Consider the following 127,922-nt stretch of genomic DNA (forward strand, 5'->3'; position numbering starts at 1 on the left):
ACTTTAAAGAAAGTGCTGCACTGTAAGGTAAGAAATACATTTTTTGGTTGTAAGTTTTTTGTAAGTCTACTTAACTAAGATTAGTAAAATCAACAGAGACAATAAGTAACATTAACTTGTTTAGTAATTTCTACTTAATTGAAGTTTCTTTTGCAATACTTATATACTTAAGCAATATAACACTGAATTAAACCACACTTTTAAAGTGTGTGCTTTACTTAGAAACTCCTAAGTAAACAATACGATACTGTACAGATACCATACCATATCTACAGTCCCTGACAAAAGTCTTGTCGCTTATCTATTTTGTAGAAATACCTGATATTAACCTGACTTTTAATTAATCAATTGGTGTTAGAAATAGCTCATATGAAAAGCTAAAACCCTCCCAAATGATGTTTAATGCACTGAAATAAATAATTTTCACAGAAGAAATATTTATCATTTAAGGTCAAATTTTGGCAAGACAAAAGTTTTGTCGCCTATACAGAAATTGAACAAATTTACTGCAAATACAAAAATATGTTAGCAAATTAAGTTGTGGTGCTGTGAGATCCAAATTTAATATCTTGTATGACTTCCATGAGCTTGAAGGACTGCATCCATGCGGTTTGGCAAGGATTCATACAATTTATTGATCATCAGGAATAGCTAAGAAAATCAGTCTTGCATGCCTCCCAGAGTTCATCAATATTCTTTGGTTTCGTCTTCCATGCGTCCTCTTTCATCCTACCCCACATATGCTCAAGTTCATGTCTGGTGACTGGGCTGGCCAATCCTGGAGCATCTTGATCTTCTTCGCCTTAAAGAACTTTGATGTGGAGATGGAAGTATGGATGGAGCACCGTCCTGCTGCAGAATTTGGCCTCTTTTATGGTTGGGAATATAAGAGGTAGCTAAGATTTCTTGGTATTTTAGACTATTGATGTTCCCTTCCATCCTGCAGATCTCGCACACCCCCATACTGGATGTAACCCCAGACCATGATTTTTCCGCCACCAAACTTCACTGTTTTCTGGGTGAATCTCGGATCCATTCGGGCACCAGTAGGTCTCCTGCAATATTTGCTGCGACTGTGGTGTAATTCAACAGAAGATTCATCTGAAAATCCAACTTCTGCCACTTTTCCAGCGTCCATCGTTTTAGCAGGCTGTGGGCCCTGGCAAACCACACGGTTTTTCAATTGTATTTTGTTTAGCGCTGGCTTCTGGGCACTGATTCGACCATGGAGGCCATTTCGAGATAGAATCCGACAAACTGTTCTGGTTGACACAGGGACATCAGGTGACCAGGTCTCGTGGAGCTCTGCTGCAGTGGAAAATGGGCTGGCCTTGGATTTTCGAGCCAACAAACGGTCCTCTCGAGCAGTTGTCTTGCGGGGTCTGTCTGACCTGGGCTTGTCAAAAACGTCTCCAGTCTCTTCAAATCTTTTTTTTATCCTCTGTACTTGACGTTGAGACACATTGAAGGTGTCTGCCACATCAGCAGTGGATCTGGTCTTCAGCCTCTTGATAATCAAAACTTTAGTCTCAGGGTGAATCTTAGGCATGTTTGCAGAGGTCTAGTTGCAGTTGATGTGAAGGTCCAGTGTACTGGGGTTCTTTTTATACACACTTGACACCTAATTGATCCATTATTAGTCACAGAGGAAGCTCATATGACAAGGTGACAACACTTATGTCTTTGCAAAAATTGACTCAATGGGCTTTACCAAGCTGTGAATATTAGAATACTTTTTGAAAGTTTAGTTTTTCCCTGAAACATTTTCAAAAAAGCTGGTGGGATTAAAATGAGCCATTTCTTGTAAAAATATCTTGATTAGAAATATATTTCAGCGGCACTTTAGGTCAATTTGTACACAAGCGACAAGACTTTTGTCAGGGACTGTACATAATAGAGACAGCGACCTCAATATTTGGTAGACAATACACAATGATGGTAACATGGATCATGTTTTGAGTATGAATGTACAAAATGAAAATCATAAAATGGCAAGTTACTTAACTTAACAACAAAAGTAATGAAAGAAAAAGTGTAAATACAGCTGGAAAACAGCTAAAAATCCACCTGATTAATTATTCAATAAGCCCAGTGCATGATGGGAACACCATGTATCAGAAAAGTTGAGTAATTTTACTTAATTTTATATTGTTGATATATGTACTTTAATTTCTAAAAGCTTGAGTACTAATATAGAATTGACTTTGTTTTTTGAATATTTGCCTGAACAAAACACTGTAAAAAAAAGTCACAGCCTGAAATTTTTAAGTACAATCGACTCAATGTTTAAGTATTTCAACTTAGATTTTGTTAAACTGACTTTAGAAAATGAGTTACATCTCTTATATAAAAAAAAAGGTTTAACATTTCTTAACTTATTTTAAAACAACAAGTTTTTGACATGTTGTCATTACTTTTTACAGTGTAGAAATGACGTACACTGTTAAAAATGTATTGTAAATTTACAGGAAATTCCTGGCAACTAGTTGCCGTAAATTTACAGCAAGTAATATACAGGAATTTTACTGTTTTTTAAATACAATATAGTACTGTATTTATACAGCAGTGCTACTGTGATTATAGTAGCATTATTACAGTAAAATGCTGTAATTTATTGTATTTTACTGTATATTTACTGCAACTCAGTTGCCAGGAATTTCCTGTAATTTCACAGGAAAATTACAATTTAATATTGTAATTCAATATACTTTCTCTAGTATTTACTTCACCATAGAATATTTTTTATCAGTACTGCTCACAACCTTCAAAAGTGCACCAAAGTTATTTATTTATGGTTATTTATTGCAGGCGTGTTAAAAGTAATGGAGATGAATATTCAAATATCGCAAGACATAAAATAGCTGAGGAATGAATATTAATATAATCAAATGTTATGCGTTGTTAAGCTACAGTCTATCCACTGTGTCTCTTCTGTCACGAGCTGTAGTTAAAGCTGTTGCTCCGCATGCTTCATAGTATCACGGACTTCCAGCCTAATGATCGCTCTAATTAAAGTGAATGTGCAGTGTTTTCTAGGCAGCCAGACAAGCATGATGGTGTCAACAGCATCCTACTCGTCTCCCTCACCAGCGACCAATGATGCATTTAGACAAATATAATGATTGTTGCCGTTGCTTTTGCAAGTGGGCAAACACTTTTGGTTGAAAACGAGAATAAAACAGCGAGCTATCAATCTCACTTCCTTAAAGATCATGTTGCCGTTCCGCAACATGAACACACAAGTGTTTTAATACCTGCAGGTGCCGTGACTGAGTATTGATTAAGAATCATGGGTCACTATAGTCTCATCTGATCATTTAAATCAACCAGCCATTTACAAACACATGGCAGTTTAAAAATGAACAGTTAGCTCATGCAGACACCTGTTGGGACTGACTAACAGCTTGTTCTTACTCATTGTACTCATCTCAGGAAGAGAGAGGACTGACATTCTGCCAGTTTACCCAACACGGGCAGAAAGTTAAAAGAAAGCAAGATTGTTACTAATTTGGTGAAAAAAATACAATACATTGCTGTTGGCTCAATTAGACATTTTAAGAGAGATAATACGGTTCAGCTCGGGCCGTTTTAAAGGAGAGAGCACTTCATTTAAATGTTCTTTTGTGATCATGCAGGTGACATTAAATGGCATGTGATCTTCCACCCGAAGCTTTTTAAAAGCCATTTGCTATTTTTGTGGGAGGGAGGGGTGCGAATAATGTTTTTTTTTTTTTTGGGGGGGGGGGGGGGGCAGTAATTATAATAATCTGTTTCTGTGATAAATGACAGCATACTAAATTGTTTCTTAGAGCAGAAACACATATTGACCTTTACAGGGAAGCACCTTTGATAATTCAGTGAGGCATCTTAAAAAAAAAAAAATACAACACAAAAAAAAAGGAAATACATTTATTAAATGCAATTTTGACATCTGCTTTCCAGGAAAATTATGTCCTAAATATGCAGCACTCGACAGCAAATGGAACTGATTAGATATAATTAGCTGACTGAAGAATGAAAATCCGGTTTTGTAGGCTGCTTGCTTGTACATTTCTAATCCTAATGGTAGTACTAAAGCTGTCATAACGATAAGAATGGCTATATTATTTGTTAGGGATCAGACATTGTGTGTAAAGTGAATCGGGTGAATTAATTCAAAGCGATGTATGAAGTAAATCTAACACTTCCCAAATCCATTATTGCCACATAATTCTCTGTTTCCCTTGCATTGGAAAAGCAGGTGCTGCGAGCTGAACAAAAGGATTGAGCTAGCATCGCTTTTGTTGTTGTTTTTATTCCGATGGAAAGACTTTGCAGATTGCTTTGTTTTTCATAAATGAGGTTTTGAAGTGCGATGTTGTGTGCAGAGAATCAGGATCAGAGACTTTGCATCATTATATGGGGCGGAGGATAAGCGAGTGCCCTTGTCTCCGGGGCCTGGATGGAGCTGGGCGGGAAGAGAAACAATGCAATTATGATTGATGTCGGAATTCCCCTGCTCTCCAGCAGAAGTGAGCTTTTCATGACCGCCTAAAGCCAGAGGCCTTCCTTCTAGCTACACCTCAATGTAAATTCCTGTCTGTTTTCTGCTCGGTGCAGCAGCTCAGATGAAATCCTCTCAAAGGAGGAGCTCGGATCTAATGAAAGCCATTCCTCTTTGTGATGACTGCTAAAATGTCACCAGCTCCTATTTAGAAATACCCTTTATGACATTAAAGTGAGAGAGAGAACCACAGATGGCTACCGGTAAGGAGATATGTTAGGCGCCAAAAACAAACCGGGTTTGTCTGTTTCATTCGTTTTTTTGAGGATTTTCAAGTTCGTAATGGGTCAGCAAAGGGTGGCAGGAGAGCAGATATTCTTACAACTACGAGAGATCTTCACACATCTCCCAGAAATGTGTGAATATGTCTGGGAGATATTCGCACATCTCTAGGAAATGTGATTATCTTTGAATGTGACTGCACCGAATCTTATCAAACCACTGACCACCGAAGCTTACTATTCTCCAGGGTGAGCATGCAGATACAGCTCTCTTATTATCCTCTGTCGAGAGCGGCACGAGTGGGAAATGCCTTGTCATTTATTTCATGACTCCAGGTCGAAGTCATTTAAATAGGATTCTGACTCCGGAAGATTTGCTGTGGGTTTTGAGGCAGGAAAAGGAGAACGCTCTGCTCCCGGCTAATGTATTACTGAAAATGATCACTTCAAACCCACATATGCCTGCCACTGTATATTAATTGAAAAACAAAGTAAATCATTGGTCATCAGCAGCGTGACTCCTATTGGTTTGAGGGTGATTCTTTTTCTTCCAGCAACCTAATGGAGTTCTGGCATAGTGGATTTCAACAGCTTGTATAATGACTAAGCTTTTGGAAAAGAACTTGTGATGATCCATTATTGTTTTTCTCTTCCTGTTTGCGGATCAGATTGAGAAAACACTAGGCCAAGACTTGGGTACATCCTGTGTCTGTTTGGAGTCAGCACGTCCTGTTGATTCGCTTTCATTTGGAGCACATTTCACGAACGCGGGAACAACTTGGCAGCCCATGACTTTCTTTAAATTCTTTAAAATCAACAACGGCAACACGACTCTCACAGCAAGCCTCCACTTTTCACTGCTCTTGGGAAAGTATATGCTCTCCATATATTTTAATCGTTTAATCAAGCTTGTAGTGTCTTAAAACACAAAAAGACCCTCCGCTCATAACTTTTGGCCACTACTGTAACTGTAACATAATACAATTAATAAACAATTGAAAATGATACGGGGAAAAAACTATTTAGCTTAACCCACTTCATTTTCTGAATATTAAGAAACTGGCACTGACCAGTTGTTGAAAAATGTTCAGGCCCTGCTTTATACCATAATTGTGGAAAGTGTCTTGATGTTGATTTTGTTTTTATCAATGTGACGCAGTATTTTAAAAGTGTCTTTCATCACTGCAACTTATTTTGTAAATTTCTCTAGAGGAAATAAATCATAGTGAAAGGTTAAATGTCACAGCATATATTTTTTTTCTGATCGCATTGAGTTTTTTCTTTATTATTAAAAATGTGAATGTCAGCATGATCTTCTGATTCCACCAGAGACAGACTGAATTAATCTGAGTTCTACAAATGTAGTCAAACTCGTCACAAGAAAAGTGACAGTATATGAATTGGTGAATCTAGACGTGACTTTTATTTCTTTTTCAATCCGCTGCGATGTAAAGCTGCACTGATTGATTTACATACTTTCACACCAAGATGTATTAAAAGTATCAAAACTTTAGTCTGTTGTTTGTGTGTCATCCTCCTTTTGTTCTCTTTTCCCATTCCCATAAATAGACATTAGCGAAGATTTAATGAGTACAACATATTTATCGGATTCATTTGATCGATCACAAAGTCAAGACTGCCATTTCTGTGTCCACTGGGATGACGGCATTGGGAGAGATTACCCTCAAGAAACCTGATTTTAAAATGTTCCATGTTTTTTTTTCTACTCTGAAATATTTAATCTAAAATCGATAGCATTCCTGCGAGGTAACATTAATAAATTTTTAATGCAGAGGGTGTTGATTTGGATCATGCTGCCTCTGAATGAACACACTCACCCCCTATTCAACAACACGTCAGAAAAAGATTCATCTTATGCACTTAGTTTGATTTCTATCTATCTATCTATCTATCTATCTATCTATCTATCTATCTATCTATCTATCTATCTGTCTGTCTGTCTGTCTGTCTGTCTGTCTGTCTGTCTGTCTGTCTGTCTGTCTGTCTGTCTGTCTGTCTGTCTGTCTGTCTGTCTGTCTGTCTATCTATCTATCTATCTATCTATCTATCTATCTATCTATCTATCTATCTACCTACCTACCTACCTACCTACCTACCTACCTACCTATCTATCTATCTATCTATCTATCTATCTATCTATCTATCTATCTATCTATCTATCTATCTATCTATCTCTCATTTTTAAGGCCATTAAAACCTTGGAATTTCAAGACTTTTTAAAGTATTTTCAATATTTCAAAAACAGTTTTGGCAAACTCAAACTGCAATTATGGTTTGCAATTCAAAGGCATAATTAATGATTTTTTTGAGCGACTGACCTCTTGAGTGCACCACTTCTGGTTTGAACCTTTTGAAAACATCACTTCTGGTCTGAAAAAAGCTGCTTTGAAACTCCACAACTAGTGTCCCTTGCAGATGCATACTCACGAAGCGGATCATGCTCAGAGCCGGGGTGTTTCGACATGGTCTGCGGTGCAGATGGTTAATCAGCTTCTTGACCTGCAGGATGGTGATCTGGTCCCTGCCCTCAACTGGCTCAGGCGTTGGTTTGGGATTTGTCAGGCCTTTTCAAGAGGTCCCAGCGGGACCTAGGGCGCCATTGACCCCGGCTCAGATGCGCTTGATTAAGGCACGGGTCAATGTTTTAATTCAGCCTGAGCCATAGTTGCTATTCTGCCCTTCACACAGAGATCAGGCCCTGGAATAATGAGATTTTCTCCTGCAGGTGATTATATGGAGCAGTCAGCCTGAAAGGCTATGATCCTCAGGGATGTTCACCCTTCAGGTTTGGACATCAGCATTACCCCGGATGCTAATTTTAGATATGCCGTTTTTAGGGTGGGCATAGGGAGCGAAAGCAATCGTTTCCTTTTCTTCAGATCCGTCAGTCTGACTGTCTGCTTCGGGCTGGTCGATCACTGAACTGCCCATGGACTTCTCACGAAGGTAATTAATGTTTGTCCTCTCTAAAAATGTTTTCAGATGTAAAATCTTTGATGAATATAATACCTTTCTTTTCTCATCAGTTAAAAACTGATGATGTGACGTCATTGTAGAGTATTTGTGGTTGTACTATTTTGGATGGGGAGGAAGAGCTGCTTAAAGACTGGCTCGATAAAGATGACGAATATGACAGCACCTCTCAGAGCGGTGTCAGCCAATTCGTCATCCTGTCTGATGACATGATGAACAGCCCCATCCACTCTTCCCATATGACTCTTCACACAGCGCTGCCGACGCGCATGTCTCGCCCAAACGCTGCCTGCCAGTCACAGCGCTCCCTTTGTCGCAGATCTGTACCTCGGAGCTGCATGTGACAGTAGGGGTCACATCTGCAGTCAGGCTTATTTTGTTAATACAGTCACTTGACTGACGATGGCAAAACCCTGCATATTAGAGAAAGATCTATCCAACATAATTATTTTTATTTTTCTCATGTATTTTTCTTCTTCTTAGGCATCTTCTTTTGCAAATTATTTGCATCCCAACATTTTAGCCTGATTGAAAAAGTCTGATCTTTGTCTGAACAACTGCTTTAAGTATGATGTAAATACTAAGGCATTTAAAGAGTCCAAAGACATATAGTTGGCTTCATTACAGCCAGATAGAAAAACATTGCAATAGTTTTTTTATTGGGCATCTCGAAGATGCTGAACAAAATCTTGCTGATTCTTTAAAATGAAGAAACGATTTACATGACAAACTATTGTGAGGTAAAAATATTGATATTGTTTAAACAAACTCTTACAAACATTAAGCACTGAAATTGTGTAGGCACCTATTGCCTTCATTAGTCGTCGTCTTCCTCCGCTATGGCTGCTCATAGAACCACAGATAGAGGACAGTATGAACTGTTCCCATAGCAAGGTTGGAGTCTCTAACTCAAACTCTCTACCATCATCAACTGTCCAAATGTGCACTAAAGTTTATGCTAATAACTTTTGACAGGCTAGAAACCAATTTTTTTTTTTTTCTGATAACTTGCCTCAATTTTACGGAAAACACTTTTTCAAATTCCCCAATGGCAGTTGCTCCGAAACTCGAATCCGATCATTTTCAGACAATGCCAACATTATGACCATTTTTCTAATATTGTGTTGGTCCCCCAAAACAGCCCTGACCCGAATTTTGGAGGTCAAGTCAACACCTCAAACTCATTGTGCTCCTCAAACCCTTTCTCCAATAGTGCATCCTGGTGCCACGTGTTACACAGGTAAGTGATGCACACACATCTGGCCATCCAAGTGATGTAAAAGAAAACGTGATTCATCAAACCAGGCCACCTTCTTCCATTGCTCTCTTGAACTGTTGGCACTTTCGGCGGTGGACAGGGGTCAGCATGGGCACCCTGACTGGTCTGCATCTATGCAGCTCTAACGCAACAAACTGAGATGGATTGTGTATTCTGACACCTTTCTATCAGAATCAGCATTAACTTCTTGAGCAATTTGAGCTACAATAGCTCATCTGTTTGATTGGACAACACAGGCCAGCCTTCCCTCCCCACGTGCATCAATGAGCCTTGGCCGTCCATGACCCTGTGGCCGGTTCTCCACTGTTCCTTCCTTGGAGCACTTTTGATAGATACTGACCACTGCAGACCGGGAACAGCCCACAAGAGCTGCAGTCTTGGAGATGCTTTGACCCAGTCATCTAGCCATCACAATTTGGCCCTTGTCAAACTCGCTCAAATCCTAACTCTAGCCCATTTCTTCTGCTTCTAACACCTCAGCTCTGAGGACAAACTGTAATAACAAAAATGCAGATAGTCGGTCGAACTTGCTGTCCACCAATTTCGATTTCTATGATAACATTTTTCAAACTCTTCTTAGAGCGTTGGCCCGAATTCAAATAAGATCATCTTCCGAACATGGTGGCAAAAAGTTATACCAAACCAAACCATTATCGTTTACAACATCTACAATGTATCTCTGCAAGGCTTTGGCATACTGACACCAAACTTTGTGTGCCATTGCCAACTCACAATAACCACATCAATTTGGTCACAGCGCCACCTATTGGTTGAAGGTAATAATAAGCCATTAAATGGCATTACTAGTGATTCTATTTTGACTAAAATAATCTAAAATGGCTTTAATGTCTTTAAAGCTGGCATAACTCATCATGCTTTTTTGTGCCTGGTCCCTTAATCGCAGCTTGCAGCTATATTTATTTGATTTGCAGTCAAGTTAACGTATAATAAGTACAGAATTGATATCAACCGAATTAGCAGATTCTTTTCTTTCACCTAAATGATTAAACATATCCTGAGCAAATACTATTTAAAAATTAAAACTATTAAAAACTATTTTGTTAAATGTAAAACTATTTTGCTCATTTTACTTCGATTGGACCTATAACATCAAAATGGAACAGTGTATAGACAACATTTGACAGATTTTATTTGTTTTTTTTTTTATTAAAAAAAATAAGTAATACTTTAAATTGTTAGTATCTGTCCTGTTTTTGTTGTTTTGTGGTTGTTGTTGTCCATGTTCTCCCACCAGCTACTGCTACAACTCATCCTGATGGTAGGTGCAGTAGGTTGTAAAAACAGCACTCATTGTACTTGACATTAATTTACACAGTTTATGGAAGGTCATTTTCAAAATAATTTGTGCAAATGTAGAGATATATCAAAGTCTCCTCTAATAATAAATTGGCAAAGTGACGAGGCTGGAGTTACTCTTGATATTACAGCAGATAATGAGAATGCTTTGAATAACAACCAAGCTTTCAAATACACTTAAAGAAACAACCACATTAGCTCAAAGTATATATTTCATATGGCTCTATTTCTGTAATTTCCTGATGCCATAAATCATGCGGACAATTAAATACAAACACACACACACACACACTCGCACACAGTGCTGCTAAATAGCCTGAGATGACACAATGGATCAACGGTAAGAGCCAAGAAATGAATTACTGTCATAATATGGCAATAATTCGGCAAATGTATTGCTGACGATGTTTTCAGTCTTCTAACCAATGCGATGACCCACGAGTGAGATAAAGCACCTACTGCAGCCCTATGTAAATGCCATACAAATATTAATCTTTGATGTCTTGTTTACTTGGTAAACCAAAAATACTACTTTTTGAGATGAGGTTTGAATATGATGCAGGCTAAAATGGTTTCCATAGTAACGCTTCAGAAGAATAGACGGATGAGAGAGGGAAAGTCATGAGCAGGTGTGGCATGAAGAAGTACATCAATTACTGTTCCATAGAGAGTATCTTCATCTTCAAACACAGACAAATAATAATGCAGTGAGATATTGGCAATACTCACAGTGAACGGGCAAATATTGATCACAGTGTTGTAAACTGTGAGCAAATCTCCTGGTGGACTGAAAAGACAGACTGGGAGTCTTGGAGTCTTTAATAATATGTCACTGAGACTTGTTGCGTATTCCTCTATTATTTCGTATTCATATTCACACAGTTATGTATTTAAAAAAACGTTGCATTTTTGGCGAGAAAGTACTGCTATATTTCTGTTCCACTGATATTTAATTGATTGTTCTTAGTTTTGGGGTGATCATGGGAGATGATCTTTTTAATAGGTGATAAAAGGAAAGGTGCTTCATAATATCTCATGGCAAGGGAAATGCTCATTTATTTCTTCTGCCTCATTTGAAGCTGAAAAAAGAAATGCATAACATGGAACACAGAAGTTGCCTCCCACGTGTACATGCAATAATCTGAAAACATAAAACTCAAATAAATCATTCTGCCACAACTGGATTCATGTGATCCTCCCCCAGAACCTCATAAAGATCAGTGTGTATGTTATTATAGAGCATTTCATAAATAAAAAAAACCTGAACCATCTCCTGCTATAAGAAACATAGCTTGCCTTTGATAAACATTTATCTATACTTTGCAAAAAAAAGATGACTGTAATTTGCTGCCCTTTAATTGTTTCTTGTATATCGTGCAATACAAGACAGACATTTTATTTGTTTAATGAAGTTTACAAATGTAAAACCTAGCCTAGTGTTTCCACCCTCAGGAAATATTCTTTGATTATGGGTTTCAGAGGGAGAAGGAAAACAGCAATAAAAGTAATTTTATCTGAGGCATGAGGGAAAATAAAAAACTCTTAGTGACACGCCTCTCTGTAATTGCTCTTACTGAGACGGCTCATGTTGTCTCATCCTTGGAGAAACATCAGGGAAAATTGCAGCAGGGGAGGAGAAGTGTGGGGTTAAGAGAATAATAGTATGACTGATGGCTCTCAAGAAGTGATAAGATGATATTGGTTTTTATTTGGTTTTACTGTCCATTTGATTTTCATGCTTGCTGGGTGTGACATTTTCAAATTAAAATGTAGCACTTTTTTCTTATTTATTAAAATAATCTGATCATTTGGAAATGCACTCTTTTTTCAATATTTCTAGCATTTTTTTTAATGGAACAAGGAGATAAGGAAAAAATAAGGGAATCGTTCAGTTCTTTACAAATACCACTGCTATTTTTGATCCTATGTATATGCATCTACATTTCATATTTTCGTATTTATGTTCATGAATATGAAGAATCATTTTGCAAAATGATGAATGATAAGATGATGCATTTTCAATTACCTATGAAAATGAGAATTTGAGGCATAAGCGTCAAGATTAAAGGCATCCAATGAACTAAAATCTATCATTCAAAATAGTATAAATATTTGTCTCATCCTTTAGTGTCCTAAAAAAGGGTCTATTCAGTGGAAATGGCAACACTCATCTAACAGAGATTTATATCCAGTTGATGAACAGATTTTGCATATCAATGCAGGCATCGGAGATTGAAATCCATTCCATTTTTCAGATAGCTTTTTGATGCCTTTCCATTATGAGGATGTCACCCTAAGGTCGAATGAAAATGCCATCCCAGTCTAAGCCGGGCAGTTTGCTGATGGCTCAGAGCCCACTCTCGGATGGCGAAACATCCCCTCATAGGTTAACCTCAGTCTCCACTATGATAACAGAGAAATAGACCCTGCCAGTGTTTTGTAATAGATGCTCCATTTATTGTATGCTGTATGTTAATAAGCAATACGATTTGCATTTTGAGGGGATGGTTGTGTAAACAGTCCAAATTGAAATTCAGATCTCACTCACTTGCTTAAGAGTTTGCAATGACGAATGCAGCTGAACTGATCGTGTCAAATATGTCAAATTTTTCAGCGTCAAAAATGAAATAATGGATTATTAATGTTTTGCTTCACAATATTTTTTTATTTAATTAAAATGTCTTGCAAATTTTTTTTTTTTTTTAATGACTTCTTGTGACAGTCTTTATTCCATTACCTTTTAGACTAAATCAGAAAAATATGCCACCCATGCACATGATTTGTGCTGTTTTTATCTGGGCAAAAACGCTTGAGTGATTCTTCACCACCTGACATACAGATGAGAAAAACCCAAGGTCGCAAGTTGAGCCATTTCAATAGTTTCACCTGCGTTTCCCTGGGAACACTTTTTTAGACTTAATCAACCTATACAATGGTTCTCTCTGCCTAAGCAGCGAGTCCCTGATTACTTTTGTTGCATGGCAGCACAATCTTCTTCCCGGAACAAGCTCACGTCTCAAACACTGGAAACAGGTCTGGCTTATACAGACCCTATCAAGAGTGTGATGAGCCTAAGAATCATCTTTTTTTTGTTTCTTTTTTTTGATTTTTATGAATGTACATTACTTGTTCTTTTATGGGATAATAAAATGAAATGACTTCAAAACATCACCACCAAAATCGCTCTAAAAGAATTAAAAGCATCAAGCCAAACGACAGTACACAAAGTGTTCTGTAATCAAGGTCCAATCATTTTCCATCTCCATTCCGTGTTCACTCGTTTAATTCCTGAAAGAATCTGCATTTAACACATCAGTTGAGTGAAAGATTCAGTGACTCAATCATAAAGGCCGTCACTTTCGTCCCTAAATAAATCATTAACTAATAGCAGCAGTCACTTGCCTCATTCCAGAATCAATCAGTGCAATTTCGAGGAAACTTATGAACACAGGACGATTTTGACGTAATAATGGCCCTGTCCCAAATGGAACCCAAATCTTCTTCCGAGTCCACACTTTCGTGAAATAATGCCGCTTTGGCCCTGTCCCTAAATGTTACACTTCTTGTGCACTTGCGGTCTTGTGGACTTACAATGGCCGCAGCATGCGCGTATCCGTAGGGTGACTGTAGAATGTCCCATTTGTCATTTTATGTTGTACAGGCGACTCCTTTTGTGGCTGATATGTGGTATCCTCAATGTGCACTTTTGCCAAAACAACAGCTTCTACTCAACAGAACATTACGTTACGAAAGTGTAGACTTGTAGGAAGATCGCCAGGGCTTCAGTTTCCATTTAGGGCAGGACCGTTGACTGTCGGGTAGAAGAATGTTGCAGGGTTCGCTTCAGAGCGGGTCCGACAGGGCGCGTATCGTCCACAAAGGGTGCACTCGTGAGCACCCTTCTGAAACTTAAAATGACAAATGAGACACTCTACAGTCTTGTGTACTTAACGGACACATGCATGTGGCAGTCATTATAAGTCCACAAGACCTACATTAATTGCACTTTGGGACAGGGTTAATCCTGAACATAATGAACACTTTACACAGACTGCGATGATGCGTTTCCACAGTTATCAACGTCACAAATCTAGAAAAGTTTTTCATATTTGAAAACTTTAATACATATTTATAACGCTTATTACCTTAGCAGTAAATGTCAAAAAACAAATTAACGCTGCTGCGAGGGTGATTCTAATACAACGGCTGAGAGAGTGATGGCAAATTTGACTAAGATTCTCAAAGATTTTTACTTTTGCTATTGGAGCAAATGGAAATACAAAAAGGGTCAATACAGAAAATGAGACGATCACCATTCGTAAGACGCTGCTGTTTGTATTAACGTGATTCTTGAGGCATGAGACTGACTCCGACCTGCCGACGTACACTCAGCTGTGAACACACGGTGACTTCCTCTGCAGCACTCGCTGCGCTTGCTCTAATTGTGGACTAATGGTCTAAAAAGAACATGACACAGAAATGTCCAGTCCTGGAAATGAGACAGGAAAACGTCCAGAGAAGAGGAAACAGACATTTGGGCCAATCAGCAGATAATGAGATAATCAAACTATTGTCTTTTTTCGTGTTATCTGGCATTTGGGATGGCATGGCCTGACGTAGCACTGCACTGCTCTGCTCTGGGATCAGTGATGTGGGAAATGCATTAACCCTGCACTCTCTGGCCGAGGGAGAGGAGCAGTCCCACGGGACAGTGGCGCTGGCTTCTGCCAATGTTATTTCCCGGACAGATTGCACACTTATTGCATTTTGACCTGTTTGGCAGCCCGGTATTGATTTTTGAAGCATTACAGCAATATGAGGATGAAAGCGTTTCTCTGAGGGAAGGCTGCAATAAGCTTGTTTGCTACCTCTTCTCACTTCTTCTGGCTCCGTTGTTTTTGTGTGTTTGCCGCTAGTCAATAAAATTAATTCTATGAAAGTCTCGAAAATATTGCCCGGCGCGTGGCTTCCTCTTTGGAACGTTAATCAAATAAAGAACGATCTCATTTCCATAACACATTGAATCTCTGCTCCATGTTGTGCATAGGCTGTAACCTGTTGCTTGTAGGAGGACCAAATCAAGTCCGCCTGCCAACCTCACTGCCTTTCCTATCCTCCTCCTGTCATACAGTGTGTACGATTCAAACGTACGATTGGATGTTAGCCACAGGATAGACAAATGGTGTCTGTCTCCATGGAGCATTAGATGGTCTTTGGCATGTATTATTGATCTGACTCTCCTAATAACCGTCTCCCCTGTCAGAAACCATAGTAATGTGGGCAGACAAAGTGCTTAGAAAACATTTCAGACATTACCTTGGCTGTGAAAAACACAATGGCAGAAAACATATTTCAATTTCATCGATGAACCTATACAGATGAATTTTATACTCATATTGTTCTTGTGTTTTAAAAAGTGTCATTTTACTCTGCGCTGTAAACAAGATTGATGCTAATGAACAATAGTGTTCTCATGCTAGCCAGAATCCCTTTATAAAGACTGCGTTTAAATCTTTGGCGAAGTGAATCTGGCTATGAGAACACTATTCAGCATCAATAGTCACACAAAATAGTTCTTTTTATTTATATCTTCTGTTCTATTCCGCTGAAGAAAGAAAGTATTACAGGTTTGGAACAACATAAGGGTAAGTATATAACAGAATATTTTTTTGTGTGTGTGAACTTTCCCTGACATTAGACCTCAAATCATACAAATTTACATGAAACCAGGGGCGCCCCTCGGCTTTCTGGGTCCCCTCAACAGGTTATTGCCTCAGGAAAAAAGTTGCTTGTCACCCCGGGGCCTTACTATCAAAATCAATTCAGTACACATTTTTTTCACCTTAAAGTGTAATGTTGCACCTGACCTGAGCTTACCTGACACCCTTTTTCGTGCCTGACCAGAATGCATCCCAGTCCTCCAAGGCCTTGCAAATGCTTCTCACTCAAAGCTTGATTCATCTGCACACATTTGCGAAGATATTTGATTAAATAGACAGATGGTAGGGTGGTATTTAAGTATGAGGGATCGCAGCTTCTTTCAAAGACTTCCACTTAATTGCAGGAAAAGAGGAGAGCAAAGTCACGTCATGCCGGCGCTCAAGGTTATCCCTTTATCCAACATCTGAAAGCAGCACAGAAAAGTTTTATTATTTATTTATTTATTTGACACCTGCATGAGTCAAATAATTTTAAAAGATGAGGCATGTTCTAACATGTCAATTCAGTGCGTGCAAGTAATATAGCTGAACTATAGTTAATGAAATAAAAGCGTGGTAGCTCAAGGTATTTAATTCAACAGGATGCATATAAGGTAACGAATGCTTTCAGAAAAAAAGTGCTAAAGACATGGAGGAGTGACAACTGTGAGTGCTGTGAAAACGCGTGGGAGCTTTAAAACAATGGAGATGAATCGATGATGGATTTGTCGAGTTCATTGAACTGAAACATTAGGAATATAATGATTTGAATAATCAACAAAACCGTTCCCTGCACGTCATTACCCAACAACTAACCCTCAAATCTTAGAGGTATAGATAAGAACAGATCCAAGTTTTACACTTTAGATCAAGGCTGAAGACGTAGACTTCAGGACATGAGTAGGATGACATGCTCAGACTACATCCGACAGGAGGAGATTAATTAAATGTACATCGTGACCCATTTCAGACATGTAGGTGGAACAAAATACTTGAAAAATAACAACATTACATTAAACAAATTATTCATTATCCTTGTGCAAATAAACTTGGTGCAGTTCATTATCTCTATTGACCATTGTTTTGGCTGAACCTGAATAGATGCCAGTGCCCTTTGCTTGTCTTGTTCTGGTCAGAGTCTTATAAATTTAGCTCATCTGTGCTATTTGTTCAGTTGCTGACAGGAACCCACCCGCCCCAATGTAATCTCACCTCATTAACATTTTAGGTGACAAGGCTGCCATGGCCCTTATCAAGAATTCATGAGTAAGGCTTATGGCCATATTAACATTTTAGAGCCAATGAATTACAATCCTCTGTATGTCTGTTTGGTGTGTGTGTGTGGGAAAGAATGAGAAACTCTTGCTTTGATAGTTCTCAAACGCAGTGTATGCATAGCCTACAGCAAAGCAAATTTCAAACACATTGTATATTTGGGACAGTCTTCTCAAGCGTTACAATGCTTCCTCAAGTAGCACTAAGGTTACCTGGAGTGATCTGCTAATTAGATTCAACTAGGCAGATTTTGCACCAAAAACACTACATTTTATCCTAATTAAAGAATTGAGCTGAATCTCTCACGCTCCACAAAGACAGAGCAAAACCCCAAAGAACACGAGGCTGCTTTCTGCCCTTTGTTCGCATGGAGTGAAAAGCTATCCATTACCTAGCCATAAACAGCGTGAGAGTCTCCGTCTCAGCGCCTCCCGTTGACACCCGCCTGCCTGAGAGGGGGCGTAGTGCTGAGAGGAGGATTTTCACACAAACAACAGAGACTAAAGACAAAGCGGTGCGGAACAAAAAAACACGTCGAGGTGACGGTGTGGGCACAGACTGGTACTGCAGAAGTGTGCGAGCTCGGTCGGTCTGTGGGCCAATCTGTGGCGACGAGTCCTGGCAGGGAAGGAGCAAACCTCGCACGGTGACTCACCTTCTCTGTCAGGACAGCGGCATTATGCTGCGGTGTGTGTGGAACAGTGATCACACCCGCCAATTACATCGAACTCAGCTCACTTTCTTCATCGTGACACACACTGCCCGCGGCACGCGGGCCAGAGGTGCTTTACACTGCCACTATCTATACGGCCTGATCTGACACAAATTGGACCAGTGAGCCCTCCAAAAGAAGTGCTTTGTTCCAAGCGTGAACGCAGGTCACTCATGGAAGCCTTTTATAATCCATCATAAGTGTGACATGTCTTATGTTGCCCCTAGATATTTTCAGTATATTTAAGATTTTTATTTCCTAACTTTATTATTTAAAAAGTTAAGATGCCAGTCGCATTTCAGAGTAAACACCCAGAAATGCCAGCATGAATTAAACACCTGACACATTAGCCACCAATAGTAAGTTGTCAAATGCCACATTTAAGGTTGTCTACTTGTATGCCAGTTGTTTTTAAAGCGTCTATATTTATTTACCTTCTCAAAAAAGGAAAAAAAGAAAGAGCATTAGAAGAGCCTCTGGCAAATTTAGTTGCCCGTGGGCCCCCAAATGAGTTCTTTTGAGTAAACCAAAGGGAAAGGAAATGCACGGCAGATTTTCATTCTAAACAAATGCTGCCATAAATGAGGATTTGGTCTAAAATGAAGACTATTTTAGTAAATAGTCACAATTTTCACACTTTTAAGAAAAGTTACTGTGTGGAGGGCCTACGATCCTTACATTTATATTATGCTTCTCATTTATTTGTATTTTAGATGTGTTTGTGGCTATGTTTGTGTTGAGTTGCATGATGTCAAGTTCATATTATTTATAAAAAATAAAAATAAATATCAGAAAAACTTCTTGTCTCACCGGAGATCTGTATGATGATCGCACATGGATCTTGGGTCGGATTCAGCAATTTAGCTACATAATATATGGCATGCAACAGCATGATTTCGTAAGCCTGGAGGCTTCACGCTGTTTTATGTCGTTGTGTTAAATGTTTCATGGGTGTACACTGCCCTCTGCTGGAGTATGACCACACGAGCACAGCCAAAACCAACACGAAAGCATTCGTTCACGTTGAATAACTTTGATACTTTGTGATTTGTTGTTTTCTTTAATCCCATTTTCTGGTAATTACCTCATTAACATTCACTCAGAATAGACCAATTAATTGCATCTGCGGTGATTTAATCATGTATGAGTTTGTCATGTGCTTTTATGCAAGCCTTATTTGCCTTGACAAAGGCATGCATTTTTATCAGGAGTGTGAAGCATCAGTCATAAACAATGCCAGGCAATCTGTTCATGAGTAGGCTACTTTATGCAACTGTTTAAGGCTCTGAAGTTAGATTTAGAGAATGCATCAGTATTTTTCAGCTGCTGTATTTTTAGCCATATTTTTTCCTGTTCTTCCAACCAGTTAATTGAATTATAATTTTTTTGTTATTGTGACTATAAACCTAACATGGCTGTGTCGCTAGACCCCATTTTCCTGACAAAGCATTGTCTGGTGAGGTAGGTTACAGTAGTTAGATATGCCTGAAAATAGGCTTTCCTATTCATTGAACACTATCATTTACATTTGAATTATTTCAAACTTGAAGGCTGATTGTAACAGCACCTGAAGAGGAAAAACTGCAGTGCACAAGCGCCACAAATAGAATTTCATTAAATATTTTGTGTCGCCTTACCTACACATCCAAGAAAAAAACTCCCAATAAATGATTTATTAATAAAGTGATTTTCACCACTGTTAATTTGAACAAAAGTAAGCATACTGTATGTGGCATGGCCAACAAATAATTGCCTTACCTAATCCAAATCCTGCGTGGCAGTGAATGGGGAAAAGTGCATCCAGCCAAAAAAAGGCCTTCTGAACTAATTGATGCATGTTTGTAAAAAAAAATAATACACATATTTAACATGTTATAAAGATATCTAGCATTCACCAGACCACCTGAGCACCATTCACTACAGTGCAACTGGAAAGTATTCACAGCATTTCACTTTTTCCATATTTTATGTTACAGCTTTTATTCCAAAATTGATTAAATTGATACATTTGGGCAGTTTCTCCCATTCTTGTTTGCAGAACTTCTCAAGCTCCATCAGATTGAATAGGGAGTGTCAGTGCACAGCCATTTTCAGATCTTTCCAGATGTTCAATCAGGCTCAATTCTGGGTTCTGGCTGGGCCACTCAGAGACATTCACAGAGTCACCCCAGTCTGAGGTCCAGAGTGCTCTGGGGCAGGTTTTCAACAACAGGGATGAATCTGTACATTGCTGCATTCATCTTTTCCTCGATCCTGACTAGTCTCCTAGTTCCTGTCGCTGAAAAACATCCCCACAGCATGATGCTGCCACCTCCATGCTTCACTGTAGTGATGGTATTGGCCAGGTGATGAACGGTGCCTGGTTTCCTCCAGACATGACATTTGCCATTCAGGCTAAAGAGCTCAATCTTTGTCTGACCAGAGAAATTTGTTTCTCATTGTCTGAGTCTTTCAGGTGCCTTTTGGCAAACTTCAGGCGGACAGTCATGTGCCTTTTACTGAGGAGTGGCTTCCGTCTGGCCACTCAAACATACAGGTCTGGTTGGTGGAGGGATGCAGGTTCTTCTGGAAGGTTCTTCTCCCTCCACTGAGAAACGCTGGAGCTCTGTCAGAGTGACCATCAGATTATTGGTCACCTCCCTGACTAAAGCCCTTCTCTAACAATTGCTCAGTTTGGCTGGGCGGCAGTTCTAGGAAGAGTCCTGGCGGTTCCAAACTTATTAAATTTACGGATGATGGAGGCCACTGTGCTCATTTGGACCTTCAATGCCCAGATCTGTGCCTTGATACAAACCGGTCTCGGAGGTCTACACACAATTCCTCAGACTTCACGGCTTGGTTTGTGCTCTGACATGCACTGTTAACTGTGGGACCTTTTAGAGACATGTCTCTGCCTTTCCAAATCAGGTCCAATCAATTGAATTGACCACAGGTGGACGCCCATCTAGAAACATCTCCAGGATGATCAGTGGAAATGATGCACCTGAGCTCTATTCTGAGTGTCATGAAAGGCTGTGAATACTTATGTACATTTATGATGTATGAATGCAATTGTTTTATTCAATTTGCAAAGATTTAAAACAAACTTCTTTCACCTTGTCATTATAGAAAATATTTAATTTAATCCAGTTTGGAATAAGGCTGTAACAAAATGTGGACAAAGTGAAGCGCTGTGAAGCACAGCATGATGAGAGCCATTGCGGTCAAACCAACTGTTATGTTTGTGATTGGCTAAATTGCTCAACTGTAAAACATGTTGTAAATAGAAACCTTTGACACTCACCAGTGCAGGCACTGGATCTTTTGCCAAATTGTCAATGCTGTTATTTCAGAGAAAACTGACCAGCAGTTATGGGCAAGCTTTACTTTAAAAGCAATCAGAAGTAGCAGAAGTCAGAAGTTTGAGTGAAAATGCCATGCTAAACTCAAGTCTGTGGCCAGAATGAAACTAGCATGCCACACTAGTACTGAAAAGTGAAGCCAAAGAATTGTGTTCACCCCCTGGTGGCTGGATGCAGTATAGCTCATAAACCCCACCCTCTCCATGCAATGTAATAAGACACAGACAAACTAAACAACGAAAATTACACTTCAAATACATACATTTTTCTCACAGTAATATTAGTGTTCTTTATTTAAATAAGTTTGGTTTTAGTTAGTTATTAAATGCTATAAAAACATCGTGATTGACAGCTCCTCTGAGCGAAGTAGTCACTGAGGGCCCAATGGACATTTTCAGGTACTCCAGGAGGAGACTGGAGCTTTAACTTTAATTTCTACATTTCAATAACTGTTTATTTCACAAAAAGTTCAGGGGTGTGTGATTAATTATGCGGGAGTGTGGACAGGACCTTGATATCACAGCTCCACTTAGTGCTTACTAATGTGCAGACTCTATAGGCCCAAGATGTCAGCTCCATATTTGGACACTGGCGGCTTCAGTGGATGAGAGGGAAGGTGCATCATCCATCTTTTTTTTCTTTTCTTTTTTTACAGTTTGTGAGAAGGAAGCCTTGTCCAGCCTTAAGCCAGAAGCATAAATCACGCATGCACAGTTTTAAGCAATTGCCATACATCATGTGATACATGAAACGATTTAAAAATATAACCATTTGAAAACATCCTAAAATGAAAAAAATATTTTGGACTCCAAATGTCCTTGGAAATATAGAATCACCCCTGGGCATGGATTTGACAGATAACTTTACTGCTAAAATAATGCTCATCTCTTCTAATTTGACATCGCTTGTGGCTTTCTTTAGTCATCATCAATGAAAGCTTTTTGAAGTGATAAAAAACGAAATAAAGAAAAACGCCTAGATGATCCCTTAGAAAAGTAGGCAGTCTAAGGGAACTATTTTGGGGGACCTGTGTCCCAGTGATGATCAAACCTTAGCGCCCCTGCCTAATTCCTTTAAATTTACATCATGTTTAATTGTGTCTCACACACACCATGTAGTACTTTGAAATGGCATGTAGCCTACCACACACCCTCACACTGCTCAATGAGGTCATGAAAAGTTCCATTTATTTAGTGCTTATATCATAAAGAAATTTAGGCATAAGCTCATCCTCCATCCGAAGCAAATCCATCTCATCCACCCATCCATCAGCACATTTACCTGTACTTAAAACGATCTGCGTTATAAAACCAAGATGTTTTTTCTTTCTTTATATTACCCAATACAGGCAAATAATACGATCTGATAATGACAAATAGCAATGGGGTTTAAAGCGTCACACGTTTTTGCAACTTTGTGTAAAATCGAAGCCTTTCTTATTTTATTCAGGTTTCTTTTTATGATCTAAGTTTACGTGATCACCAAGTAATAGTTTCCTGTAACAAGAGATAAACGCAGATGTTTTCAATTGAGCTCTAAAACTGTGTTCATTTAAAACACGCTTGGGTGGGTGTGCAGGGGCGCTATTGTTTTTGGGATGACTTCCCCTACCCCCATCTACCCCCTTCTCTCAGATAGGCGGCGGACTGAACCCCTGCAGACTAGAGTCCACCTTCAGTTTCTCGGACTTCCTCGAACTTTGTCAAACTTAGCAGCAACTCTTGGTCTCCAGAGCCCGAAACGCTGCTCAGCTTTTCTCGCGCTGACACTGTACAGTTTTTTTGTGGACTGTTTTGTTTTAGACAATGAACTGCCGGCTACCTTTCCCTAGTGTACAGTTATCTGTTTTATTTATCCTAAGCTTTTCTCTCACTCATGGATATCCTTCAAGTCTGTTCCAGGGCAACGCATATTCAGGAGCCGTTCACAGGCACAGAAATAAGTAAGTTGCTCAAGAAACGATACAAATGTTAACAGCGGATCGTCAATGAGAATGTGTTTATGATATTCTCTGTATCTAATTATATATAATTTATTTAACTCACAGCAATCGTCTGGGGTGACGGTCTAATGCTATTAGTTATTTTTATTGTTTAAAAGCTAAAGCACATTTAGACTTGTCAATCGATTTATTGAACATTCCTCTTCTCTGCTTATTGCAATGTTTTTTTTCGAGGTTAAAATATTTGCTTTCATTTTGAAAGATCATTTCCACATTATTATTATTATTATTTCACATTCTGGACTAATAAAACATGATCCTGAAATATATATTTTTTTGTAACATCAAAATTAGCCAACTCAAACTATGCTTATTCTGATCTTTTTTGTTGTTGTTGCTGTTTGTTTTAATCTGTCTCCAGGAACTGGTGCGCTTTTATTGTCCAAAAGAACATAAGCTGCGCAGTTCAAGGCAGCGTGGAAAGTCACGTTGAACCTGAACGCGCACACTGTCCCGAGCATCAGCCTGACTGTGAGCCACAGATGATGTAAGTACTCCAGAGACCAGGAGGGGCATGTGGAAGTATTGATGTTCGGTAGTTCTCATGCTCCTTCTGGACTGAAAGACACAAATCCATGATTCATGCTAACTCCAGTTAGGAGTGTCCGTGGACGACAATAATTAAAGGCGGAGTAGGCAATTTCGGAGAGGCTAGCAATAGCAAGCTAGCATTAAAAGCATTATCCCACCCTCCCCTCAAAGCATCTACAATGTCACACATACTTTAAAGGGGTTATAAAGTGGATTATTTTATTTAGTAGTTATTTTTACTTCATAATTTTAAAATAAAAGGCAATTTTCTATCCTGGTTTAACCCCCTGGCTTAAAGTTGCAGTGTGTGAATTGTAGCAGCATCTAGCTGTGAGGTTGTAAATCACACAAAGCTCACCCCTCAATTTCATAGCACATATACCCCTTTTCCACCAGAATGAACCGGGTGCTAGTTCAGAGCCTGTGCTAGCGAGGCAGCGGGAAACACACACACACACGGCATGTCCTAGATGCATCGACACTGCTCGGACCGATCTGCGTATGATATCAAAATACGGCGAGAGTGATTCAAAAGCATAAGGAGTCATTTGCTCTCGCTGTTACATGTCATACGGCGATCGGGCTGCACAGCGGCGATGCATCTGAAACAAGCCTTCCATCAACAATGGCGAACGTTGCATTACTATTGAGTCACATGGCTTTACAACATCGTAAATCATTTGCATCAAAACACAGCGAATCCAATGCATTAATGCAGTTCGTAGTAATTTGTATAGATGGTGATTACAAACGAGCAGCAGCTATTAGCTCCATTAGCTGCTATTTAAAAAATGGGGGATCTCAAGTCTGCATTCATCTTGCTGACCCCGCTCCCAGCACCTGACGCAAGCAGTTCTTACTTATAGCCCAGCAATGTTTTGGTGCAACTAGGCATGTGCCGATATCAATTTTTCATGTTGCGATTAATTGATGAAGTTATCACGATATACGATATTATCACGATATTGAAATAAGTTGCCAAAAAAAGTGTTGTCATAGCATAACAGCTTTAAGAACTTTTTTGTAAGAACAAAAATAACTGAATGTTTAAATACAATAATGCACCAAAAATACATACACCTCTGGAAAAAAATTAAGAGACCCCTCATTGAGAAAATGTTATGTGGTCTCTTGATTTTTTTCAGAGCTGTAAAAGTACAATTTTCAAACAGATTAAAGTGCAAAAGAATTAGGCTATAAAGAACAACAGTTAGGCTTACAAATTACAATAAGGTCTCATTAGTTTATGCATTAACTAAGATTGAGCAACAGCTACATTTGATACAGAAAGTATAATGTTTTTGTTAATGTTAGTTAAGAAATACTAATCATTGTTAGTTTTATCTTAGGTCTATTAAAAAAAGTTATTTTGATTTTGATTTTAATGTTATTAAACAGTAACTAAGAAATTAACATAGAATTTTACAAAGTATTTTTCATTGTCAGTTTGGTAATAATGAATTAACATGTTAACTAATGAATAATCAGAACAGTTCTAATTATTAGGGTATGTTGTAGTCCAGATTAAAACATAAAAATGTTTAAATTTGAAAATAAATAGCCTATTAAGTCTTTAAGTATTAAGTATTTGGTGCTGTGATGAACAACATTGAGATTACAAAAACGAATGGCTGTTTTAAAAACTACACGCTTTTTTTGTTTGTTTGCTGGTTTCCTGGGTAACCGGCTGCATTCTGCAGTTCATCAGCGCCCTCTGCTGTCACTGAGCGGCACTTCAGCAGCGCGTCTCCTTCAGTCATGTGCAAACGCACGTTGGGCTTGTTTATATCTGAGCGCGTGTCCCTTTGACGCAGAATACAGCGGTGTTGATGGGCAAAGTATTCTTGAGTGCATTATAAAAAAAATTATAAATTGTTAATAAATTATTATTTACGATATTTTAAAGTGCCCACGATAACAATATCGTGCATATTCATTATCGTGATAAATCGCATTATCGAAAATCGGCACATGTCTAGGTGCAACTTAAGAACCACTTTTCCTGGCTCGGAGCTGGTGCTTTGGGTGTGGAAACACAAAGAACCGATTTTAAGCTAGACTCTGGCTGTGCACCAGCACCAGCACTGCCTTGGTGGAAAAGGGGTAATAGAGAAGCTACGGGGGCCGACACAGGAAAAATGCCGTTGACAAAGAAAGAAGAGAGTAGCTAGCGCTCTGTAGAGAAGTTTGTCCATTTAGGGCTACTGTAGAAACATGACAGCACAAAATGGTGACTTCACTGTAAGGGGATCCGGTGTGTGTAGATAAAAACGGCTCATTCTAAGGTAATAAAAACATAACGGTTCATTATGTGAATGAGTCTTTATACTCCACTGAAAACATAGTTGTGTATAATATATTGTATTTCTGTCAGAAGAGCCTCATAACACACTGCATTTTTAAACACTCTTCCACTCTGTTGAAAGGCATGTCTGCTGTGAGACTTCAGTGTAAACACCCACTGCTGTGATTGGCTATTTATACATGGCCAATATATACATATTTGTATTTAAAATATGTATTACATGTGGACGTGTCTGAAATAGTTTTACTACATTTTTTTACTATTACACCTGTCGAGATTAACAAATCCTAAAAAGTGTTGGTTATGGCATTATAGTCAGATCTACCCCCATCAGATGAATGGTTACAGTGATGAGTATTGAGTAGATGAGTATGTTGATCGCATGAATGCAGTGATCTCATCATTGTAATGCGATTTCTCTCACAAAATGCTTTCTGTGTGATGGACAGCATCAGCCATTATGAAGAGCGTTCTTTGATTGGTTTCTATATATAACTTAATCACAATTTAAATAACATAATTTTCATGCTACTTACAATGTGAAGTTGATCGTTTAGTCACTGGCTTGATTTACTGATGCATAAACAGTATTAAATGATTCAAAGACAATCTGCCTGAACTTGAATAATTACACATCAGAAATCACTGATCACAGATCAGGCATTAGAACGAACTGTGGCTATGCTGTTGAATATATCGTAAAAGTCTGTTTGTAAAGCCTGACATCGGGATCCTTCGGCATCTTATGCAAAGATAATATTTTTCCACAGCATCGCAATCTTATCACAATCTTGAAAAATAACTACTTTAGATCCACTCGCTTCTCATCGACTGAACAGATGATGTAAAAGTAGGCATGATTGTCTCGTTTCAGAGGCAGGCGTATGCAAATGATTGTGCCCCTGTGACGTCACATGTCACCTTGGATCCAAACAAAGTAAACACATGCCTTGCGAGCACCGGGACTTTTATTATGCCACAGTCGCCGGCGCCATTTCCGCTTTTCCGTTCATGAGTATGAGGTCACAGAGCTCTGTTCATCATATTAGATACATCCGAGTGTGTTGAAAATGATGTTATGGCGTTACTCTGCGCGTTCGCTCACCGGTTGCTGTAACATTTGTTGCACTGCAGTAAGAGTAAAGCGTTTCTGCTGAATAAAACCGGTTAGGCAGTAACCCAGATAAGACGCAATCGACAGGCTACTCCCTTATACATATTGGTTCATTAGTTCAAATAGCAATTCTCTCACAATTTACAAATAGTTGGAAACATTTGGGATATTGTAAGTACTCAATCGAACAAAATATAAGACTGGCCTAGTGATTTTTGGATATTTTACTGTATCCAAAAGATACATAGTGCACCTTTAAGTTCTGGAACCTTCAGGACGTATAGACGATATGAAGTATTAATTGATTTCTCATGTCATGACCCCTTTAAAAAAACATTAAACGCTTTCACTAACCCTAATCATCCAGAGCAAATTCGGTGACTGTCCAAAACTCTGCATAGCTTCACGTAATGCGCTGATGACATATGTTTTGCGCGAGCAGAGTGCACAGAGGTATGGAAATGTTGACAGACAGCCGGGTATAATTGCAATGATTGGATAAACTTTTCTTAAATTTAGACCATTTCTATCATTGAATGCTATCAGGATGTGAAGAGAGATTAAAACAACAACAAAAATATGAAGAAAGTGCCTGTTGTGAGTGTGATTTTTGCTTTTACGACATAAATAAAAATATCAAATATTCAATAACTTACGGTTAGCACTGAAACGCTTTCTGCTCTGGAGCAGTGTATGCGAGTGGAACGGAGTGACAGAGATTTCCCCGCCCTGCTGTAATCACTCTGGATTTTCCCAAACACATGTTTAAAAAAAAAAAAGTCCTTTCCAGAAAACACGTGCTCAGATTTTGGGAAAAACGCTTTTCCACACAGCTCACATACTCCGGTCTGGAATGACATAAACAAAAGCAGAGTGATGCAATCTGTAAAATGTCACCAGCAAACTGGCGTTTATTTTTATTTTTTATTAAACATTTTCTAATTATGCTGATCCTATGTCAGTGCCAAGAGAGACCTGCAAGATGTACACAAACCGCTCACATTTTAAGTCAGTTTGGCTTAATAGTAAACATTTAGATTAGGGTACATTGAAAACATTCACTTAGTCAGTTAAAAGTCCTAATTTATAATTGTTATGACAATTGTGATGCTTTTAAAGAAAATGTTACTCACATTAGTCACAAACTGAGGTTCGTTTCTGCTGCACCGCTTCTGACACGAGAAATGATTCAAGCTGTTTGTTTTAAATGCCCTTTGGGTCAGACAAGTATTTAATTAATTGAATATGTGGAGACTGGTATTACAGTGAGTGCATTAAACTGTACAATAAGTTAAAATAATTACAATGGAATTGTGCCATATACAGACAATCAAAGCTTTAATTTAAAGCAGCTTTTGAGGTAATTTATTTAACACAGATTATACTTCAGTTATTAATGTTGATTTCATACTTGTTTATTAAAAAAATAAAGTAAAGAATTCAGGGCTGTCGTATTTGTCTGAATACTCACTTTTTGCACTAGAACCATTTCACCAGAGCTCTTTTGCGGTCACCTGAAGCGACTGTGGCTTTAATTGTTCGGCTCAACTTGCTGTGGCGTTAGAACTAGAATTATTGCATTTCTAATTGCAGCATTATCCATCAGAAGTAACAAGATCAACATCATTAAGCGAAGCTGAACAGACTAGGCCAGAAGAATCTTCTTATTAATCCCTCCGTTTGCGCAAGTTAATGCTTGCCTTTACCTTTGCTTTCATCCTTTAATAGGGGCAATGCTTTAAGGTCCATTACTCACAGTTCAAAGCAAAAGCAATAAGTAGCTTACGCCTTGTAAAAGATGGCTTGATCAAATCATTTATTTTTAAATGAGATTGTTGAGTCAAGTTTGTTTGTGTGGGTTTTTTTTACGTCATCCTAATCCTTTTTTCCTTTTCTCTCAGATACCGTACTCGATTTCGTCCGACTTACAAGCTGGCATACAAGACTGTGACAGAGTTAGAATGGAGATGCTGCCCGGGATACCAGGGCCCAGACTGCAGAGAAGTGAAAGGCTCTCCAAACAGACAGACGGAGTATCCTCAATCATACCCACAACACCCAGAGCCGCAGCATGGACAAACTCAACCGGCACAAAGTACGTAGTTTGGAAAAGTACGGAATTTGATTTGTGCAATTATAATGTCTGGGTAAGTGTGGAAACAAGAAATAACAGAATGAAAAAAAACAAAAGGTGTTTTCAGACTAGTGCCCATATTGAGTTTTCTAAAATATAAAATTTATACTAAAAAAAAAATCAATAAATGTTTCGTACAAGTAGATAGAAAAAATATAAATTTCTTGATTTTAATAGATCCTAATTTTTCATTAACCAATATAAATTCTCCTATGCTGTTTTCAGTTGATGAATACACATTTTGTAGCTGGGCTCCCATCCAATAAATCACAATAAGCTTTGTGATTTGTTCCTTTTGTTAGTCTCAGCTTTCAAGTTCAGTTCATTTTATTACAAAATTTAAACTATAAATACTATGGCATGACAGATCGCTTCAGTGTTGCCATATGGTTTTTTTGCCCACGGGTTAAAGTGACCCCACAAACCTGGCAACCCGGCACAGAGCACACATGAACGGATCATAACTTTTACTTTACTAGTTACAGCACGAAATAAACACAAATGAACATCAGAAGGTATGTTGAAAGATATGGGGCAACTTACCAAACTCGGTGTCATGTCTTAGAAGTCGCTCAATCTGTGTTTCAACTGTGGAAGGCTTGTAAAACAATGTTACGTAATGTTTTCACCTCAGAAAAGCCATAAACTTTTAATGACCATAAACTTTTTAGTTAGAAAAATGAACTTAAGAGGAGCATCTTTGTTAAATTTGCACTATTTCTTATGCATTGTATTTTACATATTAAATGCATTTGACAGCCACTTTTAAATTTTTTGAAACAATCAGGCCATTCAAAAGTTATAACGTTAGTGTATATCTATATATATATTAGTCCTTGTGTATAATTTAAATGAAAGTAGCCTATTCAAATCAGTTTATTTTAACAGTTACATTATCATATAGGCTTATTTACCAACTGGGGTTCACTGTATATATTTTACAGCATTAGTTGAATGTTACATCCCAAATGAGTCTAGAGGTTTAACTGGACGAACAATATGAAAGGATTGAAAGAGCGGTAGACTGAGCCCTGCCACAGCACCACAAGCAACCAGATCACATTCAAAGTGTTCATTTACAGCCCAGAAAACAGAAACAAGGCATTCCAAAATAACAGAAATAGGAAGCATTCAGGGGCTTTTAAAACCTTTAACTAAACTACTCAACAAAAAATAGATTAACAATATAAATATACACTAATCCTGCCTCACCACAAAACAGACTGAAACAAAAATGGCCCCCATCAACCATAAGAATGTAAACCAGTTCAACACAACAAGCTGAGCAGGCCACAGAGAGCACTCTGGAGAATGTTTTTCAACTTCTTAGAGGCTCTTCTCTGCTTTTATGCTGCCCCAATCCTGGTTGGTAAGCAGGCGCAGCTGGGGACAATCAGCTACCTGCCAGAGAGAGAGAGAGAGAGAGAGAGAGATAAAAAAGAGAAAACAAAAGAAAGAAACACGGTGGGAAAAAGCACACAGCACACCGAAAATCTAATTCTTTATCAAAGATACATACATTTGAATATGTATGTCAATAACCAACCTATAAAATAATCAGAGAATTCATGTCAGAGGTCATATGTGATTATGCAGGTTTCAAAGCATTTCAGGTTTCTTCTCATATTGTAACCTTGAACGTAATCCATGGAGGCAAGCTTGAGGAACCCAAGAATACAAGTCACACCTGTGAACAATGATTAACCAATGAACCGATGACAACAGGATACAAGAACACCAGAGGCCTGTTGCATGAAGCTAGCTGAACAAACTCTGAGTTTCAGAGTAGGTTTAGCGTTGACAAATCCAGATAAATCCAACCTAGTTTAGATCAAATTCAACCATTTCTCAAAGCTCAGTATAAACTTTCTCTGTCAACTCAAGTTTAATCCAGAGTTAGCGATTAACTCTGAAGCGCGTGCACCTGAAAGTGTGACAAGTGTGGCAAATAGCCAATCACAGTGTTCGTTTGATTCACTTCTCTTCTGAAGATTGAGAGATCGTTTTGAAAATTATCATGAAATTAAATGCGTTTACAAAGCAGGAATAAACACCGCTGCTGCATGTGATTTGATGTGAATCAAAGAAATATGCCTAATAATTATAGGTTCACAAAGAGCTCAAATGAATACACGTTGTTGAATGCATGTTTTATATTTATATTCATATTTGTCTACTTGTCAATTTATATAATAAGTATGACTATATTATATTAATTAAAAGTAATTATAATTCGTATAATATAAATATAAAGTTTAAGATGAGCAAGTTTGTCTCTAACGGTTTATTCACTATAAATTGCAGCAAATTTGGAATGAGAGATACATTTTGGAAGGGGGTGTGGCTTTATTGTGTCTTTACTTGCAGCTGATTGGCCCAGTTTGGGATTGTGATCTCTAAACCAGAATAAAACCTGCTCCAGAGCAGGTTAGCCGTGTAGTGTAAGTTACCATGGTGATACACTCTCAGAAAAAAAGGTACAGTGCTGTCACTGGCGGTACCCTAAGGTACAAAAGTGAAAAGGCACATCTTTGTACCCTACTCACCCCTAAATGGTACATATTAGTACCTTAAAAGGTACATATGAGTACTTTAAGAGTGCAAATTAGTACCTTAAAGGTACATATTAGTACCTTTTCGGTTATGTACCTTAGGGTACCGCTCCAGTGACAGAAATGGACCTTTTTTCTGACAGTGTAAACACCACTAAAACCAATCCAGCTTCTTGAGCCCGAAAAACCAGAGTTTGCTCAAACTAATCACGAAATTACCTGGGTAGAAACTGAAACCAGCTTTGTTCAACAGGCCACAGGGCATGAAAATCCCATGACAAACCAGAAACATGACAACGAACATGACAAAATAAGAACATGAAACCCAAACACAACGTGACATAAGCATTGTCAATAAAAAATAAATAAAAAAAACTATAAAAAAAGAGAAAATACCACAAATAATGCTGAAAATAATGATGTATGAACTCTTGTATATATATAAATATATATTTATTTTATTATTTATTTATTATTGGCTGTTAATTTTAATTTTAACTTTGTTACCACAGGGCCAGAGCGTCGAGAAACCGGACAATATAATATCAGACGAGGAGCTGACAAAACACGCATATTGGAGGAAGAAGTGCATCGTCTCTCACAGACTGTGCTGGATCTTCAAGCAGCCATGACAGGTATGGCTGAGAACCTACGGACAGACTTACAGGAGGACACCAGCAAGATGCTCATTACCCTCCTCAATGACAGGACTACACCTGACAGCGCAAGAACAGGAGGCACTGAGGAGAGTGTGGTGCATCTAGATGGCCACCAGGCCACGAGAGGCCACAGCCATGGAGAAAAAGAAATCGAGACGGTGATGGCCAGACTCAACGATATGACAGATGCTCTCAAAAGCAAAGACGAAGCTCTTGAGGAACTGAGGGGAACCGTGACAGGGCATGATGGGCAAATCCGAATGCTTATGGATAGTACCTCTCAAGGCCTACCAGTCACGAGTGCTTCTGCTCAAGATGTAGACATCCTTCAGACTTACATTGATGAGAAATTTGAGAAGCTCAGGAAGGAGCTTGTCGTAAACATGGAAGACGAGATGGCTAAGCTGAAAAATACGTGTGATGAAAAGATTCAATCTCTTCAAAAAGTATGCGGAGAAGGAAAGGAAAGCGGCTATTTGAGCCTCACAGATCTAGTTCACAACAAGGAAACTGAGCTTAGAAAGGAGATCCGTGAACTCAGATTGGATCTGTCCATGTCAGATGGTCTAATACGTGCGAACCGCCAAACAGCCATTGGAAAAGATGATAGCGACTACAATGACTTGAGGAAGGAACTTGTTCGAGTGGCAGAGGCCCATCGTGTCCTGAACGCAAGAGTGGACAACGAGCTAGAGCATCTGTCCTCGCTGAAGATGGAAGACGTGCTTGGTTCACGCATTGAGGACCTGGAGGACAGGATGAACGTCACCGAGAGGAACGCGGAGACTTATTGCTTCTATGTGGATGAAAAACTTACCAAAGAAATTATGGATGAAGTAGCTATGCTACGTCAACTTCTGGACCAGAAGCTCAATGCTATGCAGGATCAGTTCACTACCATGTTGATCGAGATGAGCAACAACTCCTTCCCGGTGATCTCCAGCGATTCTGTTGATGGACTGCAAACTCAGGTTAATGCTAACAGGCACCTTATACAGGGGTTGGAGGACAAGTTTAATGCAATTGGGCAGATATGCTCAACCGACTGCAAAACCAACCTACCTTCTGATACCCAAAAGCCAGAAGGTCTGGATAGTCTTGTACAGGTCTTGAGAAATGATCTGAATGTTTTACGCTCTGATTTTAGGAACAGCGTAGCAAAGCTTAGAGGATTAGAGGATACTATCAGGATGTCACCTGAGAAACAATTCATCACTGCACATATGCAGGACACACACAAACGACTAAATGCTTTGACTGACAACGTTAATGGCTTGACTGGAGCTTTAACTGGATTGGGAGACTCAGTTAGCAAATTTAGCCAAGACCTTCACACTTTGAACTCTACGTGTTGCCAGACAGGACAGGTAAGCGGTCCTTTTCTCCAGGTAGAAACTGGCAAACCAACCCACAACCAGATTGAGGAGCTAAAAGACAAAGTGGATGCACTGAATGCTCTTGTGGCCACGGAGTTGAGCATGTGTAAGCTCAACACAGCTGGTGTAGCTGAAGGTGTGTCGGCGGTGGATGACAGGGTGTCGGCTCTGGAGAAGGTCTGCGGAAAGCTTGACGGTGGGACAAACAATATCCAGGACCCTTCAGGGGAATTGGAGAGAAAGGTGGTACAGCTGAACCGCACTCTGGGCAGTCATTCAGGAGAAATCACAGCTCTTCAGAACTCCCTTCTGAATTTTCAGAGCCAGCTAGCAGGAATGGCTAAACAGATTCTTAAGGACCATACAAGTAAAGAACAAGGTAAGCTTTCAGATGTTAGGCAAATTGAGGAAGCCAGAGAATCCAGTTTTTAACTGGTTAGTGTTGGAAAATGGAAACAGAAGCATTTGAAAGTCAGTCTTTGTATTTGCCTTCCAACTTGAAAGTCCCAGTTTTTGTAGTGTCATCTATTGGGATTTGGTACCAAAAAGGTGGCATTTCCACTAAAGGGATTGTTCACCCAAAAATGAAAATTCTGTCATCATTTACTCTCCCTCACGTTGTTCCAAACCTGTATGATTTCCTTTCTTCTGCTAAACACAAAATAAGATATTTTAAAGTAGGTTGGTAATTAAACAGTTGCTGGTCTACATTGACTTCCATAGTATTTTCTTACTATGGAAGTCAATGGGGTCCATCAGTCGTTTGGTTACCGACTTTCTTCAAAATATCTTCTTTTGTGTTCAGCAGAAGAAAGAAAGTCATTCAGGTTTGGAACAACTTGAGGGAGAGTAAATGACAGAATTTTCATGTTTGGGTGAACTATCCCTTTAATCTAACAGTTTGGAGTCTATGGCATGCTGTGTTTCGCAGTGGAACCTTTTCCACACTGAACCAATAATAGCATAAATATACAATAACCTGTTTGCCCCCAAGCTGTTGAGAGGCAGGGGGCCAGCAAAGGTTTCCTGTGTCCTTTGAATGTGCCTGTAATATGTCAAAAACAGTTAGGCACATTGGAATGGATCCTTTTGCTTTTTATTTTCACAAATTCTTAGTAAGTGATCTGCATGTAACTTGATCAATCATAGTTTTCATTTTATAACAACATTACATGCCTTTTGAAAGCATATTTATTAGTTAACTGAAATCCTAACATTTTTAATTCACTTTACTTTGGTCCTCATCAGTACATTTTAACCAATGCAAAAATATATACAACACAGTAAATATACATAGTGCAAAGTATGTTTATATATTTAGCATCACAGAAACATTGGTCGTTAGTGTTCAGTGGTCTTTATGAGTGGAGAAGTTGTGTGGTCTGCAAATATCTTTTAGTCATGCCCAGCTTTCTCCGCCTATAACATTTAGACCTGGCGAGCGAGTTCAGTTGTAGAGATCTGTTACTCATTAAGCTGCAGAGTCAACGCATGGGCCTCAGGAGGTGACGAATTCACACACCCCTCTGCAGATGTTCAGCTATGAGACGACTGTGATGTCACTAGAGAACATATATTCTCTTAAACTCCCGTTAAAGGGTGATTTCATCATTCCTGATAAGGGTGGAGGTCCGTCTCTCGCAGAAACAAAAGCAGTTTTCCCAAGTAGACAGCAGGCGGACTGTGTTAATGGGCCCATTGTCAAACATCTGCATATATATTTAAATGTAAAACGTTTAATATCTGTGCAATGTAGATACACAATTAACAAGTTTGTTTGCCCATATAATCTTAGATATTTAGGTTAAGCATATTTGGCTTGCTGTCTACTGATAAAGAGGTTCGATGAAGCAGCTTCAACTCGTGACTAAATGATTATGTAGGGCAAGGTACCTAAGATAAAGGTGGAGTTTGGGGAGGTTGTCGAACATCTGAGACCGAGGAGACGTAAGCAGCTGTTAATATACTCTGGCTGTTGATTGGAAGATTAGATGGGTTCGCTCCTCCCTAAATTACATTTAGAACTTAACTAAATTTGTTCTTAAAGGACAACTCCGGTGAAAAATGAACCTAGGGGTAATTAACACATGGTTACAGAGTAGATCATTTTTTGGGATGCACTTTTATGAAAATCGAATGTAAAGAGTTTTATCTCTAAAAAAAGAAAAGGCATAGATTAAGTCAAATTAAATTGCTAGATAATACCACTAACAAGGCTCAGAAAAGCCTCACACTAACACGGCAGCATAATGAGGGTCCCTACATGCAAACCGATAGCCTGACAAGCCAGACCCACATCAAGATGTTTGGTCTGGAAACTCACCATAGACAGGGCTCAATCCGAGGGGCGGATAAACGGTTGTCTTTCAAACTCCCTCTGCACGCGATAGGATAGCGCTACAACCAGAGCAACGAAGGTGAAGCAGAGCTCGTTGATAGATTAAACATTCGCCGTATCCGGTCGGCTAAACTCCGAACACATCTTCCCTTTTTAAGAATGACTTCAGTGCCGCTCTTTGTTCTTTTCTCAGAGAAAAGCTTAACTCCAAGTCTTCCAGAGTCGCGGTCAAAGCTGATTCGAAAGACCGCCGCCGTTCACCAGTTTCTGTGTTTACTAGAAGCACGCAAACGCAACTCGGCCGTCGTCATTATGGCCCCGCCCGCCGACTCCATACACGATGTGATTGGCCCGTCCAGATTGAGAGGAAAACAGCTCAGAAGGTTATTGAGAGTTCCTAGACGACACTCGCGGGCAGATTAAATTTGCTGCCGCTAGGGTGCGTCTTGATTTCTAGGCTAGCAAACCGAAGCATTGAGAACTTTGTAAGTGTACAAACAGTTTAATAAGAAGATACTTTATAAAGACAGTACATTACGTGTATACAGACAGCAGCCATCTTGGAAAACAGTCTTGACGAGTTGAGCCACGAACGCTGAGATAAAACTTTTTACATCCGATTTTCATGAAAACCCATCCCAGAGAACGAGCTACTCGGTAACCATGTGATAATTATCCCAGGGTCATTTTTCACCGGAGTTGTCTTTTAACTTTAAAAAAGTGTTGCAGCCAATTAAAAAGCTAAGTCCGATGGGGTCTGTAGGAAAATCATCTGACCGAGTCCCCTGCACTATAGACAACCAGTGTGAAAACTGTGTAAAACAATACATTTATTATTGACGTTATCTCATAATGAGGGAATTCAATTCAAATTCTGTTCCTTTCAGGTACTAATAAGAATCGTTAATGGAACTGGAATCGTTAAAAGGAATTCAATGCATATTTCTTGATTCTCATCCCTAGTTGTGGGATATGATACAGTTAAAACTTTCAAGTCAGAAACACAATAGCCCTTGTGCCCGAATAGCTTCAGCATTACTCAAACTCTTTGGCTGAGGATCATGGCAGAGGCGCATTGCACAATACTGGAGCGGCCCATACAGCTGTGTTTCTGTGACAAAGCGACCAAGCTCAGTTTCTTGTAATTTACACTAATGGCTCTTCATCGATTTTTCATTAGTTTTTTTCTTCATGGTTCAGGGCATCAATTAAGCCTGGGAATGTTTGAGGGCTGCATAGAAGACACCCTCAACTAATGTTGATTCATTTTTCTGTCCGCAAATCAGGCGTGTTCAGAAAACTCCTCACTGTTTGCTTTGGAGACAGTGACTTAATTTCAGTTCTTGAATACAACTTGAACCGTTGCCATGTTCTGTGGAAACATTTGTTAGGCAGCGATGTTGTTTAGCATTCTCCTGATACCCCCAAAAATGGATATGAACTTTGAATAGTGTCCCCTTCCTCCCCACGCTCTTATCAGCCGTGTCCTCGTTCCTTTCTCTCTCTTCCTGCTGATTAATATCTCTCTGTCAAGAGGATGTCAGGGAAGCTCTTTCCTGCTCTCACCGAATGTGTTTATACTTTTGTTTTACTTCATGTAACATTGTGTGAAGACATAAACAGACTTTTCTGTGCCAAATTTGAAGGTGTTCCCCCTTGGGCCGAGGTTAAAGTTCCTCTACACGCAGAGGAACCAATGTGGAAGTTCTCAGACAGGATCAAGCCAAGAGTCTGATCAGTACAGCGGGGTACAGCTTTAGTTTTTTTTTACTTTGTGTGTGTTTGTGTTCATGTATCCATGCACAATATCACCACGCCCCGCGGAGCTTTTGGCCTTCCAAACCCTAACTGTCAACAAAAAGACCATTCAGATCTCCCATTCATCAGCTAAATATGCTTTTAAATAAGGCTCTCCACATCACAGGGTGGTGAATCCTTCATTTCAGTTGAGGGCTTTTGTGTCGCCTGAATCCCTGTATCCGGTATTTAAAATCAGCATCTCCGTGATTTACACTGAAACATGTGTTTGTCTTGCTGCCATGAGGCATTATGCGTGTGATGAGTCTGTTATTTGCTCAGACCGCCAAACTGGCTTCTGGGAAACACAGAGATAGATGCCTATTATCCCTTGAGAGATTTAATATATGTGGGTGGGAATATGTTTGTGTGAAATCCGATATTTGGGCAGCATCTTAAATGCGGACAAACGGCACTGACGCAGGAGTTTAGATGTGCCCGTTTTGCTAGAATGAGTTGATTAGCTTTGAAGTGAACCCATGGGACTCAAGCTCCGCCCCTCTTTTGAATCACTTCCTACTACGGCCAATAGAATCCGGAATCCAAATAGACTGTAATGTCAGGAATGACGCATTACTCTTCTCAATTTAGACAGCAGCATCTGGTAGGACAGGAAAGTTGTTTTCTCGCATCGCTGTAGATAAGCTTGTAACCCACTGAAAGTGAAAGGGGATTAAAGAAAAAATGAGTGAGAAAAGAGTGAGAGAGGTGCAAGATCTTTAGGGCTGGAAGTGTGAGCTGGAGAAAAAAATATGTTCTCCCTCATTAGACTCCAAGCTGAGAACACCGCATAAAAACCAAACGCCTGTGTAAGTGCATTGTGAAGTTCAAAAACACTTCATCGGTCATTAAAACTCTCTGTGGTGTTTTATTTACAAGCATTGGCAAATGTTTTTTAAAAGTTAGGCTGAAATATTAACCGTTTTACCTAGGTTTTACCATATGTGTTAAATGCATTTTTCAGCGCTGGCATACTGACATTTCCCTAACCATATATGTTTGTGTTTGGGTCAATGATATCCTGGCTATCACATAAACAGACACTTCACTCGGAAATAAAAAATCTGTCCTCCTTTACTCATCCTCATGTCATCTCAAAACTGTATGACTTCTGTGGAACACAAAGGAAGGTATTTTACATTTTTTCTGATATGTCTGGGTTTTTTTTCTCTCTCTCCATACAATGGAAGTCAGTAGTGACTAAAACTGTACCAGCATTCTTCAAAATATCTTATGTTGTGTTCCACAGAAGAAAGTAAGTCATACGGGTTTAAAGGGATAGTTCACTTTAAAATGAAAATCCTGTCATCCTTTACTCACCCTCAAGTTGTTTCAAACCTGTATGAATTTATTTCTTCAGCTGAACACAAGGGAAGATATTTTGAAGAATGTCAGTGACCGATCAGTTAACTGGAGCCATTGACTTCCATAGTAGGGAAAAAAATACTATGGAAGTCAATGGCTCCAGTTAACTGATTCTTCAAAATATCTTCCCTTGTGTTCAGCTGAAGAAAGAAATTCATACAGGTTTGAAACAACTTGAGGGTGAGTAAAGGATGACAGAATTTTTCATTTTAAAGTGAACTATCCCTTTAAGAAGACATGACGGGAAGTAAAAAGCATAATCCTATAACTATACCTTTAATTGGTTAATTTATTCAAAAATACATAAAAAATGCTATTAACATATATAGTACCATGACTTACACATCTTCTATAATAATGAGCATGTTTTAAATTGCACATGAAAATTTATGTTGATATATTAGGGGGGTATAAAGTTAAAAATGTAAGTCATACATCTGTCCAGTGTCAGTGAAAAAAAGCCTCATTAAATAATTGTAAGTATTTAATTCTCTCTTTACACACATCACAGGAAACATTTTGCATTTTTACTTTGTAAAAAAACTCATCCTGCATGATTTATAAGCATTTTGAAAAGTGAGGACATGGCCAATGTCCTCATATTTCACCCTCTCCTTGTAATAATATGTCATACTTATGTCATTATACATATTTGTGTCCTCATATGTGTCACAAACACACACACACACACACACACACACACACACACACACACACACACACACACACACACACACACACACACACACACACACACACACACACACACACACACACACACACACACACACACGCATTTCTAAAAAGTGGATTTTCCTGTATTGTTGACACAATTGTTGACACTACCACTCCAAAGTTTTTTTTCTTCAAAATAAGTTATTCAAATATAAAATATATTTTAAATTTTAATAATATTCCAAACTTTTACAGACCCTAATGGGTAGTGTGTCATCAACCTGTTTATTTAATGGCCATTGGAGTGTATTATCCTAAATCTCTTTTTAATTTGATTTTTTCCTCACAGGACTGCCTGTTCGGCAAGTGAGACCCGTGCCTGTCCCACTCCCTAACACTAGAGCTCCAACACAACCCATGAGACCTTATGTTCCTCATATCCACATACCTCTGATCATACCCCATAGAACAGCTCCAGCCCCCACCAGGCGTCCCCATGTGCCCCAGCCATACGTCCCACAGCAGCCATTCTTCCCTCAGCCACCCGGCAGCCCCAGGCAACCCATCCATCCCATTCAACCCAACCAACCTGCCGTACACCAGCCGATGCTGGTCACGGGGCAAGCTGGCCCACCTGGATATGTGCGAAGGGTCACGGTCAGACGGGACCAGAGCTCAGACGACCCAAAAACACCTGTGAAAGGATTTGCAGGTTCTCCAGGTATGAAGTAGAATTTATAATAGAAATGTTTGGAAGCTCATGCTTGAAGCGTCAGGAGTATTAAATCGTTTTTTCCCTTCTTCCCATAGGTTATCCTCCTGTCAATCCCGTCTCATATGATACCAAACAACCTCTTTCTACAGGTATATTTTTTATTGTTTGTTTTTTGTAGTGTTTGCTTTATAACATATTTAAGTGAAAAAATTGCTATATTTTGAGTATTAATTCTCATTACAGTTGCCCATGTCCCATGGAGTCATGCGTATCAAAGACCCATTGCTACTCCAGGTAACAAGTTATAATACAATAAAATAGTTCAAGGGTTAGTTCACCCAAAAATCAGATGGATCAGAAAGGCCTTCATTGACACTAATGTCATTTCCTCTCTCAAGACCCATAAAGGCACTAAAGACGTCGTTACAAAGCCCATCTCACTACAGCGGCTCTACAATCATTTTATGAAGTGACGAGAATAGTTTTTGTGCGCAAAAAAAAACTAAATAATGACATATAGTGATGGGCCGATTTCAAAACATGATTCAGATAGCGTGTTAAACTGCTGAAATCACGTAACTTTGGCAATCCGAATAATGAATCAATACGCTTCATAAAATGATGTGCATGATTCAAATCAAAGACACTATTTACCATCAAGAGTTTTCTTACCGAGAGTGCCGGTGTGGTGACTCCAAAATCACAGAATCACATTGTCGTCATGCCCTCGAGGTGCAGTTCAGCTGAGAGATGAATACTTTCTGACAAGAGAAAAAATCTTGAATTATGTTTATTATTCTTACCCGTTGGCAAATATTTTTTCATAATTTTAAGCATAAACCTTAATAAATTGATTTATTCTTCATGTATCTGATTTATGCTTAAAACAAGGAATTTATCAATTAGGAAAGTAAAATAAACTTAAGTCAAAGTGTTGTTATTGTTAAGAAAAACTATTAACACTCTTTTTGTTAATTGAAAAATAGCTGAAATAATATATAAAATAAAAACAAAAAACTGAAATAATATAGATTTAAAGGTGCACTATGTAAAAAAAAAATGCAGTAAAATATAAAAAAACAAAGGGCCAGTGTTATATATTTTTCTCAGTTGAGTACTTACAATATCCCAAATGAAAATGAAAATTGCTATTTTAACTAATGAACCAAGAAGTCGCCTGTCACGTTACCCTTGTTTTCTGGTTTTATTCAGCAGAAACGCTTTACTCTTACTGCAGTGCAAAAAGTGTCACAGAAACCGCTGCAAACGTACAGTGTTACGTCATAATTTTCAACACACTCAGATGTATCTAATACAGTGTTTCTCAAACTTTTTCAGCCCAAGGACCACTTTATCTTTCAATTTTTTTTCTGAGGACCACCTACAGAATCCCACTCTAACACGCCCCCTAAAACCAACAAAATAGGAAGGATAAGCTAAATTTAAGTTTAATAATTCAAACACAAATGCAATGATATGATCAGAAATTATTATATACATTTTTATTTAATTTGAAAAAGTAAATATGAAATGAGTTGCAGCTTAATATGAACAACAAACTCCACATGTGAAAAAAAAAACTGCAATTAAACATACTGTAACAGCCTAGGTCCCACTTAATGCCATTCCAAAGAGCCATTAGTTTAAAACTGAGGTGGTGGGTATAGGAAGTTTATGGTTGTAACTATGGTAACAATAAAATGCAGAAAAGAATGTTCCCCTTATTGTCCAATATCACTAAAATTACTGGGATTTTACACATGAGAAAAAAACTAGTACATTACAAAACTAATAGATCTGTGGATTTTAGATTTTGAGATTTCCATCTAAAACTTAACATGAATATCAATGAGACGGATGGTGCTGCTTTATAAGAGTGGGCTTTATGAACACTTGCCTAGTTTAGGTCATCTTTTCGCAGACTAACTGATCTAATATGATGAACAGAGCTACATGACCTCATACTCATGAACGGAAAAGCGAAAATGGCGCCGGCAAACGTGGCATAATAAACGTCCCGGTGCTCACGAGGCGTGTGTTACGTTCCTCTATTAACAGTTGCTCCAGCGGCCTCGCTCAGCTCCAGAACACTCGCTCCTGCTCTGCTTCATACTAGAGTAACTTTAATAATCACATCCATGAACATGATTTCTGCCCGAGTCCTATCCTGATTGTTTTCCACTGTGAGCTGAAGAACATGTCCCAAGATTCTGCAATCAAACTTGGCATCAGCAAACTACGCCTTTGTTTTGAATAGGCGCCCTCTAGCGGATGGAAAACATACATTGTGCACCTTAAGCTGAAGTATTAAATGACTAAAATGGAAATTAAATAAAAGCTTAATATTTAGAAATACAATACCATTTTTTTTATTTTATTAAAACAATATAAAAAAATCGAATTAAATAAAAAATATTAATATAAACTATAATGGTATATAAATAATCAAAAGTAAATAAGATACAATTTCCCTTTTCCCTAAATTGCTGTGCTGTTCAGGAAAAGTTTTTTTATTTTTTTTATCTGCAAATTACAGTTCAATGGCCAGTAAAAAAAATGTTCTCAATTGACTCACCATTGGCAGAAAGTTAATTTTGGACCCTGTTTTGTAATGATCAAAATGTACTTTTAAGATCAGAATGTCTAACCAACTCTCAAACATGTGAAGTTCATGCATGTCTCTTCTTCTCAATAGTGTCCCAGCAGAACTCCTTCACGGACCCATTTTCTTTCTCTGCTGGCCTTACACGGCAAACTTTCTCTGGGGACTTTGGTCTCATTCGCTTTGATAGGGTGCTAGTCAATGATGGAGGACACTATAACTCTCAGACAGGTAAACAGAAACCCTGATAAGGTTCCCAATTGGTTTTACTTCACGTAAACAGATTTGATTATAGCTTTTTGAGGTTTCCCCATATGGGCTTTCAGTGTACAACCTATATCGTATTTGTCTGCTGATTTGTCACCTCCCCCTCTGTAGGGATCTTCACGGTTCCCACCGACGGCCGTTATTTGGTGACCGCGGTTCTAACAGCCCCACAGGGAGAGCATGCAGAAGCAGTGCTCTCGGTGTCCAATCGCAGCATGCAGAAGTTGGACACAGCAGGTTACCGGAGTGGCCATCCGCGGCTGACCCAAAATCAGTGCACGTGTGGCGGGTCTGCGTCCTTCAGCCTCATCCTCCCTCTCCGGCGAGGCGACACCGTGGCCTTGGTCCGCACTGCCGGGAAGCTAGCCATCTCTGAATCTAGAGAGATCCTCAACACCTTCAGCGCTATATTCCTCTACTCCCCTCAAGCCAAGAGATAACCCTGTCACTAAGAGGGTTGCTTACATGACTTTTAACACAAATTTAACCATTCATAATGCTGCCTCATTTGTAAATCTGTGGTTTCATTAGCAAAATTTCAATGAGGTAAATTGGCGTGACCAACTTAAAGGAACTGTATGTAAGAAATGTATTTCAATTATCATAAAATGACCCTGATCTGTCACTAGACATTAAGAAATCATGTTAAGTTCAAATACTTATATCACTGACAACAGTAGTCCGGCCAGGATATTGTCATTTATAAGTTGTTGTTGCAGCCCTCAACTGATGTTGATGTTGACATGTTGTGTTTTGGCCTGAAGCTCCGCCCTCCACCTATTGACCAATCATGAAGTCAGTAGTGTTTCTGCATCCGGGTTGCCAGATCTGCTCTAGTCACCACAGCTGCAGCTACAAACGTTCCTGCTGCCTATCTGGCAACCTCGAGACAGGGGGATGGGGATACACCTGCAGTACCAGTTTTGGTCACAATCTTACATAAACTTCCTTTAAATGGGTGGAGTGGATTTCACCCTCATGTGAAATTCCCAATCATATGAATTCCTATTGAAATGACTGGATTTTGTCATCGAAATTTTGCTGAAAAACGGTAAATGTGACCGCACCTTAAGAGTAAGCAATAGAGAGGCTTTGGTTATTTATCAGAAACACAAGACTGAGTTGTGTTACTTAGAATTGTAAAGGTGAAATGTGTTTGAGGTGTTAAAATATCAATCAGTAATGCACCAAGTTTGTTGCCAAAGAAACAGAGCCTACATTAACTCTTAGTAGTAATCCCTATATTTGCAACAGTCTATATAGTTTCTTGTAAAATTGTGATCTTAAATATCTATAAATGTAAAAGCAGGTTTATATATATTTTGTCAACATTAAATTAACAAATGCATACTTTTATCCTTTTCAAAATGGTTCAACAGTTCACTTTGAATATCACTTTTACAGACAATATTTTTATCCATAAAATAAATAAAAATAAACTATCACGAAGAGCTTGTGCATGTTATTTTCAGGGTATGGGTTGTTGTTTTTTCCCCTAAAGATGATCAAAAAATATGTACAGCAGCAATCCAGTGTAACATTTTAAAAGCATTTGGGTGAGACCAACAAAAAAAAAAAAACAGATACAGCAAAATTCACATTTGAATGTGGAAAATTAAAACCGGATCTTTCGCTTTTAGCAAGAAGCCTACATTAATTTGTCTATATAATCAGTAAATATGATAAATACAAAATGTTCCGCACAAACTGGGCTATTGAGCAAAGTATAAAATAGAAATTGTGCATGTTAGTGCTATAAATAGTCCACACGGCTGTATTAAATACATCTTTAATATGTTCATAAACATTGTCCAAACCATAGTTTTTGTAAATTTATAGTACAATTATCCACGTAAAGGTATTTATGCTGGTCAAACGCAATGTGAACCTATAGAGTTAAGCCATGAAATTCACCATCCCACTCGAGTACACAGCTAGAAATAAAAGCAAGTAAAACAAAAGGCATCGAAGATCAAGAGGAATGACAAACCACATTCAGCACTTATAACAGCTTTTTCAACAAAAGAATGAAGAGGCTTTTTTTTGTTAACATTTTGTCTTCTTTTTACCATTAATGTTATTTTCATACAAGATGAGTGTGTTCATCTCACACAAGAGGTATTACTTTCATAGAAAGAATGGGATTCCTTTGTTAACAATTAACATATTTCACTTCCAAACATCATAACTGCAGACAAGAAGCGCAACACACATATATTAAACTCACGAGTCAACTGAACCATGAAATGCCCCAATTTTTCCCTCAACAATGATTTGACTTAAATAAACACATAAAGAAATCATTTTACGGTGCTCTAGTTCTGTACATCTGTTTTAACATCCAGCACACAGTGCTCTAAAACTGACCAAAGCCCAAAGGTAGGGGCCAAGACCTTAGTGACCAGCTAGTGGAAAAAAAGGGAACGTTAGTCAACAGTGATCTGATCACTTTTATCCTTCACTTGCACATCAGCTTCAATATTTTCCAATAATAAAAACTTAAGTTTCTGCTGCTCAAAATTGTCCAATAGTGAAAATGTGACAACTCTTTGGACTGTTACCCCAACAGAAAGAGTCGATGCATTTGTAAAACATAAACGGTTATCTATATTCCAAATGAAGCATGCAAAAGGCCTGGTTAGTGGAAAAGATATATATATATATATATATATATATATATCTTTTTTAAAGACCATTTGAAACCACTCGCGGGCCACAGCCTGTTTCAAGGTATAGCATACCTTCATAACTTAATACAGATCTCTTGCTGAGGTTTACATAAAACCCTCACAATGTGCACAAAAGGCTGCTAAAAAGCTTTGAACGTTATTGCATTTCCGTCGTGAGTTAAGTGCAAGACGATCTGATATTTTTCCTCTCTTGGTTGCAGCTGAAAAAGTGCGATCGGTAAGGCGTTCTGCAGCAACCAGACGATGAAAATGTCAACAGTTGGAAAATAGCAAGAAAGCCCAATTACAATTACCTCCTCTGTTTACTTTTCATACAAATCCAGTCGGCTGTACGGGGTTGAACGCGCTAAATCTGCTGAACTGTAAATGAGCGGTGTCCTCACGTGGCACGGCTCATTCTGTGCATACTTTCCAGTATCTACGAGACTCAGAGCTCATTTCACACCATCTGGCAATGCATATTCAAACTGTCATACCGTCACCACATCTTAGAGGCAGTGCATGTTAATTAGTTAGTTCTAACTAAAGCCTTTGTATATAAATAATCTATGCTCTAAAAATTTAATTTAGTGGTTGTAAAGAATATCTTTATAAGCATATTTTTATGCCACCTTTAACCTTACACATACCCAAACAAACAGCTGTGCACTCATTCCACTGGCCAAGAGGCCACTGATCGTCTAATACTGTAAACATTAGTCCATTAGCAATGAATTCCTTCAGGTCTGAAGCAGCCTATCTCATAGCAGCTAATCAAAATGATATGGATTAGAAATATTGTTACGGAGCAGCACCAGGTGTTTTAGTTTGTAGAAGTTCTACCTACATCCCAATAATGTGACGATGGGGTGTGTTTTGGTGTTTTCTCTCTTTTTTTTTGCGGAGTACATGTTTCCCAGGTGAAATAGGGTGGCCACATTATTTGTCTTTAACTAAAGATGTGAGATGTTGCATTGCACCATTTAATGGTTCCAATGGCAGGGATGACTGTGACCAGATAATAGATGGGCCTTCAGTCGTGAGTTCTAAAAATTCAGGTCCTCCGGACGGATCTCAGGGATAGGCTGTCGCCAGAAACAGAAGGTACTGAATTCTGGGAAACTGAAAGCTGAACTTTGTTCTTTACTCAGCAAGGGAAAGACATGGTCCACCAGCTCGCTCAATCTACTGTACCTAAACACAAACAGAAAGAGAAAGAGTGTGAGACAGCTACTCGTAAACAAACTAAACGCCCTTTGAAAACCAGAAGACCTTGAACAAAGTTCAAGAATCAGCTCTCCACCTTCGCATCAGCATAATCTTTGACAGCTGAAGTTGACTTCAGAGTTACTTTTATGTAACTGCAGATCAATATGCGCACTTACGAGGACTTGTTGCCCTTGGTTTGCTCCTGTATGAGCTCTCCTTTGGGGTTAACCGTAAAGATTCGGCAGAGCGGCACTCCAACCTCCTTATAGGCAAAGACGTCCTAAAATAGACAGTCAGAAGATCAGACTCCAGGCATTGACTTAGGACAATCTCTGATGTTCTTTCCACCAAGTTCACAAGCAAAAGTATCCTTCTATGCTAGTTTCTGACACTGGCATTGGTTTTATGATGAAACAGATGCATTTGTGCCTAAATAAACATCCAATGTCTTACTCCACCCAAACATTAGAATTTATTCAGCTGGCCGGTCTGTAGCAGCTGGTCATGAGCGCGTAGCCTGAGGGGAAAGAGCTTCTAAGCTCTGAACCTCACACATAAATCTTCATGCAGACCTTTGACTCTGCTGCTGAGGTCAGCATGCATTGAAAAGAAAGTTAACTGCAGTCCAACTCACATTTGTTCGGTTTCCAAATGCAGCATAAAAGGGATGTTTGTTGGGCAGGAAAAGGTTCTTGATGTCAGTAAGGCATTCAATTTTGAAGATTTCTGGCTTCTTTTCAATCACCTCCCTTTAAGACAAAAAAAAACATTTGGAATTAATTTAATTTAAATACTTGGTACTTGTAGGGATCCAAGATATTGGATCTTTGCTGATATCCGATATTTACATTTTTTGGCCATTGCTATTATCGATAAACGTTTATTTTTTCCCCTTTGTTTGGAAAACCACCATTTGTAATAAATAAATGTAAATAAAGTTATTTTTATAATAGGAGTATGGTAAAAGCTCTGAAAATAACAATAAAGTGGATGATTTTTCACCCCAGACAGATGCAATCCAAATATTTAATTTTTTGGATTTATCGTTTGATTACATGAAGTGACATGACATCAGTTGATGCTGACTTTAGCTTCAAATAAAACAATTCTACAATTATTTTAGTGCTCCTTGGATTATTTTTCATCATCCATTTCATAACATTTTATTACAGATTAATGAACTGTATATAAATGTATTTAATTTACAAGTTTAATACTTGTAATTTATGACATAATTACTGCTTTATTTATTCAGAAAAAGAAGTAACTTCAAGTTATTTGTGTATTCCACTTTTCATTTTATTTCTATAACAACAGCGCCCCCACTAAATATATATAACTTTCGACCGGGTGGGCACTAGGACCTGGAGGAGGCTGTGGAGGCAGCACCTGCACACACTACAGTGGGGAGTCACGGTTGATGGTCACGTCCTGCTGTATGTGCATTTACAAATTCAAGACAGCATTTAAAACCTGTCAATATAAATCACTATACATGCAATGTGTTTGCTTGTTGACATACGAGTTCACTTCAAGAATGACCACACTGCTGACATGATCTTATCAATACAGCACATATTATTAGTTATTGCAGGCACATATTAACACATTATCATATCGGCAAGGCACACTAGCATATTTTTTTCATATCGGCCAGGGCAGATTTTTATTTTTGAAGCATTAATCGGCTGATTCCGACGTCATACTGATAATATTGTGCATCCCTAGATTCTTGTATATTATGAATTCTGCTTTATTGTTTTGTTTTCTTTTGTGCTTATTAAAGGGATCATTAGACTTGTTTTCCTGCAGAACACAAATAGATTGATCAATTAAAAGATATTTTAAAGAATTTTGATAACCAAAGAATGTTTTGGTTGCCGCTGACTTCCATTGTAATGACAAAAACACTGAGGCATTTCTCAAAATATCTTCTTTTCTGTTCCACATAAGAAAGTCATACAGGTTTGGAATGACATGTAGTTGACCTATCCCCTAAAAACTATGAAAGTTTGTATAATACCTGTGAAATGCGGAGAAGAGGCTACTAGGAGAGAGCATAAGGGGTCCACGTGGGAGGATAATGCCTCCGTCGTTTACCCACTGCAGATACCCTCGCGTCATGTCTGCCATGCCAATTGCCCTTGCTGAGCAGTACAGGAATTTATATCCATTCCTGGAAAACACAAACACCCTTTTATCAAAACAATGTTTCAAGACTCTTTGTCAGGGCTGCACGATTATGACAAAAATCTGAATTGTCGATTATTCCCCTGAAGTTGTAATTGCGACTATAAATTATAATTATCACAATTTACATTGAATTAAGTTTTGAATAGCTTTATAACAGTTTGAAGCAACTGCAGTGCATGCCATATTGTTATATCAAAAGAAACAAGCTGAAAACAGTCCATTGGTTTGGTTTCTTTAAATAAAAAATCAAATAAAATATGCATGTGTTATGTAAAAAAAAAAAAAAAAATTAACAATGGGGGGAAAAAACTAAGAAAACATGTAGAAAGAAAAAAAACATTAAGCACATTTTTTTTTTTTTTGTAATTGCGATTACATTTTATTGAACGATTACATAATTTAGACATCCGTAATTGTAATCACAATAACAAATTTGATTAATTGTGCTGCCCTACTCCTGGTTGAGCTTGCTTGTGCCCTCTTCAAGGAGTGCATTTTCATTGGGCTGAGGATTAAGAATGCAAACTCACTCAGCCACGGAGTGGTAGAGTTTAGCAATGCCCTGGTGCGTCCAGTCCTTCCCAAACTGAGGCAAAATCTGCCCGAACACATCTGATCTGAAAGCACATAAACATACGGGTGAACATGGCATGTACTGGCAAACGAAAGGAGCAAAATCCTCTAGCGCCTCTAGCGCAAAATCCTCTATTTGTTCTACTTAGAAGGAAGTCCAAATCTCATTCAACTGGGTTCCTAAATATAGCTTCTGACATTCTTTTTATTCTTAGAAGTAATAGACTTGTGAAGAAGGAAGATTTTTTTCTCAGCTTGGGCAAAACTCTGTGTCGTCTACTAATGAGGATCCTCTCCCCGGTTTAGCGTTTTATCTCAGACTCTTTCTGAGTGGCATTATGAGAGAGCAAGATTTAAATTGGCTCATTATGGTGACATCCTCCTCCTAGTCCAACCCTGGTCTGGGCACACACCACAGTCAGCCGCCCTGCTTCACAGCCTCAGAGAGATGTGTCAGGCAAGCAGGTCAGAGAAATAATAAGCGGCAGTCAATCTGCCCGTTTGATGTTTGCCACCCACCAGCCACTGAGGGCACGAGTCTGGAGGCGGAGAGCATTCGTTTGCATAGATGCGTTGATATTATAGCTGGCTTTGCAGTAATTAAAAACCAAAGACAGCAGACTGGCATCACACTAATACTGGAGCTGTGAACTCCATCAGACAGCCAGTAAAACTCAGGGAGACGATGTCCGTTAAATGGCACATTGCCTTCGTCATTGTAAGCGTTAGTGGAGTGGGTTGCGATGCAAGATCATTATTACCGGTTCATTATTTGCCACATACCCAGAGTACTTGTTTTGATGAAACAAGCTCTGCCTTGATCTATAAACTTCTTTTGGTTCTGGCAGTAAAAAAAACCTGGCAGGTAATGAGTCCTTCTGCAGTAACTAATGGAAATGTTTATGCACACCTCAGCCCTTTTCCCCCTTTATGTACTATAAAATATATAGAACAAAGGTGGATTTTGAACAAACAACCCAGAGAATGTTCTTCATTAAAGGTAACACGTGATGCATGTCTGTGAAATACATACTTGGTGATGGTTCCGTCAATATCCGAGATGATAACTTTGTCATCCCAGTTCCAAAGGTAAATGGTGCCTTCACAGCGGCACGTGCCCTGGTACTGTGTTGTGATGCTGAACATCACATCGTTGGGTCCTTCCTTCAGTTTCAAACTAGCCTGTAAGTCAATGACACCCTGATAAATGCCTCTCTTTACCACCACATAACATCTTTGCTATCTGTATTACCCCAATTGCAACAAATTATGGGTTTTGAATTAAGTTGAGACATTATCTGTATAGTTAACTATTACTAATTAACTAATTTATTTATAATCATCTGAATGAATAAATAAATAAATAAACCTGTGCTTTAATGATTGAATAATAGAAATAAGTTAAAAATTTGTGTCCTGAGACATAATTTTCGCAATGCAATCAGTTCATAAACTCATAAATTTATAAAAAGACATAAGCTTTATTTAATGAAGAAGATTTTCTATTGCATAACTAAAGCTTCTGAAGCTGCCAACAGGGGGCAGTCTAGTGCAAATCAACTCCATGACACTACCCTTTCAGAATGAGTCACCGAGCTTTTAAATAAATTCCTGGAGGAAGCTTAAAGGAACAGCTTTAATCAACAGACTTACAGAGAGAAGTTGCATTACAAGCCACAGAACTCTGAATCGCTCACTCAAAACCACTTACGCAAGTGTTGGAGATACTAATGTAAATAATAGTCACTGTGTGGATTAGCATAGAGAATGTTTACAGAACTAAATATTTCCATCTCCTAACAAAAACGTAGACTCACAATCTGGTCGGAGGAGAGGCGCAGGGACTTGCGGTAGGAGTGAGTTGATGTGTGGCCGTGGAGTTCAGACTGGACCTTGCGCTCCATTGACGATGCAGCAGCGCTCAGCTCCTTCGCCTCCTCATCGCTGGACGAGTCCCTTGTGTCCACTCTGCACTCAGAGCAAACAGGGAATCAGTGAACTAAATTTGCAACTACCATTCATTCCTAATTTAGATTACAAGAGTACCACAGAGAATAAGACAAAACAGAAAGTAGGCTAGATCATCCTGAATCCCTTCATCTGTATTAAGAGGGGGAAAACTGTAGTCAGCAATCAATCAGAGCAGTGGCGGTGTTTCACAAAAACCTAGGGTATGGCATAAGTCCTTCTGGCCATACATTAATATTCCCAAACAATCAAATTAGCCTATATAAAATGTGGACAACAATCCACTGAAACAATTTATCAACAGATTTAACAACAATAAGAAAATAATGAAAATACTGAAACGGCCCTAAGCCTTCTTTCTGACCTAACCAAATGTGATGAGAGAAAAATGATCTTTTCCATGTTAATAAGTTGTTGTTGGCGATTCACGACGATTCTATTTTACAACATATAAAGTGAGATGAGTGCAGATTATGTGCTTTATTTAATGTAAAGGGAATTTAAAGTGAGTTTAATATCATGTTCGTGACCTTTATAGACGTATAGCCTTACTGAAAACAGCAATGGATAATTCACTCAACTGATCTTGAAAATAAATTAAAGGAAACAACTAGCTATGTTTGAACTGTCAATCCAAGGTTAACAAACAAGTGTATTCTATGATTTTAAAAAAATTCAGTCACTCAGTATGTATTTTTAATCATGCTAAAATGGTGTAATATTTGGGAATTCAATATTGTACTTATCCATTTTGTTATGAAAGCATTTAATGCTTGTAGAGAGAGCCCACTCACACACTATTCTGATTGGCGGTGACTCTTGATTGATTGATCTAGGGTCGAGTCCGGTTTGCCGCAGAAAATCTTGTTGCATCGCGTCTTTGGTTAGGACATGGCGTTAGGCTGTTTAAATTTGCTTTTCAAAGCTGCAACAGTACTAACTAGCAGCATCATGAGCTGTTTATTTCCCCAGCTTGTATGAATGTCAGTATATGGAAACTGCCATACTCTGCCATTCGTAAACACTGCCCCTGAATCAGAGGAAGGGTCAAGGATAAAAATGACAATCTTTTACTTGTTTTTGTGCAACCACAGCATTTGAAGTGAACTGGAAGTTGCAACGGATTTTATTTTAGTGCTGTGACGCATTTCCAAGTGAAACAGAATATTTAATAGAGGGCAGGGTTTTACTTCAGCACAACTCCTCTCCATCTCTCACTCACAGCAGACTAACGGTTGGAGGGGAGTGGTTAAGAATATTCAAACCCATCATCTGAGAAGTTTAAATATTACCATGGCAAAACTTTTTTTCTGTGTATTAACTTGCATGGATTAATTGTTCACCCTTAGTCCAGTAATGTTTGCTAACAAAGTAAATAAGGTCAATTTGGATTTCATGAGGACTTTAACATAGCTAGTCTATATCCTTAGAATACATTCAGTGATAACAATCAGTTTCATTATCTGCACATATTCCATGTTAACTCCAAAATTGACATGCAAATGATGCTGTATGCCTGTCCTTCAGTGGTTCTGACTCACTTGCGGGTATGACTTTCCATTGACAAAGAGGAGCTGCCATCCTCCATTTGGGACTGCTTTATTTCCAGCTTTCCAGTGCTTTCTGACTGTATAACAAGACACAAAAAAAGCTTTAGTACATTGGATAATACTACCACATATTTAAAACTGCAATAAAAAAATTGTGCAAAGAGCATTATTTGCTTTTGTTGCTCTCAAAGATGTCGTGACTGACTACATGACCCCTTCATTCTCACATGCCTGAAATGATGAGCTGCCTGGCCTAATTCTAGACTGTAAAATTCCACACTGCAAAGTGGTGCTAATTACAGAAGCACCAGACGAGGGCAGTTAGGAGCCTGATGTATGATGCCTAAATGACGGCAGAAGCTCTAGAGAGAAGAACTTCAGAGGCAGCACATTTCATCTTATTCCCAACAAAGACATGCCCTTGTCCTTTTGTTAAAGGAATTATATAAATGTTGATGTTTGTGTAGAGATCTGCCGACAGAAGTCTAAAGGCAGGTGCTGGAATGCAGTGGAATTAAGAGACCAGTAACTGCGTAAAGGTTTTGTTCCCACTCGCTAATTATAAATCAACGAAGACCTTTATGTATAAATTGTATACATATCTGATGCTCACAATGCGCTCTGGTCTTACCTGTTTAATAGTGCTGTCTCCTCTCTTTCTCCAGAACCACCAGCGGCCTGATTTCTTTGGCATCCTCTCTTTCACCCATGCTTCCTCTGTAGCCTGAATAGATCATTGACAACAGGTATTTTGACCTACTACAGTAAGCCACAGCACTTTTGGACAAGTACACAGCACAAAGGACTTTTGAAGTAAAAATATACTATTAGGAAAAACGACATACCTTGGGTAAATTCTTCTGAAATGCTTGCAAACTTAAGATCAAAGGGGCAGCCAATGTCCAGTTGTAATACCTAAAAAAAAAACACAGAAAAAAAAGGCAGTTTACTCACTAATGTGAGCCTTATACAATTATATTTATAATATATTTTTCTCTTATTTAAATTCAAACCCACCTGTTTCCCATTTTAACAACTAAATTTGGATTGTCTATGATTGCTGGATTCTCTGCAAATTCATGGTATGTGATGATATGCTCCATGAATTTTTCTAGTAACAAGCAGAAAGAGAGATTTAACATCACTTCTATTATTAAGCACATCCTAATCACACCGTAATAAATGAATGAACACATCAGAAAGATTCAGATACCTTTCGAAATCTCTCCGTTCTCACTGAGTCCTCCACACAGAGACAGTGTGACATCCGGCAGATCACTGGCAGAGTCAGACAGACACTCTGTGCCACTGTCGGCCGCAGCACTGCCCACAGACTGTGGTGACTGAGAGCCTGAGCGCATCCCAGAATCCATCCAGTGCTTGGAGCCTGAGTCTGAATCACTGCGAATACACATAACACATCGAGTCACCTAACACCTAATAAACTTGTTATGAACTGCTTCCCAAGTATTGTAATCTAATCTTGCAATATACTGTAAGTCAGATGTGCGATTCTCTGTCTACCTCTTAGGAAAGTAGCGAGCAGCAACATCAGGCTCCAGGACATTCAGGTCATCCAGGTAGATGTCCTCTGGGCCTTGGTGCTGACTTCTTTTTGGGACGCCTGAAAAAATTTACAGTCAGCATTTTTACATTAAAATCAGCAATCAGCACGGCGAGCTCTAAAGTGCTAAAACAAGCTCTCGGAACTGAGGAGGCATTACCTTGATCGAACTACAATTGATTGATTTAGGTATTTAGGTACACAATTTTTATCTATAGAAGACAGATTTAGGCTTGTTAAATGTGAATTAGCCACAACTTTATTTCAACTTCATCTACTCCCACACTTCCACTATCAAATAAAGATACCATTCATTAGTAAAACAATCAGTCAAACCAACAATGGGCAGAATTTGTTTGAACATATGAAAGGGAGTGGTGCTTAACAGGCCCACCTTTCTTCTTGGATGGTGAGTCAGTCTTGAGGCAAACCTCTCCCATGTCCCCACCTATATGAGAAGCAGAGGGAGCAACTGGAGCAGTTGGAGCAGCAGGGAGGCTGGATGAAGGAGTGGAGGTCAACAACCCACTAGATATCATCTCAAATTCTGATCCAGTGGGAGTTTTGGGGGTCACAGGGGTGCGTGGTTCAGGCTTGACTATGGTACAGCCAGAAGCCCCTAAGGCCCGTTCTCTTTCATCAGTCTCCATGGCCTCTGAGCTGAGGATGACTCTGAAGTGAGTGTTCTCCGAAGGCATTATGGTCACAGTCTTCGGCAGCTCCATCTTCTCCTTCTTGGAAACCTGGGAATTACATATTTGAGAGTGGGGATGAGCAAAGATTTAATTATGACCCGTTAACTCAAAATTATAGCATAAAACAATTAATATTTTTGCATTTCATGTTAATTTATCACTTTGCCTAGGCAGAATCTGCATTAAAAAATATATTTTCTGGGCTGATTTTGAGGGGGAAACTGCAGAATGGATTTAAAAAAAAAATATTGCCATTTCAGCATCTGTGGCTATTTTCATGTCAAGATCAATACATTCAAATAAATACATAAAATGAACAGCTGTAGCAAACAAACAAAAACAATCGATAACCATCTCAAATAAATATAACGGTAACACTGTATTTTAAGGTTCAGTTATTAACTAGTTACTAATTAGCATGCATATTACTAGGATATTGGCTGTTTATTAGTACTTATAAAGCACATATTAATGCCTTAATCTGCATGACCTTATTCTACATCCCTTAATCCTACACAATGCCTAAAGTTAAATGCAACAAAAACTACCGTACTAACTATTATTATTATTTTTCAGTTTTATTTATTTTATTTTATTAATTTACTTATTTATTTATTGTTGTTGATTGTTTTTAATTCTGTAGCACTTTAGATTTTGTTTAATATAAAGTGCATTATAAATAAAATGTATTATTATTATTATTATTATTAATAAGCAGTAAATTAGTAGTTTATTGAGGTAAAAGTCGTAGTTAATAGCGAATATGTGTTCCCCATACTAAAGTGTTACCAATATAACGAACATTACATAAGATTTTTAATTTAAATATTTGCAGAATGGATTTAAATATGATAAAATGAGTTATCATTTATTAAACAAACAAACAAATCCAGAACACTATGAAGAATGGACATTCAGAATTTATGTAAATCTGCTGTACTTCTTTCATGTGAATGATACAAATTTAAATAAAATGAATTTTAAGAAAAAAAGTTGAGACATGTAATTTACCCTGGTAGATTCTGGAAACTCTCCCCATGTCCACTGCATGTGTGACTCCATTTTGAGCAGGCTCTCTGAGGGCCGAACGACCAGTTCAGAATCACTCTTGGGAGAAAAGGCCTCTGACATGGCATGACTGCTCAAAATATAATAAAAAAATAGCAACTTGCATAAAAAGAATGAAAGTCTTCACCTTAAAAAGTCTTCAAGTCTAAAAATAGATATTTTTGGAAGTCATCCAATGATATAGGCTAAGGATCAAAAACATACACTACCGGTCAAAAGTTTTAGAACGGTAAGATTTTTTAAACGTTTTTAAAGAAGTCTCTTCAGCTCACCAAGGCTGCATTTATGTTAGTAGAAATACAAAAAAGCTGTAATATTGTGAAATATTATTAAAATATAAAATAACTTTTCTATTTGAATGTATTTTAAAATGTAATTTATTCCTGTGACACAAAGCTGAATTTTGAGCATCATTACTCCAGTCTTCAGTGTCACATAATCCTTCAGAAATCATTCTGATATGATCATTTACTGCTCAAGAAACATTTATTATTTATATATGATTATCAATGTTGAAACAGTTGTGTAAAAAATTTTTTTAGGATTCTTTGATGAATAGAAAGTTCAAAAGAACAGCATTTATCTGAAATATAAAGCTTTTGTATTTTATATTTTAAGTATATTTCACAATATTACAGCTTTTTTGTATTTCTAATAACATAAATAAAGCCTTCGTGAGCAAAAGAGACTTCTTTAAAAACATTTAAAAAATCTTACCATTCTAAAAGTGTATGTTGAGGTGTGTGTGAGATAACAAACCTATTTGATGGAGCCCAGTCTCCGTCAGAGTAAGGGTAGTTGTCTAAAGAATGGCGAACTGTTGGTATCTTGGGTTCAATTTCTCGAACTGTACTGATTGAAGATGATCTGAAAGAAAGTGTTCCTTTAATCACAGATGTTCACTCCATCAGATATTAGTAGGTCAGGTGTGCATGCATCTGTTGGTTTGGCTACCTGGCGTTGGACGCAGGATCCTCATCTGAACTCAGCTCCATCTCAAATATTTCATCTGTTGAAGGGGTAGAGCTGATGACGGTAGGCGGGGTCAGCTCCTCCCGCCGTGGGTCACCTTTATGCTTCTTCCTCCTTTTCTTCTTCTTCTTGGCTGCCCCTGTGCTGGCAACAGGGGGATCAGGAGGGTCCTCGGGGTCCAGTGGATCGTCATCCAGGTTCTGACCTGGCCTGTGATCGCCTCCAATCCAAAACAGGTGACTCTCAGTGGGGATGGGGGAGGTGGCCAGGTGAGCTGGTACAATCTCCTACAAAAAATATAAAAAAGTAAAACAATGGTTGGGAAAAACTTTTTTTGGTACTTAAATATGACAATGTTTAGTGCAGTGATTAATATGAGTGACAGCACCTGTGAACTAGGGCAGGGGTTTTCAAACTGGGGTCTGGGGACGCCTAGGGGTCCTCCAGGAGGTTCAGAGACAATAAGTTTCTGTTCTGTTCGGTTTCGGTTCTAAATGTTTCTCTCCTTTCTTTATGTGTACATACTTTCCAGAATTGTATATGTATTTTTGCTTTGTTTCTTTCTATTGAGTTTCTCTCACTATTGTCCCCTTTATTTTGCTCAATGGGTAGTAAGGCAGTATTCTTAATGCAGTAAGTAAGCTGCTTACATACATTTATTGTGAAAGTCGTTTAAATAATGTTTTATTGAAAAATGTTCTACTTCAGGTTTATATCCAACTTATAATGTCTATTTACTAACAGTTTAAATGTTTTTTCACACATAAAAAAATATAATGTAGATGGATTTTAGGAAGGGGATCCCTCATAAAAGGTTAATCATATTTTGGGGTCTCTAGCATAATAAAGTTTGAAAACCCCTGAACTAGGAGACACTTACGTTCTGCTCCTCAGTTTCCTGCACAAAGAAAGCTTCTCCATTATCTCCCAGCTTCATGTGAAGATCCACAGGCTCCCCGTTGATCTCTATGTCAATCTGAAGGAGGTGCAGAGGATTCTTTTAAAACAGCCGTAATATGAAAACCAGATGTAATTTTAAACTTTCAATAAGTTGCACTCCAACTTACATTATTATAAAAGCACAGGTCTTAAAGGGTTCGTTCACCCAAAAATGAAATTGATGTCATTAATGACTCCCCCTAATGTCGTTCCACACCCGTAAGACCTCCGTTCATCATCGGAACACAGTTTAAGATATTTTATATTTTAGTCCCAGAGCATATGCAGTCAATGCCCACTTTACTGTCCATGTCCAGAAAGGGAATAAAAACATCATCAAAGTAGTCCATATGAGACATCAGTGGGTTAATTAGAATCTCTTGAAGCACCGAAAATACATTTTGGTCCAAAAATATCAAAAACTATGAATTTATTCAGTATTGTCCTCTCTTTCCTGTGTTTCACCAAAAAGATTCAAACGGTTAATGAATCAGTGAATCGATCAATGATTTGGGTCACCAATGTTACGTGATTTCAGCAGTTTGGCGGTTTGATGCGATGAACTGCTGAAATCACGTGACATTGGCGACCCAAATCAGTGATCGATTCACACCGTTTGAATCTTTTTGGAGGAACGCGGAAGATAAGTTTTTGATATTTTTGGACCAAAATGTATTTTCGATGCTTCAAGAGATTCTAATTAACCCACTGATGTCTCATATGGACTACTTTGATGATGTTTTTATTCCCTTTCTGGACATGGACAGTAAAGTGGGCATTGACTGCATATACTCTGGGACTAAAATATAAAATATCTAAAACTTCCGATGATGAACGGAGGTCTTACGGGTGTGGAACGACATTAGGTCATTAATGACATCAATTTCATTTTTGGGTGAACTAACCCTTTAAGTTATATGACACCTTGATTCTAAATCAAATGTCTGACCTTTGCAATGTTCATTTATATTTTTATTAAAAAAATATCTGAATTATCTATGCGTTTTACATGACCTTAAAAAGCCAATATCCATTGACATTTACCCTGTGAATCCCTTGTGAATTCATGACTTTTCACTCTGCTGCTGGTGCACATACAAACTTGAACAAACAGCGGGTTTACTCTCCTGTCCAACCATGCAGTTTTAATCGTTTGCTAACAGGAGGCACAATACCCATAGAAGGGGATCTAGCCACCAAACACAATTAGTGAATTTGTGCCGCTCTAAGCCAGCCGACCTGAAAATATGATCACATCACACACCTGATACCGCGACCCGGCACGGCGGCAGCCTGACACCGAGCTGTTTGAGTCTCAGATGACATCCACAGAAACATTATCCTTCAGATAGACCTCCAAATAAAATACAGATTTATTCTCCTGTGTTCTGTGTTTTTCTGTTTTCTCAAAATAGTTTCTTCAGGCTACTCGCATACCAACTTGCTTTGTCTATTTGGAGGCCTCTGAGCCTCAGTTTCAGGGTTGGTGGGTGATTTATGCGAGCAGAGTAACGGGGCAAAATATTAATGTCAGTATAAATCATGACTCTGAGTAAATCTCAAACAGAGAGCTCTCTTACTTGTGTGCTAATGGACAAAAAAGACCTGGATTTCATTTCAAGGCATAGTGAGAAAAGAGGGCCAAATGTTGTTGGACTCTAAATAACAGTTTTGTATCAGCAATCTCATTTATTTCGTTGAACAACCTAGATCGATTTCATAATGGTTGTAAGAGAGCAGGGTCAGCTGTCTTTTATCTGCATTGTGGGTGAATGTGTTCTACCACAGTCTCTGACAGAAACTTCAGTGAGAAACTGGGATTAAAAATGGAAAAACTGAGCTTGAAATACTTTTCAAAGGCATCAAATCTCTCCAATCACAGAGGCAACCTTGACAAAACTCTCACTCCTCTGCTTTCAATGCCTATCTCTTTTTAGTCAGCGAAACCTGTTGCCATAGCAACCACTTCTTTCTAAACCTCTTCACACATCCTGTAGATAGTGAGAAATACTCCATCCCCCATCTACTGCCTTTGCTCATGCACACTGGTAAATGTTTTATGCTAAACACTAACACATTCTGTCTGTGTACTATAGATGATTGAAAACATCAGAATGGCTTCAATATGAGCAGAATACGTTCAAATATGTTATTTGTTGCCTATAATCTTGTTATTTACTGCTGGAGATAAACACTTAAAATATAATTGAAACTGATTTAGTGTACAGCCCATTTCCTCAACAACTACAATATTTCACAGTGTTTATAAGAGAACAATTGTGCATACTGAGTGCTTCCACTCTCACAAGACAATAAATAAATAAATAAAGGATTTTCTTGTCTTTCCATTCAAGCATTTATTTAGCCTGTTCTGTTAACGTTCACCGAGCCTATATAACACATGGAAAACTATCTGTTTATATGCAGTACCCTCTGCAGCAATCTTATCATGAACACGCCAGCACAGAAACTTGTTTATAGAGCTGGTACAAAGACAAAGTATTTTCAAATGAACTATCACAGACATGCACAGATGAAGGCATATTTGAAGATAGCAGAATCATTAAGACACTGGTGGATTAAAGCTGATTGCACTTGTGTTTGCTCTATCATCCAGCCAGTTCAAAGCAAGACGACTGAGATCAATACTATCATAGATTCCAGGCTGGAAGGCAGAAAAGCAAATATTGTCCAAAGCTCAGATCAAGTATATTGGCAGTGACCTGTCTGTGGATTTTTCCTTTTTTTCTTTCTGTTTTGTAAAGTTTTCAGAAACTCAGTTGCTTGAGGAAAAAACAATATGCTTCATACTTTGGACTTTATGCTTTGGACTACTTGCACTGCAGTACTCACCACTTTCTCTTTGGAGCGCAGCACACCCAGTTTGCCGAAACGCACATGGAAAGGGGAGCATTGGTAGGTGCCGTCCTTCTGGCGAACCACCACTACATCAATGCAGCCTGAGAGTGTGGCCTGGTTTATTCCTTTATACAGCTCCTTCATGGTCACCAGCACCTGACCTGCCAACTGCCCTACGTAATTCATGGTGCCCGCCTAAAAAGAGAAACAGAAAGTACAACAAATTGAACCACGTGCCAAACACTGCAAACACGAACAAATCTTTCTTTTCTTTTCCAATACTGTTCACCCCTTAACTCATGTTAAAAAAAGTGAAAGTCTAAGTTCTCTTTGGCTGGCTGCCTTTTTAAAACTGTTATCAGCAGACCTGCAGACGGCTTAATGCTGTTTCACGAGTGGTGGTCTAAATGTGCTCCAAAACCATGATCAAAAAGTAAACTCACAAACTACTGTGTCATAAGGGTGAGCCACAGGGTGAGCTAAGAAAATTGTGTTTTCTCTGACATACTTTAAATGTAAAGATCAACATTTCTGTTAAATTGCTGGCATTCTTCCAGTACCTGTTTAACTGGTATAAATGACCACAGTAGGTTCTGGTCACAGAAAACTGATTAGCATGTTCATCTTTGATGGAAAATGATGAAAATAAATTCAGGACAGGTCTAAATTTAAGGTGAATGCCTAGGGTACAAGGCGACAGGCTAAATTAATCCCAATAGATTGTGTTAGGGAAGTTCACAGAAACGCTATTTCTGGAATGTATTATTATGCTAATGACATGAGTAATTCTGATTTCACAACATGACTCATTTTAATTGTTATGAGGTCTAACAATGTGAAAATAGGCATATTTTTAAACAACAGATCAAGGAAACCACAAGACTAAATAACATCACAGCTTGTATAAATGGGACCTCAGGGGGTGGGAGAAAGGCAAATAACTAAAGTAGAGCATTCTCTCTAACCATAGGGGCAGCCAGAAAGGTCTTAACAGACTTTGCACCCATGGCTAACCTACTTTTTCTCTAGCACAACAGTCACTATTGATATGAAGCATGAACTATAAAGCAGGTTTCTGCACATTGAAGTTGCCTGTAAAGAGAAAAAAAAGGGATGTGCAAAAAGCTGACCACAACATAAGAGTAAACTACACTTGGCCTAACAGGAAGTGCACTTAAAGTATAATTTATTATATGTTGCACATTACTGTAAAAATGCCATATGGAGCAGAAAATAATTTAACTTCATGAAACATACTACTGTTCAAATGTCTGGGGTCAGTAAGATTTATTGTGTTTTTGTGTCTTATGCTCAACACAATTTATACCCATAATAATAACATTTCATAACAAAATACAAATAGTAATATTGTCAAAATAATTACAATTTAAAAGAAATCTTTTAATACATTTTAATTGATTTAAATGTAATTTTAAAAGTTGAATTTTAGCAGCCATTACTCCAGCATTTAGTGTCACATCCTTAAAAAATGCTGATTTGGGGGTGCTCAATAAATATTTCCAATTATTATTGTTTTACTATTATTATTATCAATGTAAACAGTTGTGCCGCTTAACATTTTTGTGGAAATTGCCACATATTTTCAACATTTCACACATTTAATGCATCCTATTTTAATGCATCCTAACGCATTTAATTTCTTTTCTTTTTTTTTAAATGATCCCAAACTGAACTTTTTGAAGATTAAACCTTTGTTCAAAAGGAACATTGTAATTTTGGTTACAGTATTATTATTATCATGACAAATAATGGTGTTGTAACAAAACAAAAAAACAATTGACCCCAGTCTCACAACCTGTTTGCAAGATACGCAAGAGGACACTGTGAGTATAGGTCATAGCTGTGAGACTCATATCAGTGATCTCTACTAAATATACGATTCTCAGAAAACAGCCATAACCAACTGAACAGAACAGAACAACAAACATATGACAGACATGGTCAACCACAGCGGAGCCTTTAATATTTACTGTGAAAAGTTAAGTGCAAAACTTCTGTCACTTAAAACTTTCCATTGTTCCTCCAGCACAACTAGCTCAAACTATTAAAAGACCATTACGTAATACCAATCTCTTTTTATAACTTTGTTTCACTATATACATTTTGAATAATTTAAGGTCCATACTTGCTGAATAAAAGTATTCATTTCTAAACAAAACAAAAAAAATGGGGACATACCCCAAACTTTTGAATGGCAGTGTACATGAAGACTAAGCATTTGTTGAAAATAGACATTGATATTTTGATTAGAGTGTATGGTACTATTATTATCATAACAATAATGGGACAAAATAAGTTTGTTAAAGCCGTTAATGTTTGAATAATTAAGCAAATAAAAGGCTGCAAGCTGAACCAAACAATTCAAAACAAATAATTTTATGCAATCTTCAGTCACTGGCAAATAGCATTACACTTGCCAGTGTAGTGCACTGGCAAAATAAACTAATTAATATTATTTAAATATTAATTAGTTTATTCTAAAAGATTTGAAATTGCCTTTTTCTCCACTTTTAAATTCAAAATGTAAAAAATAAAAATAAAAAATAAAAATAAAATAAAAAATAATATATATATATATATATATATATATATATATATATATATATATATATATATATATATATATATATATATATATATATAGGTGTGTCAATCTTTTTCGCTTAAACTGTTAATGAGCGCTACCTGATAAAAGAACAGGTTAAGGTGTATTATGTGACCTAACACTTATTCATGTCATTCTGGGTATAATCAGTGCAAGACGTATATGCGCTCAACGTGCAGTCATTTGGTGTTAATGGCCTAATAATAGCAGATCAGATAATTTAAGCTGAACTGCCTGGAGTCATTACTCCACACCCGGTTACCAATGATCTGTCTCGTTTGCATTTCTCACTCACCCAGGACCATGATGCCCTAAGGGATGAGGACTCATCCGGTTCACTGCTGTCCTCCTCAGTGCAGCTGCCGGAAAGTTCTGGTTCTGCCCTAGGATGAAGTCTTTTCATCACTGTTTACCTCAAGAGCGTCCTTTCTTACAAATAGTCCATTTAGCTCTGTCATCCTAACACTATATGAGGTGGTGGCCCACCTGCTTTAACTTAATGACCTGAGGATCTTCTCATAAACATAAACTACTGTTAACTTTCTGACAGTGCATAAACTTAGTTTCGTTTAGTTTCGTCAAATCATGTCATATTAAAAAAGGCCTAAGAAACCAACCAATTAGGTACAAGAACCTACTCTCTCTGGCCAATGAGGTAAGAGTAAGGGGTCAGCAGTTCTGCAACAGATAAGACTTGTTTCCGGCGAGGGGCCGGTGGGGCTGACCACTGATAAGGACCTTGAAAAGGGGAGCTGGAGGAAAACAGTAGTTGTATTTCACCCGTCTGTGTAATCACACGACGAGAACGTCTTCCATGCTGATTCTGACAACAATTCAACGTTAGTTAATGATTCAACTAGAAGAATATCTTCTATAGCGGCATGCGAGTCTAAACTAGGACTGCACTACTACAGTTCAGCTTGATACTTTTTTCATGTTATGGCTAATAATTAATTAAAGGGTTAGTTCACCCAAAAATGTAAATGTGATGTTTATCTGCTTACCTCCAGTGCATCCAACATGTAGGTGCCTTTGTTTCTTGAGTAGAACACAAATTAATATTTTTAACTCCAACCTTTGCTGTGTGTAGGTTATAATGATGTGAATGGGTAACGTTCTATAAGAGCAAAAAAAAAACACGTGCTTAGACAACATGCACAAAGAGCCCTGTGGCTCATGACAACGTTGAGATCTTAAGACACAAAACTATCAGTTTGTGTGAGAAATCAAGCCGTATTTATATAATTGTTTACCTCAAATACAACGCTATATCCAACAGCCTGGAACGCATTTCCCTTTCTGGAAAAGTCAATATCCACCCACGCTCTGGCTCATATATCCTATATCCAGAGCGTGTATTTTGACCTTACTGAAGTGAAACGCGTTCCAGGCTGTTGGATATAGCGTTGTATTTGATCGTCTTAAGATATCAATGTGTCGTCATGAGCCACAGGGCTCTTTGTGCATGTTGTCCAAGCATTTTTTTTTTGCCCTAACAGAACATTACCCATTGACATGCATTATATGACTGGCACACAGCAACAGTTGGAGTTAAAAATCTTCATCTGTGTTCTACTGAAGAAAAAAAAAGGCACCTAAATGTTGGATGCACTGTGCGCAAGCAGATGACAACACATTTTCATTTTTTTGGTGAACTAACCCTTTAAATGGAAAATATTATAAATATATAAATTGTCAAAAATAAATCAAATAAACTAAAAAAATATATAAATAAAACCAATAGTTTTATATGCTTTTTTTGTATAATTTTCTATAGTTTTAACATAATAAACTTAATTTTAACTTCATTTTGAGATCCACTTTTTTCTAAATAAAGAGACCTCAGACTTTTTTTTCCAGATTTTCAGGAGGGGATTGTAGTTTTAGCTTTAATTTTGACACTTTCATAACTGTTTATGAAATCTACCACCATACCCAATATCACGGCTCTGCCTCCTGCTCTCTACAGATTCTGTCCCAAATCTGCGCAAGATGACAGCACCATATTCGGACATTGGTGGCTTCACTTTTCTTCAGTGGAAGTCTTTATGGTCTATGGCGCAGCCCCACCACTCCCTGTTCACAGAGTACGTGCGATCGAAAGTGAAAGCAAACCTGAGCCCGCATTCAAACGCAATTTCAATAAGTTACCGCTGTTTGAGGCATGCAAATATCTCCAATATGAAAACTATCTTAGGCTGGGCTGTGTAGTTAACAATATCTTAGCTCAGTACTATGCTTGAAGAAAAATTCGTTCTCTATTCGCACTTTGAATATTGAGATAAAACTTTGATTATGGTTACACTTATTGTTTGCACTTAATATCCATTATCAATTTGTGGAAATGAGTTCAGTTAGGAGGTCAGAAGTTGTAGAATCGCATAGATCATGTGCAATTCTAATGTCTGAAGAGACAATCATACAGGAAAGAAGCCAGTTAGTTCAGAAATGACATTTGATTAGTTAAAACATTTCAAAATGCACCTGTAGACTATTTTTCTAGTCATGCATTTCAGCAAGGATTTCTTAAAAAATACTATGTAAAAAGCTCATCTCATCTTGTTCTTATGAACCCAATCTCGTGTCTCGTCTCGTGAGTTAAGTGTCTCGTCACACCCGTGAGATTTACAATAGGCTACTGCAGTAAAAGGCATGATGAATGATTCATATACAATTTTGCAAAAAACATGTATAAAGGAACAAGGTATAAAAAAAATAGTTTTTTACACATCTATTTTAACATTTCAGCGGTGTAAGCAAGTGATTAAAATCTACAAAGAGCAAAATACAAAAGTCCACAATTTAATATCGGCCAAAAGCCAAAGTGATGCAAATATATCTTACATCCTGAATAGTCTGTTTCCATTTACAATTTATCAAAATAAAGGTATGTTCACCTGCTCTGCTTAACTAACAAACTGTACCTAGAGTGGAAGCAAATTGGTCTGTGTAGCTGTGGTCTCTCCAGGAACGCCTCTAATTACAGAGGGCACGTGTATTTGTTAGGTACATGTTATCAGTCCTGCTGTTCACTAGTAAAATATCAGGTGTAGTACAAAATGTCTGTTATTTACCATGACAGACCAATAGCAAAAGCAGTTGACCTAAGAATGCAGAGCTATTGCAGTCATTTCCGGCTGTACACCAAAACACAACTATGAGTTATTCTTTAGCTTGTCTAATAATAAAGCAAAGTGGTCACCTCAATCAACAAGCGAACAAATACTTGCAAGAACTTAACGCTATTGGGTGGGGATATCATTATTCATTATGGGGAAATTAGTAATGTGCTGTGCTGCAGACACAAAGCTTGCAAGTTAAGACATGGCCAGGGAAAAACAGTTAAAAAGTAGTTTAACAAAACCACAATCCTTTTCCATCACTCTTGTGACTTTGAACAGCACACTTTAGCCCATTTTGCAGAATGGTCAAATCATGCAGTGTGCACATAAAATGGCAACTTTTAAGTTCAACCACCAGCTTTACTTTACATTTTTTAAGTACTTTGCTGTGTCATGAGATGTGGGGCCCGGCATGGAGTTGCATAACATAAAAAAAGGTGATTTGGTTCAAGTTCAGTTACAAAGGGCAATGAAATATATCTTGTGCATTATTCCCTGCTGTAAAAGAGTTATAAAGCCGATATAACTGGAAATGCCAAAGTATGCACTATAACACAATTCAGTTGATCCAATTTTTACACACCCTGAAGTTTAAGGTTTCATTTTCAATTCTTTGACATTCAGTAAACAACATTACTAGTCATTCAAGAGAGAGGTATGAAGCATATATGAAAACAGCAAAGTCATAGATATTGCAATTGGTTATGTTACATAACTCTTAAGCTATAACCTAAGCTATGGTTGCAGAGAAAAGTTAACATGACTTGCTTTTAATGTCTCACAAATACTAAGTTAAAATTACAAATGATTGTGCTCGTAGTTGTAAACAAGTTCAGACATGTTTGAGGACAGCTGTTTTTTTATCAGCACTAATGCTCACTAATTCGAACTAATTCTACAGTATGAGCCTGTCATTGCTTAACCCTCACTGTGTAGCAGTTATTATTACAGCAAAACATGTGACGAGTTTTGTAATTGTTCTCCTTGAGAGTCTTAAATCGCATTCATTAGCACACACTAATGCTCAAATGTGTGCAAAATTCAAGTTGGCCAATGACATAATGCTGTAGGTTAGTTTACTGAAATTGACGTTTTTTTGCATGTAGCTCAGACATTTTATGTCAAAATGTAGCACTAACCAGTTCTAAACAAATAATGCATAAATAGATAACATAAATAAAATAAAGACATATCATGTTTTCACCGGTTTTAACGAGATATTCGGTTACAGCGACTGTTTCTGTCACAGCATCAGCATTCTGGTTCACGTTAGCTCAACTAGCCAACCGGCTAAACTGACATTTACGTTACATCTCTATACAGTCAAATTACGAAATGTTTCTGTCATTAAAATACATGTTATATACGTGTATATGGTATATTTGACCAAACTGGTTAACTCGCAAATGGTCTCGTGTAGTGTTTACCTTTCAGTTGCTGTTGTTGTTTCGAAATTGGACGTTATGTCGCCGTCTGCTTGTCCGCTTCTCTCTCGCGCCGACGTTATTCATTCATTTCTGAACGAGCACGGCTGACGGCACCGAATATTTGCACCTCTCAGCGCCGACCGGTCCCTTCTGGTTTTCTCGTGTATCATAACAGTGAGCAGTTTTTCAGAGTGTCACATTTACATTACGACCACCGCGAACCGGTCACGCAGCGGCTCACACAGATGCGGCGGGTGGCCGTGACGCGACGTGACGCGACGCAGGCACTTCAAAAAGAGGCCTCACGTGACCGGCCAAAGCAGAATTCCCCCGAGCGCAGTCTAAATTCAGAGATAACCACCACAATCACTTCCTCTAACAAGATTGTTTGTGATTGTTTTGTTCAGTTACTACTATTAAGTAAACAACCGGTTTAATCTTGACATGTGCTAATACATTTGAAGTATGATATGTTCAGCGCAGTCCCAATTACAATCCAGAATGGGCAGGTTTTCTAGCCAAACAAGTTTTATGCATTGCAATGGGTTGATTTTATTGCATAGCTCTGATTATTGGTCTTATGATTAAGAGCTGTGTCAGCTTTAGAGAGCATAAAACAACAACAGCTTCTTAACAATAGCTGTGCCAGTGCAATCTGAAAGTCCTGCACATGTAACCACCTTGCAAAAGTGCCAACTTACTATATTTATGTTTACATATAAAGACAAGCGATATTAAGCAGACATATAACAATAAATTATATAACAAAAATTAGATTATGTATCTAGATTTGTTAAGAGAAAGGATTCACCCAAATCACATGGTTTAGCAACTTTTACAACATTGTCTACTTTTAAATATGAATTTTAGGCCCTTTTTACTGATATACTGTGTCAAAAAGCAGTGGAATCACATTGGAAACTATACGAATTTTAATTGAAATGAGATGACACACTACACACTAATTTTGCACTACATTCCAGTTATGCTTAGAAATAAAGCAACACCCAAAGCTTTTTATTTCAAAACATATTGTTAATATTGTCTTCTTTACTTGCAGGTATAATGTGATTACATAAAGCAATGAGATGCATCTTCAGTTGCTAAATGGGCTTTGCACACTTAAAATTGTTAACCCAGGATTAAGAAATGACCACATTTGATAAGGTTTATACATCAGAAATGCAGACTGCATACGTTTGGTACAATTTTAAGGTTAACACCTCAATATGTTCATAGATTAGGGTTGGGTTAGCAATTTACATGGTACACTTTTGGCACCACAATTTGGTGTTGACACTTCATAACCCTGCTAACCTTCTTAAAGATGTAAACGATTGCTTTACCCAGTGGAGTAGAATTAATTCTGGGTTAAAAAAGATGTTAACCTAGGGTTGAGCATAGTGTGAAAAGCCCAGAAGCAAAACTGGCCCACATCATTTGGCCAAATTCAGTTTTTTTAACCACAAACATGTTTATTTAAGTTAAAACTATATAATATTGTACTGTGGGTGTGCATGCTTTGAATTAAAATGCTTTGGAAGATATACTGGTCATTTGTTAAAACTCTCTCTCCCTTTGTGCGTCTTTACTACTTCTTCTCCGCTTCCTCTTCTGGGATGTAGACACTGACAGTAAATGCTGCTGCCTCTGTGCCGTACTTGTTCTTCACCAGCAGGGCATATTTCCCAGAGTCGATTGTGGAAACGGAGGCGATGGTGATGCTGGCAAACTTGCCATGCTCAAACTTCAGTGTGTAGTGTTCATCACACACCAGCGGTTTTTCGTTCTTTATCCAGCTGACCTCGGGAACAGGATCACCCCATACGTTGCCAGTGAGGTTGAGGGACTGAGAAAGGGTGAAGAGGGATAATATCTTAGGCCACATTATCAATAAATCCATTAAGAAATGTGATGCACATATATGATTGTATTACCTTGCCCTCCTGAATGGTGACCACATCAGGTAGGCCGCCCACTACACGGGCACGGTCTATAGATACACAAACCATTTAATAAGCACAAGAAGCTTTTTGAAATGCTTTATTATCATGATGAAGTAAATCAATATCTGCTCCCTCTAAAGAAATTAACTGCATTCCAGCAAAAGCTTTCAGAAATGTGTTTAGGCATATTAATTACGTCTATTAAACAGAATAATAATTCTGCAAGTGAAATGTTAAATTGGATTGCTTTTATAGTGTGCTTTTTAATCTGTACAAAAAGACAATCACTTACTTCTCTCTGCTATGGCCGCCGCCCTGAGGAAGGAAAGACAGATAACCGCACAGTTGTTATTTAGGTCTTTAAATAGTGTCAGTGACTGCAAAGGTAATGCCTCACACTTTTCAATATCAGGAAATGCTTCACGGCAAGCCTACAGTAACACACTCATGGGTGGTCTATTTTAGTACCGTTGTGACAGCTTCTGCAAGAAGGTCTTGACCATGGAAAAGTAGAAAGCTAACAAATCCTTGTCACATTAATAGAATATGATGGTTTTTATTAGTTTAGACTTACTTCAGTCTCTTGAATTCTTCAAATGCTTCCTCCCATACTATGGAGTGGAATGGGGGGGGGGGGGGGGAATAATATAAAAGGTAATACCAGGTATGTAAATAATTTAAATATTAACCATAAAAGTAAACTTTTAAAAAGTATGTTTGCTTCATCCTCTAATGAATGCAGAAGGGCTGCATGGTCCTGTGTGTTGGAACACCTGAGCTCTTACCTTGTCCTGTCAGGTCAAGAACTCTCCTGACGTTGCCTTGGCCATCGAAGATGTCAATGGCATATTTGCCCTTATCCTTCTCGGTGGGCTCGTTAATTTTGAGCCACAGCTGCTCTTCGGTGACTCCACACTGCACTCTCTCTGAGTAGGAGATCTTTGATTCTCTGATACCAGTTAGAAACAAAGAGAAAACACACAAGGCCATTGGTCATAGTTTCATCAGACGATATGGTACAGTAAGCTAACTAATTGACAAAACTTTGGACTGGATTGGTTTTTGTAATAAATAGTGTTCTTTTATGTTTAATGTGACACTGAAGTCACAAAAAAAGAGCCCACAGATATTAGATAGAGAAGGCGGGCAGTAAGCCTACTTGTGAAGCCAGCCAACACGGAGATCTTCAATATAGTGCACAACAAATGAGTAGACAATGATTCCATGTTCTGTGCTCATAACCTTGAGCTCAGTAGAAGAGTTGGCTACAGGAACAGAGAAACAAATGCATGAAAATTACAAATGACATGAGATTTATTGGTCCAATCCAAGTGCTTGAGTGCACGTTCATTATGGAGCATCATGTTACTGTACATTCAATAACACTGAGTGGTGGAGGACTGATGGCAGAACACTCACCAATTACTCTAAACACTTCGTTCAGCACTGCTTGATAACCTGTTGAGGAAAAAAGTCACAAATCACATTTAAATAACCTATTGACCGAAAAAACAGAAATATACATTTAATGATTGTGACAAACAGGATGCAAGAATAAACAATGATATATTAAGTATAATTTAAAAAATGGATCCTTTTCACATTTCTGGGGTTTTCAGAAGTGGAAGTTCTCATAGGTGGGTAAACTTCTATAGTAAATAGGAGATGACAGCAAATATAATTTTGTATTTAAATTTGCTCTAATAGCGGAATCATTTTTTCAAGAGTTTTCATGAAAAAGAAGAGAGAAAGATGTAAAATTTGCCATCACCTTCTCAGCCGTTGTATTAGAATCATCCTCGCAGCAGCTTTAATTAACTTTTTCTCATTTACTGACAAGGTAATATAACACAATATATAGCATTACAAATGTGCATTATATTTAAGTGAAAATATGAAAAATCTAGATTTGTGATGTTGGTAACTGTGGAAACGTATCATCGGTATGTGAAAAAGGGTATATACACTGATCAGACATAACATTATTCCTAATATTGTGTTGGTCCCCCTTATGCTGCTAAAACAGCCATGACCTGTCGAGGCATGGACTCCACTAAACCCCTGAAGGTGTGCTGTGGTATCTGACACCAAGATGTTAGCAGCAGATCCTTTAAGTCCTGTAAGTTGCAAGATGAGGCCTCCATGAATAGGGCTTGTTTGTTCAGCACATCCCACAGATGCTCGATTGGATTGAGATCCGGGGAATTTGGAGGCCAAGTCAACACCTCAAACTCGTTGTGCTCCTCAGACCATTCCTGAACCATTTTGGCTTTGTGGCACAACTATTGTGGCTTTGTTTCATTATCCTGCTGAAAAAGGCCACCAGGGAATACCGTTTCCATGAAAGGGTGTACATGGTCTGCAACAATGCTAAGGTAGGTGGTACGTGTTAAAGTAACATCTACATGGATGGCAGGACCCAAGATTTCCCGATTTCCCAGCAGAACATTGCCCAAAGCATCACACTGACTCAGCTGCCTTCTTACCATAGTACATCCTGGTGCCATGTGTTCCCTATTTGTTGTTGTTTTACTTGATGTTTTGTCTGATATGAAGAGCTTATTTGTTAATAATACATATTTTGTATATTTATATATATATATATTATATACAAAGAAGCTCTTCATATCAGACGAAACATCAAGTAAAACAACAAATTCATTCTTGCCCGTTTTGCTGTTGTTCTGGACTAATGAAATTCTGCGGTGTGTCTGTGCTGAATTTCTTTGAATTGCAAATGAGTGAATTCCACTTCCTGTCATTCCACTTCCAATTCCAATTTAACATTCTGTATGATGTGTCCTGTTCAATGCAAATTCCATCTCATGGTCCTGAAAGGGAGCCAATCCTTAAATTCAGAATTTTGATCAACCCTGCTGACAAAGTAGCTCCTACCTGCATCTGTCAGGTTCAGCAAAGTTTTGTCCTTTCCTCTTTCATCCTTCAGTTTAACCTCATACACTCCTGCATCTTTCTTAGAAATCTGTTGGGGAATTGAGGGAACAGTTAGGCATAGATACGGGACATTAGCTTTATCAATACAAATCAGAAGGTAAACATTTTTTAACAACATTTAAATAAACAAAACAGGAAAGACCGAAAAGCCAAGCTTTTCTCCTGCCGAAGATGCTGCAGGCCAACAGAGTGAGAGAGGAAAAGACAGCACCACCACAAATAACAACACAGGGACAATGATGGCAACTTATTAATCAAAGCTCCAGACTTTTGGCTTGCTTGGACTTTCTTCGGTTGCAGGTTTCTTTTTCCGTTGTGCCTTTTCACTCTTAATAACAAGCTGTGAATTAAACAAACATTGCAGTTAATGCCAGCACCACCTATTGGAGTGGCAAGGGAGTTTGCCCCTCTTCTGCAGCATGCACTTAATCCACCCCTCTCTCAGTCCATCTGGACTGGCACCTTACTGGTAGTTGAATTCAGTCAAACTCAGATGGCTTTCAATATTTAGAACCTATTAATATTTCAAAATGGAGGTCAGACTTGCATATAATATGATAATTTCCATTACTTACAAACCGCAATCCGAATCTAATTGATTTTAGGAACTGCCTTCCCTTCAAACCAAGGTTCACACACGGAAGAAACATATATTTATGATATATGGACATAAATGTAATACATAATTGAATAGGTTATGCATCCTGTCTGTTCAAAGTATGGGATATGATAAACATGATAAAAGATTATAGAACCCAACGTAGGTGCTATGCCATTTCATTCTTACTTTAAGGGCTATTTTACTGCCATAATGTGCCATTTTAGTCTTATTTATTACTATTATTGCTGCAACCTTTATTACATTAACATTAACCAGCATTACATTGATGTGTTAACTACTGGCAAGATTTTTGAAAGGTTACAATACGTAAAACATAGCCGAAAATAGAAGTCATTTTAGAGGCAGAGGAAGTTATTAAATTTGGAATAAATTAGAAAGATGAATTTCTTAGAAAAATCATGTATGGGTGAATCATGCACAATAAGACCAGTTCCATGCATTTAATTTCAGTTTTTGTTTCATGTTGATTTTAAACATTAGCTACTACTTTTTATGAAGTATTTTGAGATAATAAAAATAACTTAAATCTCCTTAAATCTATGAAGAGAACAGATATTCTGCAGTATATGTGAATATCTCATCATTTATGAGTCCGTGTGTCAGAGAGGACAGTGGCTTTTAGCGTAGCAAAGCTTGCATCTAGCAAAATGCATTCATTATAAAAATTGTATCGATGCTGGAATCCCAGCTCAAAAACAGCCCCATCATCGCCCAACCAAGTCTGACCTTGCCAATGTCAAAGGTCAACACTTCATCAGATTTTTCGATCTTCTTAGCATCCTCATCCTCCTCTTCAATCTCAATTCCATCCTTAAACCAGGCGATCTCAGTGACAGGTTTGATGTTTCCAACCTGCAGCATGAGAAAGATGGAAAAAGGGGGATTTTAATTAAGTATCTTTTCAACCCGAAGCACTGACAGGCGGTTTCATGTACCTACCTTTGAATCCCAGAGTCTTACCTTGCATTTCAGATGCACATCGCATTCTGGAGTGACCTTGAAACTAAGATACTCAACGAAGTGAGGACCTGTGTGTGGGAGAATATTTTTAGACATCTTTTCAACAATTAAAATGTGATTAAACACACACAAAAAAAGAGTGTAGACAGCGTACCTTGCCTTCTAACCCACTCTGCTCTCTCAAACTCAGATTTCTTCTGAAGCTCTGCAAACTCTGTAAATCAGCATTATAAAAAGAAATGATCAAAGCATGCAGACTACAGCTTGACTGTTAAATACTGTTTAGAGGCCATTCATAAACATTTCCCAGAGCTAGAACACAACACATTTGCTGTCTAGTTCAGCTGGATTTGGAGCTATAAATGGTACTCTTCTGCCCTCTAAAGGAGACACTCAAATAAAGCTCTATTAAGTTGTACTAGTGAGATTGGTTCATTGGTTTGCGTAACTGATGATAGAATTGCAGCAAAATTATATTTAATCAGACAATGACCACAAATATATAGTCAATTATATGTTAAAATCTGGGATTCAAAATCCATTTTAAAATGAAAACTGGAAGAAGTAATAATGTGAAATTAATGACAAATATTTAAAAATCTGTTTTATGATTGTCACTACTTTTTTACTAAATGTTTCACTTAATATTTTCACAAATATTTAATTTAATTTAATATTATTATTAATATATAAGCATTTCCACTAGTCGTCTCATTTGCCCATAGTTTTTCTATATTAGTTTGACTTAAAAACAACAAAATCAAATAAAAATTGTGACCTCACCTTCTCCGATAAGCACTAAGCTGGTGCGACCAGTTCCTTTGCCATCTACAAGGTTGAATGTGAAGGTTCCTTCATCAGTAACCTCCAGTGAGTCCATGAACATCTCAATGATGCCAGTGGATTTGTTAAAGTTCATTGTGTACTTCTGAAGAGTTTGACAAACAAAAGATGATCAAGTATGCTGTACTAGATCGTTTCATAAATAATGCCTGTAAAGTCCATTGGAGCTAAAATGTTCTGTTATATCATACCTTTCCTTCATGGATGATATTATCATTGAAGACATACTCCACTTGGCAGTTAGAAGTGAACTTGCCAACTTCAGCCCAGAAGCGCACACGGCCCTTCTCCTGCAGCTCAATGGCCATTTCACTTTTGAAGGGAATTACTGAAGAAAATTGCTCACAATTAACTAAGTGGTAAATGCATATTAAGTATGCATACTGACTATAGTATTCGATTGTGGAGTTGGTCTACTACTAGGTAAACCACTTACTGGGGAACTGGTGGTCACGGCTGATGTCCAACAAGCGCTTAAGTCCTACAAAAAGTAAACAACATTTCATGTAGTCAACATACTTATGTTGTGTGCTTTGTTTATTTATAGCATGTGCTTTTCTTACTGGACTCTACGAGGAAAACACTGAAGTGATTTATTTGCAGTGTGGAATAATTTGTTTAATGTTTATGGAAAAGAAATCTGCAGCTGCTGTACACCTCAGCAGATGCAGTGATCTCCTTGTGTTTCCTTCTTAAGCATGAGTGTCGCTCAAAGAAATGTAATGGGATGGAATATCACCAGCTGCAATCGTGAATGAAAGGAAAGTGACTCACCTTCCTCAGTGAGCGTGTAGCTGGCAGAGACACCGTCAGTGTTGGTCACCACGCAGGAGTAAATGCCCAAGTCATCCAACGATGGGTCATTAAAGATGGCTCTGGACCTACATAAAGGAAAATGTATGAATCTGTCAACAATAATACATAACAAATGACTCGCACATATAGTTAACCCTAATACTCTGTATAATATTATATAATATAATATAATATAATATAATATAATATAATATAATATAATATAATATAATATAATATAATATAATATAATATTATATTATATTATATTATATTATATTATATTATATTATATTATATTATATTATATTATATTATATTATATTAAAAACACTAGTTTGAGTAATATCGTAATATCTATCAGTTGGTTTTGATTATGACAGGAAAACTGAATGAGGAATTTGATTTTGCTTCTTATTTTTATATGTACATTATTCCACTACCCATTACACAAACATAAAAACATTCAATGCCAACAGATCATGAGAGTTAAAGGGTTAGTTCACCTAAAAATGAAAATGCAGTCATTAATTCCTGACCCTAATGTCGTTCGACACCCGTAAGACCTCCGTTCATCTTCAGAACACAAATGAAGATATTTTTGTTGAAATCCGATGGCTCAGAAAGGCCTTCATTGACACCAATGTCATTTCCTCTCTCAAGACCCATAAAGGCACTAAAGACGTCATCACAAAGCCCATCTCACTACAGCGGCTCTACAATCATTATATAAAGCGACGAGAATAGTTTTTGTGCTCAAAAATGGGCCAATTTCAAAACAAAGCATCAGCGTATTGATTCATGATTCGATAAAGTCGTTATTTAGTTTTTTTTGCCCACAAAAATGATTCTCGTCGCTTTATATAATGATTGTAGAGCCACTGTAGTATACTACAGTCATTATATGAAGCTACGAGAATAGTTTTTGTGCGCAAAAAAAAACTAAATAATGACTTATATGGGCCAATTTCAAAACAAAGTTTCGAACGGTTATGAATCAGCGTATTGATTCATGATTCGATCAGGTGTCAATCTGCCAAACTGCTGAAATCACGTGACATTGGCGAATCATGAATCGATACACTGATTCATAACCGTTCTAAACTTTGTTTTAAAATCGGCCTGTTACTATATAAGTCGTTATTTAGTTTTTTTTGCACACAAAAACGATTCTCGTCGCTTTATATAATGATTGTAGAGCCACTGTAGTGAGATGGGCTTTGTAACGACGTCTTTAGTGCCTTTATGGGTCTTGAGAGAGGAAATGACATTGGTGTCAATGAAGGCCTTTCTGAGCCATCGGATTTCAACAAAAATATCTCCGTGTTCCGAAGATGAACGGAGATCTTACGGGTGTCGAACGACATGAGGGTAAGTAATTAATGAGAGAATTTTAATTTTTGGGTGAACTAACCCTTTAATAAAACTTTACATGACTATATTAGACAGTTCAGAAGTCGACTTACTTGCCCCCAGCAGTCTGAATGGTAAGACGAGAAGTGTCAGTGAAGGCTTCGTAGTTTTTAGACCACACAAACTGAGAGTCCTCTTTAAGATCAGAGCACTCGAAGATCAGAGAGATCACACCATCGTCATCCACATCCACCACAATCTCATTGGTTCCTGTGTAATCATGTGTAACGAAATGAAAGTGCAGGTGGTGAGAGACGGATGTTTTCCTCTATGACACAGCTGTATCCATGTCCTTGAATATAATCTCACCAGGACGGGTCTGAGCCAAAATTGGCTCGGTTGCATTTGATGGCACACCAACACCTGCCAGATTCTTAGCATGGACGCGCAGCCTGTATGAAACACCCTCTTGGAGACCAGATATCTTTATCAAACAGAGAAAACTAATATGAGTGAAAAACATTTTGTTCTTTATGTTCCTTTGAATAATAGCTAAATGTCTCAGCACACAAAAAAATAATGACATAAAAACATCATTAAAAAAGCCAGTTCTAAGAAATTGGTTTGCAATTATGCCAAAAGGACAGCTCTGTTTCAACAACCAAAAATTGTTTCTTAAAACAGAACCTGACCTGCATAAAACAAAATGATGTGTGAGACCAACACAGTCGCTTTAAGAAAAAACACATTAATTACCTGCATGTAAGTATGTTTTGTGGATCTCTCTTGGACACATCTCCATTTGCCCTTCTCTTCCTTAAAGTCCACATAATATCCAGTCACAGGACTGCGGCCATCGAATGTTGGTGGATCCCACAGAAGCACCATAGAGTCTTTACGCACCTCTTGCACACGGAGGCCATGAGGAGGGCCTGGGTTTGGAGAAAAATAAAATGCACACAAAGAAACACCTGTCATACATCACTTCAGGTAAAACGGACAAGTAAACCCAATCATGTAATTACTGTTGACACAATTTAGGTTGTGTCTTAATCAACTCTAGGTTGTGAACCAGTATATTGTGTACATGAATTCGGGTCCTGGTAAAGATGGTACAGACCCTGGCTCACTACACATTGACACTGACGATTCTATTTCCGGCAACATGACAATGTCCTCATTGTACAACATCACTACAGGTATTTATGAACAACAGCAGAAGTCATATCTTTATTATATTAATCCTATATTATGATAAATCCTTTGCTTGCTACATATATACGTGCAACATTTCAACGGTAAATTAATTAGAATGGTTATAATTGTTATAATAATTAACTGTTATGTTCATGTTAGTTCACAGTCCATTAACTAATGTTAACAAAACAAATACATTTGATTTTAATCATGTATTAGTAAATGTTGAAATTAACATTACATAAGATTCATTCTTAGGTCATGTTAACTAAAATATTGAACTAATGTTAACTAATGAAACCTTATTGTAAAGTGTTACTGTTTTTCTGTGAAGAAATAGTGTTCCTAATGTCTCAAAAAACCTGTATGCGTGATTTCTAAACCTGTAAAAATCACTAATAGAATTTTCATTTTATAATGAATATAACATTTTCAAGTTATGCCAAGCTCAGATATTTGATCAGGTCCTTATCATTAAATCATGAACAACTGGAAAAGTCATGGGGACTTTAATATAGTTGTGGACAATAGGTGGCATTGGGAGTCAAAAAGGTTGAGAACCACTGCACTATAGTTAACAAACTCAAAAAGCATGTTACACTCCTATAGCTCATAACATATTGAGCATTACGATTTCTCCCAATAATTTTTTTATCTTCTCCCCATTATACTGATCTAAACAAGAACGTATGTTTATAAAAACGTCTTCACCTAATATAAATGATGGCTGGTTTACCTGGAACAGCAACAGTCCATTCCTTGCACTCCAAGGCGACAGTGGGTATGGAGGCTTCACTAATACCAGCCTGATTGAATGCACGCACCTGGAACTGGTAGAATTTGTTTTCCTTCAGGTCTGTCACCTAAGTCAATGAGACAGCAGGAGAGAAAGAGGGACATTTATACATTAGACCATCAGTGTTGGTCTTCAGTCTTCGGCATCATAAGCGTTGTTGTTCTAAATGTTTTTCCATAAATTCACAAACCGTCAAATCCAACCCTGATATCATGACCTACCTTATAAGATGTGTCAGTGACTGCCTTGAGGTTGAGTTCATGCCACTTGCTTGTGACTCCATCCTTCACTGTTCTGTAGTCCAGGTAATAACCTCTGACATCTGCTCCACCAGTATTAGCAGGAGCTTGCCAGGACAGCACCATGTAGTCACGGACCCTCTCCTGCAGGGTCACACCAGAGGGAGGGCTTGGGACGGCTATAGAAGGATAAGACTTAGTTTAGCCCGACAACATATTCACCCATGGACAGTTTCACATCTGTTAACCCAAAAAAGAATTATTGCACACTCTTCCTGAAAGAGCACAAGATCTGTCTCACAACAGAAGAGCTGTTGTGTGCTCTTAATACAAAATCATGGTACTTTATACACACATTCTGCATTTTAATTTCTTTGAACACTGCAGACAAAATAATAACTTAACATTTTAATTTAGAATATTCAGTTATTAAAAACAAACATTGCTTGTGATCATCACAAAATAAGTATTTCTGCAGCTCTTGTTAAAAAAATTAAAACAATGTTAGTTAGCGTTAAATGTAGAACTTACATACTGCATTAATACAAAATGAAGACTATTATTACTAAGATTTCATTATGACTTTTTAAAAGAACTTTTTCACTTTCCCCATCAACACCTGTAATTTGATTACATTTTTTGTTTGCATTGCATTGCAACTGCATTTTCTTAATTGTAATGCAAATCAAAATGTTATTCTCTTTACAGTATAACAAACATATAATGTTAATGATATATATTATATGATATATCCATTTTCATTACTGTGAGAAAGTAAAATCTAGTTCACATTGTACACTGTAAAAAATTATTTAAAAAATAAGTTTCCTGTTTGCCTTCAAAATTTTGAGTTCATTCAAATTAAAAATGTGAGTTAATACAATGAACATTATTTGAGAATCGACCTTTATTCAAATATTATTAAAAGATTTTGTAAGCATATCGGGTAAATGTGTGTTTTATTTGTGATGACGCAGTGAAATTGTGCTATTTTCATGATTTATCACATTTTTATGTGGTTCAGATACAATAATATTTTGAGTTTCTATTTATTAAACTAATTTCCTTCATAGTATCAACTCAAATGTTTAATTTCAATAAACTCAATTTTATGGCAACCAGGTTACTTACTTTTTTAAATTAAACCAACCGTTTCTTTTTTTACACTAATGACATATTGGGCAAAAATGTGCTTTATAAATATTTATTTATTGGGGGGGGGGGTGATGAGTCTGAACAGGTCTATACTTACTGTGCACAGGACACAAGATGACCTTCGCTCAACTTGTTCTACCACCCACCATACTCATGCACGGGTTCGCATCACACACCCTGCAGTTATTCACGAAACAGACATACAGCACAGACACACCTGCATGACAACACACACTGTCCGATTTTTAGTCAGCATGTTTTGCATTCTGGGAAATTTAACGAAATACCCTTATTGTCTCTTTCACTTGGCTGCTTTGTTAATCTTAGTACCTGGATGTTCGTCACACAGGATATGGCTGTGTGTTTTTGAGGGAATTAAAGGAGTACTGACAGCTGGGCAGGGCATGCAGAGGCAGGACTCGTTTAAATGAGATCTTCATGCAGCATGCAGGCTTAGTTTTGTTTTTTTAGCTGGGTACTATGCAAAGTATGAGTAGCACACCAATTATATATACTAGTGACTTCAGGATGGCACAGGTGGTTAAGCAAGAGGATATTGCACATATGGAGTGAATCTGGAGGATGCTTTTGTACGGGTCAAGGAAAGCACTGGCACAATTTAGTGAAAGATTGAATCAATCACAGAAATTAAATGGTTTTTAAGCATTTCCAAAGCTACAATAAATTAATTTAATTATAAAAAATTACATAGAATGAAAACATTTAAGTTTTCCAAACCACTGGGGCTCTGATTCTTAAAAGGTGAAATAAAACAATTTGAATGTTTTTTCAATGTAAACATCATTCTACCTGTCGACTTCATACCCTATATCCACAAAGCGTGCAATACTCACCAATGCTCGCTTGCACAATGCAGGCCTCAGATTCGGCGGTGCTTCCACTGTATCCTGCAGCGTTCACAGCCTTCACCCTAAACACGCATTTGTCCTCAGTGTTCAGCCCGTGGCACACAAACCTGCACACCAGAAGCAAATGATAAATTTCAAGCCAAGTTATGACCAGTTACAGAACAATAGCTTGGTATAAATATCTGCAAGATGTTTTATTGTAATTCACTTGAAAAGCCTCTAGTTTTAATAACAACACATATTTAAAGCAGTTTTCCATCTCAGAGCACCTAGTCAGCCGCTGGTTTGGCATACCTTGTGCCTTTGACTGGCTTGTTGTTGCAAGGAACCCACACACCACTGCCATTGACGCTAACCTCAATGTAATAGCCCACCAGATTCTTAACCTCCTTAGATACCCCCCAGCACACAACCACAGAGGTGTCAGTGTTTCTGATGGGAACAACAGGCCCTGGGACAGAGGGCAGGTCTAGAAACAAACAAACAAAACAAAAAACAAAACAGTGTTCATCCACTTTAAAGGCACACTTATATTTAAAGAATTATTTTTTTTTTTTATATATATATATATATAAAATATTTCAGCATTCAAATGTTTGGAGTCAGTGAGATTATGTTTTTGAAAACCTCTTAAAAATTCACAAAAATATATTATTACAATTCAAAATAACAGTTTTCTATTTTAGTACATTTTGAAATGAAATTCTGTGTTAGCGAGGCTTTTCAGCATCATTACTCCATATTTATATATAAAGAGACCACTTAACATTGATTTTTCAATGTTAAGTGATCTCAATTTTTTTCCAGAGCTGTATATGTATATATATATATATATATATATGTATATATATATATATATATATATGTGTGTGTGTATGTGTATATATATATATATATATTATATATATATATATATATATATATATATATATATATATAGATATATAATATTATTAATTTATATTTGAAATAGAAATCGAAATGTCTTTATTATCACTTTTGACAATATTGTTATTTTTTTTGGTTTACTGCGTCCTTACTGAATAAATATTACTGACCCCAATCTTTTTCATAGTACCTTCATAAACTGATACTGATAGTACCGTCCCAAATTCATTGCCACTAGATGTTTCTGAAGGATTAGAAAGTGTACGAGATGGCCTCACTTGTCACATACGTACTGAAACATACCTATCTATTATTAATATCTATTATGCAGTCTAGAGCATGTGTCAGTAACCCATTTTCTTTTTTCGTGTCAAGTGCTAATACTCACCCAATCTGTCTCCCACAGTAGTCGCCCCAGTTTCCTCCGACGGTTCTCCAACTCCAGCAGAGTTGCAGCTGCGGACACGGAAGCTGTAGGATTTGCCCTCAGCAAGGTCAAACAGGGCAAACCGGGGGGACTTCACTGGCATCCCTGTGTTTACCCTCTGCCATGTATCTGTACCCACCAAACACTAGGAAAAGATTGGTTAGTCTCAAATGTGATAAACCAAGGGGAAATCAAATACTTTATACTGTTTACATTCTGCCTCACCTTTTCCACATAATACATTACACCCTCATGTCCTCTCTGGGTGGGGGGTTTCCAGCTCAGGACCACATAACTCTTAGTAGCCTCAGTGACAGCCAGGTCAGTAGGTGGACCAGGGACCACACCCACTGAAAGAGACAACAGTATTAATGCACCTCACAATCACAGCATATGTCATATTCACTAGTACATTTAGGCTTCATGTCCAAATGTGTTTTCTCAATACATGCACCATGTAAGAGATGCTCAATTTAATATTAGAAATGTACTGGTAGATATTGGATATACGTAGCTTTAAGGGGTTAGTTCACCCAAAAACTTTTGTTTTCAATCCTCAAATAAAGATTCAAACGGTTATGAGTCAGTGGATTGTTTCATGATTCGGATCGGCAATGTCACGTGATTTCAACCATAGATCATTTCAGCAGTTTGGCAGTTTGACACGCGATCCTAATCATGAATCAATACGCTGATTCATAACCGTTCAAATCTTTATTTGAGGATTGAAAACAAACCAGGAAGAGAAGACAATGCTGAATAAAGTCGTAGTTTTTGTGATTTTTGGACTAAATTGTATTTTCGATGCTTCAAGAGATTCTAATTAACCCACTGATGTCTCATATGGACTACTTTGATGATGTTTTTATTCCCTTTCTGGACATGGACAGTATAGTGTGCAAACACTTGCATATGCTCTCGGACTAAATATAAAATATCTTAAACTGTGTTCTGAAGATGAAGGTGAGTCATTAATGACATCAATTTCATTTTTGGATGAACTAACCCTTTAATATTGTACCTCATTTCCTTTATATTTAGATTTAGATTACCTTTGTTTATCTAAAGCTCACCTGAAGTTATTCATAGTAAAACACTAATCATTTATTAACACTGTTAAATGTAATGTAACAAATCTGTACATTATATTTATGTGATGTCTAAATGTACTTGTTGCATTTAAAATGACAATTTTAGTTTTCAGCGTTAGTTTTTTTCACTACTGTTCATAATATTTAGGGTTATTAAGATTTTTTTTAATGAATACTTTTATTCTGCAATAGTATCATGGTTCACACACACACACACACACACACACACACACACACACACACACACACACACACACACACACACACACACACACACACACACACACACACAAATTAAATACCACAACTGATTTCAACCTTATTAATAAGAATACATTTTTCTTGAGTACCAAATCTGCATTAATGAGTTCTGAAGGATCATTTCTGAAACTGAAATATTTCTGAAATATTTTGCAATATTACTGTTTTTACAGTATTTTCGTTCAAATAAATGCAGATTTCATTCAAAAAATCTTAATGACCCCAAAAATGAACAGTAGTTTAGACAAAATAAAAAATGTGTGTAATATTTCACCTGTGGGGTCTTCCTCAGTGAATTTGATCATTCCAGTCCATGGAGCCGAAGGGCCAGCTGTGAAAAAAAAAAGTACACTCATAAGCAAAACTGACTGGCTTTGTTCATCAGTATTTATTCTTTCCTCTTCAGTCTTTATTCTTTAGTTCATATATATTCTTCACCTCTAAGACGGGCCCGGTCTGAAGGGTCCATGGCAACTACGGGGTCAGAGGCCCGGGACGGACGGCTCACACCAGCATTGTTGAGGGCTCGCACCCTAAAGGTGTAGGAGCGGCCCTCAATAAGACCAGTGACAGGAAAACGGGCATACTTCACCGGAGTGTCATTACACTGGGTCCAATGATGAGTGCCAACCTCCAACCTGTGAAGAAAGATTTAAAGGAAGTGTATGTAAGATTGTGGCCAAAACTGGTACTGCCATTACTATCCCCTCTCCCCCTCCCCCTGACTCAGGGTTGCCAGATTGGCTGCAGGATCAGAAGGAACGTTTGTAGCTGCAGCTGTGGTAACTAGAGCAGATCTGGCAACCTGGAAACAATACTGACATCATGATTGGTCGATATGTGGCGGGCAGAGCTTCAGGCCAAAACACAACATGTCAACATCAACACCAGCTGAGGGCTGCAACAAGAACTTTTAAATGACAATATCCATAATCTAGAGACATATCGGGGTCATTTTATGAATAATTGAAATGCATTTCTCACATACAGTTCCTTTAAATAAGGAGTACTGACATGGTCTTTGTGATCCCACTTCTCGTGGCGTTTGACTCACCTGTCAATGAAGTAGCCCATGATGGAACTGCTGCCCTCCACTGCTGGCTGCTTCCAGGTAACAACCACATAGTCTTTATTAGCGTCATGACAGCGCACATCAAGCGGAGCAACAGGTACCCCTTCCTCCTCCACATCAGCATCTGAAACACACAAATCAGCTTGAATATGCCCTGCTGTCATATCTAATTATGGCAAAGTAAGATACATGACAGCGCCTCCGCTCGGTGCACACAGCTTGCTAATTTCAGCTCTCTCCTAACTTAGGAAGTATTTTAATGATCTTATCATATAAGCGTCAAAAAGATTCTTCCCGAAAACCATAACACTTCGGGAAAAAAACACATCCAATTTTTAAGCCAACAACAAGCCTGAAAACCATTGAAGTGGATATAATTAGATTTGTATTCATGAATAAATATATAAAACAATTAGACATTTTTTTATTTCTGTTTTAATGTATTTAAAAATAGATTAACAGTCTTATTTTACACTACTTTTCAAAGTTTGAGGTCAGTATGATATGACATGGGTCTCTTATGCTTGCAAAGGCAGCATTTATTTGATCAAAAATACAGTAATGAAATAATGTGAAATATTATTCCAATTAATAATGGGTTTAAGTTATGTATTTTAAAATGTAATTTATTCCTGTGATGGCAAAACTGTGATATATTTTCTTTGATGGACAGAAAGTTCAAAAGAACAGCATTTATTTGGAATAGAAATATTTTTATAGTTCTCTTTACTATCATTTTTATTATACATGTTTCTATTTTTAAATAAATATATAAACCTTGTACCATGTACCTTGCTGAACAAAAGTATTATTTTACTTAAAACAAAAATGTAACCGGGTCCAAACTTTCGAATGAGAGTGTAACTTGTTCTTCACACTGGCTGCCTTTAGTGCTGTCAACCAAAGATAGAAGCTACATTCCCAGAGAGAAACCGAACACTGCGGCCGTTCGCTTCTTAAAGATACAGTGCACACAATTTGTGCACTGACAATTAGACATTGCCTTTCATAGTGAGATGAGACACTTAAGATAAGGTTGGACTCACCTCTGACAAACACATAGGCAGAGTGGGTGTCAAAGCCTGACTTGGTGTTGACACGCAGGGTGTAGAGACCCTCATCTTCCTTGTTCAGATGCACAAGGGTCAAAGTAGCTCGCTCACCACTCCAGTGCATGTGCACCCACTTAGAAGGTGACAAGACGACACCTGATTAAGAAAAGGGATCATTACAGACTGTAAACTGCACTTTAATGAACGGGTACTGCATATAAAAAACACAGAGGGTGACAGTGATTAATGCTTAAATGCTAAATTTGCAAGTAGCTTTTTAAGATCCACAATAACGGCATGGTGCAATACGTTTATACCTACCATTTCTGTACCACAATATCTCTGGCTGGTAGCGCTTCACAGTGGGGTAGACAATGACTGTACAGCCCAAACTCATGGTTTCTCCCTCACGGCCAAAAGAAACGTCAAACTTGTCAATGATAGTAGTGTTGAAGGTCACGCCGTATTCAGGACTGTAACCATCTGAGCAGAGTATGAACAGAAACAGCTGGAAGGTCAAATCATTTCTATTATTCTCATTCAAACAAAGATATTAGTCTTTATTTGAAATTGTACAATTTATTGTAAAGGCCAAAACAATACATTTGTACTCATCTAAAGGTTTATGGGCTATGGACAAGTTCAAATGCAAGCGAGAATAAAACGGTATGGGAAACTCACGGGGCCGATCAATTGCCTCTTCTCCTTCTTTGAATCCTTCATAAGGAAAAAGCAAATAAACTCTTTAGTGCTTTTGGAATGACATTTTAAATGACACATTAATGCATAATGCACTGCAAACAGAACCATCTTTTCCTCCTATAAATATTGAAATGAACCTTGCACACGAATGTTACATCTAACAGTATTAAATAATGAAGATCCAATCAAGATATTTTATAGCATTAGGCTGTCACTCTGCAGAGGCAGTAAAAAGACGCTCTCGAATAACACAAGACATACTGAGGTGCTGTAAGGGTCTTAAAATAGAGTGTCAAGGGGACAGCAGGTGTAAACCAGACCAAAGAGAGTTTCTTCATTCAGGATAATAATCTAGGCAAAACAACTGCACTGTAGAATGACCCCTTGATCATGTTCTTTAAAAACTAAAAATACATCATTAAAGTATTTCTAAAATAAGTCAGGTCAATAAAAGACACATTTTTTGGACGATGCATGTTAAAACTAATTTTTGAATTGCTTCTTATTATATAAAGGCAAGAATCAAGATCTGAGCATCAATACACATTGGATTGACTGTGAGCACTTGTATAAAAAAATAAAAATTAAACAAAGAAGAATTTTTTTAAATGCCTTTAAAAAAAATACTCACTTTTAATAATGACAGGGGCAAATGCAGAACTCTCGCCCTTCACATTAAGTGCAGAGATCCGGTACTCAGCAGTGTCACTAAAATTACAGCTGAAACCCGCAAGAATAATTTTTTAGATCATTTTAATATAATATAGTTAATACATGTATATGTATAATATATTATATTAGTAATATAGATTTGTAATGCAATGCCAGGCTACCTTCATTGCAAAACTAGAAGAGTTGCATAATGCAATAAAAATAAAAACAAAACAGCAGTTATATAATATATAATGCAGCCGTGCCCCTACTGTTTGTTTTGCATGCCTCTGATATTACTAACAAATGAAATAATCCCACACATTTAGTGTAACATCATAAAGAATCCCCAAAAGCTAATAAATGAATAAAAACTTTCTTTACTTCTTAATTTCCAGAGAATGCATGTTGTATTGGCTCTCTGTGAAGTATTTCTCAGGGTGAGACTTAGCATCGATTAAAACATTGTTTTTGTACCTGAAAAGCAGAATTAGATGGAGGGAAACAGAACAGAGTTTAATTAAACACTGGTCTAATGACTAATGATTATATTGATCCAGAAGTGTTTCTGACCAGGCCACGCGGGGTTTGGGCCATCCAGCCACAGTGCAGTGCAGGGTCACACTCTTGCCCTCCCACACGGTCTGGCCTCGTGGTTTCACGATGAACTCTGGGGGGTGAGTCAAACTGTCTGGATTCATCTTCTTCTGGAATTCTTCTCTCTCGTGCATCTTGAGTGAATAAATGAAAAAATAGGATAAAACAATCAAACAAATTAGGGATGTGCGATATTGAAGAAAAATGCGATATGCAATATCTTGTTAAATAATGCAATATTCGATATGCCATACGATATTGCAATTAGTGTGTAAAATCTATTTAAATTATATTAAAACAATTATTTAAAAACTGAGAATTAAACCATTTGTGTTCTACATTCTTTCTGGGAAAAGAAAGCATCGCTACAACTTCTGAAAGTGACCAGCAGTGTCGTTCACTTTTCGGTGTGAGTGTGTGTGTGTGTCAGACAGCGCGAGACTGCAAGTTATTGTTTTTTAAATAACTTTTTTAACATCAAGCAAGTCCCATAAGTAACAGTCGTGTGCCCAGTCTATTCTCTGCTATATGTGTCGACCTAAAACGGACACTTTTCACAATGGTGAAGTAGCCCATTAAAATCATTCAGATATTGCATGCCGTTGTAATATGCATATTGCGATATTTCGATATATTGCACAGCCCTAAAACAAATACTGACAATTTTCAAATCAATACGAGTAATATTGATTATTACTCGTATTGTAATTCTGTTGAGTATTACTGTAACTTCTGTTACAGTAATACTCAAAATACAATTCTGACACCAATAGTTGCATACAAAACTTTTTAACAGTTAAAGGGACAATGTTTTACACAAGCATCTTGTTAAACATATTAGGTCAAACCTTCTTGCTCAGAGTCAGGCGTTCAGCAGACTCTCTCATACTAGTCTCTCTGGACTTCTTCCTCACAGTTGTCATCTTGAAGTCGGCCTCCCTGGAGAACAGGTTCCTCATCACGACATACCCCACACCCTCTTCCTTCACCTCCTCCTGAGTCTCCATCAGATCCTGGGTAGCCAAATGACTAATCGAGAACGTCAAGTTAATTAGCAGTCTGGCTTAAAATACAGTTAGACAAATGACTTCCATGTCAGATGTAAAACATGTATTTAGACAGCAAAAGAAAGTGGGAACAACTCCTGACCACTCTGGGAGTTTTGAGAACATGAAAATGGATCGATGATGAGAGAATTTTTTAGAGTTATTAGAGTTAACTGAAGCTCAAACTAAAAAATCTGTTACTTGAACTAAAATAAACATTAACTGAAATACAAAAAAATAATTTCATCAAGTTGCCATGGCAATATTTCTTATTTCCATTTAGTGTAACTTGATGTACTAAGATAACTAAAACTAAAATAAAATTATTTAAAACTTTAAAGACAATGGTCATGATTTAAACGGAAAAAGAGACAGTAGAAATGCTACGGTGAAAAACAGTTTATTAGTTAACAGAAAGTTTCCGTGAATAACTAATAGAGCTAACCTTACATTTAATTTAATTTTATAGTAAAAAAAAAATACAAAAAAATAGTTTTTGGAAGTGAAAAAGAACAAATCATTGTGTAATTTACAATGAATTTTTTTTCCAGAAATTTCAAAAACAGAATTCGCTGTGTGACACAGGGATCATAACATCTATTCTAACACAGAAGGTATGACACAATCATAACATTTGATTTATTTTCATTGGAATAACTGTTTCTTCTATTTTTTTCTAATCCGTTATGTATATTAGGGTTTTATGTTACATCTAATGACATTAAAGTAATGTTTATGGCATTTTTTAAATTTCATGTGTGTTACCATGATAGTGTTCAGTGTTTGTGTGAATGAAACCATCCATATATTAGTACTGAGCTCCTGAAAGCTTTGATTCATCATCTGATTCATCTCCACTGTGGTTGTCAGTATACTGTATATCAAAGGTACACAACAGATTTTAGCATTTCAATAGGTTGGTATTGGTAACTTTCCATTATTTTTGTTAATGAAATACATATTAATATGAATGTAAATTTTTACAGTGTACATGTAATTATTACAATATAAACCTTTAAATAAATCAGTTTTGAACTGTAAAATAAACAGTAAACTAAGTGCTGTCCTGTAAAATCTAAAATGTTGCCACCATATTTTTTACGGTAAATTTTTGACAATCACAGCTGCCAGTTTTTACGTGTATATAAAAATGTCAAAACACAAAAAAATAACTAATAGGAAGAAGTAGAAAATATAAGTACATGTAATAATTGTAATAAGTAGTTACATTTAAATTTGCGAATCAAAAAAAAAGAGTGTCTCCCCTATAGCGTGTCAAAATTAATTAATAAGAATCAATGACAAAATTTTCATCACCAAGCAAACATTCAACATCAACTTATTTCCAAATTATTTCAGACTTCCTAAGCACAATATGCAGTCACCTGCTTCTGAAGACTGGCACAACGTATCCAATGACCTCGTCTTCTTTGTCCACCGCCAGGTAGGAGCGCTTTTCTTTTTTGGAGATTGCGCTCAGTTTCTTCTCCCCCTTCTTTTTTGCGATCTTGTGCCTAAACAACAGTTAACATCAGAGATGTCAGTAAACAAACAGTCGGATTATATGGCAAAATACATGGCCACTACTAAAAGTATTAAAATGGCTGAAAATTCTTTATTCCATAAAAGCATGTCAGTTATTTATTTTTCCTCAAAGCTTCCTAATGCTAATGGAACAAAATGTTCAATATTTCAGCAGGGGATGAAACAATAGACAGTCAATCTTAGTGTGTTAGTGTAAAGTAAATATTAGCAGAGACACCCACAGCATTAAGCATTTATTAAAAAGAAAAAAATCCTGAAATAAGCAGCCCTTTAGAAAAAGCAATTAAACCAATATAAACTACAGGTGGTTTTTACTCCATTATTATTGTGTATAGCACATCACCATGTTACAATAATTGTCTTTAATGCACATTTTTGTTGATTGTTGCTAAAAGACAGTTCATGAGCAGTTGGAAACAAACATACTTGACATGTCATGTCAGCAGGAGATGAACACTATGTCTACCCTGACACTCATTCACAACTGCCAACAGCCTTATGGGCTTTGGACTGATTTATAGATAAATCATAAAGCTCAGTCTGCAATCTGAGAGACTAATCCTTTTATCCTTAACACTATTACAAAATATTTCAGGACTATAGCAGCTTCCAGTCCATTAAAATATTGTTTCATAAGAAATATGATAATAAAAAGTGCTGTCTATGGTAAATGTGAAGATTATAAGTTAATTAATCAGAAATGTTTACAGTATATTCACAACAACTCAGAATTGCTGTCAGAAATATTCAGCCAGCATTAAAAATGAAATTAATCATATTAGAGTAAAGTGTGTTTGGTTTGTCATACTCAAAGCGCTCAGCCATTTCTGTAGAAATAACATTCATCAGAAACACTAATTATTATTGTCATAACTGGGAAATAATATGACAATATTAGATTTCAGAAAGCAAGTAATTTTCTCAGTATTCTACCGTAAAGGTCATCCAAAAGTGAAAACTCTGTCATCATTTACTCACCCTCATGTTGTTCCAAACCTGTATGATTTTATTTCTTCTGTGGAACAGAAAACTAGATATTCTTAAGATGGTCGAGTTTAACCAAACATTAGAGCCCATTGACGTTTATTGTATGGACAAAAAAACTCTTCCTAGATCTCTTTTTAGAATAACTTGAGAGTGAGTAATTGATGACAGAATTTAATATTTGGATGAACTATCCCTTTAAAGCAGCTCAAGCAGCAAAGTATTGTACAGTTTATGTACAGTTACAGTCCAGCTAAACTACCGTGATTTCAATTTCCAGTGACCATAAATAATCCTTTAGAGACCATTAATAACTTTGGCTCATTCCCACAGGGGATCAAATTCTTCCTGCCACAGAGTCATGGCATCATGCAGTCCTCAGTGGCGCATATGTTCCTCTATAACAAAAGTCTCTGACTTAAATATTTATGAACATAGTTCCAATGCACAGAAATATGTGCATTATATATTTGAAAAACAATTCAAAGTACTTTGACTGTAACAGCGACAGCACACTCAGCAAGTTTTCCCATTTATGTTTCAAAGTAATCTTCAGTAAAGAGTTTTTAGCTATATGAACCAAACCAGCTTGTGAAGATATGGATCACATCAACATACTAATATTATTGTAAACACTGTGAGTCAGGTCCAGCAGGCTCAACCAATGAAGTGTGCTTGAGGCAGTACATCTGTTTGTCCGATTAACTGCAAATACAGACATACTACATCATACAAATGTACAAGTAGTTTGAGAGTGTAGGAAAAATCTGCAACGTGTCACAGGAGTGTGCGGTTGCTGCTGAGCACTTCAGAAGCAATATTATTTTCCATGGCAATAGAAACTTCTCTGATTAATGAAGTGATGTTAAAGATATTCAACAAGTATTTGGGTATTAAACATACATTTTTAAAACCTAAACTGAAATGACATTGACTTTAGACTTCTAAAAAAGCATATTAGCATTGCTTGAGAGGTTTATGTTATAGCATCCATATGTAACCCCTACTGTTTGGACCGGGACTTGAACCCGAATCCGCCGGCATGAGAGTCGGATGCTCTAACAAAGAGGCTAAAGGCTGCAACCTCTAGCGTCAGTCGCTAGTGCGTCTCTTGAGGTCAGAGGAGTGAGGTTTACTCGCACAGCAACTACTACTAGCTGGCCTCCGTTACACATGTTAACCACCAATGATTATTTACTCATCAACTACAATAGATGAAAACATACATTCTGTAGATGTCATACACTCTGTAGACACCATCATCTGTAGATGATTCGATTTTTTTAAGAAACCATGTTGCGATTGGCTTTAGTTTTTGTTTTGTTACTGAAATAACTAAGCACTGATGTCATTTGTGGTCATCATAAAGTGAAGCTGATAACAGATGATGAAAGAAAATGCATTAGCGTACTTAGTTCTTTAGGCTCATTAGGCTTCCCAACACAAAAACAACTCATTTTTTTTGCAGGTACTTTGCTGATCTGTTTTAAAGCAAACAAACATCATCATATGGTTATAATGAAAGGGTTATGATGTTGTTACTTAATATGATGCACACATTTTCAAATAAGCAGCGTGGAATGTGTTATAAAAGCACTGGTATCTAAAAAGCAGTGCTTGTGAGGGGGGTTGCTCTACAGGGGCCGTTCGTCAGGGCAGCATGAGCACAGGGACACTGTCCCCTATATGTCCTCTTACCCATGGCCGCTCACATAAGCGGCGTAAGACTGGCGGCTAACAGATGACAGGGAGCTTTGGTGATAGCTGCTCTCATAACGCGTCTCAAGGTCCCGTTGCTGCTGTTCCTTTTGTAGTTTTAAGGATTCTGACATCCTGAAGTGCTTTTAGATCGTCCCAAGGACCCCTTTCTCTCTCCGCTTGCAGTATCAAGTACAATTCCCAATGAATGTTAATTCAAATGCACAAAACACAACGCCTGATTGCAAACACTTACAATTTTGAACATGAATGTACAGTGTCAGTAAAAAAAAACTGTGATGCGTACAACAGCTTGTCACTGGGGCAGTAACCTTAAAGGGATCTCTTAGAATAGGGATATGTATGCTTAAGGAACTACTATGGACCTTTTAGTGGTAAATAAGGTACAAAGATGTCCCTTAGTGACAAGCTAATGTGCACATAAAGGTACAAATTTAGTAAAAATATTTCTGAGAGTGTAAATTTGACTATTACTTAGATGTTTTTCAGAAATACTGTACGGGCTAACACACATATCCAACACACTTGACTATGTATCTTTGTTTAGAGTTTCAAAATAGTAACATAAACATTCTAGTTCAAATTAGTATAATGGCATAAACAATTAAAAGGACTTAACATAACATATTAATATAAACTATTCAAATAGGCTACATGGTGCAACACAACTCCTAGTATTTAAAGTATAATATCTATCAGACCATAAAAGATTATGAGCAACTAGTTTTGTCTGGTGTGATGGTAACTAATTCATAAATTTACACTGACCTATCACACGCTACTTCCCTTATTTGAGCCGAAGCAAGCCTCTATAAGAAATATAAAGTCACTTACCAAGTCAAAGTTGAGTTTTCAAAAAGAAGAAAGGGCAAACTCCCAAAAAAAAAAAAGAGAAACCAGTGAAAATCCAGGCACAGCGGCGGGTATGGGGCAGCCGACAGGACGGGACTCCACTGAACAGAAATAATGCTGCCACTCTGCAGATTGCAGGCTACAGGCACGACCTTGTATGGCCACTGGGTCTGTTAAATATAGACCCTGACTCGGCGGCAAGCAGTTTCACATAAACGCGCGTAATTCAATTTCTAAACACAATTAAACAACAAAAGCAACGTAGCGATATTTTAATAAAGAGCAATCACACGAGCAAGAGTGCTGTTGTAGGCCTCGTGACGCGCAAACAACAATAGGCCTAGCCTACTCATACAAAAAGGTTCATTTTATGAAGTATATATTCTTAAGTAATGTTCAAGTATATTTCTAAGTATACTTTATGTAGTATTTATATTGTATCAATGTGTACAAGTAGCCTAGTAAACTTTTAAGTTGTTTTTTTTCAATACTGCTTGGGACTAAATTGACACACTTTTAGTATTTTAAAGTAGCCTATATACGTTTAAGTGTAACAGTATTTCAGTTTAATAATTCTGTATGTAAAACTATGTCAATTTTTTTTCATATATTTAATAGGCTAATCAGTCAAAAAATTAAGCACAATTACAAGCCAAGTAGGCTATAGCCTACTTTGAATATTTTTAATCTTGATCAAAAGATTAAGTAGGCTATATATAGGCCAGATATATACATAAACTTTTCTGCTACCTGAGTGCAATAAGTATTTTTTAGAGAAGTACATAAAGTATATTTCTGAGAAGTATATGAAAAGAAGACTAAACGTTCTTATTTTTGGTTTAAAAGAAGTAGCCTTTGTTAATAATAGAACACTTGAATAATTTTATGAACAGAAAGCTATTGAGTGTGATATTACTTTTATTTTATTTTATTTTATAAACATTAAACATTACATTTTAACACATTTGGTCAGTTGTATTAAATAGTCTAAACGAATACAAAGCACAAGCAACGCACAGAGTGGCAAGCCTTCCACTCCCATAAGATATAAATGGTAATTATTAAATTATTTTAGATACACTTATTTATAGGCAGTTTAGAAAGCTGTACCGTTTCATGTAAGTAGGCTGATGAACGGTAGTGAAAAATATTAATCTGCTGCCTGCATATTAGCTAAAATAATACATATGAACATTTTGTAATTTAACACATAATATTAATATAAAAAATGTAGGCTATAAATTGTTATATTTTTTTATGTTTTTTTAAAAATCAGCTTAATTTAACATAATACTGTGTACACTAAATAGATACATACATTTTAAAAAGAACCTAAATCTTTTTTATTTATTTTTTGGTAATTAAACAAAACAAATTTAATTCAACTAAATCTGGCCTATTGCTAATATATAGAAACCATAATAACCATAAACACACCCATTACCTTACTGTAACAGTTCAACTTTTGGCATTCTTCCTACTTGATCATTTCCCACCCCTGCAGGATAACTCATGGGCTATTCTAGTCCGTGATGCAATGATATGTCGATGGGACTTTCCCATTGCACTAATCTATAGAGGGGGTGCTGTGGTGGCGCTTCAGCGTGGCAGCCGTTGTTTTGGTGTTCTGCCTTTTTTTTTTACCGGGATAGGTAAGTCTAATTTGACTAAATTTACGGAACCACTATCTCGAATCTAAGTTAAGATATTTGTATGTTTTGAATTTGACGTAATAGTTTTATAATTTATATTACACAGGACCCAGACTACGTTACCGAATACAAAAAGCCATCCTCGTTGCTAGCTAGCTTATTAGTAAGTATGTGTTATGCGGCTTTTTGTCAACATATCAAGCTTTCTTTTTGGCCATTAGTGCTCTTACAAAGGCATTATCACTAAATGTGGACGAACGAACTGAAATTATGTTTTAAAATAAACATAACGTAAGCTTTAAAGAATTTAAGTGCTAAGTTATTGACAACTAACGATAGTTAGCCAGTAGGCTGATCACCTATTATTAACGTAGTTAATTTAGCTTAACAAACTCATAACCACAGTCTTATATAGGCTTACACAATAATTTGTTCGTATTTAAAGTAAGTGGTTTTAAATAAAGTAAAGGTCATTGCTGTTGCTGAATGAGTTTTCGTCTTCTTCTTTTTGATTAGCTCCTGTGCGCGTATATTATGTGTTAAATGTTTTGACTAACAAGCAAATGTCTCTCTTATTTTAGTTTGAACAGCACAAAACTATCAAAATGTCTAGCAAAAGGGCTAAGGGAAAAACCACCAAAAAGCGCCCCCAGCGGGCCACGTCAAACGTGTTTGCCATGTTTGACCAATCACAGATCCAGGAATTCAAAGAAGCCTTCAACATGATCGATCAGAACCGTGATGGCTTCATTGATAAGGAGGATCTTCATGATATGTTGGCCTCATTAGGTAAGGACAAAGTAGTGTCCGTAAAGCAAAAAGGTTTAATCTTCTACACTTAACTCTTAATGACCTAATTTTCATTCTGATGGACATCACATTTCGCACTCTACACTGCCACCAAAAAAAATATATATACTGCTTTATGGAATTTCAGTAATAAATCTCTGGATGCTATTAGTGGGTCTCTGCAGGTTGGAGTAACGAATGGCATGGAAAAGGTCTTTATTACTGGTTGTGTCTGTTAGGGTTAGGGATCATTTCTGTTGTAGCAATTCACCTTTCAGCATATTACTCATTACCCATTACTCCGACCTGCGTTTCTCATTGTATTGGACACTAAAATATGAGCATAAACTGAGGTTCATATTTTTCTAGTCACATCTCTACATAATCATATTTTTTAACTTTAAAAATATATATAGGGTTAACTTTAAAAGGATAGTTCACCCAAAAAATAAAATGTGATGTTTATCTGCTTACCCCCAGTGCATCCAACATGTAGGTGTGTTTGTTCATTCAGTAGAACACAAATGAAGATTTTTCGAGGTCTGAAAGGGTTAACGCCAAGTCATATTAAAATAAAAAAAAATACCAGCATTCAGTTTTAAACACAAACACACACAAAAACGTTTCAAGCAGCATACATTAAAAGAGAGAAAAAGAAAAAAAGAAAATTAAAAAAATATATATAATATAATATTTTTTATGATTCACACTTTTTATGTTCTCTTTCAGATAAAAAAAACCCTGGTAAATTCATTCTACAGACATAGGTGTTTCATCAAACCCCCTCCCATATTACCCACCCATCCAACATGTGTCAGTTACAATTACATGGATGTTGCTAGAATACATCTGCAAGAAACAATAATTGAAAAAAATACATATGCAAAAAAAAGGAATAACGAAATAATTAAAATATTGTGAAAGAGTTAATAATTACTTAAAGGTACTGTGTGGCACACGGTATGTAGAGAGCAATGGCTCATTCTAGGGTAATAAAAACATAACAGTTCATTATGTAGTCTTTATACACCATACTACACACTACACCTTTAAATAATAAATAAAATGTAAAAAAGCAAAGTATAGAAAAGTTATTTAATCTAATTTAAACTTAATTTGGTCAGTCTCACACACTTAAGATTAGGATCCATTTTTCAGTGTTAGCTTCAACTATTTGTTAAATTTCACTAAATTTGGTACATTAAAGGATGTTGAATATGGTCATGCAGAATATGGCATAAGTATGTGCTTTATAAGTAACTAGTTAATAGTGAGAATTGGAAATCTTAACTAAATAATTTATAATAAAACACTGCAGTATTCCATAAACAATAAAAATTGCCTATTTTGATTTCATGTTAACTTTAAAGTATTGAAATATTTTTTTTAAATCATTTTAATTTTTTAACATTTCATCCAATACAAACTGGTTTTGACTGACACGTTGTTTAATTGGTAGGTAAGAACCCCACTGATGAATACCTCGAGGCGATGATGAATGAAGCCCCTGGTCCCATTAACTTCACCATGTTCCTCACAATGTTTGGAGAGAAACTTAACGGAACAGACCCTGAGGATGTTATTAAAAATGCTTTTGCTTGTTTTGATGAGGAGGGAACTGGTAAGCATGATCAAACCACACACACATACACACACACACACAAAAATCAATTAACACTGGTCATCTGTATAGATTCGCCTAAATAAATAGAATATATAATGCATTTGGTATACATATGTTAAATTATAGTCAGCATTGATAACCAATTTCCCTCATTTGTCCTAGGTTTTATTCAGGAGGACTATCTGAGGGAGCTTTTGACCACTATGGGAGACAGGTTCACAGATGAAGAAGTAGACGAGCTGTTTAGAGAGGCCCCTATTGATAAGAAAGGAAACTTCAACTATGTGGAATTCACACGCATCCTGAAGCACGGTGCTAAAGACAAGGATGATTAGGATGAGGCCGAGCACTACTGAAACTAATGAAAACTACACTGTAATACTACACACACCTTTAGCTGCCTCCTTCCCCCCCACATTCATCCCCACATGGGCTAATGCAAAGGGATACATTCATCAGCAAGGTGAGATCATTCGACTGTACTGGACCTTCTCTTAAACAGTCTAAGTTGACTTGTACATAACTATGAAATGCATAAAGACGTGTAACCTGTGGTAACCCTGAAAGTGAATGAATGCTGTTCTGTAAATGTTGAGAAATAAATTCTGGAATTATTCAATGTAGCCTGGAGTTGTTGATATTTACACTTTTTAATAAATAATTTAATGCACGGTAAGTAATCAAGTTTTCACTACAGAATATGGAAAGATTTAGTCAATTTGGAGTTTTTATAATTACAATAATTGTTTTCTGTTATCCTCCTGTAGCCCAAGCAGGGAACTAGGCCTACATGCCTATACATTACTTATCATGCTATTTTATTTTCTTGATAACCGAGTCCTGGGGCCTGTTCTTCGTACATCGCTTAATACATCTGAGATGATTTGACGGATCCCAGATCTTCTAATCGTGATAACTGATCTCTGGCTAAATTGAGTCTTCAAACGAATTAGCAGATTGGATGAATATATCTGGATTAAGTTATCTAAGATTACTGCGCGTTCCTGAGTTCCCTGAAGAGGGCAGATGCATCGTTACTCGAAACCACAAATGTAGTGATTGGCTGGCGGCAAGACAGCAATGTAATGACATCATTCGTAAAGATGAATTTTGGAACTTTATAAGGAAACTAACATAAAAGTTATAATAGATAAATTAAATGAGCACTGATCATTTTTAAACATGATTCCCAATTATTTATATTCATGATTTTATAGTATTTGCACACCCTTAACATTTTTATTTCAATGTCCTAATTAGCAATTGATTTTATTTTAATTCAAATTTAAGCAGATTTGTTACATGATAGCATTAACGTTTCTTGAATGGGGGCAAGATCAAGTTATCTACTTCTCCTGCGCTGCATCAAGCCATCCCATAATATCTGTCAACATTCAAATTAATGCACGTCTCCAAAAAAACTGTACAGCAGTGTGCAAGACTCCAATTAAATCTCTCAATCAAGGGGCTGTGTCTATAATATTAAACACAACATTATAATAATATTTTCAAATATATTTTTATATTATTATTGTTATTTTAAATGATTATTGCCCCATGTTCAGTAAGGAACTCTTGTAATAAAGTAGCAGTGGTTGGGACAAATTTTAAGTGTCATTGCTGCTTAAAAAGATGCAATCTAATCCAGTTTACATGAAATAAGTTGTTCCAGAGCAGGTTTAAGTTTATGGACCTGTTGCTATGACAGTAAGTCCAGGATGAGTGTTGAAGAACCAAACGATCCGAAATCATGCCAAAAGAACGGACCCCTGGTGTCCACAACAGGACAGCATGAAATATGAATAAAATAATAATCATTGAAACCTAGTAGATTTAGGATTATACAGAATAAGACAAACTGCCGACGAAGGTTACTAAGACGACACAAAAGCTGTTTTCAAATGTTTAATTTCCCTCAATAATTTCACAACATTAGAGACAGAAATCAATGGAGACAACCACCAGTGGTTTGGAGCACCCTGAGATTTAATCATGATAAAAAACAAAACGAGGACTACCAAGCTACAATCCTTTGCTTTGAACAATTTCACATTTTATATCCAAATGCACAATGCTGATTTATTTGACAAATTCGATTATTAAATTGGGTCCTTTAAAAAGACATTCTTCCAGCACCATTATTTTTTTTCTTCTCTTTGACCAAAATAAGACTACCTATCCAACATCTGTCAAACTTAGGCTAGGCAAAAGTTTAACCACCGAGTTAAAAGAGAGAACGGTCCAGATGGTCAAAACTCTTCAGTCCCATACATAGACATAAGTACTTCCAACACTTGGCATGAAAAATATAAACTCATAAGTAATCGAATGCCGCCCGTTCTCCGTATGACAGGTGCATGTGTAGGTCATGGGGTGTAGGAACTGCAGGACCACCTTCAGTGCCAAAGCTCTCAGTGAGGCTCTTCAGTTGCTCACAGAGCAGCACCAGGAACTACTGATGGCAGGAGTCTTCATTCACGATCACTCTGCTAAGGCTAAGTTTTTTGACTGAATCTTGGCCAAGTGATCTGATATTCCGGCTTCAATTTTGTCACACTGGGCTAGGAACCCCTAAGCAAAGGGAAAATAAGGAGAACCATATTTAATAAAGATCTGAAATGGAATAGTCTAAAGTGTTAAATTAAAAACTAAAATTAATAAGTCAATCCTACCTGAACAGCTTTCACAAGTCCCTTTTTCTTCATCCTGCAGTCATTAAAACTCTCAGGCAAGTTCTGTAAATAATAAAATAGTGCACAAATAAAGCAACTTTACTGAAAAACAGTATTTAAATACATTTAATATATATTGTAGTTTTATTTTATCTCTAAAATAATAAAATCGCAATGAAACTTGTGATCTGAATGTAACAGGTTATTGAAGGACTTCGTTCTATTGATTGAATAAAATTAAGATTGACTTGGGATATTTTGATACAAAACTGAGGTCAAAAAATGAGGTTTTGAAAAATAAAATGTGCACAAATTAATTGTTAACAATGAGATCCATAACATGCATTTACAAAATCGATAGGGTGAGTTTTCCTTTCATGCCAACTTTAAGAAAAAAAAGAAAAAAACAATTACCAGTGCATCGATTTCCTCTAGGATCTTCATGAACTGCTCCGAGGCAATTTTCACTCTGTGGTCCAGTTTGTTAAGAGCCTCAGCTTGCAACTCTTTTGCAAGAAAACCCTGAAAATCATTACATTATGAATTAAATTATGAGAATGGCCATTTTGCCTAGCCTCATATAACAGGTACAGCGTTCAAGGCAAAAAATAAATGTTGTGTCCTAAATTACATACTATACAGTATGCACTTATACTATACTGTCTGGTGTATCAATTTTATGAGTCTATTTTGTCATCCAACCTCAGAATCTGCTAGGCCCTCATCGTTATGTAATTAAAACTATGAAAGTTGAGTGTGTTCATTATTCCATACTTCGTTTTTCTGGTTAATTCAGTGCATCCCCCGTAGACTTGGTAAACCCAGCCTGATCTGCCGGCGATTTGATTTCGCCCGGAAACTCATTAATTTATCCTGCTTCTGTTACACTTTTGCGGGAACTAATCATAGATTGGCTTATCCACCTGGCGTGCTATTGGCAGATTTAACACGATGACAGATAGGCCCTGTCCCAAATGGCACAATTCATGTGCACTTTCGGTCTTGTGGACTTACAATGGCCGCTGCATGCGTTAAGTCCATGAGACCGCAGGGTGTCCCATTTGTCATTTTAGGTCTCAGAAGGGTGCTCGCGAGCGCCCCCTTAGCGGGCGTTATGCGCCCTCGAGGCGCACTTCTGCCGAACCTGCACTGGTGCGAGCTACGCAGCGGACTTCTTCCCGGCAGTCAAAGCGGCATTACGTCATGAAAGTGCGGACTCAGAGGAAGACTTTGAGGGTTTAGGGTGCCATTTGGGACAGGGCCATAGAGAAGCGATCATGCCTCATGTGGTCTGATTGGTTGACTATCCAATAACGTACAGTCATTTGAATAATGCTCATTTATCACACCTCTTGTGCAGTAGAAAATACAGAGCAGACTCCCCAGACCAATGTTCAATCTTAAATTGAGCTTGGTCTGGTGATAGCCAGACAACATCATCCGGGTATTTTAATTGCTTTTTCTTTCTGGAATTAGACACTACTTAAGTCCAACCAAGGATGATAACTATAAAGATAACTAAATTATCGTCCACACCAGCGGAAGTTCTGTTTATTCCAAGTGTGTGCTTGTCCGCCGCTTTAAATGCCCAAGCTGGTTACATCAGGATGGAATCTGATTGGCTGTCAATGTTTTTCTCCTTTATTCATCTAAAACGAAAGTTTCTATATATTGTTATAACTGTTGTGTGAACTCTGCTTTTCTTTAATATTGAGAACGATTTTTAGAACTTTATCGTTATAGTTATCGTCCTTGGTGTGATGGGGCCTTTATACTATAAAAAGGCATAGAATAGTGCCATATGTATTTGATTTTTTTTTAAACATGCCACATACATTCTTCAGTCCTGTGAGTTCACCATCCACCTTCTCAAGCTTCTTAGCAGTTTGTTCCACTGACTTTTCAATGTCTTTGAGCTTTTTAAGTTCAGCTTCCTCCTCAGGACTGTTCTGTAAAAATAAAGCAGCTCGTCAGACTCAAAAAAAGTTACAGATATATCTTTATGAATGAATAACACTACACATCTTACCCTCTTTCCAATCATCATCATTTTACAACCTTGCTTTACTCCAAAGCCAGACAGAGGCTCATCCATCTCCTTTAATGATTTCCCTACAGTCAGAACAACATTAGGTTACAATTCTAGTGATCCAGGTATTCTTGCAAAAGCAATACACTGATGGCACAGATTAATGATGCTTTTATTTGAAACCCTGCACCAGTCGGTTGAGCTCACAAACGTCAACGTATGATAATTACTGTAGTTTATACGCAAAACACTGACCATTTACAGTTGAGCAAGTATAAACACAGGAAGCCGAGAAACAGATAAGCCTAAAGTATATGCTGTATTACCTTTAAATATGACTTTCTGGGATGGTGCTGGTACTCCTGTGGCTTCTGTCAACGCCTCGCACAAATCCTTCAACAGTGGTTCATGTCCATCCTGTGCTGTTAAAGTGATGCTGTGTTTGGTCGTGCCTGAGACAACAACAGGCAGAAGACGACAGGTTTAATACTCAAAATGACCCAGAGAGCTAACGTTAACGGGCACTGCATCTGAGAATCTAGCATTGACATTAACCACTCGTCTAACCTTAATCATATTTGTCTTGAAACCTCAAAATATATATTCATAGCCTCGATGTGTTACTAACGGTGAAACAAGCGTCTGAGGTTTAGAGTGATGTTCAGATCATTTACAGGTAGCTAGCTTTAACTGTCGAACCGTGTAAAGCTAACCTCAAAAAATTAGCGACTACATTTATTTCTAAAATATATCTTAATGTTTTGAAATATGAAAAGTGGTCAGTTATCTTTACCATAAGCAACTGTCACTGTCAAGGTGTTCTCCGCCATATCGGCACACTGTTAGCTAGCGCTTCTCACAACTTTAGAGTGTGTACATTATGCAACCGGAAGTGACGCATGTATTTGCGTCACGCCCCCAAGAAAACCGGGGGTGTGCTCAACATTTGTTTAGTTTTATTATTATTATTATTATTATTTATATTTTATATACGTTATATTTTTGTATAGTTTGGATTGTATTTACAGAAAGAAATTTTGGAATGTAAAATAAAATAAAAAGCAATACATTATGCAGTGCTTTATTTCAGTGGGAAAAAAACAAATGAGCTCTCTCAAATAGAGAGGAACTGTTTGTAAATAAAATGTCTTACACATTTAGATTTTACATAAACCTTTTGGGAAAGGGTTTTTAAAGCACTAGTAACAGATTTTGTATCATTTCATATAAAATATTCTGTCCTACTTTTTACTGCCAAATAATTAGCCACACAAGTTATCCAATATTTTTGAAATACCATTTATTGCAACTCTTACAGACTGCATTTCACATTTCAGAATATTACAGATCTTGATGTATATTCATAAAGAAACATTATCAAGAAAACCAGATCATTCTAATAATTCAAGCACTATCCGGGCCAGTTGATGGCTTGCTTTATATTTCTGCTCCTGGCAGGTTCTCCTTCATACTACCCAGAACTGTGGACTTGAAATGCTTGATCAATCTCAGTGATAATTCTGTAAATACTTTAACAAGCTTCAGAGGAAGCAAGGGTACAATTAAAATTAACTGTAAAAATATTATTAAAATTAGAAATTGCTATATTATGAAATATGGGTTTATATGTAATTAACAACATGCAAGTGTGAGATTTCGATCTCATACCATCCAGAATGACTTGTTAGGACATGCATTGATATAAAGGTATGCTTGAGTAACAATGGAAATTTCATAGTAAGTGGTAAGTAGAAAGGTATATGCCAGATTCTTATTTGAATTTCTAAAAACTGGAATCTCATTGTGCAATCAGGCTAACATGATAACTTGACCAAATTCTAATTAAAGGGGGGGTGAAATGCTGTTTCATGCATACTGATCTTTTTACACTGTTAAAGACTTGGAATCCCATACTAAACATAGACAAAGTTTTAAAAGTTAAGGTGGACGTTTGATGGGAGTATTTCTTTGTCAAAAATACTACTTCCGGTTAGTCATAAGTTTCGGCAAGTTTTTTGAGATCATGCGTCCCCTTTGACGTTAATGGGGGCGGAATTTCCTTGTATGGGCCTTACGGACAATTCTACCGGAAGCGCGTGAGAGAGAGAGAGGGAGAGAGCGAAAGTAACAGGCTACGCCCATCAAAGCGCTGGCTTGTAGGCTGCCAGGTGATGTGCACATAACAATGTCACCAAAAAAGTGCGTTTTTGGTTGCCAGACCAAGACAGTCCTGCACAGATTCCCCAAAAACCCCGCGTTAAGGCAACAGTGGATGTAATTTGCTTTTCCGGATCAGCAACTGAGTTGCGCGAATGTTTATATCTGTTCGCTGCATTTCGGTGCCGACTGTTTCATAAACAAGGCCCAGCTTGACGCCGGATTTTCCAATCGCCTAATGCTGAATGATGGAGCAGTCCCAACGATAAAGGTCCCAACGTTAGTACCGCAGGCTGTGAGTAAGAGTGATTCAAATGTCTGTGTTTTTGCCTATGCTCATTAAGTAGCCCAAACATGATCACGTATAGTTAATTGATCAATGGAGCATGCGATGTGTAGTACGTGTACATTTGTTTAGCTGGCCACTATATGTGTAACTTTATGTTTGTGTATTGTAAAAGCACTCCAAACAACAATACACAAAGAGGGGGGAAATATGTTGAACTAAATAAGCACGCTTCTTCATTCAAATGCGCTACTATTCCGTGTCTTTCTATGTAAACACTGACTTAGCCTTCCGCTTACTGTCTACACAAACCACGCGTAAACACACAAACACACGTGCACAACTGCACTTCCCACATGTACACCTTCAAAGACAAAAATACGACGATATAATTCAAGTATAAATATGTAAATAACACAAGTCGCTAAGCATATTATATAGTTAGTGTATAACTTGTACCACATACAGACGTCCTGCTCTAGTCGTTTCTGCTGCTGCTCCTGTTCAACTGCAGCCTCTGGGTCTGATTCCGGATCATAGATGTATGGCTGTATCTGATTAAAAGCCATATTTTTATTTTGAATAAAGTTTTTTTCCCGCTGTTAGGGATGACACAGCTTTACGACGCACTCGACTCAACACAATAGCAGCAGCGAGCACACGTCATTATTTAGCTCCGCTCACACGACACGCCCCCACCCGCTCGGCTTTTTTCGGAAAGACTCGGAACAGCGCATCTTTCTTATATAATTATAAAAAAATAAAGACTTTTCGGAGATATGCAGGATGCAATGCTACTCTATAGGTACTCAAGATTGACATGACACTGACTGAAACTGAGTGTTTCACCCCCCCTTTAAAATGGAAAGAATCTGCTTCATGTGATCAAGTTCAACATGAAACAAAAACAGTTAGTTACAATACCAAGTGCTAGACTATGAAATGAATACAACATGTCCAATACCATTTACCAGCACTAATAACTTCCTCCTCCACTGTATGTAAATAACACACTGATCAGAGAACAGATTCTTATGTGGCAGGGATCTGTGGCAGGCCAAACTCATCGACCAGAACGCCATCCTGAGGGAAATACAAAACATTATCTGAGCAAATCACAAATATAAACATTACTTGAAAATTATGATTATGTATATCTGGTCATTGACAATTTTATCAGTGCAATCTGCACCTTATTGGTTTTAGCGTCACTGGGCATTCCTTCAGGAATGGAGGGTGCAGTCGAGGCTTCATCTAAGTAAGAGCTGTCATCATCCAGCAGTAACTCATCTCCCAGAGCATCCAGTTCTGCAACAGAGAAGGAAGTGAAGCTCCAAGCTCCAAATACACACAGACACACGCGCATACACACACACTACCTGCTTCCAGTTCATCCTCATCAATCTCTGGAGTGCCATAGCTGCGGCTGAGAGCTTCCTGCACCTCGTTGGCCTCTTCCATCATGTCTTCCAGTTGATCCTGCAGGTCCTATCAGTCACAAACATTGGTAATGAAAAAGTGTATATTATTAACCACTGCTCAAGAATCAAAAACATTACTTAAAAAAAAACAGCAATCATCAAAATGGTTAAGTGTGCATACTTCAATCTGATCCATCTTCACTTGTTTGTATGCTTTCTTCATTTCTTTTGCTCCAATCTTCATAGCCTCCACCTACAAAAGTATTACAAAAAGTATTAAAGGTTTGTGGAATCTAACAGTTAAAATAAATATAAATGCATGACACGCTGCTGTGAGCAAGTAAGGCCTGCTGCTGCTGTACAATATAGCCTACATGAAGTACCCGTAGCAGACCTCTACAGGTGGAGCTGGGGAAGGCAGAGGGTTTCTAAAAACACACTGCACTGCTAAAGCAAGCACTAACCAAGTGAAGTGACGTGTGACCAAGTTTGGTGACCAATACTTAAAGGGATAGTTCACTTTGAAATTAAATTGTGATATGTTTTAGCTTACCTCATGGGCACCCGAGATGTAGGAGTATTTGTTTCCCCAGTAGTTTCAATTTTGATCATTTTAGGTCAAACCGTTCTTGTCTGTGCCTCACATAATGCAGGTCTATGGTCACCACCTCAAAGAGCACACACAGAGAAGTCCAAATTAAACAATCCCCCATCGTAAGTACACACTGATGGCCTAAGACACGAAACGAGCGGTTTGTGTGAGAAAACGAACAGAATTTATATCGTTTTGAGCTCTTGTACACAACAGGAAACACGCACGCGTGCCCTCGAATTAGTCAGACGTAGTCGTGTACAAGAGGTAAAAACGATATAAATACTGTTCGTTTTCTCACACAAACCGCTCGTTTAGTTTTTTAGTGTGTACTTACGATGGGGGATTGTTTAATTTGGACTTCTCTGTGTATGCTCTTTGAGGTGGTGACCATAGACCTGCATTATGTGAGGCACAGACAAGAAGGAATTGACTTAAAATGATCAAAATTGAAACTACTGGGGAAACAAATACTCCTACATCTCGGATGCCCATGAGGTAAGCTAAAACATATCAAAATTTAATTTCAAAGTGAACTATCCCTTTAATTTGTGCTCTGCATTCAACCCATCCAATTGCACACACAGTAGTGGGCTGACATATTTCCATATTGTGGGCAGCCAAATAGCTTTTGGGGTGTCTTGCTCAAGGGTCTCAGTCATGGTATTGAGGCTGGAAGAGAGCGCTTTAGGTGGTTATTCACTCCCCCTGATCTATACAGGTAAGGTTATTCACTCCCCCCACAGACAATTCCCGTCCGACCCGTTACAAGTCCAACTCTCTAACCATTAGGCCACGACTGCCCCCTAACCAAGTATTTGAAGGTTGAGTAGTAAGCTCATTAGTTACTGATACAACAGGAACCAATCAGCTGTGCCCTATAGAGATTGACATAATTGCAAGCAGGTTTAGGTAAGGACCTATTAGACCATCAAAAGTCTCATGACAGAACTTTGTATAAAAAAATGAATTAGCGCTCAGAATAATATAAACAGACACCAGTTTTTTCAGAATGACATTTTAGAAAGTAAAAAAAAAACAACTTTATGAAATGATTTATTATATTAGGAAAATACCATATATGCACGGAAAAATGGATGGGCTCTCTGCAAATCACATTTCTTGGATTTTGTAAATAAATTAAATAAAATATGAAATAGTGCTGGGAGTAATATATGGACTGCAGTAAATAAGTTCATAAGTATTTACTGTTGTTTTGGTGTCCCTTAATGACTGGATCGTATAGTTGGCTTGCTCCATATTAAAGGACTGCTGGGAAAGCTGATCTCTTTGACCCTCATACCTGCATAATACAGTGGAGGAAAAACAACACTTAACATTATCATAAAAAAAACATTTGATTACATCAATATCCACTAGATATTGAAATATACATTTCATGCATTATGAATGAATATAAGTCAGGGTAAAACTCACATTCTCTTTTGTTTCAGCACTCTCATTGCCTTCTGTTTCACTGTATTCTGTAGAGAGAGCGTTCATCTTTACACTTACATAATTCTTTATGATTTACAGTGGGACCAAAAAAAAAAAAAGATGTACGTTGGAAACACTGAGACCAGATCGGAAATCTGTGATTCAAAGTCTAATTTAAACTTGGAAACAAACACAATTTTAGGATTTTGAAAATATAATGTAAAAAGAATATAGTCAATGACAGTAATCAATTTAAATAGAGGACTTTTGTGATCTTGTGAACTCCTAAAGGTCAGATGTTTTGTTGCACAAGATGATTTTTGGATCATTCTCAAATTATGCTGGAAAACATTATCATAAGTTTTTGCACAAACATTGAGTCAGGGTAATTATAGTTAACTAAAACTAAAGTAAAACTAAAACTGCTACTTTTCTTTACTTCCAAAAAATGTTTGTAAAAATAACTAAAACTTAAATTCAAAATAATAAAAAGAAAAATTACTAAAATTAAATGAATAAAAACTCTAATTTTATCTCAGTCATACTATATAATAATATTGGCATACTAGTGCTATGTTTGGACAAAACTAATACTAATAACTTTATTTATTAATTTTTTAAAAATCACTAACTTTAGTTCATTAATGTAAAGCGCTTTGAGTCCATGTAAATGTAACAAATTATTTTGATTATTCACAAATTGATATGCTGATAATATTATGCATAGTGCAAAAAATGTATTCAAATGCAAATCACAGTGGCCTTAGATTTTTGGATCTCACTGTACATTAGACTCTATAGTTATAATGATCGTGTGTAAGTGACAAACTCTTGTTTGTGATACTCACTTTTGCGGGTCCATCCCTCATCTTTTTCATCTGGTCCTTGTACTTCATTAGCTCTGCGTCGATTCTCGCAATTTTCTTATCGATTGACTCGACCCTCGTATCCACCTATAACGGGAACACCACACAGCATCCACTGTACCTCCATCCATGTCTGACATGCAGGATGCTTCACTGATGCTCTTAGACTGCGAGACATTCACAACCATACTGTACTTACATTGCCTATGCAGTCAGAAAGGTTGGGAGGAGGCGTCTGTTTGCTCCGACCGAAAATTCGGTTCATTTTTAAACTGGATTTACACTTTCTAGAGGTATTTAAATGCTGACCATCACAACGGGCTGGTTCCGGTTGGTCGTTGAATACCATAATAAAAGTCACCGATGAGGATGGGGAAGATTTAGTAATTCTCTTAAAATCACATGTACCATATTGCTGCGTGTTGCTCTTCCTTCTCATTTTTCACTTGAAATTATTTTGTCCAATATATATTTGAACCAACCAATATAGGCAGACAAACAACAACTAGGCTAAATATATGTTTTTATATAAACTAATAATTTACATTTACATTTATGCATTTGGCAGACGCTTTTATCCAAAGCGACTTACATTGTATTCAAGGTACACATTTTACATTTTTGTCAAGTCTTGCTTTCCCTGGGAATCGAACCCATGACCTTGGCGTCGCTAGCGCCATGCTCTACTCATTGAGCTACAGGAAAGATTTTGTATTGAATTTGTTCATATTACTAAATTATACAAAATGTTTTAATTATCGCTACCATTTTTTTCATATTATCAGTGTAATTGATTTTATTTCTTAATTATTATCATTTTTATTTATTTATTGTTTTTTATTGTAGGCTATCGCTATGGCAGTTGCGTTTCGCAAATGTACGCAAATGTACGATTTTTTGATTAAAATAAAGAACAGTGATTTTGTTGACTTTTGTACGTACATTATCTAAAATAATAATGTTATAATAGTGGACGTTATCAAGTGCACTCATTAAATATCACATTGCACCGCAATAACGATTGTACAGCCGATACGCTCAACTCAAGACATTTATAGACAGAAAACGAATTATTGAACAGTTACAGTTTTTTCTCCATCATAAAATATGTTTTAATTAATTGCATGCCAATGCCATTTAGCAACACAAATGCACATCCAGCATAATATGATATTCTAATATCGATCTAGCTTTACTGCAGTGTACAACAGGTGTCTTATAGCAGCCACGTAGCGAATGCAGAGTAGCCTAACCTAATTTTCAACACACTCAAATAGTAAATATGATGAAACAGCGGTGAGTTAGCCTACCCCACATAAGCTTGACTGGAAGAAGCAGAAGAGTGGCATAATAAAAGCTTCGCTGGTGTCCAGCTGTGTGTTAAAGGCTTTGTATCAGTAGAAACCCTGGAGTATATGCGAACGATTGTGCTTTCCCCACTCATGAATGTAATCTGACTCTTGCTGCGTTTGTGCTGTGACACTCCTCAGTGGCTAAATCACATTATATTGAACAGACACGTTCAGTTTTTAATTGTAGTGTCTGTTCTCTAACTGAACTGATTTTATGAAAATGAACACTGTGGGAAAGTGATGCAGTCACTCAGTGGCTTTGGAAGTGGCCTCGTAGGGGGCATTCTGGGAATTGTTGTCTTTCATCCACACGAGAATAACATACATTTTCTGTATTTTCTCAGTCTAGAAAGCACTAAATTCAAAAATAATTTCACATTTCTACTACATTCATGACCCAGTTTAAATACAGATTCATTTTCCCAGCACTGAAGCACCCCTTTAAGCTCATCTCTCATCATCCTCATCCTCATCTCATCACCTCAGCGACCTCGTTCAGCTCCCTCAGCACTTTACCCTGCTCTGCCTTATAATACAGTAACTTTAATAATCTCATGAACATGATTTCTGCCGTCCGCTTCCCGTCCTGATTCTTTTCCACCGGCTGTGAGGTGAAGATGACTACTCCCAATATTCAGTTCTCAATCTCTGTCATCAAGCTACACTTTTATTTTAAATAGGCGACCTCTGGAGAAAAACTATAGCGTGCCTATATCTGAAAATCAAAATATTTTAGTGTTTTCAATTTCGGTTATCTAGCCTATTAAATAATTGATTCTTTAGAAGCATCAGAATGTAAAGTAATTTCAGACTTGTTGTGTTCAAAAAACAGATTTTTTAACTTGCATATTGATATCACCACAAAATATAAAATGTAAATGACCATATTCCAATCAGGAAAGATGGCTGAATTAATGGTTTCAATTCCAACAGTGATGGTTGTAATTTTGGACAAGCCATTTCATTAGCGCACTAAACTCTCAAAATATATTTGCAATCACACACCTCACAGATTCCAAGGAAATTAATTGTAGCATATGTTCATTCTCTAGAGATGTCCTGACAAAACAGATGTTTCACAATCGCACAGTGTGACCTTGAAGCGCTATGTTTATCCATTAATGTCTACCATGGCAACGCCAACACTTCGACCGAGAAATTTAACCGAGTACTGAACGAACTGTGTCTGAAAAGTGTTAATGTGCACATAATCTGACAAGGCACTGACAGTTCTGTTCTCTGATGCCTACTATTGTTCTTTTGACCAAAGAATGGTGTATAAAAAGATATTTAAGGCACCTCTAAGGGACGGTTCACTTTAAAAACAACAACACTGCCATCATTTATTCACTCCATTGTAGCCACATTGTGGACATTTAGCTTAATATCTCTTTTGTCGCTCCGAGGAAGAGAAAGACAATGAAATTAGAACCTACTGTCTATTGCTTTCAAACCTTCATCATCATGTCTTCCTCTATGACTAATCTATGATGTTCTCAATTTACTGACAAACATCAAAGGTTTGAAAAAAGAATGTGTTTTGCTGTTTGATTAATAAGCTATAAGATGCACAATAAGTTGCCATGGCGATACTGCCTTTGTTACGTGTTTACACTTCTCTCGTCTGGCTTTGTTGGCACATCATTCAACTGTGATGGATGAAATCTTCATAATTTCAAGTATTTATACTACAGTATATTATTATTATCCGAACACAACATGACTCCTCTCACCACAGATTCTTACAGTTTAATTTACTCACAATATCATTTCCAAATACAGGTAATATCATACGAGCACAACTGATGGCAAAGCAAAGCCCATTTCATTTGATTTGAAATGAATTCCTTTAAAAAAACGCACATATTAAAACACAAGCTGAGGGAAACACGTTTAAAATATGCTGTTATATACTAGTACAAGCACATTACTGAAAGTACAGTGGAGCTTACAGAAGCTTCTCTCACTTATTGTCCAATATACAGTAGCCTATCACACCATAAAACATCTAAGATGACCAAAAACTTGCAATAATGTCATTTATATAGATTTTACGAAAAACCAAAGGCACAAAGGGCATTATGTTTTTCAAAACAAGAATTTTGCAATAAATTCCTAATACTGTTCTGGCAATAGAGCACTGATGATGTCATAATATATCTTTTAAAGAGTGAATATTTCAATAACAGACACCCAAGGAACAAAATTACATTAAAATATTACATTTTTAAGCCATTTTAGGCTCTATTCTCTGATATAAATGCATTGATAGGCTATATATCAATGTCAATACATATATATGTATTATACAATACATTTATAGCCTATGTCTGCTGTCATGTGTGGAAAAAAATAACAGTAACATTTAACAAGGTTTCATTTTTTAACATTACTGTATTAACATGAACTAACGATGAGCAATACAAATGTTAAAGAATCATTTTAACACTAGTTAAAAATCCAGCTGTTCAGTGTTAACTTTAATGTTAACAAATACAACTTCTGATTTTAGTAAATGTTGAAATGAGATGAGATGAACAATAAGATGAACAGAGTAATAAATGCTGTAGAAGTACACTTCATTATTAGTTCATGTTAACTAATGAAACCTTATTGTAAAGTGTTACCAACACAACCATAGACATCACCTAAAGGCAGCATTAGAATATTTACATAATATCAACTGTTACATTAAAATTATCAATACAAAAACGATGTGCAAAGCAACTCACACGCATGTTTGAAGTGTTTTGCTTGAGATTTGACTGCCATTATACTTTATCACAAAAATGCTTTTTTTATTTTCTTTTAATCGTAAGTTGTATTTACATAAATGTTACTTAAAGATTTGCCATTTTTAATGTCAAACATGCAATAGAGGTGTACATGTTTTTCTAGGTTCATAGAAATTATAATACACTGTATTAAGCAAGAACAACCTGACTAAGTAGATTCAATCCTTTAGTTGGTTGTTTTAAAGCCCTATGCCCAAAAAAAAACACGAAACAACAAAAAACTGCACAAAAATCCTTAGACTTCCAAGGCAACTTAGATACATAATCCTTCATCCATAATCATTCATAATCCTTTTCGTACATAATCCTTCAATCTAAATCAAGTACAGAGCAAATAAAGCCCTCTTCAGACAGTAAGCAGTTTCTGATAACACTAACTGCTGTGGACTACATTATTTTTCATTTTTCCGTCATTAGAGATATATAGTTTCCTGAGTCATAATTATGTGACACTACTGATTATTATAATACATTTTTAGGACTGTTTATTACAATCCAAAATAAACAGTACAAACGGATGCAAACATACAATGTTGTGTTTGTTGTTGTTTTTCTACACTGTTTTATCAAACTACATGTTTGAATTAAAACATAGAGGCTAATAATATACTATATATCCCAAAGCATTTTCAACATTACGCAATGACATTTCATTGTGAGGGACCAGAGTTTAATCATACAACATCTTTGGTCAATGGACATTCAAAAGAAGTGATAAACAAAGATTTGAATGTGGTGATAATGTAAAAAATGTAAATATTGACATACGAGACAAAACAATGAATTCAGTAAAAGAACACTTTTTGCTCTAGCAGTAGTTACACTGTAAAAAGGCCCCAATTTAACATTTTCTAGTGGCTGATCATCACAAATTGAATTTCTGTGAATTGATGCAATTTAAAGGGTTAGTTCAGCCGCAAAAATTTAATTTATGTCATTAATGACTCACCCTAATGTCGTTTCACACCCGTAAGATCACGTGATTTCAGCAGTTTGACAAGCGATCCGAATCATGAATCAATACGCTGATTCATAACCGTTCAAATCTTTATTTGAGGATTGAAAACAAACGCGGAAGAGAAGACAATGCAGAATAAAGTCATAGTTTTTGTTTTGTTTTGGACCAAAATGTATTTTCGATGCTTCAAGAGATTCTAATTAACCCACTGATGTCACATATGGACTACTTTGATGATGTTTTTATTCCCTTTCTGGACATGGACAGTATAGTGTGCATACACTTAGATACGCTCTCGGACTAAATATAAAATATCTTAAACTGTTTGTGAAGATGAACGGAGGTCTTACGGGTGTGGAACGACATTAGGGGGAGTCATTAATGACATCAATATCATTTTTCGGTGAACTAACCCTTTAATTCAAAGAAATTCAGTTTGGAATTTCTCAACTCAAAAATGTACATGTTATCAGTCACTAAAAAATTCAATTGGGGCCTGCATTTACAGTGTATGTTAAAACATAAAGAGGGCCCAATCTCTTCCTCAGATGGCGGTGGTGATCTGCGTCAGTCCCAGGTCATTGGAATCCTCTCGACCATGAAAGGACGACAGCTCCACGGCTAGTCATACAGGTCGACCGTGGCCTCCGTCCGCTTTGGCCTCCGCTGGGCACGTGTGCTCCCGAAGCGTGCTCCTGACCCGACTGACACCGCGCCCGTCCCCCTTGGCCCGACCCGGGCAGCAGAAGTCCCTGAAGCAACGTTTGAAGTTCTCATCAAGGAAAGCATACAGGATGGGGTTGAGACTGCTGTTGGTGTATCCAAGCGCCACACAGAAGAAGTAGGCGGCCATGACCGCCGTGGTCTCCGGCACTCCGGGCGCGAGAGCTTTGACCAAGATGAAGATGTGTATGGGCGTCCAGCACACCACAAACACGGCCACCACAACCAGCACCAGGCGGGTGATCCGTCTCAGGTTGCGGTCTTTCTCCCGCGAGCCCGAAAGCAGGCGGACGCTCTTAAGGCGCAGGACCATGAGTGTGTAGCAGACCGTGATGATGAGGAGGGGAGCCACAAAGCCAAAAATGAAGACGCAGATCTTCATCAATGTGTCCCAGTAGATGTACGGGTCTGGAAACTGCAGAGCACACTCTGTAGTGCCTGCAAAAGAATTATAACAACACTGGTTAATTATTAATCAGAAGTGAGGACAGGCTAATCATGCATGCTATAATAAAGTCATGGTGGAAAGGAACAACAAATACATTAGGATGGAGTCGAGAACTGACAGTCCAGTCATTTACTAGAAGTTGTTTTTGGTCCCACATCAACAAATATTATATTCTTGACTTTTCAATCTTAAAACTGAAAGGTATTCAGTGTCATTCTTCATTGATGTATCAATATAGAAATTATGACTGTTGTGTTGATCATTGTCATGTTATGGCTAATAACCAGTAATTGCCAATATTATAATTATATATACTATTTTGTTTCAATAAATACAAAATAATTTTAAAAAAATTTAAAATATGTAAATGTAGGCATCACAACATTTTATAATGTACAGTATGGAAATATTGATTGTGAGATTCGCAAAAGATAACTTTTATTAAATGATCTGTGTTTTTAACAATTGATCAAACAAGTCAGTGTTAGATGATGAGGGACTAACTAAGCCTAAATATGCAATATTGACAATTTCTAATAAAAAAGAAAAGAAATGGGCCGATAAATGATATGGTACCTACACTACTTTTCAAAACTTTGGGGCCAGAAATATTTTTAATTTATTTTTCATTTAGTTTGAAAGAAATGTATCATTTTAATTGGCAAGGACGCAACTGATCAAATGTAAATGCATTATAATGTAACAAAGGACTTCTGTTTAAATAAATGCTGTTCTTCTGAGCTTTCTATTCATCAATGAATCCTGAAAAAAACATGTATGAAAATGTACGCAAAAATGTTAAGCAGCACAAATGTTTTTAACACTGACAATAATGTTTCCAAATAACATTTGGAAATGGCTGGAGTAATGGCTGCTGACAATTCAGCTTTTCCATCACAGGAATAAATAAATAAAAACATTAAAATAGAAAACAGTTTTTTAAAATTGTAATAGTATGTCACAACCAGTGTTGGGTAAGTTACTATAAAAAATCATTAATTACTAGTTACTAATTACATCTTCAATAGCGTAATTAGATTACTGTACAAATTACTCTCTCCAAAAAATACTTTCCAAATCCTATATCAACCTCGAGTTAAGCGATAGACATGAAATGGCTCTTTTAATTCAAATAAATAATATAAAACTACATAAATTATTCTTATTAACTGATCAAAGTATTACAAATGTGAGAAGGATAGATAAAAACATGCATTTTTAAGTTCAATTTTGATGTTAATTCCACTATTGTATTATACATAATTGTTCTACAGTCTAAAATATATAGTTTCAAGTATATAGTTCAATTACTCGTGAAGTAACTGTAATTAAATTACACAAAAAATAAGAGTAATCCCTTACTTTACTTTTTCAAGGGTCAATTAATTCAATTACAGTACCTAATTAATTAGTAACTAGTTACACCCAACAGTGGTCACAACATTACTGTATTTTGAATCCAATAAATGCAGCCTGGGTGAGAATAAGAGACTTTTGAACGGTTGTGGATATATCGTTCCTCCATACCATTGTTTGTCTGAGTGCTCCCAAGGACCATTGCCGGGATCCCAGCAGCCGAGGACAACACCCAGATGATGATGTTGATAATCTTCGCTTTCATCGGCGTCCGGAAGTCCAGGGCCTTGATGGGGTGGCAGACGGCCACATAGCGGTCCACACTCATCATGGTCAAAGTGAAGATACTAGTGAACATGTTGTAGTAGTCAATGGAGATGAAAACCTTACACACCACCTCACCAAACGGCCAGGAGTTCATGAGGTAATCTGTGCTCTGGAAGGGCATGGTGGTGGTCACCAAGGCATCGGCAACAGCGAGGTTGAAGATGTAGATGTTGGTGGCGGTTTTCATTTTAGTGTATCTGTCGGGAGAGTTGATTGAGCCGGAAAGTGTCAAAATAAATGAAACACGGCCCATCAGTGTGATTAATTCATGCATGAGATTGCGTTCACGTCGTATACTAAACAAACTGACGGCAAATTCCCAAATGATCCTAAACATTTGTCTTTCAGTCGTTTGCCGCTTCAATAAAGGCATTATATATTATTCACAGTTCAGGCGCATCTATTTTTTCTCATTATATCTGCGTGTAACAGCTTGTGCTGTGATATATTATTCAACAGGCATGAACTGTGTGCAGTTTTAGTCTCAAATGTTGACTCTTGGAATCTTTACTGCATCTGAAGTACCATATATATCACTGCCCTGTTTTAGTATGTTTTAGTTTTTAGTATGTGGAGCAGACACAGACTGATCAAAGCAGCATACAGTATTTACTGTGCGTCAAGGTAATTTTGACTGCATTGTGCGTTCATATTTTCGTCCACCGGGGGGAGCCAACTGCCAAATTCGACTTGAACCCTTCCCTTGGCTATACGTTTTCCATAAAATAGATATTTATTCCCAACCGCCGCACTGGAGACGTTTCAAATGACTGTTTATAAATAAAGTCTACCAACAGCTATTAAAAGGAGATATTCTCAAAATGAGATCCACCCATAGTCCACCCATTTGATAATCAATGTACATTTAGGACAATGCTGTTCTTACCTGATAATGACATACATCACAAGGCAGTTTCCCACCAGTCCGACAACAAACACCACAGAGTACACGGCCGCGATGATCGGGATGATCGGGGACATAGTTTCCTGCTCGTGCGTCCAGCTTTCATTCAGTGAATAGTTATAAATGTCCGAGACCGCAGACTGCCATGTGAAGTTGGGTAAACACTTCTCGGGGAGTGATGAGGGGCATTTGTCCTCCTTAAAAATCTGCACCACGTTGCTGTCCATCGTCTGTTGATTTGCAAATAAGATCAAATGTCTAACTCGCTGGAAAAGTTGCTTTGGGATAAAGATGATATAAAAAGGGTAGCTACAATAATAAACAGAAATGAATAAATAGGCTAAACGTCGGATATCTGCTGACAGCTATTTACAACATAATTATTAAGTATGCATGTTTTAAAAAAAAATAAATAATGATAACTGATATTGCACTAAAATGTATGTTGCACAGTTGGCCAACACCAAATATAAAAGTCTTACCTTATTACAAGCTGCAAAGCGCTGATTTAATTAGAAAATCCCAAGGTTTTAAAACAATGCTGTCTGTGCGCAATGCGTTGATTTCTTTAGCCCGCTCCTATTCATTTGATGACTGACTGCCTCTGCCGCGCGCCCCGTATGACATCAGCTCTCATGTGACTGTCTCCATCTGCAACTCTTCGCCTATATTGGCGAAAATAAAGTTGTCTTCGAAATGTCTTACGAGCCTGAAAGCCTAAGACAAAACTATCGTTGGAATAGTTTTAGTGTTTCGTGAGATGGCGCGCGCCAAACTTCATGTCTGGAGACATTTTACGCGCGCATTGTCGCGTGAGAACTCAACAGGCGAGACCGCGGTGTCGATAGACAGCAGTAAAGCCACTGAAGCTCAGAGTGTGTGGACACTAGCCTACCTTTTATTCAAAGAGACACATGTAAGATGGGGAAACCGCATTAGTTTTGTCAAAGAAGGATGTGTGCGTAATTGTGAGGGCTTGAGGCGGATTAACAAGCGATGTGTAGTTTCCTGAAATGAAAGTCCATCTGTCTTGTTTTTTTTTTTTTTTTTTTTTTTTTTTTAGTACAATATAAATTCACGTGCCTGTTCCAGTTGATGCTTGAATGGTTTCTGGGTTAAATAGATATAGAGTACAAGAAATCAGTACCGGTCAATAAATATTTTCGAACAATTTAAATCTTCACGATCACTTAAAAAATCAATTTAACACACCCTTGCTAAATAAAAGTATTAATTTCTTAAAAAAAAAAAAAAGAAAAAAAGAAAAAGAAAGAAAAAAATGGCTGAGTAGAAAAATATGCAAGCCCATAGTGGTGTACTTCGATCAGGCATAACATTATGACCGGTGAAGTGAATACCACTGATGATCTCTTCATCACGGCACCTGTTAGTGGGTGGGATACATTAGGCAGCAAGTGAACAATTTTGTCCTCAAAAGTTTGTGTTAGAAAAAAAACAGGGAAAATGGGAAGCGTAAGGATTTGAGTGAGTTTGACAAGGGCCCAATTTTGATGGCTAGATGACTGGGTCTCCAAAACTGCAGCTCTTGTGGGCTGTTCCCAGTCTGCAGTGGTCAGTATCTATAAAAAGTGCTCCAAAGAAGGAACAGTGGAGAACTGGCGACAGGGAGCCTTGGGAACACATGGCGCCAGGATGCAGTATGGGAAGAAGGTGAGCCGGTGGAGGCAGTGTGATGCTTTGGGCAATGTTATGCTGGGAAACCTTGAGTCCTGCCATCTATGTGGATGTTACTTTGACACGTACCACCTGCTTAAACGTTGTTGCAGACCATATACACCCTTATTATATATATATATATATATAGGTACATGTTGCAGCTTTCTAAAAATTCCCAGTTTTCAAGTAATTACGAGTTGTACAGGGATGTGAACGTTTTTTTTACAGGTTGTAATCTTATACTTACAGTAAAAACTGATTTCACCAAGTGCAGCATGTTCCTGGATTAACATTTTTGTTGACCATGGAGTGGAGCAACATATCAATTAACTAATCAGATTTGAGGGACAAGTTTAACAGTTTATTTCAAGTTCAGGCTTACAACCAGCTAGGTGCTTTACATAATTTCCCTCTCATTTTAGGGTATGGACTATTTAGGGGGTTTGAATATGCGGACCCAGGAATGCGTCTAACTGATAGAAGGTAAGTATACTTCTTTAGATGCAGTTGGTGTTTGAGAGGGTGTGTTGTTTGTTTAGTAAATTGGTCCATCCATTTTCACTAATTTCACATTTGCAAATCTGTAATAAACATCACTATTCCACAAACAGCGTGATCAGCCAGTTACAGCCATACACTATCACGTGATTTCTCATCTGCCTCCATACCACAGCAAGTACAACATGTTCCTGGATCAACATATGTGACCCTGGACCACAAAACCAGTCATCTGAAAGAAGAAGAAGAAGCTTTCCATGTATTGATTTTACAAGACAAGAGATACAACTATTTTAAATCTGGAAACTGGGGGTGCAATATTTTTATAAATTGCCTTCAAAGTTAGGTCCTCAGCGATGTATATTACTACTAATAATATTTTTTCGATATATTTACGGTAGGACATTTACAATCTTCATTTAAAATTACTTCTTCATGGAACATGATCTTTTTGGCATAAAAGAAAAAGGGATAATTTTGACCCATACAATGTATTGTTGGCTATTACCGTGAGAGACATATGACTTGTTTTTATGGCCCAGGGTCACATATTTGTTGATCTTGGAACATTTCCATTTACCAATCATTCCCTCTGATTTTAGGAAAAAGTAATGGGTAGGGTTACGTTTAGGAAAGGGGGTTAGGTCTAACATTTTTAGGATAGAAATGTTGTCCCAGGATCAACAAAACATGTTGTTCCAGGAACATGTCTTACGTGACAAAATGATGAGAAGGCGAGAGATGCTGCCTAACTTGTTGCTGCTGGACAGTGTCCGTTTAGGAAAAATGGGTGCTTTATTGAAGATTTGATCTGGTTTTTTTTTGAAGGTGCACTGCCTCCCTTGAAGTCAGTGTCCTCAGTGGTGGTCTGTCTATCATAAATAGTAGCCTACTTTTACATTTTCTAAAATAGGTCATCTTATTAACTATACTAAATAAAATGCTCCAGACCTAAGGTTGAAAGGTTTAGAAGAACGGCGAGACTAATGCAGGCTCATTATGCAATATCACTTCATTATTCTGTTGCTATTAAATATTTGCCTATTCTAGACGGCAATTTTAAAAACAAAAATGGAATGAAATGAAAAAGGAAAGTGGGCTCAGCAAAACCCAAATGCGTCCTTTATGAAAACGTGTCTGCTTGTTTTTTTCTCCTTCACAAGAGCTCTGAAAACAGAATAGGCCTAAATGACTGAGGGTCAGCCACAGCAAGAGCTCTAATGGCATTCTTTAATGTTACTCTTCAATATTGATTTTACTCATCTAACCATATTGTCATACCAGTAATGGACACAATAAACATCTAGTTCATCAGCATGACATTCTGTGAACGCAGATTCTTGCTGATTTTTTCTAGGCAAAAGCAGGTGTACTTCACATGTTGCTAAGAGACACAGGTAGGTGTTGTTTGTGTGGTATGTTTCCCCAAAGTGCTTATGCTTTATAACCTCAGGTAAAGATAATTACAGCTCCATCAGGCATCACAAAACCCCACTGACAGTTATTTGAATCAGTTTTTTTAGTTAGTCTTTGTATTAATGCTGTTTTATTCTCTCTCGATCTACACCCATTCAAATGTACAAACGCAGCTCATTGGATGTCTATTATAGTGTTACTATTTTTGTGAGCAGTACTCTGCCTACATTATTATTGAGGCAGATAAAACCCATATAAGACAACAGCTTTAATGGTTAGTTCATCTAACACTGACAATTCTGCTATTTACTTACCCTCAGTCATTTTGGACTAAAACCCAATGCCGTTTCAGGAGATTGCTGGCTTTAGTAATCACAGAATTGATGCTTAATTTGGGACTTAAAGGGATAGTTCACCCAAAAAATAAAATTACATCATGATTTCTTCACCCTCTACACTGTAAAAAATTATATGTTCAATAAGTTATAACAACATATGTTTTTAAATTGTTTTAACTCATCAAAATAAGTTAAGAAATGTTAAACTTGTTTTTATTAGTTATACAAGATGTAACTCATTTCTTAAAGTCAGTTTAACCTAATTTAAGTTGAAATAACTTAAATATCCAAACATCAAAAATTGCCTTTTTTTTCTTCCAGTGTAGCCATCCTAGATGTATATATGACTTTCTTCTTTCAGACGAATACAATCAGTTATTTAAAAAAATGTCCTGGCCCATCCAAGCTTTATAATGACAGGCCAAAATGTAAAGCCCAAAACAGTGTATACATCCATTATAAAGGTGCTCCACACACCTTTGGGGGTTAATAAAGGCCTTCTGAAGCGAATCGATGGGTTTGTGTAAAATATCTATATTTAAAACTTTATAAAGTAAAATAGCTTCCGGCAGACCCCGCCTTCTGTAAAGTGTAACGCCTCTCGCAGTTTAAAACGCTTACTCTACATCATACCTCATGCCAGTTAATATTTTTTTTCATCAGCTGAATATGAAAAACTAGATATTTTACTTTACAAAGTTTTAAATATTTTACACAAACCCATCGATTCATTCCAGAAGGCCTTTATTAACCCCTGGATCCGTGTGGAGCACTTTTATAATGGGTGGATGTACTTATTTGGGCTTTAAATTTTGAGCTGCCTTTATAATGCTTGGATTATTTTTTAATATAACTCTGATTGCATTCATCTGAAAGAAGAATGTCATACATTACTGGGGAAAGTTACTTTTAAAAGTAATGCATTACAATGTTTGAACAAATTGATGAAAGGGCTGGGCTTTCTTGCTTGTTTTTTAAAATGTATTTTTGGCAACTGTAAAAGCCCTATCACACCGAAAGTGAATGAAAAAGCCTCAGGCTGAAGGAAATTCACGTCTGTTAAAAAAACCTTTCAGATGTTCTACCATCCTAGATTGAAGATGAATAAGATTAAACATGCTAACTTCATCAATAAAAAAAGAAGTACAAAAGTGACATTTTTATAAAGTCATTTTTGTTTATTAGTATGGTTGAGGTGGATCATGAAAGGTCAGCAGGTTAATAAAGTGAGATTAAAAACATAACGTATATCATGTTCTGCAGCGCACACAATGCCTGTGCACTTATGAGTTCTCTCAGGAGAGCTGTCAGGAAAAACAAAGGCACTTGCGTTACTTATTTGAAAAAGTTAATTGTATTTTAAAAGTAATGCATTACTTTACTAAATACTTAAGTTACTTGTAATACGTTAACCCCCAACACTGGTCATGTTCAATACGGCTTGATGGTGAGTAAATCCAACCCGACCACACATAAATGCGTATAACTAGTACGAGTGTGCAATGTCGTGGAATGTATACGCCAAAACTCATTTTGGCGTGCATATGATACGCTGTTTTTCGCGTGCATATGATACGCACTTTATGGCGTATATATGACGCGCTTGGGTAGGTTTAGGGTGGTGGGGTGGGGGGTTCGTGTGTATAATACGCCATAAAATGCGTGTCATATGCACGCGAAAAACAGCGTGCCATAGACACGCCAAAATGAGTTTTGGCATATACATTCAACGACATTGCAGACTCGTTTATACGCATTTTATCATGAGGTTATTTTAAGTTGTACGTTTTAACCCTTTATATAAAAATAAAATAAGCAAAACAAAACAAGTATCCAAATAAAATCAAATAAAAAGCAACTAAAATTACACACACACACACACACACACACACACACACACACACACACACACACACACACACACACACACACACACACACACACACACACACACACAAAAAAAATCAAATAATAAATGTAATCAAACATTGACCAAACACACCAAAAAAAGAAAAGAACAACCTCTGAAAAAAAGCTGATCAACCAGATCTATAAGATCAATCCATTATAGTTTACTAACCGGAATATTTTCCATACAACAACAGTTAATGGTGATCATTATAGCTGACAAGGACAGAAAGGGACTATAAAAGCAGTCCTCATGTGTGCCCATCTGCACATCTTCTGAAGTCACATGACCAGAACATAAATCTCTATCATCCTCTTCTGCTGCATGCTCTCATTTTTAAAGATGGTATGATGCAAGACTGACATTATGATATTTATCTGACTGAGGACTGAAGAACCAACGGCATATACTGTGTCATGTACAATAACAGCAAAGGTTTGGAACGACATGATAGCGTGTATAAAATGTACATCCTTTTAAAATGGACACATTTAGACATTTCCAACAATAAAAAACAAAATTTTGGTCAGAAGTGAAAAGGATGAGTAATGACCTGATAAAAGCCTTTTTATCTGTGTGTCTTTTCAAACTGCTGCTGTGTATAATAAAAAAAAAATACAAAAAGCTGATAAATTCAACTAGTTATATGTTAGAAAGGAATAAAAGGGAAGATGCATGGGAGCAATTATTTTTCAAGGTAAATCAAGTCAAGGACAAGAAGAAAAAAAATCTCCATCAGAGTCACATGATTCTTTTTTTCATGATATAGTCCTTTAAATGCTCAGCAGTTGAACACACACTGCTGAAGAATAATATGATCACTTCTAAACATATACATTAACATGCACGCTGTGCTTTATACACTAATGTATTATAATTTCTCAAATGTGTGGCATGAAGGGTACAGTGAGAATACCCTGCTCAAACTGACCAGAAAGAAAAAGCATGCAGAGTATTTGCATTTGAAGAAGAGAGAGAGAGAGAGAAAGAGAGAGATGGTGGGATTGTTCTTTCTATTTTTCAGTGCCCTTGAAGAATGAAAGGAGTGTACTGTGTGAAGGCATCAGTTTGTTTAGAAACAGTTTCCATGGAAACCTAAGATTCTTTTTTATATTCACCAAGGTGCAACAGTTCAGAGTGTGCGTGATTTCATGCCAAACTTCAGACCTGCCAGCCATGAAATGGACTATTTGGGCCCTCGCAGATACAAAAAAAATGACGACTCAAAAAAAGTTGCCTGCGAGGAGCTCAGAGACGCAGTCTTACCCATTCTGCATTCTGTGGGACCAGAGCAAAATGACAATAACATCAAGGGCTAATCATAGTACACTGTAAAAATAGTCCATTAAAATAGGGCACAATGTACTAAAATATGAAGGAATTTTCTGTATTGTTTTTTTACCGGTGTTTTACTGTATTTTGAATTACACATTGCATTAGTTTGAGTTGTAAGGGTCAACGGAAATTTCCGTAAAATTACTGGGGAGCCTTACCAGTACATTTTCTGTTTTAATTTTTTACAGTGTAAGCTTTTGAGAATAACTGACAGGCTACTAAGACTTTCTCCCACACCTAACGGATATTTCCAAGAAGATTGATAGATTTACTGGAGGTCTTTATGAATCTTAGCCTAGAAATCTAGACGCACCCTAGCGGCAGCAAATTTAATTTGCCCGCAAGTGTGTCTAGCAACTCTCAATTCCTATCTGAGCTGTATTCCTCAGAATATGGACGGCCCAATCACATCGTGTAGGTAGGCTATAGAGTCGGCGGGCGGGGCCATAATGACGACGGCCGAGTTGCGTTTGCGTGCTTCTAGTAACACAGAAACT

At 37.3% G+C, this 127,922-nt stretch overlaps 7 protein-coding genes across 10 annotated transcripts; 2 read left to right on the forward strand and 5 right to left on the reverse strand.

The window, feature by feature from the left end:
• Nucleotides 1–23,034: 23,034 nt before the first annotated feature.
• emilin2a (elastin microfibril interfacer 2a) lies at nt 23,035–45,237 on the forward strand. Its single transcript, XM_067453608.1, has 9 exons — nt 23,035–23,323; nt 23,745–23,870; nt 29,235–29,428; nt 32,532–34,433; nt 40,579–40,950; nt 41,040–41,093; nt 41,188–41,238; nt 43,640–43,777; nt 43,925–45,237. The coding sequence occupies exons 1-9, from the start codon at nt 23,187–23,189 to the stop codon at nt 44,251–44,253; spliced, it is 3,303 nt and encodes a 1,100-aa protein (XP_067309709.1). The 5' UTR covers nt 23,035–23,186; the 3' UTR covers nt 44,254–45,237.
• A 349-nt stretch (nt 45,238–45,586) lies between these two features.
• On the reverse strand, nt 45,587–69,540 carry lpin2 (lipin 2). Of its 2 annotated transcripts, none has more exons than XM_067453610.1 (20): nt 69,248–69,540; nt 62,067–62,267; nt 59,155–59,250; nt 58,257–58,561; nt 58,062–58,169; nt 57,246–57,372; nt 55,934–56,282; nt 55,500–55,599; nt 55,189–55,376; nt 54,993–55,086; nt 54,821–54,890; nt 54,607–54,699; nt 53,967–54,052; nt 52,275–52,425; nt 51,491–51,639; nt 50,415–50,501; nt 49,715–49,867; nt 48,326–48,440; nt 47,868–47,971; nt 45,587–47,676 (listed from the first exon to the last, which is right to left on the reverse strand). In XM_067453610.1, exons 2-20 carry the CDS (start codon nt 62,256–62,258, stop codon nt 47,529–47,531), a joined length of 2,715 nt encoding a protein of 904 aa, XP_067309711.1. In that variant the 5' UTR covers nt 62,259–62,267; nt 69,248–69,540; the 3' UTR covers nt 45,587–47,528. The 2 variants fall into 2 exon arrangements, with proteins under 2 accessions (XP_067309711.1, XP_067309710.1); XM_067453609.1 differs by lacking the exon at nt 69,248–69,540 and adding an exon at nt 64,994–65,258.
• Nucleotides 69,541–70,207: 667 nt separating this feature from the next.
• Nucleotides 70,208–95,983, reverse strand: myom1a (myomesin 1a (skelemin)). Of its 2 annotated transcripts, XM_067453617.1 has the most exons (37): nt 95,847–95,982; nt 94,992–95,170; nt 92,150–92,278; nt 90,567–90,747; nt 89,695–89,852; nt 89,506–89,598; nt 89,102–89,190; nt 88,450–88,485; nt 88,090–88,251; nt 87,763–87,924; nt 86,699–86,840; nt 86,083–86,282; nt 85,919–85,975; nt 84,518–84,642; nt 84,254–84,437; nt 83,272–83,446; nt 82,963–83,084; nt 80,936–81,132; nt 80,655–80,781; nt 79,478–79,653; nt 79,091–79,205; nt 78,835–78,991; nt 77,348–77,454; nt 77,010–77,054; nt 76,765–76,901; nt 76,514–76,658; nt 75,885–75,944; nt 75,731–75,798; nt 75,497–75,622; nt 74,089–74,176; nt 72,613–72,651; nt 72,353–72,458; nt 71,979–72,142; nt 71,768–71,804; nt 71,486–71,508; nt 71,185–71,240; nt 70,208–71,096 (listed from the first exon to the last, which is right to left on the reverse strand). In XM_067453617.1, exons 2-37 carry the CDS (start codon nt 95,123–95,125, stop codon nt 70,839–70,841), a joined length of 4,380 nt encoding a protein of 1,459 aa, XP_067309718.1. In that variant the 5' UTR covers nt 95,126–95,170; nt 95,847–95,982; the 3' UTR covers nt 70,208–70,838. The 2 variants fall into 2 exon arrangements, with proteins under 2 accessions (XP_067309718.1, XP_067309719.1); XM_067453618.1 differs by lacking the exon at nt 94,992–95,170 and having other exon boundaries at nt 70,209–71,096; nt 95,847–95,983.
• A 1,396-nt stretch (nt 95,984–97,379) lies between these two features.
• myl12.2 (myosin, light chain 12, genome duplicate 2) lies at nt 97,380–100,548 on the forward strand. Of its 2 annotated transcripts, XM_067453612.1 has the most exons (5): nt 97,434–97,516; nt 97,623–97,679; nt 98,098–98,305; nt 99,765–99,926; nt 100,092–100,548. In XM_067453612.1, the coding sequence occupies exons 3-5, from the start codon at nt 98,122–98,124 to the stop codon at nt 100,262–100,264; spliced, it is 519 nt and encodes a 172-aa protein (XP_067309713.1). In that variant the 5' UTR covers nt 97,434–97,516; nt 97,623–97,679; nt 98,098–98,121; the 3' UTR covers nt 100,265–100,548. The 2 variants fall into 2 exon arrangements, with proteins under 2 accessions (XP_067309712.1, XP_067309713.1); XM_067453611.1 differs by lacking the exon at nt 97,623–97,679 and having other exon boundaries at nt 97,380–97,516.
• Nucleotides 100,549–101,821: 1,273 nt separating this feature from the next.
• Nucleotides 101,822–105,532, reverse strand: bag1 (BCL2 associated athanogene 1). The gene is made up of 7 exons (XM_067453011.1): nt 105,424–105,532; nt 104,957–105,082; nt 104,631–104,713; nt 104,437–104,550; nt 103,016–103,123; nt 102,602–102,664; nt 101,822–102,500 (listed from the first exon to the last, which is right to left on the reverse strand). Exons 1-7 carry the CDS (start codon nt 105,458–105,460, stop codon nt 102,411–102,413), a joined length of 621 nt encoding a protein of 206 aa, XP_067309112.1. The 5' UTR covers nt 105,461–105,532; the 3' UTR covers nt 101,822–102,410.
• Nucleotides 105,533–107,935: 2,403 nt separating this feature from the next.
• Nucleotides 107,936–111,669, reverse strand: chmp5a (charged multivesicular body protein 5a). Its single transcript, XM_067453012.1, has 8 exons — nt 111,589–111,669; nt 111,372–111,476; nt 110,524–110,570; nt 110,296–110,389; nt 108,676–108,747; nt 108,453–108,561; nt 108,266–108,381; nt 107,936–108,156 (listed from the first exon to the last, which is right to left on the reverse strand). The coding sequence occupies exons 1-8, from the start codon at nt 111,652–111,654 to the stop codon at nt 108,106–108,108; spliced, it is 660 nt and encodes a 219-aa protein (XP_067309113.1). The 5' UTR covers nt 111,655–111,669; the 3' UTR covers nt 107,936–108,105.
• A 2,809-nt stretch (nt 111,670–114,478) lies between these two features.
• Nucleotides 114,479–121,260, reverse strand: oprk1 (opioid receptor, kappa 1). Its single transcript, XM_067453613.1, has 4 exons — nt 120,735–121,260; nt 120,235–120,482; nt 119,193–119,545; nt 114,479–117,655 (listed from the first exon to the last, which is right to left on the reverse strand). The coding sequence occupies exons 2-4, from the start codon at nt 120,477–120,479 to the stop codon at nt 117,120–117,122; spliced, it is 1,134 nt and encodes a 377-aa protein (XP_067309714.1). The 5' UTR covers nt 120,480–120,482; nt 120,735–121,260; the 3' UTR covers nt 114,479–117,119.
• Nucleotides 121,261–127,922: the final 6,662 nt, after the last annotated feature.

The sequence above is a fragment of the Pseudorasbora parva genome, chromosome 9 (genome assembly GCF_024679245.1).
Source record: "Pseudorasbora parva isolate DD20220531a chromosome 9, ASM2467924v1, whole genome shotgun sequence".
Taxonomy (NCBI): Eukaryota; Metazoa; Chordata; class Actinopteri; order Cypriniformes; family Gobionidae; genus Pseudorasbora; species Pseudorasbora parva.

What these genes read in the sequence shown, in the direction of transcription:
- emilin2a (XM_067453608.1), top strand. Translation starts at nt 23,187, where the DNA reads ATGAACTGCCGGCTACCTTTCCCTAGTGTACAGTTATCTGTTTTATTT. An exon ending in GACTGTGAGCCACAGATGAT is followed by an intron (nt 23,871 to 29,234) that starts GTAAGTACTCCA and finishes CTTTTCTCTCAG; the next exon opens with ATACCGTACTCGATTTCGTC. An exon ending in CAAACAACCTCTTTCTACAG is followed by an intron (nt 41,094 to 41,187) that starts GTATATTTTTTA and finishes TTCTCATTACAG; the next exon opens with TTGCCCATGTCCCATGGAGT.
- lpin2 (XM_067453609.1), bottom strand. Translation starts at nt 65,101, where the DNA reads ATGAAAAGACTTCATCCTAGGGCAGAACCAGAACTTTCCGGCAGCTGC. An exon ending in AGGAAACTGAGGAGCAGAAC is followed by an intron (nt 58,562 to 59,154) that starts GTAAGTGTCTCC and finishes TATTTTTTGTAG; the next exon opens with GAGATTGTACCAGCTCACCT. An exon ending in CATTTGGAAACCGAACAAAT is followed by an intron (nt 47,972 to 48,325) that starts GTGAGTTGGACT and finishes TGTCTATTTTAG; the next exon opens with GACGTCTTTGCCTATAAGGA.
- myom1a (XM_067453617.1), bottom strand. Translation starts at nt 95,125, where the DNA reads ATGTCAGAATCCTTAAAACTACAAAAGGAACAGCAGCAACGGGACCTT. An exon ending in CATTCTCTGGAAATTAAGAA is followed by an intron (nt 89,191 to 89,505) that starts GTAAAGAAAGTT and finishes TGCGGGTTTCAG; the next exon opens with CTGTAATTTTAGTGACACTG. An exon ending in TTTGGCTCAGACCCGTCCTG is followed by an intron (nt 78,992 to 79,090) that starts GTGAGATTATAT and finishes ATGATTACACAG; the next exon opens with GAACCAATGAGATTGTGGTG.
- myl12.2 (XM_067453611.1), top strand. Translation starts at nt 98,122, where the DNA reads ATGTCTAGCAAAAGGGCTAAGGGAAAAACCACCAAAAAGCGCCCCCAG. An exon ending in TGATATGTTGGCCTCATTAG is followed by an intron (nt 98,306 to 99,764) that starts GTAAGGACAAAG and finishes TTTAATTGGTAG; the next exon opens with GTAAGAACCCCACTGATGAA. An exon ending in TTTTGATGAGGAGGGAACTG is followed by an intron (nt 99,927 to 100,091) that starts GTAAGCATGATC and finishes CATTTGTCCTAG; the next exon opens with GTTTTATTCAGGAGGACTAT.
- bag1 (XM_067453011.1), bottom strand. Translation starts at nt 105,460, where the DNA reads ATGGCGGAGAACACCTTGACAGTGACAGTTGCTTATG. An exon ending in TGATGATGATTGGAAAGAGG is followed by an intron (nt 104,551 to 104,630) that starts GTAAGATGTGTA and finishes TTATTTTTACAG; the next exon opens with AACAGTCCTGAGGAGGAAGC. An exon ending in TAGAGGAAATCGATGCACTG is followed by an intron (nt 102,665 to 103,015) that starts GTAATTGTTTTT and finishes TATTATTTACAG; the next exon opens with AACTTGCCTGAGAGTTTTAA.
- chmp5a (XM_067453012.1), bottom strand. Translation starts at nt 111,654, where the DNA reads ATGAACCGAATTTTCGGTCGGAGCAAACAGACGCCTCCTCCCAACCTT. An exon ending in GTGCTGAAACAAAAGAGAAT is followed by an intron (nt 110,390 to 110,523) that starts GTGAGTTTTACC and finishes TGTATTATGCAG; the next exon opens with GTATGAGGGTCAAAGAGATC. An exon ending in TAAGGGACACCAAAACAACA is followed by an intron (nt 108,748 to 110,295) that starts GTAAATACTTAT and finishes ATACTTTTGTAG; the next exon opens with GTGGAGGCTATGAAGATTGG.
- oprk1 (XM_067453613.1), bottom strand. Translation starts at nt 120,479, where the DNA reads ATGGACAGCAACGTGGTGCAGATTTTTAAGGAGGACAAATGCCCCTCA. An exon ending in GTGATGTATGTCATTATCAG is followed by an intron (nt 119,546 to 120,234) that starts GTAAGAACAGCA and finishes CTCTCCCGACAG; the next exon opens with ATACACTAAAATGAAAACCG. An exon ending in GAGCACTCAGACAAACAATG is followed by an intron (nt 117,656 to 119,192) that starts GTATGGAGGAAC and finishes ATTCTTTTGCAG; the next exon opens with GCACTACAGAGTGTGCTCTG.